We start from the raw sequence: 144,179 nt of genomic DNA on the forward strand, positions 1-144,179 counted from the left end.
AGGTGTCTGTCCAGCCTGCGCACTCAGGTTGTTGCACACCATGGACTCCTGCCACCCAGAGGTGTCTGCCCATGTCTGCGCACCCAGGCGGATGTACCCCATCCACTCCCATTGCCCAGAGGTGTCTGGCCGCTGCTGTGTACCCAGGCTGCTGCACCCCATCCACTCTCAGTGCCCAGACGTGACTGCCCGTTCCTGTGCATCCAAGCTGCTGCACCCCATCCACTCCCAGTGCCCAGAGGTGTCTGTCCGCTCTTGTGCACCCAGGCTGCTACACACTATCCACTCGCACCGCCCAGAGGTGACTGCCCGCTGCTGCGGAAACAAGCCTCTCTGCTCACCTTCTGCCACGGCGTGTGTGTAAGAGGGTGCACCATGTGCTGAAGCAACCTTCTCAGGCATTGCGTACACGTGGTAAACAGAGCTCACAATGTGTGTTGATTGTCAGGATGGCCACACATCATCACAGGCTGCACACGCGTTCCGCTCTAGTGACACTGAGTGGTAGGACTTTTGTGTTGGGGGGGACGTCAATCTGTGAATCACAGCCTGTTAGACAAAAAGCTAGACAAGATTGTGCGGCATGCGTCCATCAAAGGAGAGAGAGAGACAGAGAGACAGAAAGAGTGTGAGAGAGGAAGAGAGAGAGAGAAAGAAAGAGTGAGAGAAAGAGAGAGAGAAAAAGAAAGAAAGAGTGAGAGGATGACAGAAAGAGAGAAACAGTGAGAGTGAGAGGAAGAGAGAGAGAAAGACAGAGAAAGAGTGAGAGAGACGAAGAGAGAGAGAAACAGTGAGAGAGAGAAAGAGTGTGAGAAAGAGGAAGAGAGAAACAGAGGAAGAGTGTGAGAGAGAGAGAAAGAGTGAGAGAGAGGAAGAGAACGAGAAAGATAGAAACAGTGTGAGAGAGAGGAAGAGAGAGAGAAAGAGTGTGAGGGAGAGAAAGGAAGAGATGAGGAGGGACACTGAGTGCCCACAATGTGTACAAAACCCTCACAGCTCACCTTTACGCCACCGCTGTGTCTACAACCACGTGCCGGGACCTAGTGGAGCCCTCAAGCTCCCACATCTGAAACAAAGTACAGAATCAGGAATGGGAGAGTATATACGACTGCGCACGCCTAAATCCCTGTCCCACCTTTGTGTATCCAGGCTGCTGCACATCACCCACTTCCACTGCCCAGAGGTGTCTGCTAGCTGCTGCGCACCTAGGCTGCTGCACCCCATCCACTCCTGCCACCCAGAGGTGTCTGGCTGTCCCTTAGCACCCAGGCCTCACTGCTCACCTTTTCAATCTCACTTTTCTAACTAGGAAGTAGGCAGTGGGTATATAGTAACTGCTATTGATTTGTCTATGGTTTAGAAAATGGAAGTCGGTATTTTAGAGTGGGTGTATCAAAGGTTATATTAGGCTGTAATATATATTCACTTAAAAAACCATAGGTTTCACACATGTTATAGTTAGCTGTACATTTCACTCGTAAAAAACCAATGAAATTCCACGTTATAGTTAGATCAGGTAACTATAACTTGCGCGCCCACAATAAACTGCTGATGACGTCACATAGTACATCACTCATGACATGGTCAGTGACATCACTCATGACATCAATGATGACATCTGAAATTACACATTGTGGACTGCTCTCCATTTTCCCTTCCCTCCTGCCTTGTCTGGTCCGTTGTCGTGCCCCTAAACCCTCCCTCCTGCCCTTCATGGTCCGTTATGCTGCAACTGTCCCTCCTGTCCGTCCAGTATGATCAGCTTGCTGCCCTTGCCTCTTTCCCATCTTCTTTCTATTTTCCATGTGCATGGCTCTGTCCCCTTCCTATTGCTTTCCATGGTCCGTTGTGCTGCACTGCCATCCCGTTTGCCCTGTGTGGTGTTGTGTTGCTGCAACCCCTGACGCCTGCCCTGTAAGGTCACTTTGGTGCCCCTTCCCATTTCCCTTATGCCCTCCCTTATCTGAGTTCATGTCCCTACCCCATTTCTCCTGCACTCCGGGAGCCAATATACCTTACTTGCAAAACATTTTAACTTGGCAAGAGGGAGATTTTGAGAAACAAAAACGGGGGAATTGATTTTCCCCTTTGACTTACATTGAAAAAGAGGAGATTATAGGCAAGAGACAGATCAAAGTCTCCTGCCTGAATCGAGTTCTGTTGGAATGCATGGTTGTACTGACACTGCCTCGTCCTTCTATCCTCAATGGTCTTTTATATTGCCACAGCCTCTCTTGCCTGTACTGCATGGTTGGTCTGTTGCCCTTGCCCCTTCCTCCTGGCCCTTCCCTCTGCCCTCCATGGTCTGTTGTGCTGCCACTGCCTTTACTGCCTGCCCCGCATGGTCAACTTGTTGCCTCTGCACCCTCCTCCATGAGAGGGTCTTATTCCCATAGAAAATATGGTCAGCGCTCCAAACAACTAAAATGAAGACATATTTTCTGAGTTCCCAAATAGCGACAAAGCACTTTTATATAAAGTGCTCTCTTTATATTTTTTTTATCCAGTTGATCACTTGAGTTTATGTTACACTTAAGAGAGAGGATGTGGCATTACGGCCAGAGCTGCAGACTTTGCAACTGGGGAACCAGGTTTGAGTTTCGGCATCAGCTTGACAATCTGTGATTCTGGGTAAATCACTTTGGGGCATATCATCAACAACCGGTGATAATTATCGCTGAGCGCACTTAGCGCTAGGATAATTATCGCTGGTTTCTGTCACTGAGATAGCGCGCTATCAGCGGCGCTTATCTCAAAAGCGATAGAAATTCCAGCGATAGGTACATATTGTGCGATTATCGCTGGAAATCCAGCGATAATTGTACAACGATTGGCAAAACGTTGGTGATAGGGGAGGGCAGACTTAACCATTATATCCACCTTCCATTGGATATAATGGCTAAGTCAGCTTAAAAGCAGGCGTAAGAAAAGTAGCGTTAAGCGCGGTTAGCGCTACTTTTCTTATCGCCATGCCAGTTAGAGGGAGGTTTGATAATAGGAGAAATGTCAGTTAGCGACATTTCTCCCGTTATTTGGGGGAGGAACGCCCACTTTGCATCTCATTAGAGATGCACAGCCGGGCATTCAGGGAAAGGGTGAAAATGCATGGAAACACACGCTAACATGTCCATGCTGATACGGCGTTAAGATTATCACCGGTTTAGCGGCAAAAAGTGCCACTAAAGCGGCGATAATGCCCTTGATGATATGCCCCTTCATCTCCCCATACCTAAAACTCAAATATATGTGTCCTTGTGTGATGTAACTGATGCTCATGTAAAGCACTCCTATACCGTCAAGTGAAGTCTGTGCTATATAAAACTGCAAAAAACCAAGCAAATTAAGAGGCTTATTTACAAGCCCCTTGCGCCAACGGTGTGTCATTTTTAATATGGGAAAAAGTGATGTTGCGGCGGTGCAAGTGCCTTGTAAATAAGCCTCTAAGTGTTTTGAACGCTTCTGGTTTTGGGCTATATGTAGGCTACATTTGTGTGATATGTGTGCTACATTTTGGCTTTTTTATCTCTGGTGGCCATCTGGGAGACTTATTTGTTGTGAAGCTCTGTTATTTCCTCCTTTACTGCAGTATCCTCAGTAGAAAATGCTTTCAGTTTTCTACTTCGTTTCCATCAAGTTGGCGTTCAGCTGTGCCATACTTTTGGCATAAATTCAGAATGTTAGCACTCCAGTTGTTCTTTAGTAAAGCTGTTGATCACCAGGGTGTTAACTGGCAGTCTGCTGCTGGTGTTGAAAATACATGTTTCAGTTTGCATGTCGGAATTTTTTAATGAAATTGAAGAGGAAGATATTGGAGAACTCTTTTAAAATGTGTCCTAATTTTTCTTTCTACAGAACTAACCATAATTTCTATGACAAACTGAACCCCCTAATTTTGTTCCTTTCTAAATTAAACATTTTACGTTTTGCCAGTTTGATTCAATCAACATTGCTTCAAGTGTGCCATAAGCTTGTCATAAGTAACACTGTTAGCGCTCTAGTTGTTCTTCAGAACACTCTGGAATGCTGCAGTTGAACACAAAGGAATCAACTGACAGGCTGTCCCTGTTGGAAGAACATGATTTAATTAGAATTTCAGACTTCATTTTCATATGGCCGAGAAAGATAGTGTGAATTTATAGAAAATATGCTCTCATTTTTGCTTGTGGAGCACCATCCATAACCTCTATGGGAAAAGTCAGATTTTCCACAGTAGGGGTGGGTATAACAATCATGATTTCATTAAAGACATGGAGGTTAATAGTATGTATACCTCTTTATTGCCACTCAACACAGCAGCAGCTGAAAATATTTCCTTAGAAGTTTAGAATAGTAACTCTAACAACATTTCAATCTACTATATGTTCCTGAACCGAGCAGCCATCTTCCTTCGTTTTGCTGCTGACAAACTGTTTAGTTTTATTTTCCTTATTCTCAACGATAGAACGTGATACAAGGCTCCCCATTCTTCAGCCTTACTTCTTATAAACGCTGCCTCCTGAAACACAAATTAAAGGGTGGGTACCATTCAGTTGGGAGGGATAATATTAGCCTCTATGTCCTTAATAAATTCATAATTTTCTACCCACCCCTCCTGTGGAAAATCTGAATTTTTTGGCAAGACACATAGGACAAGATTATGTATGTTCAAAGCCTTGCCATAATATTCTACACAACACATTCTGTCGGTTTAAAATAAAACTTCTTAAACACCGAATCTGTTGATCAATCTGCTGCAGCCAAAATATTTACCAAACTTCCTCCTAAAAGTAAAGCTTTAGATTCCATAGCCCTCCTTGCTGAATGTGCTCCAAACCTGCCAACACTAATTCCTGTTTTTCTCATGACTTCCTTAACCCATCTAGCCAGAGTAGGACTAGAAACAGGTTAATGAGGATCCCTGAAACAAATCAGCAACTGAGAGCTTTCTTGACCTCTCAAACAGCTGTCCTTTTCTCATACTCATGCAAACACATAACTACACACAGATTCCTCTTCTCCTCCAAGATTGGATATAATATAGTCCTGTACATCGTTTTTGTTCTTCTCCTAATGCTAAAACACACCCCTTCTGACAAACAACTTTGTGACGATATTTCCAATGCCCTTACATTCGATAACCCTCTAAAAGATATTAAACATGGAAGCATGGTCATTTCAAATGATAGCAAATTTAGATTCAAAAACTCGTTCTAACTCCAATCAGCCAATTTCTTTAATACCAAATCAACACCCCAAAGGGAAGAATACTTAGGTTCCGGGGGAACCTTCAAACAAACCATTCGTATCACTCTCTTCACCATGTCTTGCTGCCCCACCTGCAGACCATCCACCAACTCATGCCCTGCTGAAATGGCTGATCTACTCAGAGTTACTGAACAATAAGACATTCCTCCTAAGAAAACCTCAGTCAAATATTAAACCACATTTACCACAGGTGCTTTAATGGGATCTAAATTCCGTGATGAACACCAACATGGCCATCTCTTCCATACCAACCTGTATGCCTTTGTTGTTCCTGGAGCTCAGGAGTCCTTGATAAGCTATGTTGCCTCTGACGATAAGCCTGACACTTGCCAAACTCTCCCAAAATCATCCATCCCATCAACTGCATCTGACCTTGCGATACCAGCCCGTGTGACTGTCCCAGAGTATTCACCAACCGACTTGCAACCCCTGGAAGTAGTACCGGCTCATCTACTAACAATTCCATGACATTCGGAAACCACACTTGGGATGGCCAAAAGGTAGCCCCTAACAACAACTCCGCCTTATCTCTCTTCACTTTCAACACCAGTTTATGGATTAAGGCAAACAGCGGGAAAGCATAATTGCGATCCACCCCTCAATGCTGCAAAAACGCATCCACTGCCTCTGCTTCTGGATCTAGCCTCCAGCTGTAGAACCTGCAAATCTGAGCATTCCACCTGCTTGCAAACACGTCTACATTCAACGGTCCCTACCTGTTCTCTAATGCCTTGAATACCTCTTTGTTCAACATCTAATCGCTGGTGTCCTGCAACTTCCTAGAATTTCAATCTGCCACATTGTTGCTCGAACCTGGAATATACTGAGCCTGCAACATGATATTGTGGCCTAGAAAAAAATGACGAAACTCTTTCTTAACTCTGCCAGAGTCCTTGACCATGGACCTGCTAACCTGTTTATGTACCTTACAGCAGACACATTGTCCATCTTCAACAACACACAATATTGTGCATTGTCCCTGACAAAACTCTTCACCGCAAACAAACCTGCCATACTTTGCCTTCTACCTCTGTATTGCTCGGTATTGTAAAGGGGCTGGGAAAAGTGTCTGAATTGATGCTGACAGCAAACACAACACCCTTGCTGTCTATATATAAATATACATACACAAACAAATTATGAAATCAAGTTTCTGGAGGTGGTATATAGTGGCATGTGTGCATACTATTGTTCTGTGGCATTTTTGCATTTTGTTGTGGAAGTGATGAGTCCTTTTTTTTCTTTTGCCGTGCTTTGTGCTGCATTATTACCATGTGGGGTAGTGCTTTACTGTGGTTGTTTTATTGTGTTTTGTTGTAACTGTTCTGTTGTTTGGTGTGCCGCTATGCTTTTATTTAATTTCAAGACCGGAGGTTACCATTATGCATTAACCTTTGAACTGCCACTCCTGCAGCACCTTTAAAGAACTTGCAAACAATTCAACACAATCTAGAACCAGAACACAATAATCCATAAATAGTCCCATTCATAGAACATCACTCCTCTTCAAATGCGGTGAACTTCCTTTTTTACTATAATTCTTCTTCATACTCTTCAGTTTTAGAGGTATTATTCTTCCACTTCCTCTCCTTTCCTTCCTATTGCAACTCTAGGATAACAGACAACATATTCAATATGTTCTGCACTCTTAACTTCTATCTTCCCGTTTATTCAAAACTCATAAATACTGCAATATTCTCGAAAGGCAATCTAAGAATCATCAATTAATTTATTATACTACAAGTACCAAATATTAGCACTATTCTTTTTTTCTTCATTAATTTTTTAACTTTTTTCAAGGGATGAGGAGAGTGTGATAATGTTAGCCACTGTGCAGCAGATTTACAAGCCCCTTGTGCCACTTTTGCGTCATTTTTAACATGGGAAAATTGACGCACAAATGGCGCAAGGGGCTTGTAAATCTATCCCTGTGTCTTTAATGAAATCTTGATTCTCCATGCATTTCATTTGGAGAATTTCCATTATGCATGTTGAAAGCCATTTGTTAGAAATGGGATTTCTGTTTGGTTAGGGCATGTGCCTTAGCCAGGCAGAAACCACTTCTAGTCAGGGCAAGGGATTTACAGGCTGATGATAACCCCTGCTCACCCCCTTGATAGCATGGCACGAGCAGTCAGGCTTATCCCAGAGGCAATGTGTAAAGCGTTTGTGCAACGCACACACACAGCAGCAACACACTAGGCACACTACAAAAGAAACTCCAATCAAGGTTATATAAAAATAACATGTGTATTATCCACAACACATTAGAACCATTATCACACATATACACTGTGCCAACTGGCACCAGATCATAATTTACAGGGGATTATATACAGGAAAGGGCCAATCGGGCCGCTGTCAGAACCATCACAACTGATAGTAAAACACAACCAGTAATTACTGGCAAAATACTGTACTCAGCATTATATCACCTTAGCATGAGGCATCATCCTAAAACATCATAGCATAAACACATTATGCATCTCAGTAGGCATAAACACATCATGCAGTAGGCATCACATTAGGCATAAACCGTGCACCACAGTAACACTGCAAAAGTGCATACAGCACCTTAGCCTACACACTGAAATGACCCCAGGACGACTGGCCTTTCACTGGGGCTCCAATGCTCTATGTCCAGAAAGTCAGGGCGTAGCTGCCAATGCAGCGAAATCACAGTGCGCAATGTGCTGTGGTGTGGGGTGTATCTCACCCCTTCCTAGCATAAACAATAATATGCCCCTGTCGGTGCAGCTGCCCGCGTTCTCACGGTGCAGCTGATGTAGAAAGAGCACTGGCACCACTGTGCCTCCTGAGTCCCACTGGTACATATTGCCCCAATGTTGCAGCTGCCCACAACGGCGGCACAGCTGAGCAAATTAGCGCCGGCACCACTGTGCCTTGGGAGCCCCCCTTCTGGGACTCCTCCTGGTGCCCCTCGCTCGGCACCACAAATACGCCAATTGAAGCCCCAATCACTGGAGCTCTCCTTGTCTCCTGCGGTCTGTTTGGGGCAGGGAGATAGGCACCGACAATATGCCTCGCTCTCTCCCTCAGGTCGCGGTCTTCCTGACATCGGGACTCCACCGTCAGGACTTTCTGCTTTGGGGGTTAGGCCACGCCCCCAACCAGGCACAGACGCCTGGCTTTGTCTGTGGCCGCGCTTCAATTGGCTGCCCTGCCGCTCTCAGGACTGACTTCCTGCGAGGCTCCAGCAGGACACGCCCCCAGTCAGACACAGCCGCCTGGCTTCCGGGTCGCGCTTCTGCCACCGCCGATCTCGGCTTCACTTTGGCGGTACACACAGTTGCGGGTGGGCTCCCACTCCTCTAAAGCACACCTCAATGCAGGGTGGGCTCCCGCTCAATGAGGCATGAAAGCTGGATGGGCTCCCACTCCTCTAAAGCACACCACAATCCGGGGTGGGCTCCAGCTTGATTGCTGTGCCGTGCAGGGGAATCCCCACGCCGTGATTCCCTTAGGTTGGTCTGGCAGCACAGCTCTGCAGAGCACGCATGCTCTGCTTCTCCTGGCAATAGATATAGCGCTCAAGAGGCACTAAAGTCCTATAAGGTTCAAGAGGCACAGCTGGGCCCAGGCAGGCTAGCACACAGTGCCCTCCAGCAGGGAGGCAGTCCCTCGTGGCGGTTCCTCCTGGGGCCCAGCAGCAGCACATCCAAGTAAGCACAGGAACAGCACTCCCTCATGGGGTCACAGCCCCAATATTTATACACCACTTTTGCTTTGTCTGCCCTGGCACAGGGTGTTAAAATTAGTTAAAAATAGCAGTAATGTGAAAGGCAATCTAAATGTACATATTGTATTAACATTAAAACTCCATAGGGCGTTCGCCTCACCGCGCTACTCACATTGTTCTTGAGGCAATGTAACATGCAAATTGTTCAAATATCAAATATCCATAGGTGTGCACGTCACCGCGCAGCTCATGAAACAAAAGAATTACCAGAAAATGGTGTGCGCACCACCGCGCATGCTCAGGTGATCAGCGTATGTATTCAAGAGACTAACCATAATAAGGAAGTGGTGTGCGCATCAACGCGCATGCTCCAAAAATGAGGAAGCGTTGTGCACATCACCACGCATGCTTCAAGGATCTCTGCGCATGCTCCAAAGATCTCTGTACGCACTGGGAAGTACTTCACCGGAGGACTTCCAATTCTCTGGCGCGCACCAAGGAAATACCTCACCAGAAGGCCTCCAAGTTTTCCGGAGCTGGTTACACAGTTTGCAATTCACCATGCGCTCCAAGTGCAATGGAGTGCAAACTGCTTACACACAAAGGGGACGAAGGTTCTGAGAACACCGTCACGTCACTGAAAGCTCATGTCGCAGCTAGAAGCAGTGGTCATGTGCATGCGGTTTTCAAACATCGCCAGGTAACGGTTTAACGCCAGCTGCACTATTTCCTTAATAAAGTAGTGTTAAAAATTATCTAAATATAAATGTTTGTTGACCTGAAGAGGGATCACTCACGATTCAGGCAGCAGTCCAAAAGTAGACATCCAAAGTCAATACAATTCTCTTTGTGCACAATCTTCTAGTATCTGTGGGTTCTTGGGGAAATTGGTGGTTACCAATACTTGTCCCCAGCAAGTAGTGGCCGCTCGTCGCCAATGTTAAAATGAGTTCATCACGCAGGAAGTAGATCAAAGTTGAATGTTTACTCAACATATAGATTAAAATCACCAGTCCATCAGCAGTTCAGCCTCCAACTGGCCCTCAGCTGTTAGCATTCTAAACAGAATCCCATTGTTGCTCAGCAACATAGCTAAGGACCCAGAATGGATGACATGAGTGCAAACCACAACACAGGGCTTGGGGAAATCCAGCCTCAACTGGCTCTGGGGGTTGTGGATCACTTTGTTTACAGGGCTCTCACCCTCCTATGTCAGGTTGGGGCTCTGTCATCAGACACCCCACAGGGCTCGGAGCCAGCTTTCACCTAGGCAGGCACAGACCTATTCAGGGTCAGGGGACTACTCCGCCCACTACTCCAAATGCAGATCTTCAGCCAAGCGCTGACTCACCCTGCCCTCCCTGGAGCCACACACACTTCACCTGCCCCTGTCCCTCCAAAGCCAGGCATGCAATCCACATCAGGCAGGCAGATACATAGCACACAGAAATGCCAACTTCTAGAAGTGGCATTTTTAAAATATTGAGAATAAATCTGTGCACACCATTGCGCAGCATTTATTATTTCTATTCCAACCATACCAAACTTGACCACGCTGCTCCTCTCATATCAGGAATTACCACTGACACACTTATCAGCGAGTCCCCAATGTATTCCTATGAGAGGGCAGCCTCACAGCAGTGAGAAACCAAAATGGCTGTTTGTCACTACCAGGACATGTCACACACTTAAGGTACATGTCCTACATTTAGCTACAATGCACCCTGCTCATAGGGCTAGCTAGGGCCTACCTTAGGGGTGACTGACATGCAGTAAAAGGGGGGGTCACAGACATAGCACACACTTTAGGTGCCACGTTACAGCGGCAGTAACACTGCGTGCACAGGCCCTGCAATGGCAGAGGCCTGAGACAGGTTTGAAAGGGTACTTTGATGGGTGGCGCAATCAGCGCTGCAAGCCCACCAGGTCATTGTACCGTCCTTGAAGCTGACTCACGCAGCTTGGGAATACAGATGCTGTGATTCTTCGCGCACAGAATATCATCCAGACCTACACAGTGCATTTTCACTGTTTCCAGAACTTACCAGGGATTAACCATACCGCTATGGCTATAGCGAGTTGATGTAAAGAGCCGGTTGGCCAAACCGTACCCCTGACTGCCCGCCTTTCCTCACACTGAGTACCCGGACGGGTCCTCTTGTGAGTAATACCCTTTCACTTCTCACTTGTGGCACATCACTAGCTCACAAGGCTGCGCATTAAGCAATCCAGATGTCCCTGCATCACTAGTCCTGAGGACAAGCTGAAAGAGCGAACCATTGCCCAGCGCGTATTATTATATACAGTTGCTAATCACAAAGAAATTATACAAGAATGGTCGCCTTTTAAGATTTATGGAAACCTTGTACATAAATATACACCCTGTCACTTACGATTAGGTTCCATTTTTCACTTTGGGACACAGTGCACAAATATCTGTTCTATTGTAAATTTAAACAATGTATATAATAAGTCTGTTGTGTTTATAAAACAAGTCATAATTGTACAAATGTGCTGGTGGTTCCTTGCCCTCTGACGTTATTCTACCCTCTTTTTATTGCGATTGTGCAAATTATATTGCTTGAATCATTTTTTATGAGTCCCCAGGAACCGTTGTTTCCCCTTATATAGCAAGCCCACAGTAGCATTTAATTCACTGGCCCTGGGTATCTGAGATACCACTTTACGAGGACTGACAGGTAAATTAAATATGTCAAACAGGTGTTACCATGTTTACAACAGAGAGAACACACACTTTCCACTGGACAGCAGTGCTAAAGTGCCCAGAGTCCTAAAACCACCAACACCATGTCATAAAAAAGGCTAGGAGAAAGGTGAAAAGTTCAAGGATGACCCTGCAAAAAGGGCCAAGTCCAACACAACCCCCTTCCAGCCAAAACGCAGGGTGGACCAATCACTACCTTGATGGGCTTCCCTGCTTTGGGCGATAGAACACGGACACGGGTCCGCAACTGCTGTGACACCTTCCAGTTCTACGCCACTCTGAACCCATGTGGTTCCCTCTGTCAAAGCTCCCAGGACCAAGTAGGCTACCCCACTGGCACTCCCTAGTTGTCCACGGCCAGGACCAGGACCCAGGCCATCCAGATGTCTCTGGTCCTTGCCAATCCACAGAGTGGGGGGCAGTAACCCCTGGCACATAGGATCCATTCTCCACTCTTCCTCTCATCAGTGCAGTTCTAAACTGCCACTGATCATCCAGTCTAGGGTCCACACCCTCAGGGTGACCAGAAGTCACGAGCGAGGCTCTCCTCCTCCTACCTCTCCTTCTAGGGTTCCACACTCTCCTCCTTGGAGAGGCACCCTCAGAACACAACCCTCCCAACAGTTCAGGGCCTTGACCCTGCAACTGATCTACCAACCTGGGATCTAAACCCTCAGGTTGAACCGGGATTAGAGGCGAGGACTCCCTCCCTCTGCACCCCCTTCCAGAGTTCTGCACCCTCACAACTGGAGTGGTACCCCTAGAAGCTACATCAGTCTGGACACTGCTTACAGTTGTCCTTCCCTCCAGGTCAGGCATAACCTCAACCTGGCCTCCCAACCCAGGGACTAACCCCTGCGGTTGAACACTTGCCCAGCGCACCAGGACTTCCTTGGGAGCACACATGCCCCCCGAGGGTAACACATAACTCATATGTCGTGTGACAGTCTGCCTGGCACAGATCTCCCGACCCCTGTCCATTTGACAGTGCAGGAAGATCCCCCAGGACAGAAGTGGTATCACCATGGTCATTCCTTGGAGACTCAGCCCTTCTGGCTGGCCCCTGACTCACTGGTTCTTCCACTGGGGACTCTTTTACCCTCGCACCCCTCAATCTGGACTTCTGCACCCTCCACTTAGGAGTGGTAGTGGCAGACACCAGAACTGACTGAGGCCTGCTTACAGGCACTCCAAGATTTCCTGACACTAGGAGATCCCCCTCAAATGGACTACTGGTACAGCTTATGCTCCCTACCTGGTGTTCCCTTAAGGAACCATCCTGGCCCTGAGACTGAGGTTGGGCACTATCGGGACATATCCCAGTCTCACTCCTTCTCCTCAAAAACAGGACGTGAGGCCCTACAACCCTCCCACTACAACTGGACCTAGCTGGGCTACTATGAACCTCTTCCACCACTCTGGGCTGGAAGATACCTGAGCCACTCCTCTTAGGGTCACTCCCCAATGCCTCTTCAGAACGTCTGGCAACCACCCAGAGGTGTGCCTCCTGTGCAAGTTCCGTAGGATCAGGGAACTCAGACTCCAACAGGTGTTGGCGCAACCCCGGAAAACAATTACTGAACATGTGCTCTCTGACAACCAGATTGAACAGCCCTTCAAAATCATTTGCCGTGCTACCCATCACCCAATCCTCCAGTGCATCACAACACTCATCCACACACTCCCCTCAAGACTGGTGAGACAGTTTTCTACTGTCCCTGAACCTCAACCTGTACTCCACTTCCTGGGAACCAGGCACCGTACTCTGGGATCTGGGCGTGGGACTTCCTGCACTGGACTTTATATTGCTGCCACCTTTGGACCCCACCCTCACTGGTGAATCTAGATAACTAAAACTGTACTCAGGGGATAATCTACCCTCCAGAGCTAGTTTCTCCCTGGCAAAGGCCCTCTCTTTCTCCGCCATCCTCTCCTGCGCTAGGACCCTCTGAGTCTCTAGCTTTTTCTCTTCAAGGCCCAACGCCTTGAGACTTAACTCCTGGGCCAACAAGGCCTTTTTCTCCTCTAAGGCTAACTCCCTATGCTCCAACTCCAATTTCCGAGCCTCCATATTCTCATGGCTCTCCTTATGGAGCTTCTGTAAAGCCAGCTCATGCTCTCTTTTTTCCCTCCTATCTACCCACTCCTCTGGGGACAGGGAAAGGGATGGGTACCCTGCCCCCGGCACTGGACCCAGCAAGGGGCTCCCTATCTATGGGGTCCTCACTCTCTACTGGCGTTAGAAATGGGAATTCTGGTTGGCTAGGGCATGCGCCTAAGCCAGGCAGAAAACTCCACTCTAGTCAGGGCAAGGGAGTTACACGCTGAATATAACCCCTGCTAACCCCCTTGGTAGCTTGGCACGAGCAGTCAGGCTTATCCCAGAGGCAATGTGTAAAGCGTTTGCGCAACACACACAGCAACAACACACTAGGCACACTACAAAAGAAAATCCACACAAGGTTATATACAAATAGCCTTTGTGTTATCCAAAACACATTAGAACTATAATCACACATATACACTGTGCCAACTGGCACCTGGTCATAATTTACAGGGGATTATATACAGGACAGGGCCAATCGGGCCACTGTCAGAACCATCACAACTGATAGTAAAACACAACCAGTAATTACTGGCAAAATACTGTACTCAGCATTATATCACCTTAGCATGAGGCATCATCCTAAAACATCATAGCATAAACACATTATGCAGTAGGCATCACATTAGGTATAAACGGTGCACCACAGTAACACTGCAAAAGTGCACACAGCACCTTAGCCCACACACTGAAATGACTCCAGGCCGACTGGCCTTTCACTGGGGCTCCAATGCCCTATGTCCAGAAAGTCAGGGCGTAGCTGCCAATGCAGCGAAATCACAGCGTGCAATGCACTGGGGGCGTGGTGTGTATCTCACCCCTTCCTGGCATGAAAAATAATATGCCCCCATCGGGTGCAGCTGCGGGCAGCTGATGTAGAAAGAGCACTGGCACCACTGTGCCTCCTGAGTCCCACTGGGAGTCTAAAAACAATATTGCCCCAATGTTGCAGCTGCCCGCAATGGCACTGCAGCTGAGCAAATTAGCGTTGGCACCACTGTGCCTTGGGAGCCCCCCTGTGGGACTCCTCCTGGTGCCCCTCACTCGGCACCTCAAATACGCGAATTGAAACCCCACTCACTGGAGCTCTCCTTGTCTCCTGCGGTCTGTTTGTGGAAGGGTGATAGGCACCGACAATTTGCCTCGGTCTCTCCCTCAGGTTGTGGTCAGGTCCCGCTCACGGGACCTCTTCTGATCTGCCCCGGTCTTCCTGCCATCAGGACTCCACTGTCAGAACTCTCTGCTTCGGGGATTAGGACACGGGGAAATTAGCACAAACGCATGAATATGTGAACAATCCTGAACTTAAATACAACGGTGGTTGTTTGTTGTCTCTTTCTTTTCCTTCCACAGATGGAGTGATTACACGAGACGCATTGTCCAAGACAATTAAGGAGCAGCTATCTGCCCTTATCCAAAGTAGCATAGGGAAGTTCTCTTCTACTTTCTGTTCCAGGGGGTAACCATTCCCTCCCTGAAGAAAGTCCAGCACCCTTCACGGGGCAACAGCGGACTGAAACATGTTGGCAATAGGGTCTTAGGACCATAATATCCCTACTGACCCTTTTCTCTGTTTTTATTGTCCCTGGCAGAACCAAGAATAAAGGGAAGCTGGGATCTGACAGTGGAGTTTTAAGCTTTATCCCCCTGGCCAAAATCATCTCATTAAGTGCTCCCTGAAAGACGGTTGAGCCCAACCTGACTTCTGGGTGTCAGGGTGTCCTGATGATGAAGCATGACACCACTAGGGTGTGTGAGGGAATATAAAACAAAAGGACGTGCCTCCTTTCCCACTCTATAGTGGTGTTATACTGACAGCTTCACATACGGTTTCCCTCCTAATGGTAGTTCAGGGTTTGTTCCAGGAAACTTAAGTTAGAAGATAGCCTGGGAGTTGAGGAAGCATAGAGGAAGGACAAGACTGAGGGCTTAAAATGAGATACACATCTTGATTTTGTATAGTGCTTTGTACCACTGTTTTACTGTTTTAGAGCATTGTAAATAACAGGAACCACTGCTATCCAATTTAATGGCTCTCAATTAGTCAGAATCGAAAGGCAGAAATACTGACTCAGCAATTCCGGCATTATGTTGTAGATGACACACACCAATGTCAGATGCCAAAATTAATGCGTCTATTTTGGAGAGAATGTTGAAGGTACTTTATTAATTGTGCATTTAATTGAGCCTGTTCTAGTTCATTTAATTGATGTACCTTTCTGTGTTTTCTTCTCCCAAAGATAGCTTCCTGTAATGTAATTCATCCAATGTGATTCACAACCTATTTTATTTCTGGACACGGTTGGGGACTAACTTCTTTGAGTTTTACACTGGAAAATGATTGATAAACCACGTGCTATCAAGTCTTTCCCAAAAGAAAATTTAAATGAGGGGCCTTTGACATTTTATAGGCATTTCGGAGCATTGCAGTGTCATCTAGTCATTTTTTAAATAGAAAAATATTACATAAGTACGAGACTATTAAAAAGAAAAACATTTCAGAGGTGTGCTTTCTGTAAGAAATTGAAATATTATTTGAGCTAGAGAACTGCCACCTCAAGACCCGTAAAATAATCAAAAATCTTGGCAAGGTAAAACTTTAAAGCTACTAAATTAACCTTATCTGAACAAACTGGTAGCAATGACACAGAGCAGACAGGCTTAACCTAAGGCAATGTGTAAAGTATTTATGCAATACCAAAACAGTAATACAGTCAAAATGTGAAACAATACAAATCTGTAGGAAAGTGGGTTATTAGTAGGTGGAGGTATTGGCACCCATATTTCACAGATTTGCACTAGTTTCAGGACTTAAAGTTAACTGGTAAAAATCATGTTTCCACTCCTTCACCGCTAATATTTCAGACCCCGTTTTTACCTTGTGGGGGCCTACCTCACATGGCAACCTGCTACATTCAGGTAGCTAGGCATTCATATTCACAGAGACCCTACCGATTTACTTGACGGTAACCTCACCCATACGGTATCTACGATACAATTGAAGTCAATGTTTTGGAAATCTGTTCCTCTTTCTGTCACTGGGAGGTTAGCCCTCATCAAGATCGTCACTAGCCAAGGATTTAGAAGCTCTGGATTGCCTCTTGTGAACTGGGACTCAATCTCCCACAATTGACCTGGTCAGTCCAGGAAATGCAAGTTGTAGCTGGTCAGCTGGAGTAGTTCTCTTTTTGGATGTTGCAGGTGGCTTTTTCCAGCACTTTTCTGCTTGTTGCTGCTCAGGTAGTCCATTCTCTTTCCTTGAATCAGGAACAGTCCTTCTTTTGTAAAGCTTTGAGAGTGCAGCAGGTGCAGTCCTCCTGAGTGCAAGCCTTCTGTGTTGCGGTCCAAAGGTCCGGCAGGGCAGTCCTTCTTTAGATATTCCAGGCAGTGTTCTGAGGAGCTCCTGCTGCTCTCCCATATTTATCCTCCATTCTGGGCTAGCAGGAGGGGGGCATCTCAACCAATAGGGGTAAAGTTGCCTCCCTCTGCTATGACCACTTCCTGCAAAGTGGGGCATTTTTCGACCAAGAAGGCACGGTTGTCAAAAAATCAAAATGAAGAAATTCTCTCTTTGGAGTGTTTGTCTGGTGAACCCAACCCACAGGTGTGATTAAGGCCCTGTCCTCTCCTTGGCTTCTCCAGGAAGCAAAACTCCTCCCACCACATAGCTGCATTGTTTCAACCACAGACCTCTTCACACCTACTCAGGGAGCAGCTAGGCACAAACTGTCAGAGGAGGCTGCTACAGGACTGTTTTAGGTAACTTCAGGATAGTAAGTTCTACAACTACTTCCTGTAATAGTTCTAATAAATCCGATCTTGGCAAGTTGTTGGATTTATTGTAAACAATATTTTGATACTTTGAATCATATTGCTAGCTACGTCTGATCAAAAGTTAGACTTTATTAAAGTTTAATAAAGCCTTCCTATGTTAGCCTATGGGGCTAGCAGCATTACAATGGGGAAAACGACTTTGGCTGTTTTTCCTTACCAAGGCATATAAAACATCTTTTATATTGTCCCAGCTTTGAATTTGGGCATAGTTCTATTTTAAAACCAGCCTGCAAGGCAGGCCTGGCTTTAAAATGACACCAGACACCACTCAGTGCGCACTTAAGTCTATTAAGCCAACGGGGGTCTCTAAAACTACATGACTTACCATATACTAGGAACATACAGGTAGGTTGTCTTGGTCAATTAGAATTATACCAATTACCATGTATTGTATTGTATTGCCTGGAGTCAATAACCACCAGCATCAGTCAAGAAATGAGGGAGATCACGGCAAAAAGGCTGACTTTCCTTCAAAATACCAAACCGAAGTTAAAAATAGAGTAAAAAGTAATAAACAAAATGGCTCCAAAAATAATAAACATCCAATAAGGGGAACCAGAGATATGAGTTTCTAAAGTTTAAGTAGAAACAGCACCAACAAAAAGTAAAGCACTGATGATAGTCAAGGAACGTGGTAGACTGGGATGAGGGTGCAATTTCAAACTGACTACGATGGAGACACACCAAGTGGATTGGCCCCGGTGAAAGTCTGGAAGTCAGAAAGTTCCACTTGTCTGGAGGAAAAGTTTTATAGGGTTTGTAAACGTTCTTCTGCTGCCCTACACACACAAGTACATTTCTTAATTCCCTGGGATGTCAAGGGAGGCACTTAGAGACACACAAGGTGTTAGGGAGAGGCCACTAGCAGAGTCCATTCTAGGTGCAGTTACTACTGGCCAGCTAGGTACTACCAGGAAAATACCTCTTGCAGCTTGTTGTCTCCCTGTGGCCACACAGGAGGTCAGCGAACCCTTTGGGGTCCACTTCTTTGCTCTGAGTACAAAAGGCAGCAGGTTCAGTACTAATTCTCTTCTCAGTTCACAGAAAGCTGATTCAGTTCTCTTCTGATCTTCAGCAGGTCCAGAAAGTGTTTGGAAATGGGTGCCTAGCACTAGTTAGTGGGTGGGGTGACTCCTGGCTACTCCCAACCCAATTGAATAAAAGTTTCTGGGGCCAACCCTACCCACTTGTTCAGAAGTTCCCCTTTGCCTTACTGCAAACAGGCCTAAAATAGAATGTGCCATGGCATTTCCAAGATGGCAAAAGTCTTAAGCGACATTAAAAGGGGCCTCTGCATGTTGGAAATGTTTGTGGGAGTGTCACAGGGAAGTCAGCAGTGCCCTCCTACATCTAATTCCAAAATCCAACGTGAAACAGTTACTGCACCCACAATAATCCCAGAGACAGAAGTCTGGTCCCTGAAGGACCTTGATTTTTTTCTACCAGACTGTGGACACACAAGAATTGTCTTGGCATCCTGTGCTCTCCATTTCAAGTGCGCCAAAGGGTAACATGTGGCTCAATATACCTGTCAAGTAGGATTTGACACTACAGCATTAAAAAGGATGCCCAACGCCCCCACCCTGCATATTCTGTTGAGTTGAGAGCAGTTATTGCTGCCCATTCAGGCCAGTCTATGTTTACTCATGGGTGGCATTTCACACCTATTTAAAGATGAGCACAGGCTGAGAGCTGACAGGGGCTAATACTTAGCCTTCTGACAGTTCAGTCAGGTAAAGAGTAACTTTCTAAAAGTTATTTTTCATTAATATTTGTTAAAAATCTAACTTCGCCAATGAACTGGAGTTTTATTTATAATTAAATCTTAAAAATAGCAGTTTAAATATTTTTCTAGCTGATCCCATTCCCGAGAAACAGTATTAGTATTAATCTGTACTCTGGATTTCTACATAAGACAGTTAGGCCTGTCATAGTGAAAATTGTTGTATTTAAAATCTTTTAATTAACTTTTTTGGTACATCTGAAGAAATGACCAGCCCTTTATGTGAGGCGGGTTACAGCACAGGTGGTATGCTATAGGCGGACACATTGAGGACAACAGAACAATCAAAAAGAAAGACCTCTAAGGATTTCTCTAGTACAAACTTCTAACCTGTCCCCCTCTCAGACCCTCTCCACCTAGCCATCTGCTAACCCCAACTGCAGAGGGAAACCCCTCCCTATAGAGTCACCCTGAAGCATTGAGCTACCACGTCTGATCCCAAGGTAGGTGCATCAACAGTGTGTCACAGTTCAGTTTGTACATTGGTTGGGCCATTGATAAGTCAATGAGTGACCCCGTCCAAGGTCTCAGTGCAAGAATACCAGTGCTCTCCAGTGCAGTGCCAGAGTTGTGTTTGCAAGTTCACTGCTTAGGTGGTCATAGAGGGTCTTCCACCCAAGACTTAACATTGTTTTGTGTCTCATTCATGTTACCAGTTAGTCGCTCCATGGCAAGTATAGTCCATAATGTATGATACCACTGAGTCAGTGCTGGGCATTCCGCTCTCTTCCAGTTCTGCACTATTGATAGTTTTGCCGCCCCCAAGTCCTGGAGGCTCATATGCCATTCATGGGTCGTCATTGCTCTGCAGTTTGGAGGTCAAAACCCTAGGAGCGTAGCCTCAGGCGTATGGGGCAACAGGCAAGACAGTACACTGTGGAGAAGCCGCAACAACCCCTCCCATAATGGTAATAAGACTAGGCAGTCCCACCATATCTGCAGCACCTCACCAAGGGCTTTGCAGCACCTCCAACATCTAGGGGTGGCATTATGATACATGCTGTGTATATTGTGAGGGGTATAATGCCAACCATACCAAATGTTATAGTTACGTTGCTCCCTAAGATGGATGCCGAGGAGGAGTGAATGTTTTTAGGGAGCCCATACCAGTGCTTATGTGTGTCCTGCTTCCTGAGGAGCCAATTTTTATTATTGTGCTATGTCTGCTGGGACTCAGCTACGAGCAGAAATTTGTGAAGAGCTGAGATTGTTCCCTTTGTGCCAATGAGTTTAGGGAAGACTGTTTTGAGTGTGGTTTTAGGTCTGGTTGCTCTTGCTCGGATTGTGGGGAGTGTCACCCAGTGGTGAAGTTGGGCATAATGAAGTCTATCAGTCTCTGGGAGTGCAAAGGAAGTTTTACAGTGTGTACAAGATTTAGGGGGTGAGTTTTCGAACATAACAGAGATAGATCATTTTGCATCCACCCTCCCCAATTGCTAAAGGCCTGGCCTTCCGTAGCTGGCATAAATGCTGGATTATAATGGATAGGGGTGTAGGGAGAGGGGAAGGAAACTAGGCCTGCATGGTCTACATATCTGTCCCACATGCGAAGGGTGGTGGAGACCGAGGTGCTGTTGAAAGTGTTGGGGGGGGTCTGCGTTGTTGGTCCAACCATTCTAAGGGACTGATTTAGATCTTGGCAGAGTTGGTACCGCAGTTGTTTCTACGTTAGATTGCCCGCACAACTACTGGGTGGTTAGCTCGCTGTATGTAGATCCTGGCAGGTCTATGAACGAAAGACCGTGGGAGTGCCTCCATCTGTGCCAGATTTTTTCACCCACATCGATGGCGCCATAGGCAAAAGTGGCTGTTGTAGAGCGTACTGCCACTTTGTCTGCTAGTCTAATCATGATGTGCCTTCCCGCTGACGTAACTGTAGTGAGGAAACTCCACACCTGAGTTGGCCTATTGGAACGAATATAAGGCCCAAACTTACCTTCTTTCTGTCTCACACTTCCTTTTCCATCATGGAATTGATCGTTCAAATCCTGTCTTTGCTGCTGCTACTTGACCCCGAAGCAAATCAACCACTTCATCAGGGAAATTGAAGGGAAGCTTACATTTTTACTTTTGACTTGTCTTTACATTGATCTGGACTCATGTATGTTTAAATCTCTCTTACAAGTAATAACATACCAATGTGTAATGAATATGGGGGGGACGGAACCTGAACCGCAGTCCACATTTGCCACGCCACGCAGCAGTCCCTACTTGGTTCCTGGCTCAGGGGCAGAGTCTCCCTTACCTCCAGAACTGCCGCTGGTAGTCTTCCTCGCCGCCTCTTGTCGCTCTGAGGCCGCTGTAGAGGTGGACTACAGCCCCCATCAGCCATCCTCAGACCCGCCCACATCCGGCGGAAAGCGCGCCCGGAGGCGCTACTTGAATCCAGGCTCCCCCGGTGGAGCGGGGGGACGGAACCTGAACCGCAGTCCACATTTGCCACGCCACGCAGCAGTCCCTACTTGGTTCCTGGCTCAGGGGCAGAGTCTCCCTTACCTCCAGAACTGCCGCTGGTAGTCTTCCTCGCCGCCTCTTGTCGCTCTGAGGCCGCTGTAGAGGTGGACTACAGCCCCCATCAGCCATCCTCAGACCCGCCCACATCCGGCGGAAAGCGCGCCCGGAGGCGCTACTTGAATCCAGGCTCCCCCGGTGGAGCGGGGGGACGGAACCTGAACCGCAGTCCACATTTGCCACGCCACGCAGCAGTCCCTACTTGGTTCCTGGCTCAGGGGCAGAGTCTCCCTTACCTCCAGAACTGCCGCTGGTAGTCTTCCTCGCCGCCTCTTGTCGCTCTGAGGCCGCTGTAGAGGTGGACTACAGCCCCCATCAGCCATCCTCAGACCCGCCCACATCCGGCGGAAAGCGCGCCCGGAGGCGCTACTTGAATCCAGGCTCCCCCGGTGGAGCGGGGGGACGGAACCTAAACCGCAGTCCACATTTGCCACGCCACGCAGCAGTCCCTACTTGGTTCCTGGCTCAGGGGCAGAGTCTCCCTTACCTCCAGAACTGCCGCTGGTAGTCTTCCTCGCCGCCTCTTGTCGCTCTGAGGCCGCTGTAGAGGTGGACTACAGCCCCCATCAGCCATCCTCAGACCCGCCCACATCCGGCGGAAAGCGCGCCCGGAGGCGCTACTTGAATCCAGGCTCCCCCCGCGTCGCGGGACGCGCGCGGGCGGCGCCGGGCTGAGCCCGGGCAGAGGGCGGGCCGTCTGCGGCCGTCCGGGGCCGATCGAGGCCGGGCCGGGCCATCCCTCTGACCAGGTCCTCCTGGGGTCCCGCACGTGAGTAATGCACTGAGTGACCTTAGTGTATATAAGATCAGACATTAAATCACTCTCCTGCAATTGTATCAGCGGACTTACTATCATTTCCGGGACCTTTTGCTCGTATTAGAAACGTGGAAGCTTTGTATGCCAGCATTCTGATTTAGTTTGTGTGATATAGTGTGATAGCGGGGGGTTCATAGTACAGACCAAGATAGTGGCATAAGTAGGAACTTGCAAAAAGGGGAAGCATGGCAGGTAAAACACTGACACGCTCGGTGAGAGCGAAGCGTAACACTGCCGAGGCCCCACTGACACATAAAGAGGATGTTAGCTCTGCATTTCCCGTTATCATGCAGCCCACTGCCATTGACCGCATGTTAAAAAGAGCGTTAGGGGTGGTGTCGAGTGAAATTGAGCGTACCGAGCGGCGCTTGTCTTTAACCCCTGACTTTGACCCCATTTTAACTACACAAGACCAAGAGCAGGAAGTCATGCTAATCTCACCCCCTAACTCCCCTGGAACTAGCGAGAAGGACATTTCATGTGCCCAAGCGATCCCCAATAGTAACAAGGTGGAACGAGGCCCCACTAAACGTGTCACTATAAATAAAAAGAAGACATGCGTTCAAAGAAAGCGCAAGAATACAAGTCGCATTACTATGCATAATAATTCACCTAGAAGGAACTTAACCGGGGTTGACCGGGCCACACAAACGCCTTCTCAGGGGGAGCCTCCAATTTGAATCAACAAGATTATGTCAGACCTACAGGCCCAGTTAGAAACATTGGTAATTAACCAGTTGAAGCAGGTGACAAGTAGGCTGGACAAAATCCTAAGCGAATTAAAGAACAGAGTGATTAAAGATAGCAGATTAGGTCCTCAAAGTAATCCCACTAGCACCTCAGAGCCCAATCTAGTAATTCAAATCCCGAATAATTGTCGGGATAGCAGGAACGTACATTTAACAACTGCACAAATTCATAATACACCTGTTCCCCATGAAAACGCACCTAGTACAGACACCCGTGGGGTGGGTGAACTGAGCTCTAATAATAGAGCAGGTAAACAGAAGCCGGATACACAATGTCAACCCTCCGTGGGTCCCACAAGTGACATAGGAGTCCATGAAGATAGGTCCACGTCAATAGACAAGAGGCTCCCCACTATAAATCTCCCCCCGGAAGCGTGCCCGTTGGTTGTTGTCTTTGCTGGGGTTCCTGAACTAAATGAGGCACAGAAAGAATCCCACCAGGAGCTTAAAAATAAACTCACCTTTTGGCTTAATCAAAACAGACCAATATCCAATAACCAGGATGGGGAAATCCTCCTGGTTAGACGAGTGAATTGGATAGGGAACAGGCCAAAAAACATTGAGGGAAATTGTATTATCGCCAATTTTAGGGATAGGAGGGTGGTCGAGCATATCTTGAGCTACGGTCCATCTGGACGCATGACAGCTATAAGGCCACTTCCTTTGAATTACTTTTATGCAAGTCAGCAGGCACTAAATAAGGAACAATACAAGGTAGGGAGAGGTGCGACGGGTTGGAATTCTGGTTTAAATGAAGGCTTAATTTCCCCGCGGCAAACGATAGGTTCCTGGGAAGGAAGGCACTCACGCTGGGCAAACAGGTTTGCCCCACTAAGGTCACTAGAGGAGATTGACTGACTACCTAACCACCATTTATGCCTAGAACAGGTTGATAGAGAACAGAACATACCTGACCAGGCACTCCTGATAGAAGGAAATTCTCCCCGACATGGCCGGATTAATCAAACGGGGCAGACATCACCAGGAGGAGGAGGGTGTAGGATCTTATTACACACTGAAAGGGCCTTAGACCCTCCGGTGGGGGGCTGTGCACACATACCTTCAGGGACATGTACCGCAGACATGGAATCAAGACACCAGGAAAATGATAGGCACAAACATCCCCATAGAAAGAGAGGGGGTGGGGCTAATCCCACTCAAGAAATGGAAGTGGCAGGGCCCGTTATTGCAGAGAAAGAGGGCCTGAAAATTATTTCATGGAACATAGCAGGAATTGCAGGGAAATTCCATAACAAGGAATGGCGACTGTATATGGCCCAGTTTCAGATCATCTGCCTACAAGAGACCTGGGCTCTGGATAACACCCATCTTCATATGGAGGGTTATAAATGTTTTTTTACGCCGGCTCAAAACACTGCTTCAGGTAGGGCCAAGGGTGGTCTGATCATATATATCGATCTAAATATAAAAGGCAAATGGTCCAAGGTGGACTGGTTCGCTTGGAACATTCAGGCCCTGAGATTTAGTAATAAAAGGTTGGGTCTTGTTTTGTTTAATGTGTATAACGCCACCCTTTCGGAAAACGATTTCACCACCATGAGGGAACTGGACGTTAGACTGAAACTTGAACTTGCCCCCATCCATGGGGTCGTGGCACCCCGGATACTTGTTATGGGGGACCTGAATTGTCATTTATGCCCAGGGCTGTTCCCGATCAATAGCAACTGGTCTAAATGCCCCGTAGAAAAAGGCCCCCACTTTAGTCATTCCTTAAGGGGTACTGAATGGGGCAAGTTGATTCATTCCTATGACCTTGAGCACACAGTGGATAGAATGCCACTGGGCCCGGATGGAAGACTCCCCCCCACTTTCAAAGGGAGAGGGTGCTCGTCTTACATAGACTACTTTTTAGTTTCAAGGGGTCTAAAAAATCAGATTATAAAAGTAGAAATTGAGTGGTGCCCGTTTAGTGACCATAACCCTCTGGTTATGGAGCTCCTGCATCCGGGTAAGCAAAAGACCAAGTCCAGGGTCGGCATTTCAGAAACTGTAACGGCCCAGGGAAGAAGACTAAAGTGGGCAAAAATAGATGGGGCCAGATTTTACAAATCCCTGATGGAGGAAGGCAAGTCTCTTATTGATGAGTCCCTAGATCCCTTGGTGACAGAGGTTCGCCTTATAAAAGTGTTTGGACAAATAACGAATCTGGTCAATGAGTTATTGTCGGTTAGGCCCCCACGAAAACTCACTCTAACGACCCAAAATGGTTTGATAGGGGTTGCACACTCGCACTAAAAACTTTAAAAATGGCCCTTAGTTGCACACCGAGGAATCAAGCTGAAGTTAAAACATGCAGATCCACATACAGGAAGGAGTTAAAAAGACGGAAAGCCACTCTACAGGGGGAAGCATGGGCGGCCCTGAGGGAGGCCTCTGAAAACAGGAACATCACAGAATTTTGGAGATTAATAAACTCCCCTTGTTTTTTAGATAATAATGCCCCGGAGGTCGCATCAAATATTCTCCCAGAACAGTGGATTGCTCACTTCGAGGGTCTGTATAACCACGGGGAGGTGGGTCCCCCAAAAGAGAGGGAGACACACCCAGTGTGCAATCAGGTTGTATTTTCCCTGCAAGAGATTAGAATGGGCATCGAGGGACTCACCAAAAATAAAGCCCCAGGACCAGATGGGATCCCCCCAGACCTGTTTCTGAGCCAAGTGGATCTCTGGGCGCCCATTATTACCCGAGTAATAAATGCAACTATAACGGCCGGTTTACCACGGTCTTGGTCTACGGCCATTATAGTACCAATTTTTAAAAAGGGCAATAAAGACGACCCCCAATGTTACCGGCCCATTTCCCTGATAGATGTTACTGCCAAAATCTTGGGAAGAGCGATTCTGAACCGATTGACTGAGTGGGCAGAGGATAAAAACATTATCTCAGACGCCCAGTATGGTTTTCGGACCGGCAGATCTACCAGCGACCAATGCCTGAACCTATACATGCTGATAGCAAAATATACTAAAGCCAGCAATGAAACTATGTACCTGGGGTTCATGGACTTGGCCGCTGCGTTTGACCACGTCAATAGGAACAAGTTATGGGTAATGATGACCCAACTCGGAATCGACCCTGGGATAATCCATATATTGAGGGAATTGCACAGAGAAACCTCTGCACGGGTTCGTTATAACAAAGATGGGGGGTTGACAGAATCTTTTAACTGCACAAGTGGGGTGAGGCAGGGATGTATTTTAGCTCCTTTTTTGTTTTCGTTGTACATTAACAGCCTGGAACAATCCCTTATTAACTTAAACGCAGATTGTCCAAGGATAGGCTCACGTTACATCCCAGTGTTATTATACGCAGATGATGCGGTGCTTCTGGCACGGACCCAGAAAAGCTTGCAGATCCTCATAGACGGGTTCGTCAAATTCATGGAGGCAATAGACTTGTCTGTCAATTTAAAAAAATCATATGTAATGACAGCAGGCAACAAGCCAAAGTCTAGCTTTACCTACAGAATTGGTTCCCATATTCTTGAAAGGGTGCCAACATTTTCTTACCTAGGGGTGCTTTTTGATGAGTCTTTAAAATTCACGCCCCTTGTACAAGAAAGATCTGGGAAATTGGTGGCATCCTTTGGTGCAATCTCTGGTTATGGGAGAAAAGTCGGCCGCTGGGCCCCAGAACAAACCATGAACTTGTATGATTCAATGTGCCGCCCAAAAACCACGTACGGCTCAGAAGTATGGGGATTCGCAAACATGGATGGACTGCAAATTGAAGAAAATAAGATATTTCGGTCAATACTGAAAGTCCCCAACAGCACATCAGCCTTCATTGCCCATAAAGAACTTGGAAGACCCTATCTAGAGGACTTGATTAACCTCCGACCAATTCTAGCCTGGATCAGAATTTGGTCAAACCCTGACGCGGCATTAAGTAGGATGATCATACAAGACTGTTTGGGTAGAGACAAACACCTGAAAATTCCCTGGATTCATTATGTAAAGACCACTCTAGAAAGTCTGGGTCACCATGAATTGTACTCAAATCCCTCACTGATCAATGCTCAGGACAAGTTTAAATTAAAGAGAATTTTCTTGGAATCAAAAGCATTAACCAGGAGTACTCTAGAAGGAAGTAAATCCACTGTGAGCACATATAGAAGGCTTGAAACCACCGCTGGGATGGAACCGTACCTTTGTGTTCTTTTTAATGCTCAAGAGAGGTTTTTAATGACTCGTTTTAGGCTCAATCTTTTACCATATTTATTAGCTGAGCCAGCAGGTTTTAGCAAATCAATTGAGCAGAAGGGTGCCTGCGGCTGCGACAATAAGTCTCCGCAGGACACCCTTCATTTTGTACTTTTATGTCCCCTTTATACCATCCCTAGACGTAGATTTATAAAAGACATCTTGAAAAAGGCAAGATATACCCGAGCCACGGAGGCACTGACCTTTTTACAAAGGGCGAGTGATCCTCTAACATTATGTGCAGTGATTAGTTTTTTGAAATTTGCATTTAGACTTAGGGTTTCTAGAGGACAGTATTAATCACGCAAACTTCAGACTTGCAAAAGTGTTACACCCAGGAAGTGACCCATGTGGACTGTTTAAGAAGTTTAAGAACAATGAAGTACTCGTTTGTATATAGAATCATTCAATGTTCTGCACACTGATTTAATATTGTCTTAATTGTATATATCTGTATTCTTTTATGATGATTTTTAACCATCGAATAAAGAACAATTGAATTGAATTGAATTGAATTGAATATGTGTGTAATGTTGTTGTTTAAGATATTTAAAGAAACACATTTTTTTAGTTGTCAAGCTGCCTTCATGATTATGAACACTTATGTGTCCACTTCCATATGTAAAAATGGACAGCAATCAAAAAATCAAAAACTGAGCATACAGATGTGTTAACTTAATGTTCCTAAACGATAAAATCATTAGCATATGCATTACACATTATTGGGATAACTGAAGTGTGATATGATTGTAGAAATTGTACTTGACAAGGTGAAACATAGGTTTTAAAATAACTGTACAATTAATTTGAGTTCTAAACTTTAAACAATTATTTAATATTTCCTTGTCTAGTGCATTTCCTGTATTTTATTAAATGTATTTGTGTTATTCTTCTTTTTATTTTTCAAGGTTATTTTTATTAGGCATTTTAGTCATATACAGGATGGCTGCATTTCACATTAACAAAGAAAGATCACCATATCCCCTGAATAGAGGTCAATCTAACGAAGTTACAGTTTCTAGAAATTAGGGGATCAGCTCAACCTCTTCTGTACCGCTCGTCCTGCCTTTACAAGGCCTCACAACTCCCTCACCCTTCCTCCCCCAAACAAAAGAACATAGAGAGGGCGAATAGTAGAACTTGAGAGTATTGTTCTCTAGGTCTAATATATGTGTCCATCGTCTTTCTGTGCATTACCGGTGATTGACTGGCCCTGCCGGGTGTTCCCATGACTCTCATCTAAAACTGAAACAGGGTCATATCACGTAGTGAAGGTGGGCAGACCGCTAAGGGGAGGTCCTTTGTCAGATAGGCGACAAGCGGGCCCCATTTATATCCTTTCCATAGTCAGAATCTTCAAGAGGCGTGAATGCCACTGTGAAAGCGCCGGCGCTGCCTTTTTTTTCCAGGCCGCTGCAATCGCTATCATGGCTGCTCCCAAGCAGGCCCCCATAATGGCCCTATCTGCTTTGGTTTTGTATTCTAGCTCTGGTCCTCTCAATCCTAACAGGGCACTCTCCATGGTTGTTGGAGTAGGGTATCCAAGTATATCCTTCATATGTGATAGAATGTCTTCCCAAAGGGACGTATCGTAGGGCAATCCCACCAAATATGACAGAAATCGCCTAAGAGACCACAGCCCCTCCAACACATATCTGACGTCTCTGGGAAGATCTTTTTGTGTTTGGGAGGATATAGGTACCAATCAAAGAGAATCTTATAGTGTGCTTCCCTCAGATCTAATGAATGGTTATCTTTGGCCCTCCACAGTTGCTTCCACTCTACCTCTGAGATCTCTCTCCCTGCCCAAAGGTCCCATGTCTGCATGTATCAGGGATCAGGGTCTCGGTGCTTGTGTGGTAGTGAGAAGAAGATTGTATAGAAAGGAAACCACTCCCCTCATTGAGCCCACCCTCTGTACGAATTTCTCTATTGGTGTCTTCTCTCGCGTTGCAGCCTAACGGACCTGTGGTTGTAGTGCCCAATGTTTAAGTTGAAGCTAATGAAAGTGTTCACTTAGCGGAATGTTAAAATCCCTCTGGCAACTGTCAAATGTTAGGATATCATGATTATTGTATTGTATTGTAATTGCATTTATATAGCGCTTACGACCCCTGGCAAGGCGTCGAAGTGCTTTTTCGGCAAGTAGCACGCTACTCCGGGACCCATAAAGGATTAGTGTGGAATTAGTATATTGAAATATGAAAGTTATTTGAGTGGTGGATATGTTAGTCAGTAATTTGAATTAAGAAGGGTAGCAGAGGGATGGAAGAGGGAAAATGGGGTGTTAAAGCACTTTTTTGGCAAGTAGCATGCTACTCCGGAACCCATAAAGGATTAGTGGTGAATTAGTATAGTGAAATATGAAAGTAATTTGAGTGGTGGATATTTGTCAGTTATTTGGATTGAGAAGGATAGTGGAGGGATAGAAGAGGGTTAAAGGTTTGCATTTATATAGCGCTTGTTACCCCTGATGGGGTGGTGAAGAGCTTTTTGGCGGCTTGAATGTAGTACATGACTGTGCTTCTCACATTCAAATTGTGCAGCACTCTTTCTGCAGCGTTTAGCAGCTGTTAGAAAAAATAAAACTGCAGCATAATTTGATTTACGTGAACAGGTGACATGGCTTTTCTGAGGTGTTGTGGGTGAGTTCTCATGACCACTTTTTCTTTGTATATAGAAATAAAGGGTTCTTGTACCTTAAGTCCTTGCTGCTTGCTCACCCTATGAGGATGTGATAACTACTAGAAATGAAATGTTTGAACATAGCTTTGTCTATGGGTTTAAAAGTTTTTCATTATCTTTGCTACAACTAAATTAAGGTTCCACTGAGGAGTAGGTGCTGTCCTTGCAAAGAACAGTCTTTTAGCCCCTTTCCATGAATCACTTCACTAAGTGTAGGAAAGTTCCCCTTCTTGACATGGTCACCCCCCACTTTCTGCCTGGTAAATGTGATTTAGACTGAAAGTGCATAGGGTTACCTCCAACCAGGTCCCCAGTGCCAGAGCTACTTCGCAAAAGTACAATTGTTCTCCCAATTGGCAAAACCTCTAGCACCCTCTGTCCCCAGTAAATGGCACTCTGGTACCCAAGGCCTGAGATATCAAAAAGGGCCGCTAAGGGCTGCAGCATGAACCGTGCCACCCTAAGGGACCCTCCACCAAGCAAATGCAAGACTGCCACTGCAGGCTGCGTGTCCCGGTGCAGACAAAAGTGAAAGCACAACATGTCACACATCCCCCACGCCATGTCCCCCAACATGAAATAGGTCGGAGGGCATCAGGCACCCTCCCTCCCTCCAGACATCAAATGGTCCCTTGTGCAGTGCCGGCGGGAATTCTGGGTTAAAATAGATTGGGGTGTAGGGCAAGGGAAATGAGGACCAATCACGTCCCCTGGATACTTCATCACAGACTTTGAGTGTGGTGCGCGTGGGGGTGCTAAGGTATGCATTTGGTGGTCTATCTTTCTTATGCTTCCATATCACATCCCAGATTGTTCTACCCACTATTGCCCTGTCCATGTGTAACCAATGCTTTTCGGATTCTCTCTTGGACCATTCTGTCAGAATTCTTAACCTTGCGGCTTTAAAATATAGCTCAAAGTCTGAAAGCACTGCTTCTTGAACATTGTAGTGTGTGAAAGGGAAGCCTCACTCTGTCGTTTGGCCATACAAAACGTATAATGAGAGTGCGTAATCTGGGCAGGTACCCCCTGTCCAAATCTATTGGTAAGGCCTGGAACAAATATAACAGTTTGGGTAGAACAGTCATTTTTATAGCGTGGATGCATCCCAACCATGATACAAAGAGATGCTTTCAAAATTTGAGGTACTGTTGGATTTGAAACAAAAGTGGGGGATAGTTAGCCCTAAATAAGCCTTCCAGTCTGGGAGTTAAATGGACGCCCAGGTAGTTTAGTGAATACTTGGCCCTTTGCAGCGAGGTGAGCCTGGAGGTTTCACCCTCCGGGAGTGTGAGGTTCGGGATGAATGACTTTGTCAAGTTTATTTTAAAGCCTGACACCGCCTCAAAGTCATGCAGTTCCCCTTGTAGTGCTTGTAGTGATTGTGCAGGGGATTGTGCAGGGGAAGTGAGGGATAACAACACATCTTCAGCGAAAAGCGGTATCTTATGCTTCTAGCACCCAAAGGGAATACCTCGGCTATCTGCCGCCGCCTGTACTCGAAGCGCCAAAGTTTCTATGCACAGCGCAAAAAGTAGCAGCAATAGGGGTCAGCCCTGTCTTGTCCCCCTCTCTAGGGAGAAGAGGGCCAAGCTAATCCAGTTGACCTGGACTCTGGAGCGCGGGTTCGCATAATTAGCCCTGACCATATCTATGAATGCCTTGCCTAACCCAAAGCATTTTAGCGTGAGAAAGAGAAACGCCCAATCCACTCTGTCAAATGCTTTCTCAGCATCCAGGCCCACCACAACTGCCGGTATCTTAAATTTGGATGCTTTCTCGATCAAATGAAGGGTCCTACGGATATTGTCATGAGTGTGTCTGCCCTTTATGAAGCCGGATTGATCAGGGTGGATTAAGCTTGGTAGCAGGTCTACTAGCCTCGCCCCCAAAATCGAGGAGTATAATTTAGTGACCAGGTTCAGGAGCGCTATGGGCCTATACGAGGCACAATTTTGCGGATATGATGACTTCCGCCATTGATTGCGAGGCAGCCGAGCCCTCCGCCATTGCATTAAATAATTTTGTAAGCTGTGAGGTGATGTCCGACGCAAATGTTTTGTAGAAGTTGGCTGTCAGGCCGTCTGGCCCCGTGGATTTATTAGGTTTAAGTGCCGCAATCGCCTTTCCCACCTCCTCCTTTGTGATTGGGGCATTAATACTTTCAATGACATCCTCCTTGGTGAGGGCCATGACCGCGATGTCGTTGGCCCGATCCTGCAGCAATTTCTTCTCACCATCCAGCTCAAGTCGTTGTAACGACTTGCGTTGTAATACCCGCGATGTAAAGGCATTGCGATGCAATGCCAGCGTGGTAATGGATGTCACCTGTCTCAAAATTCTGGTACCGCTCACCCTCTCCACTAGGTACCTGCTTCACCTCATGGTTCCCCTCACTCCCCCCTCCTGTTTGGGGTCGACAACACTAAATAAAAGCACTTCAAACATCTCTTGGGCGCCGGAGCCGAGGTGAATCACGTCCACCCGGCCTTCTTGCCTGGCCACTCCCCGTCATTCTTATTTTAAGGTGCAATGCATATCTGCTTATTTTCATCACTTATCAAGTACAAATAAATACATCTGTATTAACACTTCAAAATAAAGATATTGGTGTAAGTGTCCATCATGATGATGAATGCTTGCACCAAAATGCAAATGTCCATCACATACTTTTATTCTAGTGTACAGACTTTACAAATTAGTCATTAACAAAACCTTTTGCATTTTCTGTCATAATCGTAACTTAAAGACTGCTGTTGTGGTGGTTGGTGTGGTTGTCATGCTTGTGGGTGTGCTGGTGGATGTCGTGCGGTTGTGTGTGTGCTGCTGGTTGTGGTGCTGGTGGTTGTGGTGCTGGTGGTTATGGTGCTGGTGGTTGTGGTTGTGGGTGGGGTGGTGGTTGTGGGTGTACTGGTGGTTGTAGTGCGTGTAGGTGTGGTGGTGGAAGTGGGTGTGGTGGTGGTTGGGGTGCCTGTGGGTGTTGTGTCAATAGTGTCTATATTTTGTTTGGGTGTTTGCTAGCATTTCTTTTTGTGATTGTGTTTATGTGTGTGTGTGTGTGAGTGTGAGTGTGCTGCTTATGTGTGTAGCAGTGGGTGCCTGCCAAGACTTGAGTGTACTTTGAATAGGGGTGGGACTTTGGAATTGGGGTGAGGAAGGGACCTGAGTTGGGGCACAAGGTTGGGAGGGTTGGAAGGCTGTGGTCAGGGAGGAGGCTAGTCTTGCGAATGATCTCTGCAGGCCAGACATAGAACTATGAATAGCTTGCAGGTATGCTACCAATTATTGAATTTGGCAAATAACGTCCTGAAATTCATGCCATTTAGGACTGCAGTCTGGCCTACAGAGATGCTGCGTAAGAGGTCAATAGCCTTCTCACTCAGTACAGCTGGAGTGACAGAGGCAGGGGGTGAGGTGCCTGTGGCGAAGGAGATCCCAGCCCTTTAAGGGAGCTGGGTTTGTCCAACTGAGGGGTGAGCAAGAGGGAGGGTGGAGATGGGTCTCTGGGTGGTGGACAAGGCTGCAGGTGGTAAATGTCCTGTAGGGTCTGCCACCACTAGGGACTGGTCGCTTTTGGATGCCTCCGAAGATGAGCTGATGGCGCTGTTCCAGTCCCCTCACCCTTCATACCATTGTGCCGATTGGTGACCATGGTCTGACCACCTGAAGCACAGTGGCCAGCTGCTTGCCTGCCTTCATGGCCACTGTGCCCTTTGCCTCCTTCTGAAGATGCTGAAAAGATATATACAATATTTTGTATTGTTTCTATGTAATTAGAATTAATTATAAAAACTATTCTCAAAACATTTCTCAACTTTTCAGATTTCACCTGGTTTAAAGCTTTCAAACTTTGGTTAATTGTTATCATTATCTCATGCATGTAGGGAACATCTTCAGAAATCATTTCATCAAATGTTTGTAAATTCTCTTTATTGCTCCTATATCATTTATGATCTTGTATCTACCATTTTAAATTCACTCCAGGAACTATTTAACACCGCTGAATGGTTCTGATTTAGTGTTTATAATAGTGAATTTATATCACAAAAAATGATATAAAGGAAAAAGACCTTTGCACAGTGTGTGCACAAGGCAAATATAGCTGAAATATATGTATTTATAAAAATTCAAATATGAATGAATGTATGTTAAACATTGCTGCAATTTTGTACCACTATTTATAGAATCTGAAAGCCTGTTCCCTTTGTGAGGACATTTCTTAATGGTAACACTGACTTCAAGTAACTTAAGAATTTTTCAAATGTCAAACATATCAAATGGAGTCAGTACTGAAGTTGCTTATTAATGTATCACGCCCTATGTATTCACTTATGCTCTAGAAGGAAGAAAAAAATAGTTTTGGGGGGATCTGCAAATGAATTCTACAGCATTAGTAAATTCATAGGGCTTGATACATTTATAATCCACCTGAGTACAGTGCGAAAATATTTTTACATTTGACTCCAAAATATCTTAGGTTATTTCCAGTTTGTTTTCCCATTGTGAAAATATTCAAAATATATGCTGGGTTTCACTTTAGGCGACAGTTGATCCAACATCACAGTAAATATTTCATACACTGATTCATATACAATGTTTAATTCTAAAATTAAAATGCAAGTCACATAGTGCAACAGATCAAACCTCATCATGAGTCAATTTGAGTTTTCAAGATGGGATACTCCAACATATATGTGACAGAACATTTCATCTGCAAAAGTCTCTTTAAGTATCCTATTTTTGTTCATCATTGATTTATGATCTGGACATGGCAGAGGATATTTAAAAAATAATTGTTGGATATGTTTTACTCTGTCACCAATGTGTACACGTTCCTATCTGTTTTTTTCCAAAAAATGTATGTGTATCGAAAAAAAAATTAAAAATCAGACTGGCTTACATGCACATTTGTGAACGAGTAAGACTTCATGCAAATCAGTAACTTTTAACATAAATTGAATAGTTTTTGATTCAAAACATATTTGTGAGATGTTTTTAATAAAACATTTAGGCATTTAATCTAATGTTTCTAGTCATTTTGCCTCACATGCTCACTATTGTTTGTTTATAATACCAACTCACCAATGTGACGTTTGGAACATCTACTGTATCATAAGTGCATTTGATGTTATGTCACCTGTAATAGAGCTAACGTAACATCCTTCACAATTGTGACAAGCATCACACCTGACACAATTATAACTTGGGGCCTGTTTGGTACAACTGTCCCTTATAACACCTAAGAAACTCATGTATATTTGTTGTTTAGGCAGGTATGTGTCTGCTTAAAAAGTGTATTGGTACTGAACAGAAATATAGTGGAATCATTTTACACAAATTCATATACAAAACACATAATCATATACCTTGTTCAAAACGTACCCCTTCAAGAACTCTTCTTGTGCATTGGAAATGTGGCAACCTTTATGTTGATGCCCTAATTTGTTGTTGTAACATAAAAAAGTTGTTTAACCCCTTCCATGCTGCGCAGATTCCGCCGCTGTGCTGACGGAATCTTGCGCGGGCGTGGTCATGACGGAACAGTTCCGTCATGAGCACAGCTCAACCGTGGCTCATGACGGAACCGTTCCGTCATGAGCACCGAAGGGGTTAACATGAAAAACTCCACAAATAAATTACCCCTTTGATGCTGCTGTTGGGCTCTCAACTGCCAATCAAGCTGGGAATAGGCCACCAAAAGTATGCAGGCATTTAGAGAGTCAGGGTGCGGCACACATGCTTCTTATGTTGTGAGGACTAGCCGAGCTGGACTTCAGCTAATTTTTTCATCCAGTGTTGTAGGTTCTCTTCCTACAATGGATGCTGCACCACTTGTAAACCCCCAGGATCCTCACTTTCTTGGCAATGGCAATAGGTGGATTTCTTATGATAGGGGCTGACCTGTATGGACACAGAAAAAGAAAGAAAAACAATGTGTTCTTTTTTTTTGTGAACTAACACAATTTTGAGTGAGCAATCACAAGCATTAGTAAAAAGTTCCAACTGCATTTTTTATAATTTATTTTGTTAATACAATTAAACAAAGTTGTAGCAATGTGTTGATTACCCTTATCCTTTGTCATGTCCTATCTATACTAATTTAGGCCACTGTCATCATCTAGGTCAGGGGTCTACAACATTTTCTGTATCAAGAGCTACTTTTGATTAGTGAAACTCATTGTGAACTACCAAGGGATAAACAACATGTACATTCTTACCAGACACCCCCATGTCCAGCTTTATTAACTTTAAGGCTTATGTCCATAGAGCCACATACAATGGTTTGAAGAGCATACTATGAATAAGGGCACTATGAATGGGCTGCCATGTGTATCAGTAAGAGCGCCATCTTTTGGGGATGTATGAACATGTGTGTGTATGAAAGGAACATATTTATACGTGTCACTGAGAGCCTGTGTCATATGTACTTGCAGCACATGATATACCTTTCGCCATATGTAGCACAGTTATATGAATAAAACAAACATACCATTTTATTTTTTTACATGAGATAAATTTGAGTGCAGAAAAATGTTCTGTCAAAAAGTTCATAATATGGAACATTTTTCTACACTTTAAATTTCTCTCTTTTAAAAATAAATGGCTGTATTTTGCCATTATACTTATGGCACACTGTCTACTTTCCACTGGAAGTAAGAGGCATCCTGTTTGTAAATGCAACACTTTGAAATGGGAGAAAATTTAAATTGAGAGTTAACTTACACATTAAAGTAACCTTCCATTTTCATTTTCTCCTATTTAAAAGCATGCATTCAGAAACATCATTTTGTTCACAGCTCCAATACTGAGTTGACTAGGACTTTTATTTCAGAGTTACTACCATGGTGCTTCAGTTGTTCACCTCTGTGACCCACCCCCAGGCTGGGGCATGAATCTGACTGTGCACTGCTCATTATCAGGCCCTTCTATAGTAGCCTGATGATAATAATGTAAAATGAACACAGCCTTCCCTTAATGTTTAAAGGAAAATATGACCTTGTGCTATTTTAAAAATTACCTCAAGTCTGTGAGCTACTCTGAGGGTGTCTGGGAGCTACTGGCAGCTCACAATCGACTGTTTGGAGACACCAGATCTAGGCTGAGCGATTTGCGGGATAGCACAGATAGCAAATATAACATTTATTTGAATAAAAAAAAATATATGTATGTAAATTTGTATAGAAAATATAATGTGTTTTCTAAATTAACCTAATGTTAATTTTGTAGAATTCACATGAGATTATCAAATCTACACACACGCACACATGTGCGCACACACACACACACACACACACACACACACACACACATATATATACACACACATAGCAATGCACACCAAATAAAATATAGGCCATCAAACACACAACACATACTAATTTCATGGTTTACTGTAATTATAATTAGGCCTGGGCTAAAATTTCGTTCCGTTCGCGGAAATTGCGATAATTTGACATTTTCGCGTTCCGCGGAAAGCGCGAAAATGTCAAAATTTCCGCATTCCGCAGTTTGGCGATAATTTGTTTCTTGCTCGCGCTGTAAAATAATACATTCTCGCGCGCGCGCGATCGCCTTACCTGAATCCCTGCGTTCGCCGACAAGTTTTCTTGATCTGGTCGCGTTCTCCATGAGATGTTGTATTGTTTTTAGCCATTTGCGCTGTCTCGCGACAGTTCGCGCCCGCAGTGACGTCATGCGTCGCGCGATCACGTCTTTCTTCTCGCGATCATGCACCGCGAGACAACTGAAAACAAGATGGCCACACCCGCGAGCAACCACATGGGTAAGTTGGCGAGCCGCAACCATGCAGAAAATCTCGCGAAAATGCGGGAAAAAAACTTCCGCATCTTCGCGATATTTCCTCGTGTTTGCGATAATTTTTAACATTTTCGCGATAATTTGCGAAAGTGGATTTCGCAAATTCCGCCCACCCCTAATTATAATGTGTTTAAAAAATCTCATCATCATAGTTCTAGGTACTTTTAAAAGAACTGAAACATCACTTCAATCACTACACTTCAATCAGGAAATAAAGGGGACATTGTAACCTGTGTTTTAAAAAAAAAAGGTTGGTCAGGTTTACATATACATTATTAACTTGTACCTGTTCTTCCGGCAAGGCATACAGCTGTCTGTACAGGGACATGACCTACGCAGCCAGCAACTTCAGCTCCTCTGGCGAGATGACTGTGGTTCTCACACCTGCTTTCCCGGGCATCATGGCTCCTTAGGTCGGACACGGCGGCAAAAATTTGAGGAGGTGTTTGTGGCTGCAGTGTTAGGAGGCATGTGAGCTTTTTTTTAAATGCCTCATACATGCGATCCTCAATGGAGTCGGATACATCAATATGCTTTAGTATATTGCTATCACACACGTTAGCCTATGGTTGTGTCTGTCGTGGAGTATCACACCCACTAACCATTCAACCTCCACCGCAGCTGTCAGATAGCAAATGTCCCGACGGCGAGGTCAGGAGACTGCCATTTTAGATTGTGAAATTGTGTGTTTGTGACTGTTAAGACTGTCACCACCACTACCAATGGTAGCTACTTTGTTTACATATACAAAATGCTAATGTTATTGGTTTGGTTTCCCCAAAAAGTATTATGTTGTGCGTTGTGCAGTGGGTAAATGCAGTATTTGCGCTGTGTTGTTTATTCCGCAGTTGATGGAATTTTAGATGACATTTAAAAAAAAAAAAGAATGTGTAAATAATACATTTAAAATGTATTATTTACACATTTAAAACAAAAATTATCTACACATGTAAAACCGTCACTTTAAAAAAAAAATGATACCAAACATAATTGTCCTCTATAATATTATTTTCTAAAACTAGATGAAATGAACTGTTTTAATTTAAAAGTATGTTATCAAGCATTTTTTTACATTTCTATTATTTTAAATGTAGACATATGAACCCAGGGAGAGTGTGGAGATGAGAAGCTAAAGTGTTCAGACCATTTCCAGACCTTGCTACCATCGAAGAATGCGATATTATCAAACAATTCAGATGAAAAAGGCAAACAATTCTTGATTAATGTCATCAGCTGCAGTCATATCTTCTGCCTCACAATAGGAATACCACAGCAATAATACCAACAGTCACAATAATGCCAGTACTACATTTTGTGGTCACAGGATCATTCCAATACACTGTGGCACTATCTGGTGGAAAGACACAACCAACTTTCAGTGGTGTGCTACAAGATGTTCTCTCTTCAGTAATAAGATAAATCAACAGCTTCATCTAGTTTTCATGAAATGAGAATTTTGCCAATGTGAAGGGAGATTTTTATGCTTTGAGTCGCCAGCCACATGTGGTTGAAGCAATTGATAGCACACATATTGCCTTTGTGCCACCACATGTCAGAGAACAAGTCTACCGTAAGTGAAAGAACGTCTATTCAATCAATGTGCAAGATGTCTGCTTACCAGCTTAGTTCATCACAAGTGTGTGTGTGTCCATTTTGCAGGATCAACCCATGATTCCTTTGTACTACGGAACAGCAGCATACCCCTGCAATTGTCACAACTTGGGCCTAGCTTGTTAGCAAGTACAATCTGTCAATATATTGTTTCGATAATATTAATGATCTAAAATATTGTTACATTTTTTGAAATTTCTTTTTCTTATAGGAGAGTCAGCTAAACCTAACCAACCATGGTTGTTGGCACCACTGAGGAATCAAAAGTACAAGAACACACTCCCTCATGACCTATATTTCTTTCTTATTGGCTCTCACAAGCTCAAATACGGGGCAATAATAATATTCTTCTCCACACAAAATGCATTTGTTACTATTATTTCATATTTTATTTTGCTTTTACTTCTTTTCCATATATATCACACTTTGCATTTAATCATTTCATTTCTTGTTTTCAACACTCTGCATGTACATTGCTATACATTTCATTGTTTTTTAAAAAGCTAATATGATCTAAATATTACATATAATTTAAACACTTGTATAGCAACAACTGAAATTGTATAATGAAACAAATAAACAGTCCCCCACATACACACACACCTCTCTCATCTACAACCATATCACTAACACCACACACTGTCACTCCACATCCCAGAACCACACTGCATGCACACATGGAAAACACGGGGTGATAACATCAACCCTCGGTTGCTGTGCTGATAACTGGGGTGTCACACTCTCTGGCCGTTGTATGTTTCAATGGACTAAATAATTGTTCTCCATCTTCTTCAGGACCTATTATATTATAATTTACAACGGGTGAAAGAAGGAGGAATCTGTGACTGCTATATCGGTCACCCTGCTGAAGACACTCCACCCGGGGTGTTGGGTACAACAATAGCATCCGAGTGCTGTAAATATATAGTTGCAGAGCTGGGCTCCTCAAAATAAGAGCCTTCAAATATCTTTCATACGGATCCTATAGATTTCCACAGAAGTCCATAGGGGGGCACTGCCACTACCCTCCTAAAGATCCTGGGCTTCTGATACAAAATACTTCAGTATTCTTGCTGAAATGCTCTGCTTACTATTCCTCATGGGACATGGTTCTCCCTACTTCAACGAGCTCTCTGTATGGAGGCAATGGTCGCTTATTTGTATATTTATTTGTTATCACTTTTGACTGCGGTCCGTGTTCAGCTACGGTGCTCCATTTTGAACAACCATTCCTACTGCTACTCCGATTTGGCAAAAGTTTTGAGGAATCAAACAACGCCAGTAGAAGTCCGTTTTAATAAGGCACATGGAAGAACACAGAGGCCAGTCGAAGTGTACTTTTGGGCTCCTAAAGGCCAGATTTCGATGTCTGCATAAGACTGATGGAGCCCTCCTCTACTCACCCCATATGGTGTGCCACATCACCATGACCTGCTGCATGTTACACAGCATAGCCCTGTGAAGGAACATCCCATACATTGCAGAGGATGAAGACCATGAAGAGCCATCGGGTGAGAATATTGAAATGCCAAATGAAGGTGATAGTGGAGAGGAGGAAGTAATTGGCTTACGTCAAGCTGTTATTGACAGCTTCATCACATGAGTATATAATTACAGTTTATTACATTACATGCTAAACCAACTTTTAATCTGATGAGAGACTGTGCAGGAAATTCTTTAGAAGAGGCAAGTTAAGGAAAATAAGGTGAAAATATTTTGTTGATCAAAGTTTTGACACATTGAGTACTCTATTCATTTACATTGTTTATATTTGATTGTTCTTAGAAAATGCGTCCTCAAAAATTTTCATTTGTTATGTGCAAATTTTGTAATCTAATCCAATAATTGCTTTTGTTTTTTTAATCTGTTTTAGACCCCTTCACCATGTTATCTTCATTTGGACATTTCCAAGTTGTGACATTTTTAGTTATATTACACAGGATAAACTCAGAAAGTTAAAACAGTCAATCATGGTGAATGAAACTATTATTGCAGATCCAAAACTGTTTGAAGTCCAATGCCAAAAACACAACTGGCATCAGAAAGGTATAGTGTTCAGAATATAGTTCACAGATGGAATGATAATCACACACTTATTAGTCCGCCTGAACATCCCCTCCTGAGGGGTGGTGGTGGATCCATAGTTGCAATGACTGACGTGGGTGTAGCTGTTTCCTCTTGTGGCAGTGCTTCCGTTCCTGTGGCTGAGGCAGATGTAGTTGGGCCAGATGTAGTTTGACCACAGACAGGGGAAGGTGTTGCTGGAAAAGCCCTGCACATATGGGTGAAAATATCATGCAGCACCCCTGTCAGGGAGCCAAAATTGGAGTTCAGATTCTCCCTCTGTACATGGTGCTCCCTCTGTAACTGCTTCATCTCTCACATCTCTGTGAGGACCTGGCTAATCCTGTCTTGGGACTGATGGAGGGATCCCAAGAATCAGTCGATGGTGGCCTGGGAGAAAGTGAAACCAGTGGCCTCACTGTGCTGGCCCACAGATTCCCTCTCATGACCCCTATCCCCACTGCCCTGTGCCCTTGACAAAGTGTGCACTGGAGGTAGTGGTGTATCAACAGCAGGCAGGTCTGGGGGCACAAGATTGATGTGATGTTGGTTTGGACACAGGAAGTTGAGTTATATGTAGGCTGAGATATGGTAACAGCTGGGGTGTAGGTGTGAACCAAGTGAGACTCACTGTAGCTGTCTGCCCAAACAGACCAGATGGACCAGGCTGCTCCTGGTCAACCAGACCTGCAGGGGTGTAGTCCTCACTGAAGGCTGCATCCTTGTCTGGAGTGGAGGTATCCTCAGTGGTAGATGGCTGTTCACCTACTCTGGCTGTTAGACCAATTATGAATCGATAAAGATACAAAATGTAAAAATCTGGATGATACATCTAATTATTTTGAAGAAAAAATATGAAGCAGCCTAAAAGTAAAAAGTAAAAGATTATGATAATTTTACCTTTCAGTGGTATTATACTAGGTTTCAATGACACACAAAACTATGTAAAAAAAGCAGGTAAATAGATGTCTTTATAAAGTATGCATAAAATAGACGAAACATTTCATACAAACACAGTAGAGAGGTGGAATATGAATTCAACCATTCCAAGGCCTAGCGGCTAATATTCTGACCTTTACACAACTTAGGGGGTCAATTACGATGTCATTCGGAAAGGCTCCGAATCGGATTTGGGTTTGCCGAATCGGATTCAGAACCCGTCTTTCCGACCAATTTGGAAAGCTGTCCAAATGACCGATTACGATTTTTGGAAAGCGTTTGGACATTCCGAGTCGGTTCTGAATGGCATTTGGAGGGACTCAGTCATTCAGAGCCGACTCGCACAGGTCAACGGTCCGCGTTTCTGACCGAGCGATTACAATGTCAGATTCGGACAGCTTTTCCGAATCAGATGTTCCGACACGGATCGGCTGTCGGAATCTGTCTTTGGGGGCCCTTAGCAGGACCCCCTTCACCCAGAGCCTTCCGAATGGAGCCCGTGGGGGTACCCAAGGGACTCCTTTGTGCAACCATGCACAGTTTGGCAGGCACCATGGGGTGCCCGCCACAGGGTGCACGATTTTCCCCAGCCACCCTTTTCTTCAATGGGAGCCTGTGTATTTGGTCGGAACACAGGCTCCCATTAAAGTCAACATGAGTCCGACCTAATCGTATTCAGAACAATCGTAATCCGTTGTTTGGGCTCCCCGAATCCGATTTTGTCGGAAACCATTCCGAGACCGATTCGGTCAGAATGCTTTCCGAACGACATTGTTATTGATCCCTTGGAAGGATATATAGCATTAGTCATCATATGTACATTTTCACAAAAATACCCACTAGTATTTAGCATACAAAATTACATACGCTAAAAAATTTTAGTAAATAAACATTGATTTCTGAAACAATAATATCAATTTCATCAAATAACAGGGATAGGACAACATGGAAAATTAAACACAAAAGCATTTGAAAACATAGTATGATATAGAGTTTGACATATATGAAAATGTGATAGGAAAGAGAGATTTAACAAGATAACATTGCAATATTGTTTCAACAAAACAAAAATAAGGCATCATGCAGTTGTAGTCATTTCAATTAAACATTAACAAAACTTGCAAATTTGTAAGTTAAACATACTTTAGCTCATTGTCTTGTTTAAACCCTGCTGGCTTGACGAGGGACATGCTACCGCTGCCTGCTACTGACACAGTGACCTGGGGAGAAGGAAACTCCATTGCCTAGAACTCCTAGCGGCGCGCTCGCCGCTGACGGAATCACTCACGCCAGGAGGCGCTTAAGGCCCGGTGAGGGCTCCCGCAGCGTGGGAGCTCATTGTCTTGTTTAAACCCTGCTGGCTTGACGAGGGACATGCTACCGCTGCCTGCTACCGACACAGTGACCTGGGGAGAAGGAAACTCCATTGCCCAGAACTCCTAGTGGTGCGCTCGCCGCTGACAGAATCGCTCGTGCCAGGAGGCGCTTAAGGCCTGGTGAGGGCTCCCACAGCGCGGTAGCTCATTGTCTTGTTTAAACCCTGCTGGTTTGACAAGGGACACGCTACCGCTGCCTGCTACAGACACGGCGACCTGGGGAAAAGGGAACTCCATTGCCCAGAACTCCTAGCGGCACGCTCGCCGCTGACGTAATCGCTCGCGCCAGTAGGCGCTTAAGGCCCGTGAGAGCCCGGAGGAGGCTGGGCTGGGCCATCCCGCTAAAATTTGGTGGTCACAAGCTGCAGCATGCAGGTACTGTAGTGTATTTGTGAATTAAACAATTAGCATCTGTGTTTACTTGTGTGGTACAGTGCAAGAACTAGCGTTCTAAAGTCTTATCATGAGCAAACAGAAAGGAGTTGTGGGAACTCTGGACGCTTTTTTAGTCAGGGCAGAGTCAATACTGACCCACGAAATTGAAATAACTGAACGGCGTCTTTCCTTGGATCCAGTCACCTTGCAGAAACGTTCTTCATTGGGTATCCTTGACCAAAATCTGGGAGATGTCATACAAACATGTTCGCCTGTAACGCTTATAACGCCCCCAAATGTGCCACTTGTCACTCCTGTGTTAGTTTCGGACCCACCACCATGTGAGGACCCATTAGAACCTTGCATAGTTACTAGAGCACAGGTTACAAAACCCGTTGAAGTAAGAAAGGCGATGGAACCACCAAGAAAACGAAAGAGGGGTGCAGGTGCTCAAAAAGTCAAGAATATAAAAGGGTCCCTTTCCAGCCAACCGTAATAATAATGCAAATGCCCTTGGTTCACCTGAAACGAACTCTGTTGGCACGCAGACTGATGTGGTCTCTCTATTTGCCACATTAACAACATCAACAATTGACAATACTGTGGATGCTAATACTACCACCCATGCTATTACTGAGGATCTTATATTGAGAAATGTGCTAACTCGTGTACAAGAACTAATTGACAAGAAATTGACCCTTTTATAGGAAAAATTGGATCAGATGGACATTGCTATAAATAATTTAATTAGTACAAATGTCATTCAGAAACCTAACGTTGCAGAGGGAGTGGGTTAAAAAAGAGTAGCAAATGGCAATTTAAACGCTAAAACAAATTTAGGGGCATATTTACAAGGGCTTTATCTTCGATAAAAATATCGCCCTATTAACAAGAGGGAGCTAACATGCATTAGCCCATGTTAGCACCCTTTTACCTAGCGCCTATCCTTTGCATCTCTAATGAGATGCAAAGTGGGCGTCACTGGGCAGGACAACCTTGTAAATATCGCTGATGTGCACATCGCGATATTTACAAGGCTGCCAACGCATTTTAGCAGACATTAGTTTTAGGCGAAAGCCGCTGTTTTCACCAGAAACTAACGCCTGCTAAAATGCAGACTTAGACATACCTCTAATGTGGGTGGATTGTGCTGATACGACCCTGTGGGTCATATCAGCAAGGTTATCGCCGTTTTGCAGGGAACATCGATGGAAAAACAGCGATGGTCCCTGCAAAACGGCGATCTCCCTGCTATCGCTGGTAATTATATCGCCCTGGGGAAACGCGTTGTAAATAACGCGCTAACAGGGCGATATAATCAAGCGATAGACGGCGATAAATAGAAAAGCGCTAAGCGCACTTTGCGTCTATTTATCGCCGTCCTTGTAGATATGCCCCTTAGATGGTAATGCCAAGGATTACTCTATGAAGATGTATACTATTGTTAGGATAGATAAAATGTAGGAAGTATCCAAAAGCCTAAGTACGAATTCGGTAGATCTGCATAATGTTCCTCTTGGAAATGTAGAGTCAGGAAGTGCATCAAGTACTTTGACTAACAGCCACCTGAAGGCCAATACTGATGTTTTGAGCCTACCTCCAGCCACGTGTCCATACGTTTTAGTTTTGGCTGGTGTCCCAGCTCTCAAGGAGGGCCAGAGGGAGACGTGGGTTGATTTACACAATAAAATCTTGGATTGGCTAACAAAATATAAAAGACTCCATCCGTCTGCTATAAAGGAGATCTTTATGGTTCGCAGAGTCGGGTGGGTTGGCTCATCTCCCAAAGGTATTAATGGTGACTGCATTGTGTTAATTTTCGTAGGCCAAAGATGGTTCGCTGGTTATTAAATTCTTGTGAGTCAACTTATCCTAAAAATACAAGTATTTGTGCCCTTCCCTTGGGATAATTTCACAAACCTCCACCTGAGTTTGCTGTAAATAAATTTGTTCCAATCCCTCTGTGTAACATATTTAAGGCCCTAACAGATCTAGATGCTCAAGATTGACAACTACCTGTACTACAATATAATTTGTTTTCATTGGATGGTCCTCAGGCTTTTCCATTTACTTTCTTAATTGATGGTCAAGATGGTCAAGTGGACATTGATGTAAGTACTTTTAACAAAACTATAGGAGGAGCACAATCTAGTATTGGTGATAGAGCGTCACGTTATTCTGAAATTTGTAGGGGTGCATCATAATCACTGTTAGTCAGCACCCATATATTAATCGATGTAGGTTAAGTGTGCCATAGAAATGTATTATTAGAATCGTTTAACATAGAGGTGATTAGAAATGTAACCATGCTTTTCATGACAAGTAATGCTGCAGATTATTGCAAATGTATTTTAGTAAATGCATAATGATTAATTCGTTTTCATGTAATGCAATGTATTAGCTTAAACGTGTGTCATGTTAAAGTTGCACGTGCAAGTTTGCTTATTCACGTATAAAGAGTAATGAACTAATGCTTAGAGTGTGATTTAGTAATGTGTTTAACAGTGTAAAGGCCTGATCGCATATACGTTTAAAGAAAAAGGCCTGTTCATTTCCTTATGTTAGCTAAACGTTGTAGGCCGAAAATGATTTCCCTTGGTAAAGGCTTTGGGTTACAGGATGATGGAAAATGTTAGAGAAGAAAAAAGTTTTTCGTTCCCATGTTTCTGTTGCAGGTGCAAGGACATTTAGCTTGTTAGAGAGACCAGGTCTTTGTTTTAGGAGTTAGGATGGTACGAGAAGCCAACAGGGGAGTACATTGGAATATGCGGATGATACTTTCAGTGGAGAAGGTGCCTGGGACCCAAGGTCAAGCTAACCGTCATTGGATGAAGTACAGGTTTCACTGGAAAATTACTGGAAGAAGACCTGGCTGAAGAGGTGTGCCGAAGGGCGTGTTCTACGTTTTGGGGATTTTGTGTTAGGGACAGTGCCCCGTTGGTTGACCAGTTGAGGTTTAGATGGGAAGCTAGAAGGAGCATCCTAGAACGAGCTCTGACTAAGTGAATGTACTTCTTAGGAAGTCTTCACTTCTGACACCTTTTTATTCTCTTGCCTGGGAAGGGAAATGCTAAGTAGGGATGTCACTTTAGAGATAGAGTAGGGAAAGACTAACTATTTTCTTTTAGGCTAATGGTTTCAGATATATAGATTGGACTAACCATTGTTTTATTAATGCTCTTAGAATTGATTATCCTTTTTATTCTGAGTCGTATGAGACTCTTGCATAGGATTTCCTTTGTATTAGTGCCCATTTATTTTCTTCACATTGTATTGAGGTGTTTGTATGTGCATTTATTCCTGGTTGTAATAAAATCTTTAAAATGTAGATTCGGAGTCAGTGGTCCTTTGGAGCAGAAATTTGATTTTGTTAATTATGTATTGAGATTTGAATTTTCTCCCTCTACACTATTTAGCAGATAAAAAGATCCTGGCGACCTGAGAGGATTCTTGGAGATAATCAGGTAGACAAGAATCCGGTCCTATCAGTTGGTAGCAGAGTAGAATGGTTATCTCTGATAGTGAGGGGAGATCTAGATCAGGATAAGAGATTCTAGAGGCCCATAGAAGTCAAGTGATGGTGATTCATCGGATGGTGAGCAGCGGACGATGGCAGTTGATGGAGATAGCGGTGCGGCGGAAAGCAGCAGTTCGTGGAGGAGTGAGGATGAATAGGGTGAGATGTTGTAGATTGCGGCGTTGATTTGATTGTGTAATGTCTTGCGGAGTTGGAGTGAGTGTTGAATGATTGTGAGATCAGGCTGTGAGCACGTGCAGCCCGGGAATCTCTTAGGCTTGACGAGTAGCTTAAGTGATTGTGGTGTAGAAGACACCCTTGGTAGATTTTGTTGACCACCGAAAGGGGATCGTGAGATGTCATCGATTACCCGGACCGAGATAGGGGGTGCGAATGTGTGAGTGCATGAGTAACCGACGCTGGTCGTGGGTTGTTGTACGTGGAATTTGAGCGCTTGAAACCTATCAGTTGAGGTGATTGTCCGGTCGTTTCGTGGACAGACAGTTGCCAGTTGAGGTCGACAACTTCGAGAGACTGTGGACAGACAGTCAGAGAAATAACTTGTTTGGGACAAATGGTTATTTCAGCATGTGACTGGGACGAATGCAAGGGTGAGACGTGAATTGTGAAGGATGGGAACTGCTGCGAGTGGAGGAAAAGTGACGACAGAAGGTGTCGCGCTGCGATAGGTCGGTTGGTGTGAGTCGTGCTGCTATTGGTGGATTTGACGTCAGGAAGTGAACGAAAATATTGTGTGCGATCCGAAAATTGTTAATCATTTAATGTTTTAAGGTTTTCCGAGAATTATGTAGAGGTGACAAACATGTGGTTACTCGAGGGGGAGAAGAAGCCCCTCCCGAGGAGGATACTCCGGCGCATTATATGGCAAGAAATGTGGGGTTGCATACTATAATTTGGCTTGAAAATTGGAATAAAATGACTCATGGCGAGGGAGAACTAGCTTTCCCACGATATGGTACTTTCAGGTTGGAGGTGTTGTACCAATTGAAATCTGTATTGTCTTCGTTGCGACCTTTTCCAAGCCCAACTCAGTTAGAGTCATTGCATGCGTGGTTTAGAGCAGAGCATGACAGGAAAAGAGATTGAAGTCAAGAAAGGGTGAAGAAGTCAATTAAGGCATTCCAGGATGCGAGGTGGGATGCACAAGAGAAGAGGTAGAGAGTAGAAACGATAGAGGGAGACAGGTTGTACCCACTACTAGAAAAGACAGACAGTGCTAAATCAAAGAGTGCAGATGACGATGACAGTGATACAGATGACAGTCTAGTAGAGAGGTTATTGTCTGAGAGACCACCTCCATACAATCCAGATTCCTATGAAGGGAAGTCGGCTCAAACAGGAGGGACTAGTGGATTACAGACTCAGTCAGAGGTGAGAGTAGAAGGGAAAATCTCGACAGGAACTGAGGGCATGAAAAATCAGTCTGTAGCAAGCACAGAGGTTGGGAGAGGTGTGAGGTTACCGGATGCTCTAAAGGTACCGGTTACCATTGGATCCATTGTCTCAGTTTCCGACCCAGATCAAGAGAAGGTTGGTAGTCTAGCGCAGTTGACCGCAGGATCAAGGAGTGTGGCAGAAGGAAATGGATCAGTGAGGGGGATGGAGCAGACTCCAAAACCTATTGAATCAATCAATCAGCAGATTTGTAAAGCGCGCTACTCACCCAATAGGGTCTCAAGGCGCTGGGAGGAGGGGGAACCGCTATTGCTCGAACAACCAGGTCTTGAGTTGTTTCCTGAAGGAGAGATGGTCCTGGGTCAGCCGTAGGTGGGTGGAGAGGGAGTTCCATGTCTTGGCCGCCAGGTAGGAGAAGGATCTTCCTCCGGCGGTGGCTTTGCGGACGTGTGAGACGGTGGCGAGGGCGAGGCTGGCGGAACGGAGCTGGCGAGAGGGAGTGTAGAATGTGAGGCAGCTGTTGAGGTATTTGGGGCCCATGTCGTGGAGAGCTTTGTGTGTGTGGGTGAGGAGTCTGAACGTGATCCTCTTGCTGACGGGGAGCCAGTGAAGGTCTTTCAGATGGGCGGAGATGTGGCTGTGGTGGGGAATGTCCAGGATGAGTCGTGCGGAAGCGTTCTGTATGTGCTGGAGTCTTTTCCGGAGTTTGGCTTGTGGGCGGTGCCCAGGGCAGGGGGCCACCAGGAGTCGTCCCAGGCGGCGTGGGATGGTCCCAGGATGAGGACATCCGTCTTGTCTGAGTTCAGTTTCAGACGGCTGAGCTTCATCCATTCCGCAACGTCTTTCATTCCTTCTTGGAGGTTGGCTCTGGCGGTGGCGGGGTCGTTGGTGAGGGAGAGGATCAGCTGGGTGTCATCGGCGTAGGAGATGATGTTAAGGTTGTGTTGGCGTGCGATGGTTGCGAGGGGGCTCATGTAGATGTTGAAGAGGGTGGGGCTGAGCGAGGAACCTTGCGGGATGCCACAGATGACTTCGGTGGCCGCGGATCGGAATGGGTGAGGAACGAGATGATCCACTTCAGGGCCTTTCCTTGGATTCCGGTGTTGTTGAGGCGATGTATCAAGGTGCGGTGGCATACGGTGTCGAAGGCTGCTGAGAGGTCCAGGAGAATGAGGGCAGCAGTTTCCCCGTTGTCCAGCAGGGACCTGATGTCGAGGGAACCGTTTGTCTCAAGGAAGGCAGAGAGTTGTTTGTTGACGGTCTTCTCTATGACTTTGGCAGGAAAAGGGAGGAGTGAGATGGGGTGGAAGTTCTTGAGGTCGGCGGGGTCCACGTTGGGTTTCTTCAGGAGGGCGTTGAGCTCGGCATGTTTCCAGCTCTCCGGGAAGGTGGCGGATGCGAAGGAGCTGTTGATGATGTCCCGGAGTGGGAAACATCCTTTACCACGCAACCATTACAACGCGGTATGGTTACATCGTGGTTTTAACAACGCTAGTCGTTACACCGACTTGCACTGGAGGGCGCTGTAGGATAAGGAATATGTAAATGTAAATGTTGTAGACTTGTAAAGCGCACAGCTACCCCAGCAACGGGGCGTCCCGGCGCTGTAGACCGCTGGGGAACCCGTCCTGGCTATCCCTGTGAGATGCTCCCTTTCTGGGTATCTCCAAGGTGAAACCAGGCATCCCCGGCGTCTGTGGGGGGCCGTTGTAGAGATGAGGCAAGCTTAATGCCCAGAGTTGCCGAGTGTGTTCCTGGTTAGAGTAGGTACCGAGGCGAGAATTATCGAGTCCATTTTGACCCTGGTCCACGACCCTGCCGCGTCGGGAATTGAACCCTGGTCCCTGGCCGATTCTCTGCTTACGGGTCTGCCGCCTCTAACTAGTGAGCCACACCTCTCCACGAATAGGAATAGTGTGAATTACTTTCCAACACCTTCCCTACTGTACGTAGACTGGAGTTGGAATAGTAATTCACACTATTCCTATGTCCAGCGCCCTCCAACGCAAGTCGATGTAACGACTTGCGTTGTTAAAACCGCGATGTAATATACCGCGTTGTAATGGTACACGTTGTTACATCATACATCCCCCGGAGTTGGGGTGCGATGATGGAGTCGGCCTCGTTGAAGATGTGGTGTGGACAGGGGTCGGTAGGGGAGCCGGAGTGGATGGTGTTCATCGTGCGGGTGGTGTCTTCGGTGTTGACCGGGGTCCAGGTGCAGAGGGTGGTGGTGGGGGGTGCTGGTTCGGTGGTTGGGCGCGTAGTTTGTGCATCGAAGCTGTTGTGTATGTCGGTGATCTTGCGGTGAAAGAATGAGGCGAGTGAGTCACAAAGGTCTTGCGAGGGTGTGATGTCTTTGTTGCTGGCGTTGGGGTCAGCGAGCTCTTTGACGATTCTGAAGACTTCCTTGCTGTGGTGGGTGTTGTTGTCCAGTCGTTCTTTGAATGCTGTCCTCTTGGTGGTGCGTATCAGCTGGTGGTGTTTGCGGGTGGCGTTCTTGAGGACTGTCATGTTTTCTGATGTCTGGTCGTGGCGCCAGGCTTTCTCGAGGGAGCGGCAGGTTTTCTTGGAACTTTTGAGGTCATCGGTGAACCACGAGGTTTTCCTGCTGCTGGGCCTGTTGGAGGGGTTCTTCAGCGGTGCGAGGTCATCGGCACAGTTGGTGAGCCACTGTGTGAGGTTACGGGCTGCTTTGTTGGGGTCCGTCGTGTAGGTGGGAGGGTTCTGGCTGAGGGAGGTGGTGAGCTGGTTGGTGGTGATCTTGTTCCAGCTCCGGCGGGGTGCCTGTTGCGGGTGTTGGTGGGTCGTAGTTCTCCTGTAGTTGAAGTGGATGCAGCTGTGGTCTGTCCCGTGTAGTCTGGTTGAGTGGCTGAAGGAGATTTGCTTGCTGGAGGAGAAGATGGGGTCCAGCGTGTGACCGGCATAATGGGTGGGGGTGTTCACCAGTTGCTTGAGTCCGAGGTCGGCGAGGATGTCCAGCAGGGCAGCGGTGTTGTTGTCCTTGGTGTTCTCCAGGTGGAAGTTGAATGGAGTACGCCATTGCCAGCTACAGCAGACTCTTCTAGGGTACAGGTGGATGCAAGGTCAGTGAGACCGAGGTCTTGGGTCGAGTCAAGATCAGATTTGCGGATGTGGGCACTGCCGGTGAGGAATCAAAACCAGAGTGAGAGAACTGTAGAAAATGAGCAAGGCAATTTAGAAAATCGTTCTGTTTCTAGGAGCATGACAGAAGGGATTAGACCTCAAGAACAGGAATGCGAGTATGATGAATGGAATGGGGCAGCTTGTCGAGAAATACTGAAGGGAGCCTTGAAAGGGAGAATGCTAGATGTGGTAAGGTTGAAAGCAGAAGTAGATGAGATAATGAGTGGAAATTTGCCTCTTGAGAGAATGTACATGTACGAGCAAGATGAGTTACTTTTTGTAGTGAAAGATGTGACTCGCAAGGCAAGAACTGCACATGAGAAGTTGTCAGAATTGGCTAAAAGGTATGATGTGGATCTGTCCAAAACGAAATCATTGCAGGGGAGCCATAGATTGCAGTATAGCGACTAAGAATTTCAAGAGAAAACGGTCATGGGATTGAGGACTCATATCAAGGATTTGATTATATAGCGATGCGTGCCTGAATCATGCTTGATAAATGGGAAGAAAGGTGGTCTAAGAAGAAGAGTTCTAAAAGGACGATAGGAGAGACGCCACCTCCAGGTGGGGGGATGATGGATGTAGGACATTTCCCTTTACGAGAGGTACAGAATGGAGGATATGTGCATGTGCCTTGGGGGGTGATTTGGCTGCATTTACGAACGATTTTCCCCGCTTGCGGGAGAAGCCCGTCGAGTGATATAAGCAGGTTGATCGGTTTGTCAAGATCTCAAAGGTGTTGTGGATTGATTTGAACACGTTGTTTGACATCGTGGGTCAGAGCGATTTATGGTCAGCATGTAAAATCGCTGTTGAATGGCCAATTTCAGAGCCTGACAGGGATCCTGTTTCAAATGGTCCGTCACTCATAGTTATGAAGAAGTTCGAACAAGTAATTACGTGGCTCAAGTTGAAAAATTCTCCTCAGGATATTGATTGGGTCAAAATAGATCGGACAGTGCAAGAGCCAAAAGAGACAGTGCATGAGTTTTATGAAAGACTCTTGCAGCAAGAGCCAAAAGAGACAGTGCATGAGTTTTATGAAAGACTCTTGCAGGCCTTTAAGCAGTACAGTGGATTAAATGTATTGGATACAAAATACATGGGACAGTTTGTTTCGAAGTTTGTGTTGGGATTGAGGCCAGAGGTTAGTCTCATGATACAGCAACATTTGATTTGTTGGCAGAATAAGCCGGTGGATGAGATTTTGCGGTATGCCAGGTACTGTAGTGATGAGATAGAATTGAAGCACAGGAAGTTGAAGGACAAATTGATGCTTGTTCAAATGCAAACAGCTCAGGGTCAGCCTAGTGGAGGGACGTTAGGAAGGAAGCAGGGAAATAACCAAGGAGGAAATCAGAATGTTCAAGGTCAGGGAAGACCAAAGTCAGTTGATCCCAAGACACGGATGGATGTGGCGACATTGAAAAAGACCACTGCGTGTCATCTTTGTCACCAGGTTGGACATTGGAAATGCGAGTGTCCCTTGAATCCAATGAATCAGGTGCAGCAAGAAGTAGAGATAGTTCAGGTACCTGTACCTGAAGTAGTTCCCACTGTGACTAGACCTAGGTTGGTGAAAGGGGGGACTAGTAGTCCGCAGGTGCAAGTTCCTCAGCCACCTAGGGTTCAAAGTGTTCAACAAGGAGTTCGAACTTACCAACAGATGCCCTTGTTCGAAGAGTGTGAGGAGTTCGATCCAGACCTGTTGGCATGACGGTGCCTGAGAGGGGAGGAAGACTGCACGCTTGGAACAGTCTTGGAGGTAGACCAGAGGGGACCATTTGTAGAAGCAGATATTGATGGTCACCCTACCACCTTTCTGGTTGACACTGGTGCTACCCGGTCTACTGTAAGATCAGCAGTAGTCCCCAACCTACCCCTCTCAGGACAATCAATCCAAGTTGTTGGTGTAGCAAATAAGAAATTGACTAGCCCATTGACAGAGCCAATTCCTGTGAGAATAGGAACATTCCAAGATCGACACCAGTTCGTGGTGTGCGACTCGAGTCCAGTTTGCCTGTTAGGAAGAGATCTGTTGTGCAAGCTGAATTGCACCATCTATTGCACACCGAAGGGAGTTGAAGTGTGTGAGAAAGTGGCTCTGTATATACTGTTCCCTAATAGGTACAGGGTGTACAGAGTCCACAGTCCCCCAGAGGCTGATAGAGGTCAAAGTTAGGTATGACCTTACTCTCAAAAGTGGTAGCTTGGTCGAGCAGTAAGGCAGCACCAGAGGACAGTGTAAAGCATTTATTGTACACACTCAGTCAGCAAATGGTTTCACACACTCAATAACTGAACTCTAGGCCAATGATTTGTATATATAAAATATACGCTTGTTTTATTTTTAGAACCACAAAGGGGGTAAAAATATACTTTCTCAGAATGAGAGGTTGAATATAAATACTTTTGTTTCAAGCAATAAATTTGTGTAAACAGTCACAGTTGGTTGCAATAAACAATCCTATTTCCTAAACATAACAATGCATTGAGCTCAATGGTAAATTCAGGTTATTTGTAATAAATTACTGTTCAGATTACTTTTGGAATTCCAGGTCTGGATCCTAGAACCAGCCTGGGGTCAGTATTCAGAATCAAGTGATGAAAGTCGACTTAATAACTGTAATGATTTTTAAATAATATTTAGCTATTTCAAAAGTTAGCACTTAGAAAATATTTCACAGAAAACATTCAATGGATCTCTATGGCAAGAAATTCAAATTGCAGGTAGAGTACTTTATCGTTACTTTAGTAATCCAGGACTGGGTGCCTAGACCCAGGACTGGGGTCCTTATCAAAAACAGGTAAGTAATTTCGTTTGCAGAAATGGTACGATTTTAAAAGAATATTTCAAATTTGCAAAAATAGACACTTAGAAGAAATTTCACAGAAAAGCAGACAATGGTTTCCTATGGGAGAAAAATGAGTTAGAGGTAAGTATAGTTGTGAGTACTTTTCAGGGTCAGGGCTGGGCACCAAGATCCAGCCCTGGGAGCTCACCCAGGAACAGGTGAGTAAATTCGTTTTTGTCACTTGGCTGATTTTTGGTGAATTTTTACAGTTTTGAAAAGTTCACACTTAGAAGATTTTTGGAGAAAAAGCCAGTCAATGTTACCCTATGAGGAAAATGAAGTTAGCGGTTTAAGGGTAAGTACTCGACTGGCAGAGTTGAAATTCCGGGCATAGACTCAGGGGTCCCCCAGTGTCAGGTAGGTACAGTTGGTTCACCCTCAGCGGTTTCAGGACGGCCGGGTGCAGAGTGAGTTAGGCCCAATGTTATCCTATGAGGGATAGGGGGGCCTTAGTTGGTGGCTGCTGTCTGGCAAGCCACGCGTCTGTGGGAGCTGGGCTCCTGGTCACTTACTCAGGGCAAGTGGGGAAGTAAGTTAGTGTAGAGAGTGCACTGCCAGGGCCACTCGGGTGGCTGGGTGCAGGGTGCTTTTGAGCCTTCGGGCGCTCAATGGAAATCAATGGGAATGTTCCGGTTTGGAAAAAGGCTGCAGGCTCGGGGACGAGGATGTTTCCGGTGCCACCACCACTTTGAGGGGTAAGTTGGGTAGTTGTAGGTTAGGTGGGTACCCCGGGATTGGGCACAGGGGGCCGCAGGGCGCCGGGTGCAGGGGTGCCTTTTGACGTCGGGAATCTTACCCTCTGGTTGATCGCGGCTGGGGTGGCACTCGGTTCTGAGGCTGCAGGCTTCGTCCAGGATGTCGAGGGGGGTCCTTGGGTGCCGGACTCGGGGTCACAGTCGCCGTGGGGTCGTCCTCAGGGTCTTTGTCCACTCCGGCACTGGCCAGGCTTGGCTGGTGCAGAGTGTGTTGGGTCCGCGGTTCCGGGCTGCTGCCAGGAGTTAGGAATAGGTTTCTCGAGTAGAGCCTCTACTCATGGGAGTCCCAGGGAATCAGAGGTCAAAGGTAGCCAGGTCCTCCGGGGTTTTTGAGGTTGCTGGCCACAAGAGATGCCGCGCTGGAGCAGGAGCAGGTTCGAGGGTCGACAGGCCGGTAGGGCTGGGGCCAAAGCAGTTGGTGTCTTCCTCTTTTTAGCAGCTGCAGGGCAGGTCTTTTTTCTTCTTGCTCTTCTTGTAGGTTTCTATCTGGAATCTGGGGAAGGAAGGTTCAGGGGGCCCCTAAATACTAGATTTAGGGGCGTTACAGGTAGGTGAAGGCCAGGGACCAATGGGTCCTTGTCCTGGGGTGGGTACACCCCCTATCCTGCCTCTCTCCTGTGGGAGGAGGGCAGTAGCCTAATCCTGATAGGGTAGGGCCTCCCATCTTCAAGATGGCGAGAGCCCGGAGATGTGCTTCACCTCGCCTCCCCCACCTGAGGGGTGGGGTGGGCAGGCTGGCACATCCCCTGTCCTTGTATGGGGTTTCCGGCCAAGCTTCCTGCCAGAGTGGGGGGTTGCAGTGGCCTGGGGAAACTCCAACTGGCGGCATGCCTTTGAAGCTTCCCTTTGCTCATCCTGGGGGAGGAGATTTCTCACCTCACCCAGGATGTGCATTGTTGCAGGCCCGGGAGAGCAGGGGCTCTCCCACCCAGGGGTCCAGCAACGTGTCTGCTGTGTGGCAGCCTGGGCAGCCTCAGAGCAGACGTGGATTGTAGGTTAGCTGTAAGGGGGCATCTCTAAGATGCCCTCTGGGGTGCTTAGTACATTAAATCCCACACTGGCATCAGTGTGGGTTTAATGTGCTGAGAAGTTTGATACCAAACTTCCCAGTCTTCAGTGTTGCCATTATGGTGCTGTGGAGTTCGTGTTTGACGAGCTCTCAGCACCATGTACTTGTAAAAGGCAGCACTGTACTTACAGTGCCCAGGAATGGACCTGGGTACTGTAGGGGCACAGGGCTCCTGCTCCTGTGCCCACACCATAGGCATAAGGCACCCAGCCATAGGGGTGGCTGACATATGCCTTGGCAGTATAGGTAATGGGCATGGCACACAGAGATGTGTGCCATGTCGACTCTTTGTTTTGTCCTGCACCCAGACACTCAGCCTGCAAAGGCAGTGTGTGTGTGTAAGGGTACAGGGCCTCTAAGGGTGGCACAAGGAGTGCTGCAGCCCTTAGAGGCCTTCCCTGGTCACAAGGCCCTGGGTACCTAGGGTACCATTTACCAGGGGCTGACATGTGGCCAGGGTTTGCCAATTGGGAGTTTGTGTGTTTTAAGGAAGGAACATAGGCCCTGGGCACCTGATTGGCAGGAGCCCAGGGCACAACAAGGAAAAGTGCATCAGCTATTAGGCAAAAAAAGGGGGGGTTACTGCAACAGAAACCCACTTTCTCACACAAGCCCCCCCCAGCCCAAAGGCCAGGAGACTTCTGCCAAAGCTGGGAGAGTCTACCTAGTCTTTCAGGCGAGGAAGAGTTGGGGAAGTGGTTTGAAAGTTGCAGGGCCTACTCTGCCTTACATCCTTCTGCCTAGGTCAATCCCTTTGGGGAGCTGGCCTGTCTTATTAGTTTCAGGACCTAACTCCCAAGGCTCCTCTCCTTGTCTTTTACTGTCCTGGTCCCATCTTTCTATTTTGGGTTTAGAGGTGTATACCTCGGTAGTTTCTAACTTAGCCAGGGCTAGGCCCAGCTTACCCACAGAGGCTACCCACAGCTTGAGCAACCCCACCATGACCAATAAGGTCAGGGGGCCTGACTTGCTATTTGGCAGGGGGTTAGGCCACCATGCCAAGGATAGGGCTGCCATGAAGGCTAACACCCAGCAGAGGCTGCTGACAGCTGTCAGTGCCCAGTACCATACCTTTAGCTCCTGACTGGCAAGTGAGGGGGCTATTTTATAGTTCTCTTTGGGTCCTGGCTGTTGGTCTGTTTGAGGATAGGGGGTCCGTACCCTTGGTAGGGAACACCCCTCCTCTACCCCTTGTTCTGCCACCTGAGGAGCCACTAATTCAGGCTGGACAGTTGCCTGACTAGTCAGGTCTTGCTGTTGGCTAGGGGGGGCTTTACCAGTGCCATTGTGGGAGTTTTCCCTTACTGGGATAGCATCTCCCTGGCTCTCTGGAACTGTGGCTAACAGTTGCCCACCTTTCCTACCCTGTTTCTTCTCATTCTTTTGGGACTCAGCTGCACTGACTGCAGGTTGAGCCCCCACAGGTTCTTTGGGCGAGGCCTGGCATTGGGCCAGCACCTCTCTTTGGCTCAGTTCCACATCTAAGTGATCATTCCCCAAGAGACAATCAAGGGGGAGGTTTTTACTGACTATCACTTTCCTCCATCTAAGGGACCCAGCTGTGGCTAGGGGCACTATAGCCACAGGCCTAACAGTGACTCCCCCTGGGACAGTTCTTACCCTTCTTGTTTCCCCTGAGACATATTGGTGTGGGAATACCAACCTGTCATGTACCACAGTGTGACTGGCACAGGTATCTCTCAGGGCAGTGGCGGGGATTCCATTCACCAGTAGGTGGTGGAAGTGTCTACTTCCTTCTGGGATCTCCAGCTTGCTTCTTGGGCCCATTCCCCAGTTGAAAGCTAGGAGGACTTCCTCATCTGAGGACCCTCCCTCCCAAGCTACACTGGCAACCCCTGGGGCTACACTAGTCACCCCTGGAGCTGTACTAGGAACCTTATTTTTAGGACAGCTAGAGTCCTGGGTGTGGTGTCCAGCCTTCTGACAGTTGAAACACCATATTCTGTTGGGATCCCAATTCTTACCTTGGTACCCTGGTTTAGTTTGTGAGGTGTCTTTGGGCCCACCCTCCTGGTCAGGTTTTTGGGGGGCTACCTGGGACTCCTTTCTTTTATCCACAAGGGGTTCACTCTCTTTCTTCTGGGGAGGTTTTGGGACCCCTTGGTTCTGGTCCCTCCCAGTGAACGTCCTAGTCACCCTAGTCTTGACCCAGTGGTCTGCTCTTTTTCCCAATTCTTGGGGGGATTTTAGACCTAGGTCTACCAAATGCTGATGCAACTTTTCATTTGTGCAGTTACTCAAAATATGTTCCTTCATGAATAAATTGTACAATCCAGTAAAATCCTGCACACCATGTCCAGCTAACCAACCATCCAGTGTCTTCACTGAGAAATCTACAAAATCAATCCAGGACTGGGTCTGGGTTTTGTGAGCCCCCCTGAATCTAATTCTATACTCCTCAGTGGTGAATCCAAATCCCTCAATCAGAGCTTTCTTCATGAGGTCATAGGATCCTGCTTCTGGCCCAGAGAGAGTCAGAAGCCTGTCCCTGCAGTTACCAGAGAACAGTTCCCACAGGAGTGCCCCCCAGAGAGGTTTCTTTACTTTCCTGATATCACAAGCCCTCTCAAAGGCTGTGAACCATTTGGTGATATCATCACCTTCCTCAAATTTAGGGACAATCCCTTTGGGGATTTTAAGGTCAGAAGTTTCCTCCCTATCCTTGTTTTTATTATTGCTGCCACCATTGATGGGTGCTAAACCCATCTCTCTCCTTTCCTTTTCTAGAGCCAGGAGCCTGGACTCTAGATCTATTCTTTTGGCCAGCCTCATAAGGCTGTCCTCTTCACTGGGGGGACCCCCAGTGTTGTCTCTGGGACCAGAACCACCTGTGTGGTCTCTAGGTGCCCAGATGCTATGTCTTGAGTTGGAGGGTATGGGTGCCATCTCCTCCCTAGGGAATAGTATGGGGAGGTTGCTGTCCTCCTCCCCTGTTTCCCTTTCCTCATCTGACTGGCCATCACCATGTTCAGATGGGTGGTCTTTAGCATACTCAGCCAGGAGCTCCTGGAGCCCTTGTTTGGTTGGATGCTGACCCATTTGTAAATTTTTGAGTTTACATAAGGACCTCAATTCCTTGAAAGACAAGTGTAAGTAAGGTGTGAGGTCGAGCTCCTCCACCAGGTCCATGTTATTATTATCACTAATAGCTGGGTTTGTTTGAGACATTCTAACCTGACAGTTCTAACCCTCTACCCTGACTATAGTGACTTTTATTTTTCTAAAATTCTAATGGGACTTAAGCAAGGCCCTAGCAAGACTTTTAGTAATTTTGGAAAAACCAATCAGAATTCTAAAGGCAATTTTTAAGAGTTCTGTCGTGTGATCAGATGGTAACCAAGTAGTCCAACAAATGCAAGTTTGTATCCCACCGCTGATCCACCAATGTGAGAAAGTGGCTCTGTATATACTGTTCCCTAATAGGTACAGGGTGTACAGAGTCCACAGTCCCCCAGAGGCTGATAGAGGTCAAAGTTAGGTATGACCTTACTCTCAAAAGTGGTAGCTTGGTCGAGCAGTAAGGCAGCACCAGAGGACAGTGTAAAGCATTTATTGTACACACTCAGTCAGCAAATGGTTTCACACACTCAATAACTGAACTCTAGGCCAATGATTTGTATATATAAAATATACGCTTGTTTTATTTTTAGAACCACAAAGGGGGTAAAAATATACTTTCTCAGAATGAGAGGTTGAATATAAATACTTTTGTTTCAAGCAATAAATTTGTGTAAACAGTCACAGTTGGTTGCAATAAACAATCCTATTTCCTAAACATAACAATGCATTGAGCTCAATGGTAAATTCAGGTTATTTGTAATAAATTACTGTTCAGATTACTTTTGGAATTCCAGGTCTGGATCCTAGAACCAGCCTGGGGTCAGTATTCAGAATCAAGTGATGAAAGTCGACTTAATAACTGTAATGATTTTTAAATAATATTTAGCTATTTCAAAAGTTAGCACTTAGAAAATATTTCACAGAAAACATTCAATGGATCTCTATGGCAAGAAATTCAAATTGCAGGTAGAGTACTTTATCGTTACTTTAGTAATCCAGGACTGGGTGCCTAGACCCAGGACTGGGGTCCTTATCAAAAACAGGTAAGTAATTTCGTTTGCAGAAATGGTACGATTTTAAAAGAATATTTCAAATTTGCAAAAATAGACACTTAGAAGAAATTTCACAGAAAAGCAGACAATGGTTTCCTATGGGAGAAAAATGAGTTAGAGGTAAGTATAGTTGTGAGTACTTTTCAGGGTCAGGGCTGGGCACCAAGATCCAGCCCTGGGAGCTCACCCAGGAACAGGTGAGTAAATTCGTTTTTGTCACTTGGCTGATTTTTGGTGAATTTTTACAGTTTTGAAAAGTTCACACTTAGAAGATTTTTGGAGAAAAAGCCAGTCAATGTTACCCTATGAGGAAAATGAAGTTAGCGGTTTAAGGGTAAGTACTCGACTGGCAGAGTTGAAATTCCGGGCATAGACTCAGGGGTCCCCCAGTGTCAGGTAGGTACAGTTGGTTCACCCTCAGCGGTTTCAGGACGGCCGGGTGCAGAGTGAGTTAGGCCCAATGTTATCCTATGAGGGATAGGGGGGCCTTAGTTGGTGGCTGCTGTCTGGCAAGCCACGCGTCTGTGGGAGCTGGGCTCCTGGTCACTTACTCAGGGCAAGTGGGGAAGTAAGTTAGTGTAGAGAGTGCACTGCCAGGGCCACTCGGGTGGCTGGGTGCAGGGTGCTTTTGAGCCTTCGGGCGCTCAATGGAAATCAATGGGAATGTTCCGGTTTGGAAAAAGGCTGCAGGCTCGGGGACGAGGATGTTTCCGGTGCCACCACCACTTTGAGGGGTAAGTTGGGTAGTTGTAGGTTAGGTGGGTACCCCGGGATTGGGCACAGGGGGCCGCAGGGCGCCGGGTGCAGGGGTGCCTTTTGACGTCGGGAATCTTACCCTCTGGTTGATCGCGGCTGGGGTGGCACTCGGTTCTGAGGCTGCAGGCTTCGTCCAGGATGTCGAGGGGGGTCCTTGGGTGCCGGACTCGGGGTCACAGTCGCCGTGGGGTCGTCCTCAGGGTCTTTGTCCACTCCGGCACTGGCCAGGCTTGGCTGGTGCAGAGTGTGTTGGGTCCGCGGTTCCGGGCTGCTGCCAGGAGTTAGGAATAGGTTTCTCGAGTAGAGCCTCTACTCATGGGAGTCCCAGGGAATCAGAGGTCAAAGGTAGCCAGGTCCTCCGGGGTTTTTGAGGTTGCTGGCCACAAGAGATGCCGCGCTGGAGCAGGAGCAGGTTCGAGGGTCGACAGGCCGGTAGGGCTGGGGCCAAAGCAGTTGGTGTCTTCCTCTTTTTAGCAGCTGCAGGGCAGGTCTTTTTTCTTCTTGCTCTTCTTGTAGGTTTCTATCTGGAATCTGGGGAAGGAAGGTTCAGGGGGCCCCTAAATACTAGATTTAGGGGCGTTACAGGTAGGTGAAGGCCAGGGACCAATGGGTCCTTGTCCTGGGGTGGGTACACCCCCTATCCTGCCTCTCTCCTGTGGGAGGAGGGCAGTAGCCTAATCCTGATAGGGTAGGGCCTCCCATCTTCAAGATGGCGAGAGCCCGGAGATGTGCTTCACCTCGCCTCCCCCACCTGAGGGGTGGGGTGGGCAGGCTGGCACATCCCCTGTCCTTGTATGGGGTTTCCGGCCAAGCTTCCTGCCAGAGTGGGGGGTTGCAGTGGCCTGGGGAAACTCCAACTGGCGGCATGCCTTTGAAGCTTCCCTTTGCTCATCCTGGGGGAGGAGATTTCTCACCTCACCCAGGATGTGCATTGTTGCAGGCCCGGGAGAGCAGGGGCTCTCCCACCCAGGGGTCCAGCAACGTGTCTGCTGTGTGGCAGCCTGGGCAGCCTCAGAGCAGACGTGGATTGTAGGTTAGCTGTAAGGGGGCATCTCTAAGATGCCCTCTGGGGTGCTTAGTACATTAAATCCCACACTGGCATCAGTGTGGGTTTAATGTGCTGAGAAGTTTGATACCAAACTTCCCAGTCTTCAGTGTTGCCATTATGGTGCTGTGGAGTTCGTGTTTGACGAGCTCTCAGCACCATGTACTTGTAAAAGGCAGCACTGTACTTACAGTGCCCAGGAATGGACCTGGGTACTGTAGGGGCACAGGGCTCCTGCTCCTGTGCCCACACCATAGGCATAAGGCACCCAGCCATAGGGGTGGCTGACATATGCCTTGGCAGTATAGGTAATGGGCATGGCACACAGAGATGTGTGCCATGTCGACTCTTTGTTTTGTCCTGCACCCAGACACTCAGCCTGCAAAGGCAGTGTGTGTGTGTAAGGGTACAGGGCCTCTAAGGGTGGCACAAGGAGTGCTGCAGCCCTTAGAGGCCTTCCCTGGTCACAAGGCCCTGGGTACCTAGGGTACCATTTACCAGGGGCTGACATGTGGCCAGGGTTTGCCAATTGGGAGTTTGTGTGTTTTAAGGAAGGAACATAGGCCCTGGGCACCTGATTGGCAGGAGCCCAGGGCACAACAAGGAAAAGTGCATCAGCTATTAGGCAAAAAAAGGGGGGGTTACTGCAACAGAAACCCACTTTCTCACACAAGCCCCCCCCAGCCCAAAGGCCAGGAGACTTCTGCCAAAGCTGGGAGAGTCTACCTAGTCTTTCAGGCGAGGAAGAGTTGGGGAAGTGGTTTGAAAGTTGCAGGGCCTACTCTGCCTTACATCCTTCTGCCTAGGTCAATCCCTTTGGGGAGCTGGCCTGTCTTATTAGTTTCAGGACCTAACTCCCAAGGCTCCTCTCCTTGTCTTTTACTGTCCTGGTCCCATCTTTCTATTTTGGGTTTAGAGGTGTATACCTCGGTAGTTTCTAACTTAGCCAGGGCTAGGCCCAGCTTACCCACAGAGGCTACCCACAGCTTGAGCAACCCCACCATGACCAATAAGGTCAGGGGGCCTGACTTGCTATTTGGCAGGGGGTTAGGCCACCATGCCAAGGATAGGGCTGCCATGAAGGCTAACACCCAGCAGAGGCTGCTGACAGCTGTCAGTGCCCAGTACCATACCTTTAGCTCCTGACTGGCAAGTGAGGGGGCTATTTTATAGTTCTCTTTGGGTCCTGGCTGTTGGTCTGTTTGAGGATAGGGGGTCCGTACCCTTGGTAGGGAACACCCCTCCTCTACCCCTTGTTCTGCCACCTGAGGAGCCACTAATTCAGGCTGGACAGTTGCCTGACTAGTCAGGTCTTGCTGTTGGCTAGGGGGGGCTTTACCAGTGCCATTGTGGGAGTTTTCCCTTACTGGGATAGCATCTCCCTGGCTCTCTGGAACTGTGGCTAACAGTTGCCCACCTTTCCTACCCTGTTTCTTCTCATTCTTTTGGGACTCAGCTGCACTGACTGCAGGTTGAGCCCCCACAGGTTCTTTGGGCGAGGCCTGGCATTGGGCCAGCACCTCTCTTTGGCTCAGTTCCACATCTAAGTGATCATTCCCCAAGAGACAATCAAGGGGGAGGTTTTTACTGACTATCACTTTCCTCCATCTAAGGGACCCAGCTGTGGCTAGGGGCACTATAGCCACAGGCCTAACAGTGACTCCCCCTGGGACAGTTCTTACCCTTCTTGTTTCCCCTGAGACATATTGGTGTGGGAATACCAACCTGTCATGTACCACAGTGTGACTGGCACAGGTATCTCTCAGGGCAGTGGCGGGGATTCCATTCACCAGTAGGTGGTGGAAGTGTCTACTTCCTTCTGGGATCTCCAGCTTGCTTCTTGGGCCCATTCCCCAGTTGAAAGCTAGGAGGACTTCCTCATCTGAGGACCCTCCCTCCCAAGCTACACTGGCAACCCCTGGGGCTACACTAGTCACCCCTGGAGCTGTACTAGGAACCTTATTTTTAGGACAGCTAGAGTCCTGGGTGTGGTGTCCAGCCTTCTGACAGTTGAAACACCATATTCTGTTGGGATCCCAATTCTTACCTTGGTACCCTGGTTTAGTTTGTGAGGTGTCTTTGGGCCCACCCTCCTGGTCAGGTTTTTGGGGGGCTACCTGGGACTCCTTTCTTTTATCCACAAGGGGTTCACTCTCTTTCTTCTGGGGAGGTTTTGGGACCCCTTGGTTCTGGTCCCTCCCAGTGAACGTCCTAGTCACCCTAGTCTTGACCCAGTGGTCTGCTCTTTTTCCCAATTCTTGGGGGGATTTTAGACCTAGGTCTACCAAATGCTGATGCAACTTTTCATTTGTGCAGTTACTCAAAATATGTTCCTTCATGAATAAATTGTACAATCCAGTAAAATCCTGCACACCATGTCCAGCTAACCAACCATCCAGTGTCTTCACTGAGAAATCTACAAAATCAATCCAGGACTGGGTCTGGGTTTTGTGAGCCCCCCTGAATCTAATTCTATACTCCTCAGTGGTGAATCCAAATCCCTCAATCAGAGCTTTCTTCATGAGGTCATAGGATCCTGCTTCTGGCCCAGAGAGAGTCAGAAGCCTGTCCCTGCAGTTACCAGAGAACAGTTCCCACAGGAGTGCCCCCCAGAGAGGTTTCTTTACTTTCCTGATATCACAAGCCCTCTCAAAGGCTGTGAACCATTTGGTGATATCATCACCTTCCTCAAATTTAGGGACAATCCCTTTGGGGATTTTAAGGTCAGAAGTTTCCTCCCTATCCTTGTTTTTATTATTGCTGCCACCATTGATGGGTGCTAAACCCATCTCTCTCCTTTCCTTTTCTAGAGCCAGGAGCCTGGACTCTAGATCTATTCTTTTGGCCAGCCTCATAAGGCTGTCCTCTTCACTGGGGGGACCCCCAGTGTTGTCTCTGGGACCAGAACCACCTGTGTGGTCTCTAGGTGCCCAGATGCTATGTCTTGAGTTGGAGGGTATGGGTGCCATCTCCTCCCTAGGGAATAGTATGGGGAGGTTGCTGTCCTCCTCCCCTGTTTCCCTTTCCTCATCTGACTGGCCATCACCATGTTCAGATGGGTGGTCTTTAGCATACTCAGCCAGGAGCTCCTGGAGCCCTTGTTTGGTTGGATGCTGACCCATTTGTAAATTTTTGAGTTTACATAAGGACCTCAATTCCTTGAAAGACAAGTGTAAGTAAGGTGTGAGGTCGAGCTCCTCCACCAGGTCCATGTTATTATTATCACTAATAGCTGGGTTTGTTTGAGACATTCTAACCTGACAGTTCTAACCCTCTACCCTGACTATAGTGACTTTTATTTTTCTAAAATTCTAATGGGACTTAAGCAAGGCCCTAGCAAGACTTTTAGTAATTTTGGAAAAACCAATCAGAATTCTAAAGGCAATTTTTAAGAGTTCTGTCGTGTGATCAGATGGTAACCAAGTAGTCCAACAAATGCAAGTTTGTATCCCACCGCTGATCCACCAATGTGAGAAAGTGGCTCTGTATATACTGTTCCCTAATAGGTACAGGGTGTACAGAGTCCACAGTCCCCCAGAGGCTGATAGAGGTCAAAGTTAGGTATGACCTTACTCTCAAAAGTGGTAGCTTGGTCGAGCAGTAAGGCAGCACCAGAGGACAGTGTAAAGCATTTATTGTACACACTCAGTCAGCAAATGGTTTCACACACTCAATAACTGAACTCTAGGCCAATGATTTGTATATATAAAATATACGCTTGTTTTATTTTTAGAACCACAAAGGGGGTAAAAATATACTTTCTCAGAATGAGAGGTTGAATATAAATACTTTTGTTTCAAGCAATAAATTTGTGTAAACAGTCACAGTTGGTTGCAATAAACAATCCTATTTCCTAAACATAACAATGCATTGAGCTCAATGGTAAATTCAGGTTATTTGTAATAAATTACTGTTCAGATTACTTTTGGAATTCCAGGTCTGGATCCTAGAACCAGCCTGGGGTCAGTATTCAGAATCAAGTGATGAAAGTCGACTTAATAACTGTAATGATTTTTAAATAATATTTAGCTATTTCAAAAGTTAGCACTTAGAAAATATTTCACAGAAAACATTCAATGGATCTCTATGGCAAGAAATTCAAATTGCAGGTAGAGTACTTTATCGTTACTTTAGTAATCCAGGACTGGGTGCCTAGACCCAGGACTGGGGTCCTTATCAAAAACAGGTAAGTAATTTCGTTTGCAGAAATGGTACGATTTTAAAAGAATATTTCAAATTTGCAAAAATAGACACTTAGAAGAAATTTCACAGAAAAGCAGACAATGGTTTCCTATGGGAGAAAAATGAGTTAGAGGTAAGTATAGTTGTGAGTACTTTTCAGGGTCAGGGCTGGGCACCAAGATCCAGCCCTGGGAGCTCACCCAGGAACAGGTGAGTAAATTCGTTTTTGTCACTTGGCTGATTTTTGGTGAATTTTTACAGTTTTGAAAAGTTCACACTTAGAAGATTTTTGGAGAAAAAGCCAGTCAATGTTACCCTATGAGGAAAATGAAGTTAGCGGTTTAAGGGTAAGTACTCGACTGGCAGAGTTGAAATTCCGGGCATAGACTCAGGGGTCCCCCAGTGTCAGGTAGGTACAGTTGGTTCACCCTCAGCGGTTTCAGGACGGCCGGGTGCAGAGTGAGTTAGGCCCAATGTTATCCTATGAGGGATAGGGGGGCCTTAGTTGGTGGCTGCTGTCTGGCAAGCCACGCGTCTGTGGGAGCTGGGCTCCTGGTCACTTACTCAGGGCAAGTGGGGAAGTAAGTTAGTGTAGAGAGTGCACTGCCAGGGCCACTCGGGTGGCTGGGTGCAGGGTGCTTTTGAGCCTTCGGGCGCTCAATGGAAATCAATGGGAATGTTCCGGTTTGGAAAAAGGCTGCAGGCTCGGGGACGAGGATGTTTCCGGTGCCACCACCACTTTGAGGGGTAAGTTGGGTAGTTGTAGGTTAGGTGGGTACCCCGGGATTGGGCACAGGGGGCCGCAGGGCGCCGGGTGCAGGGGTGCCTTTTGACGTCGGGAATCTTACCCTCTGGTTGATCGCGGCTGGGGTGGCACTCGGTTCTGAGGCTGCAGGCTTCGTCCAGGATGTCGAGGGGGGTCCTTGGGTGCCGGACTCGGGGTCACAGTCGCCGTGGGGTCGTCCTCAGGGTCTTTGTCCACTCCGGCACTGGCCAGGCTTGGCTGGTGCAGAGTGTGTTGGGTCCGCGGTTCCGGGCTGCTGCCAGGAGTTAGGAATAGGTTTCTCGAGTAGAGCCTCTACTCATGGGAGTTCCAGGGAATCAGAGGTCAAAGGTAGCCAGGTCCTCCGGGGTTTTTGAGGTTGCTGGCCACAAGAGATGCCGCGCTGGAGCAGGAGCAGGTTCGAGGGTCGACAGGCCGGTAGGGCTGGGGCCAAAGCAGTTGGTGTCTTCCTCTTTTTAGCAGCTGCAGGGCAGGTCTTTTTTCTTCTTGCTCTTCTTGTAGGTTTCTATCTGGAATCTGGGGAAGGAAGGTTCAGGGGGCCCCTAAATACTAGATTTAGGGGCGTTACAGGTAGGTGAAGGCCAGGGACCAATGGGTCCTTGTCCTGGGGTGGGTACACCCCCTATCCTGCCTCTCTCCTGTGGGAGGAGGGCAGTAGCCTAATCCTGATAGGGTAGGGCCTCCCATCTTCAAGATGGCGAGAGCCCGGAGATGTGCTTCACCTCGCCTCCCCCACCTGAGGGGTGGGGTGGGCAGGCTGGCACATCCCCTGTCCTTGTATGGGGTTTCCGGCCAAGCTTCCTGCCAGAGTGGGGGGTTGCAGTGGCCTGGGGAAACTCCAACTGGCGGCATGCCTTTGAAGCTTCCCTTTGCTCATCCTGGGGGAGGAGATTTCTCACCTCACCCAGGATGTGCATTGTTGCAGGCCCGGGAGAGCAGGGGCTCTCCCACCCAGGGGTCCAGCAACGTGTCTGCTGTGTGGCAGCCTGGGCAGCCTCAGAGCAGACGTGGATTGTAGGTTAGCTGTAAGGGGGCATCTCTAAGATGCCCTCTGGGGTGCTTAGTACATTAAATCCCACACTGGCATCAGTGTGGGTTTAATGTGCTGAGAAGTTTGATACCAAACTTCCCAGTCTTCAGTGTTGCCATTATGGTGCTGTGGAGTTCGTGTTTGACGAGCTCTCAGCACCATGTACTTGTAAAAGGCAGCACTGTACTTACAGTGCCCAGGAATGGACCTGGGTACTGTAGGGGCACAGGGCTCCTGCTCCTGTGCCCACACCATAGGCATAAGGCACCCAGCCATAGGGGTGGCTGACATATGCCTTGGCAGTATAGGTAATGGGCATGGCACACAGAGATGTGTGCCATGTCGACTCTTTGTTTTGTCCTGCACCCAGACACTCAGCCTGCAAAGGCAGTGTGTGTGTGTAAGGGTACAGGGCCTCTAAGGGTGGCACAAGGAGTGCTGCAGCCCTTAGAGGCCTTCCCTGGTCACAAGGCCCTGGGTACCTAGGGTACCATTTACCAGGGGCTGACATGTGGCCAGGGTTTGCCAATTGGGAGTTTGTGTGTTTTAAGGAAGGAACATAGGCCCTGGGCACCTGATTGGCAGGAGCCCAGGGCACAACAAGGAAAAGTGCATCAGCTATTAGGCAAAAAAAGGGGGGGTTACTGCAACAGAAACCCACTTTCTCACAAAGTGCAAACAAAGGATGATGATGCGACCCTCAAGGTTGCGAATCAGCGCATGTGTATAGAAATGTATCCGGCACTGACAGTGGAGGAGTTTCCACTTGACTTGAGGGATTCTGTGTCAATTGATGTGTGGGACCTCAGTGGAGAAGAGATCGGATTGGTCAAAGGTGTAGAGCCAGTGACGATTCAGGTCAAGCCGAATGTAGAATTTCCTAGGATGCCCCAGTACAATTTGTCACCTGAGACAATTGCAGGGATCAAATCTGTAATTGAGTCTATGATCAAGCAGGGAATTCTGAAAGAGATCATGGGTAGTCCATGCAATTCACCTATAATGGGACTACAGAAACCGAGTGGGAAATTCAGGATTGTGCAGAACCTGCGAAAGGTCAATGAGATAGTTGTTCCATGTTGCCCGGTGGTACCGAATCCATCTGTGATCCTGTTTCAAATTCCATGTGAAGCTGAGTGGTTTTCAGTGATTGATCTGTGTCAAGCATTCTTCTCGATACCACTCCATGAGGAAAGCCAATTTCTTTTTGATTTCCGGCAGGAGAACCGTATGTTAACGTGGTGTCCTATCCCACAGGGGTACACAAAGAGTCCATCGATCTTTAATCAGATCCTGAAGAAGAATCTTGAAAGTCTTGTGTTGCCGCAGAACTCCGTTCTGGTGCAATACATTGACGACTTGCTCGTTGCTTCAGAAACAGAAGACGCTTGCAGAATTTATACCATTGCTTTACTGAATCATTTGGCAGAGAAGGGACACAAGGTGTCCTCGAATAAATTGCAGTACTGTCTGAGTGAAGTGCAGTATTTGGGTCACAGAATTGAGAAGGGCAAGAGAAAGGTGTCACCAGATCGCATTGAGGCTATTATGAATATGCCTGTGCCCACCACTCGGAGAGAAGTCAGAATGTTCCTGGGGATGGTTGGCTACTGTCGTCAATGGATTCCCAACTTCTCTTTTGAAGCGAAGCCTTGGCAACGGCTGACGCACAAGGATGTGAGTGATCCGATACCATGGGACAATGACTGTTTGATGTAATTTTTGAGACTGAGAGAACCCCTGTCTCGCACTCCAGCTTTGGGGATGCCTGATTACAACAAGGCATTCACATTGTTCTGTTGCATGAGAGAAGGTTGTGCATTGTCAGTTCTGGAGGTGTCCGTAGACCAGTTGCCTACTTTTCAGCTACTTTAGATCCAGTAGCTTCTGCGTTGCCCGGATGTCTTAAATCCGTTGCTGCAACAGGTGTCAGTATTGAAAGATGCGCGAGTATTGTAATGGGACATCCACTTACAGTTTATGTGCCACACTCTGTTGAACTGTTGATGACAAGGACTAAAACACAGCACCTCATGAACAACAGGTTGACACGTTACGAGCAAGTTATACTTGCTGCAGAAAATGTGACTTTGAAGTGGTGTTCTGTTTTAAATCCGGCAACATTGATGCCTATTCCAAATGCAGATGGTGAAGATTGTGAGGATCACGATTGTCTCGATGTGACTGAACTATGCACTGTCAGACCTGGCACCTTGGCGTGAGTTTCCCTCCCACTTTTTGATGGTGTGCCTCGACTGTTTTGCTGGTGTTGTCCGCTCAGGGCACTGCGCCACGGCTAATCCGTGCCGCAGTGCAAGTGCTCCCTAAGTAAAGTGTACCTGTAATTGATGTCCATGATTGGTTTATTGGATTCACTGTCAGTCCCCAGTAAAGTGCACCAGGGGTGCCAGGGCTTGTGAATGCCAATGCTGCTGGTGGGTTTGCAGCGCTGGTTGCGCCACCCACGGAAGCGGCCGTGTAAAGTGTGTCTAGGGTCTGCCACCGCCGACCCTGTGCGCGGTCCGGGACCGTCGCGCTGACTGCGCAAGTGCCCCCACTTGCCAGTCCCTAAACCTTCCCTTACCTACATATTAGCCACCCCTCTGGTAGGCCCAAGGGCAGGGTGCATTGTAGGCATAAGGTAGGACATGCCCTGATGTGTGTGGCATGTCTTAGTAGTGAATTACAGCCCTTTTCGTTCTTCACTATTGAAGGCTACCTGCTCTCCATAGGCCAGAATGGGCTGCCGGGATCACGCCAACGCTGTGACCCCAGTGGACTCAGAGAGCATGGTAGAATGTCAAGTTTAGTATGCCTGAACTCAGAATAATAAAATACTTCTTGTAGTCAAGTTTATTTTAATATCCTGGGTTTGTAAATACTACTTTTAGAAAGTTAGTATTTACTGACCTGACCATCTCAGTCCGCCTCTGCTGTGTGTATGTGTTCTGCCTGGCAACAGTAAGGAGCAGGGTTGGGGAATCCCCAGAGACAGGTTGGCTGCCAGGTGGTGGGTAGAGAGATTACACCTGGATGGGTGGGAGGAGTACACCTTGACTCTTGAATAGACCTGTGCTCTGCCACCACAAAGCCGGCGCCACCCCCTGTGGGGCGGCTGATGTCTCTGCCCTGCTGCTGAAAGGAAAGAGCAGAGTCACCATAACAAAGTGCTCCAGAACTGGACTGAGCCAGGCCTAGGCCCCCTGGCGCTAAAGAACAAAAGAATCATGGTATAAAAGTAGGAGCCTGGCTCCTAAGAAATCAGAATCCTGTTTACCACAAAGAACCTCTGCCCGACTAGAAGGAGAAGGAGACGCTGGAGGAGCTGGCCTGCTGCCTGCCTTGCTGAGAAAGGAGAGGAAGAGACTTACTGAAAAGACTTTGCTACTTTGTGCTTGAACATTCTCCAAGGGCTTGATCTGAGCTTGCCCCCTGAACTGAACCCCAGGAACAGTGGGTTCTCTGTGCTTCTTGCTCGTCCTCCAATTCGAGCCGTGTGTGCATCCCGCTGGAAAAGAGACTGCGCCCCTCATCGCCCCTCCTAGGGCCGTGACACTCAGAAGCTCGCCTGCCTCCAACCCGTGAGAGCCCCGCTCCGTCCCGAGCCGCTCTCTGTTCCCGGGCCAGGCCGCCTGCATCCCTGTCACCGCCTGCCATTGGAGTGCGCTGAACGCGCTATCACCCCTCCTGCCGGAAGCCGTCCGACGACTGTGATCTACGCCAGGTCATCCAGCTGCACTGACTGTGCCCTGTGACCCCGCTTCGCTATCCCCGGACATCTCAGGCCGCGCCGCCCCCGCTGTGGAGACCCTCCTGCACCGCCGTGCTACAGGGTCGCTGGCCGCGCCTGCCTACATGCCCACACCTGCTGATTGAGGACCCAAGAACACTTCCCAAGCTGAGAGTCGCACCGACCTGTGCCGAACTCTCCACATCAGGAAAGAAGTTCCAGCATCGGGCTCGGGGCCCGCAACGCCTTATTTCCCCGTTCGCAGGAGTCGATCTCTGTGAGTACGGGAACTACAAGTAAAGAGACTACAAAGTATCCATTTGAAACTACGAACCCAGAACATTTGCCTGCTGTATAACCTGGCGGCCTAGCGAAAACGTTATTGGTCTTGTGATAAGTCTGTTGAGATATATATACCTTATTTTTACATAAAGCAACGTATTTTCATATATATCCAAGTCTGGTGTCCGTTTCTGGGGGGATTGATGTATTTACTGTGTGTACGATTGTAAGTGCTTAACCAACAACGCCTGAGGAATCGCCTTGGCTGCTCACGCCACGCACCTAGAGGGTGAGCAAGGGTCATTCGCGAGGGGTTATCCTGCGCCCTGACGTGGAGGAGAGGGTTCCTGCTTGACACAAGGGCAACCTTGCGCCAACCAGAGATCCCCGACTCTAACATTGTTGGCAGCGGTTGGGATTTCGGATTTGCACTTGTAATTTGCATACAGTGAATTATTAATCACCAGATAGTGAGAGCAGACCAAATAACGCAGCCACAGGTTTGTAATTGTTGAACTTTGTTGAGACATCTGCCATTACTGCAACCATGCCTGGCTCGCACTCCGCTGGAAGAGCACTCTCTGTGATTTCGGGAATAGATGAGGTGGATTGGGAGAGACTGGAAGGCTACACGATGGAGCAATTGAAAGGCTACAGTGTACAATTCAGAGTCCCCCATGCTGGATGCAAGAGGAAGCCCCAGTACACCAAGGCGTTGAGAGCCTGGAAGGAGTCACGAGACCTACGGAATGCGGGGGACATCGTTCCACCCGACAACCTTGAGGAGCCCAGCAGAGTCCGGTCGCCAGAGGAGCTGGCAGACAGGGCAGCCGACAGGGCGCATGCAATGGAGATGGCAAAGTTGGCAGGACAAATGGAAATGGAAAAGCAGAAGTTGGCCCTGGAGGCACAACAACGCCAAATGGATCATGATATCAGATTGAAGGAGTTGGAGCTGAAGGCGAAAAGTTTGGACACCGCTCCTTCTGGTGGCAGCACTCCACCAGCGCAGGTAGAGTCCAAGGTGTACATCCCCAAAGATGTAGTAAAGGAGTATTTCAGAAAGGATGACATAGGGCAGTGGTTTAGGGCCTACGAGGTGGCCATGTCCTCACACCGGGTCCCTGAGAAAGACTGGGGAGCGGGGTTGTGGGGAAGGTTCCTTGCTGAAGGGCGTGACACACTGTTAGATTTACCCTTAGATCTCCAAACCTCATACCCCCATATGAAGGAAGCTTTAATGACCAGGTATGGGTTAACTCCTGAGCTATATAGACAGAGGTTCAGGGAGACCAAGAAGATCCCTGAGAGTACGTATGTGGAATATGTGACCTTTTTCTGCAGAGCGCTGGATGGTTGGGTGAAGGGTAGCAAAGCGAATGATTATCAAGGGCTGCTTGATTTAATTGCATGGGAGCACTTGTCCAGTCAATGTTTTCCTGAGCTACGCCAGCACCTGATCGATAGCAAGCTGTCCAACCCGAGGAAGCTTGCTGAGGAGGCGGACCGCTGGCTCAGCACCAGGGTCCACAAGGGTCAAGTGGGAGACTCCGCCAAAGGTGGGCAGGGTCCCCAGCAGAAGAGTGGGGGGGACAAGGGTAAACGGAAGGGGTTCCAAAAAGGCCCCCAAAGTAATTCCCAAGGGAACCAGCAGAAGGGTTCTCAGCCTCCCCCACCCCCGCAGCAGAACGGGGCCCCGACAGGTAGACCTGTTCCAAAGGGGCCCTTCAATTGTTATAAGTGTGGTGACCCGGGTCACATTGCCTCTGATCCTAAGTGTCGCCTGTTCGGTAAGACCGCACCCACTGGTGCTCCACCCCGGCAAGTAGCTAGTGTTAACTTTGGGGAGGAGGTAGCAGTCCAGGAGGGTGGGGGTCCCGGGCAGATGACCCTAGTCTCGCTAGGAGACAGTGAGATGGTCCCTGTAACCTACCTGCCCTCTAACACTAAGAAATATGGGCAAGTAGTGACCATCAATGGAAAGAAGGTTGAGGCTCTTAGAGATACAGGAGCCAGCGTGACCTCGGTGAGGCAACACCTGGTGTCTCAAGAGCAAATTGTACCCAATGCCTACTGTAGGGTTGTCAATGCTGACAACGTAGAGAGTCGTTGTCCAATGGCTCAAGTTCCCTTTGAGTGGGGGGAGGTCTCTGGTACTCTACAAGTCGCTGTGAGAACTGACATGCCTGTAGACTGTCTGCTAGGGAACGACCTGGAGAGTTCCCCTTGGGAAAAGGTGGAGAAGACCACGCATCTGAGGATGGTGGGTCTACCCGACTGGGCGTGCGTGACCACCCGGTCCATGGCAGCCAGTAGGGGTGTTGAGAGGGTCCTGGAGCCTCAGGGAGAGGTCCAGGAACCGGCCTTAGGGAGAAGGCGCAGGAGGCGCGGGAAACCGGCCCCCGAAGTTCCCACGGCCCAGGAGGAAGTAGACCCTGAGGGGGATACTCTGGAGCCTACCGGGGAACAGATTGCCGAACTGGGAGATCTGCCTGAGCTGACCCATTGGCAGCAAGAAGGAGGTCCCTCCAGGGAGGAATTCTGCAGGGAGCAGAAAGAATGCCCTTCTCTCGTAGGTATGCGGCAACAGGCTGCAGACCAGGCCAACGGTGTTCAGGCCAAAACACACTACGTGTACTGGGAGAGTGACCTCCTGTATTCCGAGCCTAAGGCTGCTGAACCTGGGTCAGCCCGTGTGCTGGTGGTACCCCAGAAGTTCAGAACCTTCCTACTGGGGCTGGCTCACGATGTGCCTTTAGCAGGACATTTGGGGATGGACAAGACCTATGACAGGCTTGTCACCCACTTTTACTGGCCCCAAATGCATAAGAATTCAGATTCCTACTGCCGAACCTGTCAGACTTGCCAGGCAAGTGGTAAGAGCGGAGGGAAGCACAAGGCTCCTCTGCAACCTTTCCCTGTGGTCGGTACGCCATTCCAACGAGTGGGTATTGATATTGTGGGGCCTCTGGACCCCAAGACAGCCCTGGGCAACAGGTTCATCCTGGTCTTGGTGGACCATGCCACCCGGTACCCTGAAGCCATCCCTCTGAGGACAGTGACGGCCCCCGTGGTGGTACGGGCACTGATGGGAATTTTCTCCCGAGTGGGATTCCCTCTAGAGGTGGTGAGCGACAGGGGGACCAATTTCATATCCACATATATGAAATCCCTGTGGAAGGAGTGTGGGGTAACTTACAAGTTCACCACTCCTTACCACCCCCAAGGAAATGGGTTGGTTGAGAGATTCAACCGAACCCTCAAAGGCATGATCATGGGCCTGGACGGTCCAATGAGGCGTAAGTGGGACGTCCTCTTGCCATGCCTGCTCTTCGCTTACCGAGAGGTGCCGCAGAAGTCTCTAGGGTTCAGCCCCTTTGAGCTTCTGTATGGTCACCCGGTAAGAGGACCTCTGAGTTTGGTAAAGGAAGGCTGGGAGCAATCTCCCAGGAAACCTCCCCAGAATGTATATAGTTACATGCTGGCCTTCCGAAACCAGACTCGGCGTTTCAGGCAACTTGCTGAGGCAAATCTGGAAGCCAGCCCGGAGGAGATGAAGCGGTGGTACGACCGGAATGCCACTCTGGTAGAGCTTCAACCTGGACAAAAGGTGTGGGTCTTGGCCCCAGTGGAGCCGTGTGCACTTCAGGATAAGTGGACCGGTCCATTTGAGGTTGTGGAGCGCAAAAGTCCTATCACCTACTTGGTGGACATGCAGACTCCCAGGAACCCTTTGAGGGTCCTACATGTTAACCGCCTTAAGCCCCACTTAGAGAGGACCGAAGTGGGCATGCTGCTGGCCACTGATGATGGAATGGAAGAGGAGACCGAGCCTCTTCCTGACCTCTTAGTGGCCTCTGAGAAAGATGGGTCAGTGGATGGAGTTAACCTCTCACCCACCCTGACGCCCGAACAACAGGAAGACTGCCGCCACTTGCTGGGACAATTTTCCGACCGATTCTCCCTGGTTCCTGGTGTCACAGATTGGTGCGTCCATAATGTGGACACAGGAGACAGCTTACCTGTGAAGCACAAGGCTTACAGGGTAACTGACAGGGTCAGAGCTTGCATTAAGGAGGAGGTCTCCAAGATGCTTGCGCTAGGGGTGGTTGAATCCTCCAGCAGTCCTTGGTCCAGCCCCGTGGTCTTGGTCCCAAAGGCTGCTGCGCCGGGAGCCACACCTGAACTCCGGTTCTGTGTGGACTACAGAGGACTCAATTCAGTCACGAAGACTGACGCGCACCCCATCCCCAGAGCTGATGAGCTCATTGATCGGCTGGGGGCTGCCCGGTTCCTCAGTACGTTTGATTTAACGTCTGGGTACTGGCAGATCGCCTTGACCGATGGGGCCAAAGAGAGGTCCGCATTCTCTACCCCAGATGGGCACTTCCAGTTCCGAGTCATGCCATTTGGGATGAAGAATGCCCCTGCCACCTTTCAGAGGTTGGTCAACCAGGTACTGGTTGGGCTGGATGCGTTCAGTGCCGCCTACCTGGATGACATCGCAGTGTTCAGTGCCACCTGGCCCGAACACCTGCGCCACCTCTGGGAAGTGTTGATGGCTCTGCGCCGAGCAGGCCTCACGATCAAGGCAAGCAAGTGCCAGATTGGGCAGGGTTCCGTGGTGTACTTGGGACACCAGGTGGGGAGTGGCAAGGTGGCACCCTTGTAACCCAAAATCGAGACCATCCTGGCTTGGGAACCCCCCAAGACGCAGACCGCAGTGAGGGCCTTCCTGGGGCTCACTGGGTACTACAGGAGGTTTGTCAAGGGCTATGGAACGATCGTTGCCCCCTTGACAGAGCTGACTTCCAAGAAGCAGCCCAGGAACGTGATTTGGACTGACACCTGTCAGAAAGCTATCGACACCCTGAAGACTGCCATGTGCACGGCGCCCGTGCTCTTGGCCCCTGACTTCTCCAAGGAATTCCTAGTACAGACAGACGCTTCAGAGCATGGTGTAGGGGCTGTTCTTTCACAGATGACTGAGGAGGGCTGGGACCAACCCGTAGCCTTCATCAGTAGGAGGTTACTTCCACGGGAAAGTAGGTGGAGTGCAATTGAGCGAGAAGCATTTGCTGTGGTCTGGGCGCTGAAGAAGCTAAGACCCTACTTGTTTGGGTCTCACTTCCGGGTTCAGACGGACCACAGGCCCCTCAGATGGTTAATGCAAATGAGGGGTGAAAACCCGAAGCTGTTGAGGTGGTCCATCTCCCTACAGGGTATGGACTTTACGGTGGAACACCGTCCTGGTACAGATCACGCCAACGCTGACGGTCTGTCCAGGTATTTCCGCCTTAGTGACGAGGAACCCCCTGGGCAAGGGTAGTTCTCCCCACATTTCAGCTGGAGGGGACACGTGTTAGACCTGGCACCTTGGCGTGAGTTTCCCTCCCACTTTTTGATGGTGTGCCTCGACTGTTTTGCTGGTGTTGTCCGCTCAGGGCACTGCGCCACGGCTAATCCGTGCCGCAGTGCAAGTGCTCCCTAAGTAAAGTGTACCTGTAATTGATGTCCATGATTGGTTTATTGGATTCACTGTCAGTCCCCAGTAAAGTGCACCAGGGGTGCCAGGGCTTGTGAATGCCAATGCTGCTGGTGGGTTTGCAGCGCTGGTTGCGCCACCCACGGAAGCGGCCGTGTAAAGTGTGTCTAGGGTCTGCCACCGCCGACCCTGTGCGCGGTCCGGGACCGTCGCGCTGACTGCGCAAGTGCCCCCACTTGCCAGTCCCTAAACCTTCCCTTACCTACATATTAGCCACCCCTCTGGTAGGCCCAAGGGCAGGGTGCATTGTAGGCATAAGGTAGGACATGCCCTGATGTGTGTGGCATGTCTTAGTAGTGAATTACAGCCCTTTTCGTTCTTCACTATTGAAGGCTACCTGCTCTCCATAGGCCAGAATGGGCTGCCGGGATCACGCCAACGCTGTGACCCCAGTGGACTCAGAGAGCATGGTAGAATGTCAAGTTTAGTATGCCTGAACTCAGAATAATAAAATACTTCTTGTAGTCAAGTTTATTTTAATATCCTGGGTTTGTAAATACTACTTTTAGAAAGTTAGTATTTACTGACCTGACCATCTCAGTCCGCCTCTGCTGTGTGTATGTGTTCTGCCTGGCAACAGTAAGGAGCAGGGTTGGGGAATCCCCAGAGACAGGTTGGCTGCCAGGTGGTGGGTAGAGAGATTACACCTGGATGGGTGGGAGGAGTACACCTTGACTCTTGAATAGACCTGTGCTCTGCCACCACAAAGCCGGCGCCACCCCCTGTGGGGCGGCTGATGTCTCTGCCCTGCTGCTGAAAGGAAAGAGCAGAGTCACCATAACAAAGTGCTCCAGAACTGGACTGAGCCAGGCCTAGGCCCCCTGGCGCTAAAGAACAAAAGAATCATGGTATAAAAGTAGGAGCCTGGCTCCTAAGAAATCAGAATCCTGTTTACCACAAAGAACCTCTGCCCGACTAGAAGGAGAAGGAGACGCTGGAGGAGCTGGCCTGCTGCCTGCCTTGCTGAGAAAGGAGAGGAAGAGACTTACTGAAAAGACTTTGCTACTTTGTGCTTGAACATTCTCCAAGGGCTTGATCTGAGCGTGCCCCCTGAACTGAACCCCAGGAACAGTGGGTTCTCTGTGCTTCTTGCTCGTCCTCCAATTCGAGCCGTGTGTGCATCCCGCTGGAAAAGAGACTGCGCCCCTCATCGCCCCTCCTAGGGCCGTGACACTCAGAAGCTCGCCTGCCTCCAACCCGTGAGAGCCCCGCTCCGTCCCGAGCCGCTCTCTGTTCCCGGGCCAGGCCGCCTGCATCCCTGTCACCGCCTGCCATTGGAGTGCGCTGAACGCGCTATCACCCCTCCTGCCGGAAGCCGTCCGACGACTGTGATCTACGCCAGGTCATCCAGCTGCACTGACTGTGCCCTGTGACCCCGCTTCGCTATCCCCGGACATCTCAGGCCGCGCCGCCCCCGCTGTGGAGACCCTCCTGCACCGCCGTGCTACAGGGTCGCTGGCCGCGCCTGCCTACGTGCCCACACCTGCTGATTGAGGACCCAAGAACACTTCCCAAGCTGAGAGTCGCACCGACCTGTGCCGAACTCTCCACATCAGGAAAGAAGTTCCAGCATCGGGCTCGGGGCCCGCAACGCCTTATTTCCCCGTTCGCAGGAGTCGATCTCTGTGAGTACGGGAACTACAAGTAAAGAGACTACAAAGTATCCATTTGAAACTACGAACCCAGAACATTTGCCTGCTGTATAACCTGGCGGCCTAGCGAAAACGTTATTGGTCTTGTGATAAGTCTGTTGAGATATATATACCTTATTTTTACATAAAGCAACGTATTTTCATATATATCCAAGTCTGGTGTCCGTTTCTGGGGGGATTGATGTATTTACTGTGTGTACGATTGTAAGTGCTTAACCAACAACGCCTGAGGAATCGCCTTGGCTGCTCACGCCACGCACCTAGAGGGTGAGCAAGGGTCATTCGCGAGGGGTTATCCTGCGCCCTGACGTGGAGGAGAGGGTTCCTGCTTGACACAAGGGCAACCTTGCGCCAACCAGAGATCCCCGACTCTAACATGCACCAAACCCAGACCAGACATTGTTGATGAACCGCTTCCTAACCCTGATGAAATTTTCTTTGTGGGCGGTTCATGTTTAAGAGATGATGTTGGTCGATTAAGAGCACCATTTGCTGTATGTACCATCACAGGAGTGGTAGAAGCTGCTTGTTTAGAGGGAGTACTCTCCGCACAGGTAGCTGAAATTATTGCCTTGACCCGTGCCTGTTTGGCTGCGGATCAGATTTGGATAACGTTTTACACTGACAGTGAGTACGGGTTTGGTGTTGTTCATGACTTCGGACAGTTATGGTCACAGAGAGGGTTCATGACATCTTCAGGTTTGCCCATCAGAAATGGGGAATATGTGAGACAGTTGCTGCAAGCATTGCAATGTCCGAAAGGAATTGCAGTTGTCAAATGCTCTGCCCATTCCAAAGGGAGTGATTTTGTATCTTTAGAAAATAATTATGCTGATGAGGTTGCAAGGATGCATATTTACTGGAGGGTATACTGGAGAAAGCCAAGAAAGAACCGATCTCAGTATGATGTTAGCCATGGCCGATACATGGAAGGAACTAAAACGATTGCAGGATGAGGTTCCTGATCAAGAACGAGATAGCTGGATACGAGCAGGATGTGAGAAGGGAGATGTGGATGTATGGGGTTCGAGTGATGGACGAGCTGTGTTACCAGAATGTCTGTTGAATCCAATGACAAGTTTGATACATGGTGCAGTACATCTTGGCAGAGATGCAATGGTGTGGGTGTTCAGACAGACATGGTACAATCCGAAGTTTCGTGCAGTTGCTGAAGCTGTATGTCAGAGGTGTGTTACGTGTCAGCAGATGAATGCAGGGAAAAGAACTGCTGTAACTTTGAGCCACATTGGGAGGTCAGGAGGGCCTTTCAATAGGATGCAGTTGGACTTTATTGAGATGCCGAAGTGTAATGGGTTGAGGTACATCTTAGTTGTGGTATGTGTCTTTTCAAGATGGGTGGAGGCTTACCCAACACGTAGGTGTGACACACTCACTGTAGCTAAGCTGTTGTTGAGGGAACTTATCCCTAGGTTTGGTTTTCCCACCTCTTTGAAGTCGGACCGAGGGACACACTTCCACAGTGAGATCATGGTGCCTTGAATGTGGATCAGAGATTGCATTGCAGTTATCGACCAGAGGCTTCTGGGATTGTGGAACAAGTTAATGGGACTTTGAAAGCGCAGATGGCTAAAGTGTGTTCTTCGACATCCCTGAAATGGCCTGACGCACTGCCCTTGGTCCTTATGAGCCTTCGTAGTGTTCCTGATAGGAGAACGGGGTTGTCACTACACGAGATCCTGATGGGGAGGGCAATGCGATTACCAGCGATACCCGCTACTGCTTTGATTAACATCACAGATGACTTGATTCTTGACTACTGTAAGGGACTGGCTGACGTAGTCCGTTCTGTGTCCCAGCAGGTGCAAGCAGCAACTGTTCCAGCCGCATGTGACCTGTGCCACGACTTGTGCCCGGGGGACTGGGTGCTTGTTCATAAACACGTGAGGAAGAGTTGCCTGGATTTTCGTTGGTGTGGCCCGTACGAGGTGATACTGGTCACGAACATGGCAGTGAAGTGTGGGGGACTGCCGAACTGGGTGCATGCCTCCCATACCCACAGAGTTCCAGCACCCTTGGAAGATACAGTCCCTCTCATAAATGAAAAGCCAAGCTGTGAGGGTTGCTGATGCAGTTGGTTGTGCACTAGACCGAGCTGAAAGGGGTTGTGCAAATCGAAGCCCCGAATTTGACTCAGACAGAGAAAGTGTTGCTGTGGTTGGAGTGGAGTCAAATTCTGCTGAAGAAGGAAGTAGTGCACAGAGTACCCCAAGGGAGGGCAGAAGTGCCACAGAAGCAGAAAGAGTTTGGCCCGTAAGTCAGAGATGGCTGAACTTGAGATTGGCACCTGAAAGAGATCTTGCCCCAGTTTCTGAAACGTCTGAATCTGAACAAAGTGACGAAGAGCAAGCTCAAGCTAGTCTGAGAAGATCCAGGAGAACAAGAGTGTAGTGTCAAAGGTACGCCTCACTAGAGTGGACATACGCTCTGACTGATGCCAGGAGTGTTGAGCACGGGGAGGCTGAGGTCCTTGACACTGGTCAGCGATTCTCCGAATCTGAAAAAAAAAGTGTTGTTGTTGGTTCCAGGGGTGGAGATCGAAGGAATACTGACTCTCAATATTCCGAATCCACCACTTCTGAGCAAGATTCGTGAATTGATTCTGGAGACGCTGGTTTTTCCAACTTTTGGTTATGTACCACCGCATCAAGAATTAGTGGTGCTTCGTCTTGAACTTTTGCAATGTGTTTTAGAGATCTTGGGAGCTGATCTTATTCTGGACTGAAGGTAAACTTTGTTGTATATAAAAGTATAAAAGAAGATAACCTAGGCCCGAGTGGAAGAAGAATAAATGTAGGGACTTTCCGTCAAGACGACGAAAGAGGGCTAGGGAAGTCTTTTGGTGGACTGTGTAAATAAGGAACTGAAAGTTGCAAGGGGATTTCCAGCTTTTGAAGTTTTGTTTGAACTGGTTGACAAGGGATGTCTAGAGGAGAAAGAGACTCTTAATTGTTGCTGTCAAGTCAAGAACTTTGAGAAATTTGCAAAGATGGCAGATCCTGGAAATATGTTATCAAAAGGGGGGACTGGCGGGCTTTTATTTACAGGAGGTCCAGCATACGTGCCCAGTTAATCATATCAAAAAAAGAGTATGCAGTTCCTCAGAGAAGAGAGGAGTGGAAGTGTGGAGAGGAGACCGTGTGGAAGGGGAATTCCTCTATTCGGAACTAGGGTCCTCACACACCCAGCAAGCTAGGTGTCATGCTTCATCATATGGACCTGCTCCTCGTCGGGCCGGCGCTGCAATGCCCGACGGGCACCCTTAAAGGGGCTCTTTCACGGAGATCTTTTGTTCCTGGCCGTATGGTGTAGTGTGTGTAAGAGGGACCTAGTGGTGTAGATGTGAATGCGTGTGTGTGGTTAAAACAAGTTGGAAAGTCCAAAAATCGGATTTTATTAGGAGTGGCTCTCCACTTGATTAAAACAAAACAAAGACAGAGTGGCAGCTGGCTGATATTATGGTTCAGCTTGGCTATGCTCTTCTGTGGTGGTCAACATGTTTCATGCCTGGTGGTCCTAGTGATCCGTGGCAATTCTTCAGGACCTACTGAGCTGTCAACTATCTACACAATGTGGTAAGTACAATTGTTACCTGCCACACGTTATATGGGAAACGCTCTCGCCATATGTCTAAGGGGACCTAGGAAAGAAAGAGATTTTTAGGAAGGTAACCCAAACATAGGCAGTGATTAAAAGTAAATACTGTATAGATAGATCTCACACAATTGTGCTCACTCCCTAGACAAAATGACACAAGGATGCGTCCATTATCACCACGTGTGAAAGGACTATACTATACAGTTAGTCGATATTCTCCTCAAAAAGTGAATTAAAAACAAGCATCATTAAAACAGAAGACTGGAAGTGCGGTGTTCCCTATGAGGAAGTAATTTGTAAAACAACAACAAGTTTCTACATTGAGGAGTTACAAGGCACTCACCTATTGTGGTATGTATCCCTGCTCCTGTCCGTGGCGCCACCGGGACACCAAGATTTTGGTGTCCTAATAAGAGACAAAATGTTAAATGGAAAACAGAGCAGAGCATGGAGGGCAACTGGCCCGACATGTAGTGTCAACACACGTAAAACAATATCGCCCGTGTGCGATCCCGTCATATGAGCTGAAGTAATGCGAGCCATGATACAGAATGGATTGTAGAGTAACAAAGAAGCACCACGAAGGAAACTTATATGGAGTCACACAAGAGGCGCATGGATGGTAAATGCCAGCCCAGATAAGGTGTCAACCAGCCAGAGATGCGTAGCCATGGAGTCAAGGCACCGCAACGCAGTAGCCAGCACCCCGGGTGAAATCCGGGGCAGGCACGGTCTATCGGCAACGTGGAGCGAAAACCAACGTGAGCCATGGGGTGCCCCGTAACCCCACGGAGAACCAAGCATAGTGCGCCAAAGAACCGTTTGGTAAATAGCTGTTGCAATGCACTGACAACGTATAGTGTTAAAACCTAAAAAGGAGCACTGAGACCACCGCGTCTTAGTCATTACTCTTAAGTCCAAAAGCGGTATTCCATCCACTCGTAGCCATCACCCCGTGAATCACGGATAAGCATTCAACTCACTCTCATGACCCATCACTGACAACCGGGAATACTGCAATATCGCATTAACACTTACTTGAAGGTTGCTACCGGAATGGGCCGTCAACCTACCCTCGCGCCACTCGACCCGGGAGGAATAATTCCCGGCAGGATACCTAATAGATATACAAGCTGGTGTGTTGGGTTGGGGGCGGGCAGATTACCCGGAAGTGCGTAATGTCGGAGCATGAAGCTGGATCTATGAAAGGGAATGTCAAAAGCGGCGGCCATCTTGGGATGTGGTTATTGTAAGTAAAATAACCAATTCTCATTGATTAGTGGAGTAAAACCTGCTGAGTGAAAGGGTGGAATTCATTATCCTGGAAGGTCAGGTGTGATATCTCAGTTGTCATGTATACACACCAGCCGCTATCAGGGTGGTGGGCCGACTAACCGGAAGTGTGTGTCAGTACATGGTACGTGAAGCTGCATCCATAGAATGAATATGTTATGGCGGCGGCCATCTTGGAGTAAGTGAACCTATCAAGTGTCACAGGGCAACAAAAACAGAAATAAAGCTCATCTACAAACGGGGAAGGGACCCAGGGTAGTGTATAAACATGGTAAGTCTACTCCTTAAAGGACACTGGAACAGTTATCGGAGTAGCAACGTAAGAGAAAGAGAAAACCTGTATTATCTGTCCATGAGTACTGCCCATGGGATTTGATCATTCAAGCCTTCTAGGTCTGTCCTCAGACGGTGCACCCATCGCTGTTCGATCTTGAATAAAGCCTTCTGTGTAATCCTAGGGTGTGTCTCAAGTATCAGCCATCTAAGGGAGTCTGGTTTGTGGTTAGTTTCTTTGCAGTGAGTGTAGAGCTTGGTGGTTATTTTCTGGCATCTCACATTACTCTTGTGTTCTGTTATGCGTATCTTTACTGGTCTCATGGTCATGCCTACATATCTCTTTTCACATGGGCAGGTGATTAAGTAGATACAATGAGTGGTGTTACAATTGGCATGCCGCTGTATCTTCCAAGTGAAGGAGTCTGAAAAAACCACATCTTTAATCACCGCAGTTTGATGGCATACAGCACACGACCCACAAGGGTAGTGTCCTTTCACTGGGGGGAGACCCCAGAGGATGCTCTGGTCCTGGTGGTTAGTTTGTCTAGGTCTTGTGCTAATCAGGATATCCTTCAAATTTTGAGTGCGTTTAAAGGCAAAACGTGGGGGCGGGATAGTGAGATAACCCGCAGTAAGAATCCCCCAATGTTTCTTGATAATGCCTTTTATGCATGTAGAGTCAGGAGTGAAAGATGTGACACAGGTCAATGTCTCTGACTTTTCCTTACTATTGGGTTATAGTAGGGTTTCTCGTGGGTTATTGCGTGCCCTCTTAAGTGAGTTTTTTACCTGACTTTCAGGATAACCTCTTTGTCTAAGGTTAGAACTCAATTGGTGGGCTTCAGTTAGGTAATCATTAGTGGAAGAACAGTTCCTCCTGATGCGTAGGAACTGCCCGAAGGGCAAATTGTCCTTGAGGGCCCTAGGATGATGGCTGCTGTATAGAAGTAAACTATTCCTGTCTGTAGGTTTCTTGTAAAGTGTAGTGCTAAGGCCTGTGTCATCTAGTGTGACCTTGAGATCCAAGAAGGGCACATAGGAGTCAGAGATGGTATGTGTGAATTTCAGAAATAGATTCTGTGCGTTTATCCATTTGCAGAAGGCTAGACACGTCTGCTGGTCCCCCTTCCAGAAGATTAAAATATCATCTATGAAGCGCCTCCACAAGGTTAAGTTGTTGATATAAGGGTTGCTGGGGTGCCTGATAACTTCTTCCTCGAAGGTGGCCATGTAGATGCAGGCCACACTGGGGGCAAAGGTGCTCCCCATCGAAGTGCCCTGCGATTGGTGGAACAGTTGTTTATTATATTCAAAATAATTCTCAGTTAGAGCCAGTGTGGCGCATTCCATAACGAAGGAAATGGGGGTAGGTGAGGTCCATTCCTCTCTCATAAGGGCACTCTCAATTGCCGTCAAAGTGGCACGCTGGGGGATATTAGTATATAATGCCTCCACGTCCAGTGTTACCAATAGGTCAATGTTGCTTGTGTCGTGTATCTCCTCTATAACCTGCAGGATATCCGTAGTATCACGGATATAGGAGGGAGTTTTTTTGACCAGGGGTTGATAGAAATGGTCAACAAACCTGGACAGAGGTTCAGTGAACCTATACCAGATACAATAGGGCGCCCTGGGACCGGTGTTGTGCCCTTATGTATTTTGGGCAGCGTGTAAAAGTATGGGGTCTTAGGCTCCTTTGTATTGAGAAATTCAGATTCCTTTCTACTGATCCACCCATTGCTTTCTGCCTCAAAGGTGATAGTGGCGATCTTGGTGGTATGTCTAGGTGTGGGATTAATGGAGATAGGAGTGTAATACCTAGTGTTGTCAAGTTGTCGTCTACACTCACGGTCATAATCAGTAGTATTTTGTATCACAGTGGCACCCCCCTTGTCAGCCTGTTTGATAATGATATTATTATCATTGGCTAAGGTTCTCGCTGCTGACAATTCCGCATTGGACATGTTGTGAAAAGTATATTTAGCAGGAATCGTGCCCAGCTCAAAAGAACAGCTTTTTCAAATGTAAGTACTTCCGGGGGGACCATACTGTTAGTGGGAGTAAATCTAGATGGATTTCGTAAACCAGTGTCTGTGGATTTAACGACTGTTTGGTCTTGAAAAAATGCCTTTAAGCGTATTTTTCTGAGGAATTCATGAATTTCACAATTATCTCTAAACCTGTCTGTTCTTGGTGTAGGCACATATCCAAGTCCCTTATCGAGGACCGCCTGTTCCAAGGGACTCAAGGGTCTATCAGACAGATTCACCACTAGTTCTTTTTCCCTCTGTTCCTGCCCCTGGGAGCCGACGGGAATTGTTCCTGATCCTGCCATTGAACTACCTTTGGGGCCCCTCTTTTTCGCCCTCTTCCTCTGCCCCAACCTCTGTCTAAAAAAGGAGGGTTGCCGGGGGGATAGAACTGGGGCTGTCCGTGCGGATACATAGGGAACTGCCAAAAGGGGGGTTGTGGTTCCTGTATAGACCAGAGCGTTATTGTAATGGGGGTAAGGAGATTGAAAATTCCTTTTTTGCTGATTACCTCCCCAACTGTTTGAGCTCGAGTCACTGCTCGTTGAGCCCCTTCTTGAGTTGTCGGGACTATCATCAGATGAATAACTATTCTTAGTTGTCTGGAAGTCTGCTTTCAGATAGGGATAGATCTTCTCTTTATCAAACTTCTGAATATCCTTCTGTAATTTAGTTATCTTTAATTTGAGTAGATATTCTTTATTATCAGAGATCTCACTGTTTATTTCCGCCAGTTTCGCTTTGAAAGCGGTATTCTGGGTTGTGGATTTGAGTGCACTCTCTGCTGCCTGAATTCTCGCTAATAGGGCATCTGCTAATCGTTGGGCCGTATTAATAATGAGCACCAAGAGGTCTCTGGTGCACTTCCAAGATACTAAGCACCATTCTTTCTTGAAAGTTGGGTCTTCCAGAAATAACCTTGGAAAAACATTGATGATAAGTCCACTAGGAGCTATATTGGCTCGTAGATATTCCGTCATCAATGCCCCATGAAGCGTGATTTTGACCCATTCCCTTTTTAAGGCTGTGAGTGAGGTCCAGTCTTCTGATTGTGACCCTGAGGCCACGGAACCCCCGACCCCAAGAAGGGAGGGAGTTTTTCTTAAAATATCGGCTACAGCCTCATCATTGAAGCTGAGTCCTAAGTTGTCCTCCATGGTGGGTAGGTCAACACAAAGCGGCCGTCAAGTATACGGCACTTTTGAAACAAAGATGGTCCACTCAGTGCAATTAGCCCCGTGTGGTATCCTGAACAACGTCCCACGGGGGAAAGCCCGTGCATTAACTATGTTATCAAAAGGGGGGACTGGCGGGCTTTTATTTACAGGAGGTCCAGCATACGTGCCCAGTTAATCATATCAAAAAAAGAGTATGCAGTTCCTCAGAGAAGAGAGGAGTGGTAGTGTGGAGAGGAGACCGTGTGGAAGGGGAATTCCTCTATTCGGAACTAGGGTCCTCACACACCCAGCAAGCTAGGTGTCATGCTTCATCATATGGACCTGCTCCTCATCGGGCCGGCGCTGCAATGTCCGACGGGCACCCTTAAAGGGGCTCTTTAACGGAGATCTTTTGTTCCTGGCCGTATGGTGTAGTGTGTGTGAGAGGGACCTAGTGGTGTAGATGTGAATGCGTGTGTGTGGTTAAAACAAGTTGGAAAGTCCAAAAATCGGATTTTATTAGGAGTGGCTCTCCACTTGATTAAAACAAAACAAAGACAGAGTGGCAGCTGGCTGATATTATGGTTCAGCTTGGCTATGCTCTTCTGTGGTGGTCAACATGTTTCATGCCTGGTGGTCCTAGTGATCCATGGCAATTCTTCAGGACCTACTGAACTGTCAACTATCTACACAATGTGGTAAGAACAATTGTTACCTGCCACACGTTATATGGGAAACGCTCTCGCCATATGTCTAAGGGGACCTAGGAAAGAAAGAGATTTTTAGGAAGGTAACCCAAACATAGGCAGTGATTAAAAGTAAATACTGTATAGATAGATCTCACACAATTGTGCTCACTCCCTAGACAAAATGACACAAGGATGCGTCCATTATCACCACGTGTGAAAGGACTATACTATACAATTAGTCGATATTCTCCTCAAAAAGTGAATTAAAAACAAGCATCATTAAAACAGAAGACTGGAAGTGCGGTGTTCCCTATGAGGAAGTAATTTGTAAAACAACAACAAGTTTCTACATTGAGGAGTTACAAGGCACTCACCTATTGTGGTGTGTATCCCTGCTCCTGTCCGTGGCCGTGGCGCCACCGGGACACCAAGATTCTGGTGTCCTAATAAGAGACAAAATGTTAAATGGAAAACAGAGCAGAGCATGGAGGGCAACTGGCCCGACATGTAGTGTCAGCACACGTAAAACAATATCGCCCGTGTGCGATCCCGTCATATGAGCTGAAGTAATGCGAGCCATGATACAGAAGGGATTGTAGAGTAACAAAGAAGCACCACGAAGGAAACTTATATGGAGTCACACAAGAGGCGCATGGATGGTAAATGCCAGCCCAGATAAGGTGTCAACCAGCCAGAGATGCGTAGCCATGGAGTCAAGGCACTGCAACGCAGTAGCCAGCACCCCGGGTGAAATCCGGGGCAGGCACGGTCTATCGGCAACGTGGATCGAAAACCGACGTGAGCCATGGGGTGCCCCGTAACCCCACGGAGAACCAAGCATAGTGCGCCAAAGAACCGTTTGGTAAATAGCTGTTGCAATGCACTGACAACGAATAGTGTTAAAACCTAAAAAGCTTCTCCTTTTTAGGTTTTAACACTATTCGTTGTCAGTGCATTGCAACAGCTATTTACCAAACGGTTCTTTGGCGCACTATGCTTGGTTCTCCGTGGGGTTACGGGGCACCCCATGGCTCACGTCGGTTTTCGCTCCACGTTGCCGATAGACCAACAACTAATTTTATAGTATAGTCCTTTCACACGTGGTGATAATGGACGCATCCTTGTGTCATTTTGTCTAGGGAGTGAGCACAATTGTGTGAGATCTATCTATACAGTATTTACTTTTAATCACTGCCTATGTTTGGGTTACCTTCCTAAAAATCTCTTTCTTTCCTAGGTCCCCTTAGACATATGGCGAGAGCGTTTCCCATATAACGTGTGGCAGGTAACAATTGTACTTACCACATTGTGTAGATAGTTGACAGTTCAGTAGGTCCTGAAGAATTGCCACGGATCACTAGGACCACCAGGCATGAAACATGTTGACCACCACAGAAGAGCATAGCCAAGCTGAACCATAATATCAGCCAGCTGCCACTCTGTCTTTGTTTTGTTTTAATCAAGTGGAGAGCCACTCCTAATAAAATCCGATTTTTGGACTTTCCAACTTGTTTTAACCACACACACGCATTCACATCTACACCACTAGGTCCCTCTCACACACACTACACCATACGGCCAGGAACAAAAGATCTCCGTTAAAGAGCCCCTTTAAGGGTGCCCGTCGGGCATTGCAGCGCCGGCCCGACGAGGAGCAGGTCCATATGATGAAGCATGACACCTAGCTTGCTGGGTGTGTGAGGACCCTAGTTCCGAATAGAGGAATTCCCCTTCCACACGGTCTCCTCTCCACACTTCCACTCCTCTCTTCTCTGAGGAACTGCATACTCTTTTTTTGATAAGATCCTGGAAATACTCATCGTAGGTCTAAATTAGTAATAGGCACACTTATAGGGTTGGTGATAGTTTCTATAGTCGTAATAGTTGTAGCCTCATATATCGTTTCACATGAGCAGGAGGGGGAGGTACAGGGAACACCTATGCCTACCACTTCTAGCCAAAAGGAGGTCACTATAGGAGCTACAAGAGCTTTACCAATCAAAGAGAGTCGTATATTTCACATAGACATATCTAGAAGTGATTTTAAGCTTAATGCGTATGCAAAGCTGCTGTATGAATATGTGGATGCAATGGATGCGAAAGATTGCTATGTGTGCATGCAGTTACCTTCTTCTGTGGATGAGGGTATTAGATCCCATCATCTTCCACTGACATATGGAATTTCTTGTAGTTTGTTGCTTAGTATTTGCTATGAAAGAGGTCAGTTTGAGTATTTCTTTTCCAATTACGATGCAGTATTTCCTGAAGTTCCAGCTTACAAGCATTTTAATAAATACGATTATTACAAGTCAGAGGACGGATTTCGAAAGTATTTCATAGCGTCTTTGGAACTGGATACGGCTTATGCTCACCGACATAATTTGACATGTTCATTGTCAGACACAGAGAAGAAGTTTGTAGGTCAAGTAGAAGATAGATATAGAAAACTAACACAGACACGAAATACAGGAGATAGTCCAGTAGATTGGACTGATGAGGAGAGATTACACAGATCTAAGGGAAGTTATGGACCCATAGCATTGGACCAGGTGCAAAAGGGGAAGTTGTGTGTGAGACGTCCTCAGACCTACTATGAAAAGGTTTCGGTAGGACAAAGTATGTGTGATCATATCTTTGCGATGGAAGACTCAGCTAAGAACCTTTTTGCAAGGCTCAGTGCAAGTGATTCCAACTGTGTGTTATGTGTGTGGAAGGAATGCCTATGTAAGGTTGCCTGCGAATTGGTATGGTACATGTTATTTGGCTATCATTTTTCCGAAAATCTATCATGCAGAAGATCTGGAGCTTTTAGAGACTGGACATCATTCTAAAGCACGGAGAGCTGTGAGTGCGGGAGCAGTGATTGGTGATGTCTTTGGAGCAATGATACCGAGTTTGGTTGTGGTTCTGAATGATGTGAAGATAGGAAAACTGGCGACTGTGGTTGATGAGTTGTCAATGAATACAGCAAGGTCTTTGATATTGGTGGATGGAGAGATGTTATAGATAAGGACGATGGTTTTGCAGAATCGCCTTGCTTTAGATGTATTATTGGCAAAAGAGGGCGGAGTCTGTAAATTTTTGAAAGTTCATGAATGTTGTACGTATCTTCCAGATAATAGCAAGTATCTGGAGAGATATATAGATAACATTACCACGATTCATCAAGAGATTGAGGATTTGACTGAAGAAGGTGTGTGGGAAAAGATTGGTAAAGGATTTGGTCATGTGGGAAGTTGGTTTGCGAATTTCGGAAAGGGGTTCCTTGAGTTTGTGCTAAAACCCCTCATTATTGTTGTGGTTTGTGTGATCTGCTTGTGGGGTTTCATCAGAGCTTACAAGTGGTACAGAGGAAACAGAATTGAAAGAGCTCTCAGAGCGAGTGAAATGCGAATGGCTAGACTGCAGGACAGTCAATATCAGAATATCAAGAATATGGAGAGGTTCCGACGGGGGAGGATGGCAACAACTACTGTTTAGGTCAGTTCTTTCTCCAAGGGAGTTAATTGTGTAATGGTGTGATGACATTTGTCATCAAAGGGGGGAACTGATAGAGCCTCACGTTATTCTGAAATTTGTAGGGGTGCATCATAATCACTGTTAGTCAGCACCCATATATTAATTGATGAAGGTTAAGTGTGCCATAGAAATGTATTATTAGAATCATTTAACATAGAGGTGATTAGAAATGTAACCATGCTTTTCATGACAAGTAATGCTGCAGATTATTGCAAATGTATTTTAGTAAATGCATAATGATTAATTAGTTTTCATGTAATGCAATGTATTAGGTTAAACGTGTGTCATGTTAAAGTTGCACGTGCAAGTTTGCTTATTCAAGTATGAAGAGTAATGAACTAATGCTTAGAGTGTGATTTAGTAATGTGTTTAACAGTGCAAAGGCCTGATCGCATATACGTTTAAAGAGAAAGGCCTGTTCATTTCCTTATGTTAGCTAAACGTTGTAGGCCGAAAATGATTTCCCTTGGTAAAGGCTTTGGGTTACAGAATGATGGAAAATGTTAGAGAAGAGAAAAGTTTTTTGTTCCCATGATTCTGTTGCAGGTGCAAGGACATTTAGCTCGTTAGAGAGAGTAGGTCTTTGTTTTAGGAGTTGGATGGTATGAGAAGCCAACAGGGGAGTACATTGGAATGTGCGGATGATACTTTCAGCGGAGAAGGTGCCTGGGACCCAAGGTCAAGCTAACCATCGTTGAATGAAGTACAAGTTTCACTGGAAAAGTACTGGAAGAAGACTTGGCTGAAGAGGTGTGCCGAAGGGCGTGTTCTACGTTTTTGGGATTTTGTATTAGGGACAGTGCCCCGTGGGTTGAGCAGTTGAGGTTTAGATCGGAAGCTAGAAGGAGCATCTTAGAACGAGCTCTGACTAAGTGAATGTGCTTCTTAGGAAGTCTTCACTTCTGACACCTTTTCATTCTCTTGCCTGGGAAGGGAAATGCTAAGTAGGAATGTCACTTTAGAGATAGAGTAGGGAAAGACTAACTATTTTCTTTTAGGCTAATGGTTTCAGATATAGAGATTGGACTAACCATTGTTTTATTAATGCTCTTAGAATTGATTATCCTCTTGCGTAGGATTTCCTTTGTATTAGTGCCCATTTATTTTCTTCACCTTGTATTGAGGTGTTTGTATGTGCATTTATTCCTGGTTGTATTAAATCTTAAAAATTTAGATTCGGAGTCAGTGGTCCTTTGGAGCAGAAATTAGATTTTGTTAATTATGTATTGAGATTTGAATTTTCTCCCCTCTACACTATTTAGCAGATAAAAAGATCCTGGCCACCTGAGAGGATTCTTAGAGATAATCAGGTAGACAAGAATCCGGTCCTATCATTGGTATTCAGAAAGGGATACGTTTGGTAACTGAAAAAGAAATAGACACTTCCCTCGATGCATTAAATATACCACCTGTGCCTTTACCTGGTGATAATGCGGCTATAGTTTAGGTGAGCCAGACACCTTAATTTAATGGAAAAGATCATTTGAATTATAACCCAACTGCGATAATGATCGTCAACATACTATAGGGCAAATAAATGAGATGGACATAGCTAAATTTCAGGAAATCTTAGGGCAAAGGGATACAATGGATATAGCACCTAATCAGCAACATTGGGAGAAAAATCAACCCGCAATACGACTGACTTCATGGAATATAGCAGGGTTAAAAAGAAATTTAAGGGATGGGGAGTGGCAGGAGTACATCGGGGAAAGTGATATAGTTCTCTTGTAGGAAACTTGGGCTCTGGAAACATCCTATAAGGTAGGATTTAAAACATATAGTGTTAATGCGACCCCTTCGGTTAGAGGAAGGCCCTCGGGAGGTCTTGTTATTTGGGTAAAAATCAACCTTTGCATTGACATAATTCAGTTGGATTTTCTATCCTACGATATAGTTGGAGTTAAGTTTCGATTACAAGACATAACTGAACTATTTATAGTAAATATTTATAGCAGACCAAGGGTAGCTAGCAAAGAATCCTTGGTGATAGAACATTTAGATCAATTTTTATGTTCAATCGATTCAGGGGCAATAGTGATTGTGGGGGGTGATTTCAATTGCAAATTTGAGCCGGTTGTAGGGCTTGAAAATATCTTGGAGGAAGAAGATATTGCAAATAATATTCCCCCATTGGAAAGTAGTCCAGTAGTACCCTACACAGTCGCTGTTGCTCAATTAATAGGATTAGTCTCAGGACAGGGACTCCGAGCTTGCAATGGCCGATTGCCCTCTGATAGTCCAAATGCTGCCACATTTAGTAGGAGTAACTGCAAGAGTAGTATTGATTATATATTGGTGTCTCTTGGACTTTTGCTTGATATGGTAGTAGAGGATAGAACTGATAGTGACCATTTTCCCTTATGTTTGACACTATCCGCTCATTTTTTTTTATCCAATATCCTTGAATAACGAAGACACAAATTTTAGTGTCATTGAACCATTATTAAGCAATAATCGTAGGGCCTTAAAATGGACTTCAACAGGTGGAAATGATGAGGCCATGAAGCAGATTTATGATACCTTTGCAGATACTATTCTTCCGTATATAGATTTGCCAGTATCAGAGTTCACAATCATGAACATACATCACGCATTGGTAGATGCACTGACTCCTATTTTGAGTAGGATTCCGAAAGAATGTAAAAATGCGAAAACGGAAATAAAAATTCTAGAGGCTCCCTGGTATAATAAAGAGTGCTGTAAGGCAAAAAAAAGAACTCATTTTGGCTACAAAAACTAGAAATGTAGAGACCCTAAGGGAGAAAGGAAATAAATATAGGAGATTTCTAGTACAAACAAAGAAAAATTGGGATGATAACTTATGGACTGAATTGATTAGTGCAGCCAAAGCCAAGGATCACTCTCGATTTTGGCGACTGATCTCAAAGGATAATAAGGCGGGAAGATGTTGTAAGGACCTTTTCTTGGATGATAAAACTTGGGTCAGCCACTTTTCCCGCCTTTACCTAATATCCACGAGTGACATAGAATTTAATATACAAGACTATGTATCAATCCCAATTACAGCTCCTTTACATTTTAGTTTAGAAGACACTCTGGCAGCAATGGATGCAGTTAAACCGGGAAAAGCACCAGGCCCAGATAAGATACTAGGGGGATCTATTGAGGCATGATAAAAAGGTTTGGGGCCCTTATATTAACTTTTTGTGTAATTCAGTCGCAGCTGGAGCACCAATTCCAGGATCATGGTAAGGGGCTGAAATTACAACAATTTTTAAGAAAGGAAATCGCCAAGTCCCTTCGCATTATAGACTGATTAGCTTAATAGATGTTTTACAAAAAATATATGCTCGACAAATTTTTATGAAATTAAATGATTGGATTGAGGAGAATAGTATTTTATCAAAATACCAGGCTGGCTTCAGATAACTATAACTCGCGCGCCTGCAATCCAGTGCTCATGACGTCACATATTACATCACTCATGACATGATCAGTGGCATCACTCATGACATCACTGATGACATCTTCCTTGTGATAGAGCGGCGGTCGCGCGAGTTATAGTTATCTGAACTAACTATAACGGTGGAATTTCATTGGTTTTTTACGAGTGAAATGTCCACCTAACTATAACATGTGTGAAACCTATGGTTTTTTAAGTGAATTTGCAAGGTTTTTTAAATGCTAATTCCTAACTATAACGTGTGTGAAACCTATGGTTTTTTATGTGAATTTGTACGGTTTTATAAATGCTAAGTTATGTTTGGTTTTTTTGTTGTTTTTTTTAATGTTTTTCACCGTGCGCGCACCGTGCACACACCCCGCGATTTTTTGAAAAAAAAAAACATGTTTTTTCACCCTTCGGGGTCATTTAGGGACCCCCTGACAAAGGCTAGGGGGTCAGGAACTCTCTACCCTACCCCCTTTTCACGTTCGCCACCTCTCTTTTTCACTCTCGCACCCAAAACAAACAAAATGGCAGACGACACTTCCTGATTTCGACCGATTCGAACGTTGACTGACATGTAACCACCAATCAGAATTACGCTCGCGCACATTAAGGCTATAGATATTTATGTGCTTTAACTGCAATTTTCTCAGGAACTACTGAACAGATTGACACCATATATGCAAAAGGCACTTCCCTGACCTGAGGACTACCTCTCTGCCAAATTTCAAGTAATTCTGTTCAGCCGTTCGGGCTGTACCTTCGACTAAAGGTCCTATGGGAAAATGCATGGGGAAAACGCGTTTTGGGACCCCCCTTTTTTCTCGGCCCCCGCTTGACGAATCACCCCGAGACTTTCAGGGTAGGAGCTGAACGGAGCGCCCCATTCGTTTTGAAAATTTCTCGAGGATTCGTCAACCAGCGCCAAAGTTATTCAAAATAGAATTTTCAGATTTCCTATGGAAACACGGTCCTAACTATAACTATCTACTGGCGACCGCCAGTAGATAATATACATATATATATATATATATATATATATATATATATATATATATATATATATATATATATATATATTACCTACTGGCGGTCGCCAGTAGGTAGTTATAGTTAGGACCACGTTTCCATAGGAAAACCTCAACATTCTATTTTGAATAACTTTGGCGCCGGTCGACGAATCCTCGCGAATTTCTCAAAATAGGTGGGGCGCTACGCTCCGCTCCTACCCTGAAAGTCTCGGGGGGATCCGTCAAGCGGGGGCTGAGATAAAAGGGGGGTCCCAAAACGCGTTTTTCCCATGCATTTTTCCATAGGACCTTTAGAACGAGCTACAGCCCGAACGGCTGAACAGAATTACTCAAAATTTGGCAGAGAGGTAGTCCCTAGGTCAAGGAAGTGCCTTTTGTAGGTTTGGTGTAAATCTGTTCAGTAGATTCTGAGAAAATAGCCTTTAAATCAATATATATATCTGAGCCCGCTTACGGTACGCTTACCGTACGCTTACGGTAAGCGTACGGTGGCGTGCGCGAGCGCGATTCTGATTGGCTCTTAGATCTTAGTAAACATTCGAATCGGCCGAAACCAGGAAGCGGCGGCCGCCATTTTCTGTGTTTCACTCTGAAAAAAAAAGAGTGAAAACAAGAAAAGGGGGCAATGAGGAGAGTTACAGACCCCCTTACATTTGTGAGGGGGTCAAAGAAGGACTGTACAGTACAAAACAAACATTTATTGATTTTTAAAAAAAATCACGGGGTACGCGTACGGTAAGCTTACGGTAAGCGTACGGAAGAAACATGGCGTGCGCGAAGGAGATTCTGATTGGCCCATAGATCATAGTAAACATTCGAATCGGCCGAAACCAGGAAGCGGCGGCCGCCATTTTGTGTGTTTCACTCAGAAAAAAAACAGAGAAAACAAGGAAAGGGGGCAATGAGGAGAGTTACAGACCCCCTAACATTTGTAAGGGGGTCAAAGAAGGACAGAAAAGTACAAAAAAAACATTTATTGATTTTAAAAAAAATCACGGGGTACGCGTACCGTAAGCTTACGGTAAGCGTACGGTAAAAAAATAAAAAAAATAAATGAAAAGCAGATTTAAGAGTTTAGAAATTAGGGAGCTCTAAAAAGAGCTGTTGTGTTTATGAAGTCATTTTTTTAGTGGTACCTACAAGTAAGTACCGATGCAGAGTCTAAGGTTCAAGAGGAAGACTCTGTTCCCTTCATCATTGAAGTGCACACCATCTCCTCTATAAATGTCTTGCATGTCATAACGCAAGTTGTTGTGGTAAATGGCACCCATACCATAGTCACGGAGGAAAGCAGAAACAGATTTGTTGACGTGCTTTCTTGCTTTGTCAATCTGCGGACAGAAATGATTGGACCAGTTCCATTTTTGCCTTTGGCATATGTTGGAAAACACAAAGGCAGTTTTAGGGAAAAGTGTAAACAGTTGTGCAAAGGTGTCCTTCATAAGCATTTCCAGACCTACCCCAGTCAAAGTGCCTAGGTCATTGCCACCACAGTGCACTATTATGAGGTCAGGGTGTTGGATTTGAATGAAGGATTTCACCAATGGCATCAATTGGTGCCACTTTAACCCTCTCTGACCAATCCATTTAATGTCTACATTTGGCAAAGCAAGGTCTCTCACCATACCTGTTTTCTCTGCAAACTTTTCACTCCAGAAGACATAGCTGTGCCCTACAATCCACACTGTGAACATCTTCAAAGGAGAACTGGATGCACTCAGGAGGTGTCTTTCAGTAGAATGGCAATATGAAAAGAAAGACAGTTTGGAAATGGAGGCATACATATTTTTTTCAAAACAAAAAGAACTGATTGGCTGTTTCATACCATTCTAGAATAAAAACTAGGCTGTATGTGTAAATTAATAGAAGCATGTTTTGTATTGGTACAGAAAAATGTGTAACCAAAGAACAGTACTATGGATTTGCTGTAAGGTTTGAAAAGTCAAGCACTCTTGCTCTGTGGAATTGAAACATTGTGTGTCGAACTTCTGACCTAACTCTACACAACAGTGTTCCATGAGCTGTTGCTATGGTAGCAGGCAGAAGTCAAGTTGGGGGAAGGGTACTAGGCAGAAGTCAAGTTGGGGGAAGGGTACTTTTGGAAAAGGGTTGGTTCTCAACCAATAGAAATGTGTGATTACATTTGAAAAAAAGGGGGAAGCACTGAGATTTGAAACTTACATGTATATGTGTGGAAAAATAGAGGGAAAGTTTGCCATTATCTGGTTCTGCTGAGAGGAGAGAGGTGAACACAACAGAGATCCTGGCTCTGATAATCTGCTGTTTGAGTGTCACATTTCTTTCACAACTAACTAATTTTAAAGGTGAGTTTACAGTTTGAGAGGGGATGTATGTGGTAACTTAAGAAATGAATAATAGAAATGGGAATTGTTTTTGTTGTAGTTACACATGGTGGTTTCATAATGTGTCAGTCTGTAAAAGTGATTTACACTTGCCCCGAAAAAAAAAAGAGCAGTAAGTGTGCTTTCAAATTGGCAAAGAAATTTTGTTTTGGGACTAATGTGAAAACATGACTCTGTGTGCATAGAAGAATTATAGGCAGAGATTTATTGCGTCTTGCTCTGGTGATTTCACAGTTGCATTAGATGGAAAGGGGGAGCGAATTTTTGGGGGAAGAAGCAGAGTCTTAGCACACACCCATGTGCTTGCCATGTATAGTCATGCACAGTATTTAGAAGCGAGTGGGGTTTTCAGGTTTAAGTCTGTAATGCAAATACATTCAGCATCACTAAGGCTGGTTGCCCTTGCTGGAGTGTAGGCAGTCACAGAGAATACACATGGTGGTGGTCTGAAAAAACAGCTTGGACATGTGCATTTAAATAAATCAAAAAAAGTGGTTTTATAATGTGTCAGTCTGTAAAAGTGATTTTCACTTGCCCCAAAAAAAAAGAGCAGTAAGTGTGCTTTCAAATTGGCAAAGTGAAATGCAATATATTCTGAAAACAGCAAAAATAACGCAAAAATATTTTATGGAAAAAAATGTAAATATGTGTACTGTATTATAAAATGTTTTAAAAATATTAATACTTTGTTTTTTTTTTCCAGATAGATATAGAAAATTTTCGAAAACTACAAACATTTTTAAAACTATTTTTTAAAAAAACAAATGAATAAATATTTTTTCAGTGAGTATGGTAAGTCAATAATAATAATTGTAGTCTCTCAAGGACCTTGTAATGTGTTTATTGATTTTTAGTGTTTTTAAAAAAAAAAAAAAAAAAAGTACGCGCACCGTACGCGTACGGTAAAAAAAAATAAAAAAAAGTTTTTAAAAACATATGTAAAAAAAAGATGAAAGATAAGGTTGGCTCTTAAAAGAACCGTTGTGTTCATGCAGGGACAGAGGAAAGGAAGCATGGGAAAATTATTCAAAGCGACAAATGTGCTGATCTATTTTGTTGTTCACTAGGGAAACACTGGTCTCCCTATGGCAAATTAGATCTTTACAAAATGTGCAATGAATATCAACCTTCCGAAATCGAGGGTTCATTTCCAGAGGGCCAGCAAAAGGAGATTCTCCCCCCACAGATGAAGGGCTCACCTGACCTGCAGAAGAAGGAGTAAGCCCTGCAGGTGATGGTCCAGGCTGAGCTGCTGTGGATGTACTGGCTCGTCTTTCTGAAGAGTTACCTCCAAAAAGATGACCATGTGTCCTTCTGTGTACATTCTGGAGGTGTCTCTTCATGGTGTGATTCCCAAAGGAATACTTCCTGTTAGGATTACCTCTAGAAAGTACACGCTGACACAGCTTGCAAGTAACTAAGGGTGCATTCACCTTTTGCTGGCCTTCTGGAAAAGTAAAATAATCCCAAACATAAGAAGGCTTTTGTTTCCTCGATCTCTGCCTCAAGACAGTGCTGCTAGTGCTAGCCTCACTCTCAGAAGAGCTCTGCTGTTCTGCCATCGTATCCCAAAGACAAACCAGCTCCTTCTCCCAAGGGATCACAAGCAGAAATGAGGGGAATGGGTGTGGTGTAGGAGAGTTCTAGAACTGAAAGTAGTTTCAACCAATCAAAAGTTGTGTTTCAAGATCACATGACCTACCGTACGCTTACGGTACGCTTACGGTACGCTTACGGCAAAAAGTACGCGTGCGCGTAAAAAAGACACGCGCTTGCGCGCATGCGCATAACAGTCACTCCCCGGCACTTCCGCGTAACGTGCGCGTGTGGCGTAAGCGCGCACGCGTCCCACGCGCAGTACGCGCGGCTACGCAAAGTGCGTAACTATACGCAAGCAGCGTAGATAGATTACGGACGTTGCGTAAACCGTACGCTTACCGTGAGCTTACGGTACGCGTACCAAAAAAAAATAAAAAAATTAAAAAAGAACTGGAAATAAATTTTACATGTTTATTTTAAAAAATATATTAAAAAAAATATTTAAGGATTTTAAAAATTAAAGCATAGTCTTTATAAAAGGTAAGAAAATTAAATAAAAAGTATGTTTGAAAAAATTGAAGAATAAAAAAAAAATTAGCATTTAAAAAACCTTGCAAATTCACTGAAAAAACCATGGGTTTCACACACGTTATAGTTAGGAATTAGCATTTAAAAAACCTTTGAAATTCAGTGAAAAAACCATAGGTTTCACACACGTTATAGTTAGGAATTAGCATTTAAAAAACCTTAGAAATTCAGTGAAAAAACCATAGGTTTCACACATGTTATAGTTAGCTGGACATTTTACTCGTAAAAAACCAATGAAATTGCCCCGTTATAGTTAGTTCAGCTAACTATAACTCGCGCGCCCGCAATGCACTGCTGATGACGTCACATATTACATCACTCATGACATGGTCAGTGACATCACTCATGACATCACTGATGACATCTCAAATGACATCACTGATGACATCACTGATGACATCATCCTTGTGATAGAGTGGCAGACCTCCTCTTCCCCTAATATAACCTTTGACACACACATTCAAAAATAGAAACTACAATGTTCAAAACAATGGACATACCAATACCAGTTAAAACAACCTTTTCAGTAATTCTAAGATCCACATACACATCCACTCATTCACCAACAGTCCAATTCAGTCACTCATACATGTACTCACTCATCATATGTACTCATACACCTATACATCCTGTTACACAATGCCACTCATCCATAGAGTTACTCACACACATAGTCACTCATGCTAACAAAGAATCAAACATACATTTACTTGCATATACAGTTATACACACACCACCACACTTACTTCTACGGAAACTTACACATACTTAGTCTTTTAAACAATCACTTATAGAAACACATACTTATTCATACAAGAACTCTTTCAATCTCTCACTCTCACATATACTCACATATATACACCAATAGTCACATATACTAGTTTAAAACATATGTAGTTACTCATAAAGACACTATTGAGACAGTCATTCACTCAATAACACATCCATGCACACACTCATCCACCCATACAGTCCTGCACACATGCTGTGTTCAACACATACAAACAGTGAGTCACTCATTCATACACCTATGCACTACGTAATACCCCCCACCGAACCATGCAGACACTCAGACTGATACTCAAAAAACCAACTAATAACCTATATAGACACCCATGTATCTACTCACCAACCCATGCAGCCACTTATACACAAAGTGAGAGACTGATACAGATATATACATATTTAAACATTACTCACTAAAACATGTATTCACTATGATACACTTAATCAGTCAGTTAAACAATCAATTTTTCAAAAACAAATCATCCATTTAGACACTTATATACCCATTTATTCTTCCATTGACCTTGAGATATACATATATAAAACATATTTAATTTTCAGAAAAACCCACATTCACTGGATGATGTCATCAGTGAGGTCATCAGTGATGTCATTTGAGATGTCATCAGTGATGTCATGAGTGATGTCACTGACCATGTCATGAGTGATGTAATATGTGACGTCATCAGCAGTGCATTGCGGGCGCGCGAGTTATAGTTAGCTGAACTAACTATAACGGGGCAATTTCATTGGTTTTTTACGAGTAAAATGTCCAGCTAACTATAACATGTGTGAAACCTATGGTTTTTTCACTGAATTTCTAAGGTTTTTTAAATGCTAATTCCTAACTATAACGTGTGTGAAACCTATGGTTTTTTCACTGAATATATATATATATATATATATATATATATACATATATATATGTATATATATATATATATATACTATCTACTGGCGGTCGCCAGTAGATAGTTATAGTTAGGACCGTGTTTCCATAGGAAATCCGCAACATTCTATTTGGAATAACTTTGGCGCCGGTTGACGAATCCTCGCGAATTTTCAAAATAGGTGGGGCGCTCCGCTCCGCTCCTACCCTGAAAGTCTCGGGGGGATTCGCCAAGCGGGGGCTGAGAAAAAAGGGGGGTCCCAAAATGTGTTTTCCCCATGTAATTTTCCATAGGGACCTTTAGTCCAAGGTACAGCCCGAACGGCTGAACAGAATTACTTGAAATTTGGCAAAGAGGTAGTCCTCAGCTCAGGGATGTGCCTTTTGCATATATGGAGTCAATCTGTTCAGTAGTTCCTGAGAAAATCAAAAGTAAAATCATATATATATCTGGGCGGAGCCTAACCACACATCTCATCCTGAGATCTGATTGGCTGTCAGCACTTCATCCAAGAAGTGTTGGCAGCCATCTTGGGACCAATATACATGATAGCACCTCATTAAAAAGCATTGCAGTTAATAGAAGGTTTTAAGACTTTAGTTACATTATGAATCATTTGTTGATGGTACCATACTCATTTAAGGAATTGTGGTGTGTTCTAAGGTGATTTTACCATGTGAAAAATCCTTCTGCTGTGATATCATGAACCATGTTTTAGAGAAAACTATTTTCTCATGCTTTTCCCACAGAGGTTTGGAAGGTGATCTATAAGCTAAACTGAGAGCATATTTTCTGTAAATTCACATTATCTTTCTCAGACATGTGAGAATGAAGTCTGACATTCTCAGTAAAACATGTACATCCAACAAGGGCAGAGACTGTCAGTTGATTCCTTTGTGTTCTATTGCAGCTTCCCAGAGTGTTCTAAAGAACAACTAGAGCGCTAACAGTCTTACTTATGACAAAAGTATGGCACACCTGAAGCCATCTTGATTGGAATAAAGTCGTAACACTTAAAACATTTAATTTACAAAGTAACAAAATGAGGGGGTTCATTTTGCCATATAAATTATGATTAGTGCTGCAGAAAGAAAAACACATTTTGACTTCTGAAATCCTCTTTTATTTCATAAAAAAATTCTGACATGCAGACTGAAACATGCACTTTCAATACCAGCAGCAGATTTGCCTGGTGAGCAGTAGCTTTACTACAGTGATCTAATGAGCAACTAGAGTGCTAACATTCAGAATTTATGGAAAATGTGTGACACATCTGAATGCCTTCTTGATGGAATCAAAGTAAAAAACTGAAAGTATTTCCTACTGAGGAGACTGCAGTAAATGAGGAAATTAGGAAACTTCATAACAAATAAATCTCCTAAGATGGCCACCAGAGACAAAAGAGCCCAAATGTAGCCCAAATGTAGCCCAAATATCACCCAGATGTAGCCCAATGACAGAACGTCCCAGAGTGTTCTTAAGATCAACTAGAGCGCTTACTGTCTTACTTATGACAAAAGTATGGCATACCTGAAGCCATCTTGATTGGAATAAACTGGTAACACTTAAAACATTTAATTTAAAAAGGAACACAATGAGGGGGTTTATTTTGCCATATAAATTATGATCAGTGCTGAAGAAAGAAAAATTAGGGCATATTTTGAGTGACTTCTCAAATCCTCTTCTATTTCATTAAAAAATTCTGATATGCAGACTGAAACATGCACTTCTAATACTAGCAGCAGACTTCCGTGGTGAGCAGTAGCTTTACTACAGTGATCTAATGAGCAACTAGAGTGCTAACATTCAGAATTTATGGCAAATGTGTGACATATCTGAATACCTTCTTGATGGAATCAAAGTAAAAAACTGAAAGCATTTCCTACTGAGGAGACTGCAGTAAATGAGGAAATTAGGAAACTTCATAGCAAATAAATCTCCTAAAATGGACACCAGAGACAAAAGAGCCCAAATGTAGCCCAAATATCACCCAAATGTAGCCCAAATGTAGCCCAATGACAGAAGTGTGCAAAACACTTATTTTTTGTGTATTTGCAGTTTTATATAGTGAAGACTTGTCAGGTATTGGAGTGCTTTACATGAGCATTGGTTATATCACACAAGATCAAATTCATTTTGGTTGTAGACATGGGGAGATTAAGTGATTTGACCAGAATCACAGAATGTTGTGCTGAAGCAGAAACTCCAACCTGGTTCCCCAGTTGCAAAGTCTGCAGCTCTGGAAGTAACACCACACCCTCTCCCCTTGGATGCAACATTTAATCAAGTGGTCAACTAGATAAAAAAACTAAGATTACAAATAATTTAAAAGTTCTTTGTCGCTATTTGAAAACTCAGAAAATATGTCCTCATTTTAGTTTTTTAGAGCACTAACAATAATTTTGATGCAAATAAGACCATCTCATATATGTAATTTCTAAATGAAATGCTCTAGGCATTACAGTTTTGATTACATCAAGATGACGTCAGGCGTTCCACACTTTTGTAATAAATATAGAATGTTAGCAATCTAGTTGTTCATTGGGATACTGTTGAGAGGCAGAGGCCAGGGGCACGGACTCTGAAAATTGAAGGCAGGTAGGAGAGTGCTGAGGCAACAATTTGACCACACTAGGCAGGCAGGAAGGGCAGTGGCAGCACAACAGACTATGGAGGGCAGTGGAAAGGGGGGCAGGGGCTACAAACCAACAATACAGGACTGGCAAGAGAGGCTGTGGTGATGTAATAGACCATTGTGGGCAGAAGGAAGAGGCAGTGGTCATACAACCATACATGCCAACAGACCCGTTTCAGCCAGGAAACGTCCAATGTTTTTAAGCTCAAATGGGCTTTACTTGATCTGGTTCCTGTCTACAATCTTCTCTTTTTCAATGTAACTCAAAGGGGAAAATCAATACCCCAGATTTATTTCAAAATCTCCCTCTTACCAAGTTCAAAATGTTCGCAAGTATGGTACATTGGATCATGGTAGGCAGGAGGAATTGGGGTAGGGACATGGACTCGGATAACAGAAGACAGGAGGGACATTGAGAGGTGCACCAAACTGACCCTACAGGGCAGGCATCAGGGTTTGCAGCAGCACAATACACCATACAGGGCATGCGGGACGGGAGTGCAGCGCAACAATCCATAGAAAGCAATAGGGAGGGGACAGGACCATGCACATGGACAACAGACAACAGAGGGCAAAGAGGCAATGGTAGCTTGCTGACCATAATGGACAGACAGGAGAGAAAGATGCAGCATAACAGACCATAAAGGGCAGGAGGGACGGATCAGGGGTATTACAATGGAACCGACAAGCCAGGAAGGAGGGAATAGAGGTCTGCACATGGAAACAGAGGGCTGGGGGCAGGGCAGGAGCAGCAAGATGACCATGGAGGTCAGGCAGGATGGGCACTAGAAACAAGACACATCATGGAGAGCAACAGTGAGACTGATGGCATACACACAGACCATGGAGGGAAGGTGGGAGGGGGTCAGAAGCAGCTAGCTGACCACACAGGGAAGGTGGGAGGGGTCATGGCAGCACAGAATACCATGCATGGCAAGCGGGAGGGTTAGTGGCAGCACAATGGCTATGATGGGCAAGAAGGAGGGTGCAGGGGCATGCACAAAGGACCATGGAGGATAGAAGGGAGGGTCAGGACCTGGCCACAGACAAGAGAGTTCAGGGGAAGGGGCCTCACGACAGACCGCGCGGGGCAGGCAGGAGGAGCAGTTGCAGCACAACAGACCAGGGAGGGCAGAAGGGTGTGGCAGTAAAATGGACCATGAAGGACAGGAGGAAGGGGATAGGGGCATGGCATGTGGACAGGCAGGGTGGACGTGGCAGGGACAGGTTACAGTCATCTGACAATGCTAGGCAGGTGGGAGGGGAGTGGCAGCTCAACAGAACACTCAGAGTAGATAGGAGTGGCAGGTCCATGGAACATGGTGGTCAAAAAGGATGGAACAGGGGCATGCACAAAGACATCGGAGGGCAGGGGGAAGGAGAATAGGGGCAGCAAGCTAAGCACAGAGGCTAAGCAGGAGGTCAATGATTGCCCATAGAATTGGGCAATGGAGGGCAGGAGGAGTGGACTGGTACATCATGCTAAATGGAGGGCAGTGGCAGCACATCAGACCATGCATGGCAGGAGGGAGGAGGCTAGTCCATGGATTCAGACAACAGAGGATTGTAAGGAGGTGGATGGGGCAGCAAGCTAACTGTTCATAGAAGGTGGGTATTAGGAACTTTATTGTTTTTAAAATGTGTGTCTGTGCGAACTACTTAAAATATGAACAAGTATGCAGCATAATCTCACTTTTATTCTGGAAGAAGAGGACGTTTGGGACTGTGACTCCGGGCTCACTTGGCAGAAACATCCCCTGACCTTCCACCCCCCATCGCAAAATGTAATGCCCGTGAAAAGGGTAGGTGGACGCAGTGTTATATAGAACATAGTCCTGAGAGCACGATTGAAAATGAAAACTAGATATAGTATATGGTATAAACTATGCACCAAAAAGTGTGATATAAGATGAACTGGGGCGTGAAATATAATATGCAATACATTGTGCGCAATGACAGATTCATTGGAGAGCGCGAGATAGCACAGGCACTAGCGCTTGCTATGTGATATGCGCCTTGGAGTGTAATATGCACAGGGCAGTGTTGTGTAACCTAACTAGTCTCTAAAGTTGTAATATAAAATATGTGCTGGGTAGTGTAACATTGCATATGCACTGTGACAAAGATATGGATCCCAGATTGTAATAAGTATGGCATAGCGCTGTGCTTTATAACATAGGCATCGAGGAAGGCACGTTAGATGGGGCAATATAACCCGTGCGAAGGCAAGTGTGGCATGACATATTCACGGGGTGGTGTTACAGTGCACATGGGCTAGAGAGTGTCATAGCATAGGCACTAGATGGTGGAATACAACACAGAGGTGTGTGGCACTCGGCAGGCAATGGTGGGTGTAACACAGCATTGGGCTCAGCCAGGAGCACGCTGTGACTCTCAAGTGAGGTTTGTCTCCTTTCCAGAGAGTAAAATAAAAAGTATTACACATCCAGCGGTGGATGTGTGTTTTATTAACCGTGAGGGGGTTTCTTGCATAGTTTGGTCGAATTTGTGTCGAATCCCCTTTGAATGGCTTGGTGTGCATGTGTATTAAATGTGCCCGTCAATAGCTACCCATGTTTGTATATATAAACGACAAGGGTGTCTACTTGGAGAGTACCCACCAGCGGGGGCGCCGGGATTAGGCACGGTAGGGTGTCAGACATGTCAGAGCTTCACTAGCGGTGTGAATACATTCTACGTGGATTCATTGTATGCATAGTCGCCTTTTAATGAATATCACGCAAATCGTCATGGTGATAGGTACATATGGTTTGTCCAGCAACACATCCCCCCTCCTAAAGAATAAAAAAAAAACAAAAAAAAAAAAACGCCATGACCCGGGGGTTGGGGTCCCCGGGGCTGATTAAGGCCTTTGGAGGGCCAAAATAATTTTTTTCAACAAAAGAAATTAGGGTGCAGGCCCTGGGGGATGGGGTCCCCAGGGCTAATAAATTAGAAAAAGAAAGGGGGCCACACAGCCCTCCTTCTTAAAAATAAATAAATAAAAGACCGACATCGCACCGGAGGCCATGCCCCCTTCTTGCAGCACTCTGCAAACGCGCCCCCTGGCCAGTTGTAAGTTGAGGAATTAATTCACATTCAATACTGAGGGTCCCTGAGGGCCAACTAGCCCAACAGGTATCTCCAGTATACACCTCCATGCAACGCAGCTCTGTGGCGCTTACTGGAGGTACCTAGTGGGCTAGTTTGACCCTAGGGACCCTTAGGATTCAAGGGGACCTAATCTCTCAACTCAGAACAGCCACAGGGCGCGTTTACACAGTGGTGAAGGGAGGGGACGGGGCCTGAGGTGACGTGTGCAAACACGCCCTGTGGCAAGTTTTTAAGTTGGGGAAATAATTCCCTTTCAATCCTGAGGGACCCTGGGGTCCAACTAGCCCACCAGGTGCTTCCAGTAAGCACCACTGCTCTGCGTTGCAGAGAGGTGGTGCAGGCCATGCCACTTTTTACACCTCTCTCCAACGCAGCTCTGTGGCGCTTACTGGAGGTACCTAGTGGTCTAGTTGGACCCTAGGGATCCTCAGGATTCAAGGGGACTTAATCTCCCAACTTAAAATGGCTACAGTGTGTGTTTACACAGTGGGGAAGGGAGGGGACGGGGCATGAGGTGACATGTTCAAACATGCCCTGTGGTGCGTTTTAAGAGGTAGTTTTAATCCCCTGCCCTATTATATACTAGGGGCTTACAGAGGAGGTCATGCTAATAACAGGGGGACCCCAACGCATAGTGTGCCCTAGTGTATGTAAGTGTTTTCACTGTATTCTGAGTGCCTTTTAACATAGCACTGGCTCTAGGACTGCTTAGGCAGATTCAGTTACCACCTGTATCTGTCTGAAAAAGTTGAGGGTACAGGATGATTTTGCAACAAGGCTTCTTTCTGCTCTTCTGTTTGTTCTTTCTGCACGTTATATTTCTTCCTGCACTTTTCTTCGTCTTTGAGGACTTCTGTTGCTTCTTTCTGTATTTCTTTTTTTTCTTTCTGTGCGTTTTTCCTTCTTTCTTCACATGTCCTATCTCTGTAGGCATAGTTAGAAATTAGCATTTAAAAAACCTTTGAAATTCACTGAAAAAACCATAGGTTTCAGCCACGTTATAGCTAGGAATTAGCATTTAAAAAGCTTAGAAATTCACTGAAAAAAACATTGGTTTCAGGGGCGATATAGTTAGCTGGACTTTTCACTCGTACAAAACCATAGAAATTCCCCCGTTATAGTTAGTTCAGCTAACTATATCTCGCGCGCCCGCAATGCACTGCTGATGACGTCACATATTACATCACTCATGACATGGTCAGTGATATCACTCATGACATCACTGATGACATCATCCTTGTGATAGAGTGGCAAACCTCCTCTGCCCCTAATATAACCTTTCATGCACACATTCAAAAATAGAAATTACAATTTTCAAAACAATGGACATACCAATACCAGTTACAACAACCTATTCAGTAATTGTAAGATCCACATACACATCCACTCATTCACCAACAGTCCTATACAGTCACTCATACATGCACTCACTCATCATATGTATTCATACACCTATACATTCTGTTACACAACGCCACTCATCCATAAAGTTACTCACACACGTAGTCACTCATGCTAATAAAGAATCAAACATCCGTTTACCTGCATATTCAGTTATACACACACCACCACACTTACTTCTACAGAAACTTACACATACTTAGTCTTTTAAACAATCACTTATAGAAACACATACTTATTCATACAGGAACTCTTTCAATCTCTCACTCTCACATATACTCACTTATATACACCAATAGTCACATATACTAGTTTAAAACATATGTAGTTACTCATAGAGACAGTCATTCACTCACTAACACACCCATGCACACACTCATCCACCCATACAGTCCTGCACACATGATGTCTTCAACACATACAAACAGTGAGTTACTCATTCATGCACCTATGCACTACGTAATACCCCCCACCGAACCATACAGACATCAGACACTCATACTGATACTCAAAAAATCAACTAATAACCTATATAGACACTCATGTAGCTACTCACCAACCCATGCAGCCACTTATACACAAAGTGAGACTGATACAGATATTTACATATTTAAACATTACTCACTAAGATACACTTAATCAGTCAGTAATACAATCAATTTTTCAAAAAACAAATCATCCATTTAGACATTTATATACCCATTTATTCTTCCATTGACCTTGAGATATACATATATAAAACATATATAATTTTCAGAAAAACACACATTCACTGGATGATGTCATTAGTGATGTCAGCATGTGTGCAGGACTGTATGGGTGGATGAGTGTGTGTATGGGTGTGTTAGTGAGTGAATGACTGTCTCAATAGTGTCTTTATGAGTAACTACTTATGTTTTAAACTAGTATATGTGACTATTGGTGTATATAAGTGAGTATATGTGAGAGTGAGAGACTGAAAGAGTTCCTGTATGAATGAGTATGTGTTTCTATAAGTGATTGTTTAAAAGACTAAGTATGTGTAAGTTTCCGTAGAAGTAAGTGTGGTGGTGTGTGTATAACTGTATATGCAAGTAAATGTATGTTTGATTCTTTATTAGCATGAGTGTGAGTAACCTATGGATGAGTGGCATTGTGTAACAGGATGTATAGGTGTATGAGTACATATGATGAGTGAGTACATGTATGAGTGACTGTATAGGACTGTTGGTGAATGAGTGGATGTGTATGTGGATCTTAGAATTACTGAAGAGGTTGTTGTAACTGGTATTGGTATGTCCATTGTTTTGAAAATGTTAGTCTCTATTTTTGAATGTGTCTATCAAAGGTTATATTAGGGTGAGAGGAGGTCTGCCACTCTATCACAAGGATGATGTCATCTGTGATGTCATCAGTGATGTCATTTGAGATGTCATCAGTGATGTCATGAGTGATGTCACTGACCATGTCATGAGTGATGTAATATGTGACGTCATCAGCAGTGCATTGCGGGCGCGCGAGTTATAGTTAGCTGAACTAACTATAACGGGGTAATTTCAATGGTTTTGTACAAGTGAAAAGTCCAACTAACTATAACACCCCTGAAACCTATGGTTTTTTCAGTGAATTTCTGAGGTTTTTTAAATGCTAATTCCTAACTATAACGTGCCTGAAACCTATGGTTTTTTCTGTGAATATATATATATATATATATATATATATATATATATATATATATATATATATATATATAATGTTTGTATGTTTCCAAAAGGACAAAACACATTAGAAACAGCTAACTGGAAATCAAAAATCAGATTTAGGTTCAGTGACACATTCAAAAGTGTAAATTACCAGTCTCAACTCCACCAGGGATTCCTGTCAGGCCTTCAGGATATAGGACCTGCAAAACCTAGTTGTAAGGGGGGCTGGGAGAACCACCACTAGTCCTCAGGGCCTCCAGGTGATGGTTGGAGGCCAGGGAATGAACTCTCCCCCACAGGTCGTTCCACCTCTTCCTAATTTCCTCCTGTGCTTGCAGGTTATTTGCTACAGCATTCACTCTGTCAACTATTTTGCCCACTTTTGCTTTTTCAGAGATATGGTTGAATTTTGTAAATGTGCTCCAAACAATTGTGGGTCTACTCTAATAATTTCATCCAACCATTACTGACAATTCTCCCTCTTTAAAATGGGGATTTCTCCTCTCGCCATTATCAAACAAACAAAATTAAATAAATGTTATAAACCACAAGAAAATAAATGAGAGAAGAAACAGGGGACAAGAAACAGAGAAAGCCCAAAAAAAACCTTTGACTCAACTTGCAAAAGTTCAGCTTGAAAATGTTGTGGTGCAGTGGAATGGCAAAGGATAATGGTGTGAAATGGAGTGTGTTTTATAGTGTGGTATGCAGGTGAACACAATTAGCCAAAACACATCAGGTGTGTGATGCTAACATCCATCCTACAGCCACAGGAAGAGCCTAATGTAGAATTCGTCCTGCGACTGAGTCACTCCATTGACAATCCAGCAGTAGAACACCGCCAGCACAACTGTGAAACCTAAATAGGCTGACGGTGACGAAGTAGTGTTAGCCAGCAAAGAAGTCTGCCACATCGACATTGGTTAACCGTTTACGCAATGCGAGACACTCTGCCGTCACTAAAGGAGATTTAGCCACACACATCTAAATACGTCATGCGGGACTCCATCAGCTTGGCGGAGTACTTGTAAACTCTGCTGCGGAGGGACAATTGGAGTCCCGCCAAGATCTAAATCAGTCTCAAGTCTTATAGGTACCGGCATGTAATTGCGTGCTCCATCCCATGCCAGTTCTTTTATTATGCTGTTGGAAAACGACCTTCTCTGAAGGGTCACTCTAAACTTTTTGCCTTTGTCCTTCTCTATTTGCTGAACTATTTTTGTTGGCCAGAGGACTCTGAGCACTTTACCACTGCTGACCAGTTCTAAAGTGCATGCACTTCTCCCCTAAACATGGTGATCTTGTGTACACTTGATTGGCATATTGAGTTTTCTTATAAGTCCCCTTTGTAAAGTGGTATACCAATTTACTCAGGACCTGTAATCTAAATGCTACTAGTGGGCTTGTGGCACGGGCTGTTTCACCCACACAAGTAGCCTATCAAACCTGTCTTGGGCCTGCTATTGCAGGGTCTGTGTGTGCAGTTTACTGCCACGTCATTTAGGCATTTAAAACCACTTGCCCAGCCATTAAATCACCTTTTATTACTAATAAGTCACCCCTAAAGTAGGCCCAAGGTAGCTCTAAGGGCAGGGTGCTGTGTAAGTAAAAGGTAAGACATGTACTTTTAAGTTTTTCATGTCCTGGTGGTGACAAACAGCTAAATTCATTTTTCACTACTGTGAGGTCTACTCCTCTCATAGGCTTGCGTTGGGAATTTCATATAACACTTCTATGCTGTAATTCCTTTTAAGAAAGGAGTCGCTAAACCATGTTTCATCTCTTTGGAATGGTGATGAAGCACCTGGAAGCAATTCAATTCAAATTATGCACTAGACTACAGTAATATGCTGCCTGGAAAAAAGTAACAACATACTGGAAAAAAGCAAACACTCATAGGGAATACAACTTAAAGCTTTTACACTCATTATTCAGAAATCGATGAGTGTTTTTGCTTGAAAAGCTAACAACATGAAAAGAAAAGTAGCGCTTCACTGGCAAACTCTGTAACGTGACGCTAATGTGTTTGAGTGTAAATAAACCAATCTGGCCACTTTGCGACTACTCTGTCTTGATATATTTAGTTATGTATTTATTGTTTGTATTTTAAAACCTTTTTTCTCTCCTCCTGATGCTGCATTTTGGAGTAGAAAATGTCTGACAAAGACATTTGCAGCAAAAGTGTTTCTTCTTTTTTTGGATCCATTTCACAGAGGAACAAATGACGGAAAGAAATGCAAAGAACAGTCACGGTTTCTACAAGTGAGGAGGAGTGCAACAGAAAGAGAGAGAAGAAGAGGAAGAAAGAGTGGGGGCAGCAGAAGTGGAAACTGTCCTTGACCTTGTCCGGGTAAAAAAGGAAGAGACCGCCGCTGTGTAATTGAGCACTTTGAAGTGGCTTTGAATCATATCTGTGAGTGACCCGCTAATGTTAGACACAAAACGCTAGAGTATGTACCTTAACTGTTTGAATTATCTCTCTGAGATGCGTTATTGCTGGTGTTAGCTATGGACGATCCTGTAATAGACGAGTGAGGCTACTGTTCGTACCCACAGTGGGGAGGGCACAGACCGAGGGACAGGCAGGTGTTATTTTAATAGTTTTACTCAGACACACTCACCGACGGCCCATGGCCTGTGTCGAGCTGCTTCCCTCCTCCTCAGTTATGCAACCTCCAATGGCACAGTAGGGACCGTCCCCTGCTTGTCTCTGGCACCAGCGACCTTTCCACCCTAACCTGTTGGGCTACTGCTACCTGCACAACAAAGGCGCTCTTTCAGATAACAGAGGCTGCAAGTGCCCCCCACAGTGCCAGACCGTGTTTAATTTAACAGACTTTGCCGCCCCACGGGGTGCTGGCATTCGATTCCTGCTTTTGACGCCCCCAAAACTGCATATGCCACTGACTCCAGCCCCCCACCCCCTTCCCCAAGGGCACCTACTTTTTTTTTTAAATGGCTGCATATGCTACAATTCGGCAGGTCAGGGGTCAGACCGTCAGCCTCTTGGCCACTCTGGGCGGCTTCTTTCTATTACTGGAGGAGTGAAAGAACAACAAAGTCTCATTAACAAGTAAAAGGTCTTTCAAAGACCTGTGAAGTACTCGGGTGCGGCTGTGTGTGTGCCCGGGGAAGGCTGACACCTCTTAACCCTCTAAGGAGGGGGTGTGATTCTATTGATGCCAATGAAGACCTCACTCGAGGGGTGGAGCGGAGCCCCCAGAAATGGCTGGGGCATCAATAAAAGCATGTTATGTTACTGTAGGCAGCGCGGCAAAATGTACTAGTATTTTCCCGTTTTTATATATAAATACAGATAAAGGAAAACTTGTTTTCCGTCTGTATTTATATGTAAAAATCCATTTAAACGTAAAACCGGGAGCCCTACCCACGTTACTGGTAAAGTTGAATTTGATATTACTATTTTAGAAATGCCACTTTTAGAAAGTCAATACTTCTCTGCTCTTAAGTTTGATCTGTGTGCCTGCAGCCTGTTTCCAATACATGTCTGGGTTGGATGACAGCTACACTTTGTGCATTCCCTCTAGACAGTCACAAATGTGTGGGTGTGACAGAGGACTCAACTGCACGTATCTGCATTCTGATAGCCTTCCAGGGCAGGAAGGGGGCAAGGAAGCTCACACTTATATCTGAATAGGCTGTGTCCTGTCCCTACACAAAGTACTGACTACTCCCCAAGGATAGCCTAGCAGAGAGGACTGGGATGGAAGTGTACTGTGTTCTTTAAGGAGCTGCTTTGAAGTCACCCACCACTTCAAAGGCACATTTGGGTATAAGTACTGGTGCTTTGACCCTAACACATCAGTATACTACTGGATCTAGGAAGAACTCTGCTGGAGTAAAGACTGCTGTGCTATAAGAATTGCAACTTTGCCTTGAGTGAATGTAGTGAGGAACAGCTTCTCTGCTTTGCTGAGCTCCCCTGCTCCCCTGCTGATCTCTGCCTTGCTTAGGACAAGGACTGGACCCATCGTATTTGAACCAACAGTGACTCCAAGGGCTTTCTGGCTTACCTCTTGTTTTCTGAAGTCTCAGGGACACAAAAGACTTCCTACAATCCTGCTGTTGTTGCTGGACTCTGCCACCTGTGAATCTTCCCCTTGCCTGAAGTGCCCTTCAGACCTAGGCCTCAGACGTTGGTTCTGTAGCTGATTTTCTACAAAACAGTTCTACAGTCTGCGAGATCCGGCAACAACACTCTGCGGCTTGACGGCGATGCATTGCCTTCATCTCAATGGAGCTAGATGACGACGCAGTGACCTGACTGTGTGGAAAAGATCAAAGCTTCATGCCCTCAGCGTTGTCGCTTTGCTCCATCCAAGGTACTTTTTCAGCAGGACCTGCATGAGTCTTGTAGCCGGGCTGCCCCCCATCGTGCTCAGCTTGAACTTTGGATTTACCCCAGTACCTTGTGACCACAAATAATCTTTTAGCTCTATTGAATTCTAAGCACTGTTTTTACATTTATTCTTGAAAAATTCATATTCTGACTTCAACTGATTGAATTTTTGTTGTTTTGGTCAGATAAATGTTCTCAATTTGTGTGGTTTATTCATTGTGTTACTGCATATGTGTGCTGCACAAATACCTTTCACATTGCCTCTTAAATTAAGCCTGCCTGCTCTGTGCCAAAGCACCAGAGGGTGAGCAGAGGTTAATTTAAAGTGTGCATCAAGCTTACCCTGACTAGGATTGTGGTCCCTACTTGGACAGTGTGCAAACCTCTGGCAACTAGAAACCCAATTTCTAATAAATGCCAATGTGGCCCAGTCTACAACCACCCGCAGTTGTGCCACCATGTAATAGTGAGGGATGCTGGGCATCACCAGGCCTGTCATCTCCTGCGGTAAAGTCAGAAGCATCTTTGAGAGTGTAAGCTTCTTACCCCTCCACACAGAGGACAATAGTTGCTGAATATTCTTAAAATAAGCTGGATCCAGCCATATCGGGAAGGCCTGGAACAGGTAAACAAGACGGGATAGGACATTCATTTTAATTTTGTTAAAACGGTCCAGCTGTGAGAGCATCAGTGTGTTCCAAGCATGGAGATTTTTCATAATATTGGCCAGCTTTGGGGGGTAATTAGCCAAAAGAATTCACTTATCTCATTGTGAGCTTAGTCCCCAATTAAGAGATAGAGGATTTAGCTCATTTAAATGGGAGTCGGGTGTCCAATATAGCCTGATCTTCCACACTGAGCGTAAAGTTGAGGATCTCCAATTTGTCAAACTTAATCTTGTAGCCAGAGGATACCTCAAAGGCCTGTAACAAGCTCACCCACCATATGAGGTAAGCATGTGCTCAGCGAACCTAGAGAGAAAAGGACAATGTCAGAATAAAGTGAGATCTTATGTTCTCGTGGCTCAAGCTGTATCCCTGTCACTGCCCTTTACTGTTGGATCAGGCATGGTTCTGTGGATAGTACAAATAAGAGAGGAGAAAGTGGATAGCCCTGTCTAGTACCCCCCGAGGGGGAGAAGGGTGGTGAAAGGTAGCCGATGGGTAATCCTAGCCATGGGATGAGAATAATTGGTAAACACCATCAACTGGGGTCGCAGACCCATCTTGCAGAGAGTGAGGTGCAGAAAAGTCCAATCTACCCTATCAAAGGTCTTTTCTGCAGCCAAAGAGAGGAAGACCACAGGGATAGCTTTGAAAGATGTTTTCTTCATCAAGAGATGGCAACTCGGAGGGTATCATGTACCTGGCGATCCTGAATAATGCCACTCTGGTCAGGATGTACCAGAGTAGGCAGTAGGCAAGTAGCCAAGATTTTCATAAACGGTTGGGTATCCAGATTGAGCTGAGCTATTGGTTGATATGACTCGCACCTGCAAGGGTCCTTGTAAGGTTTGGGGATAACCATGACTGTTGCTTCCCCCATTGTCTGTGTTATCTCTCCGGAGGTCTAGCAGTGATTCAGTTTTGGGATGAGGTGGGCCACAAATGTCCTGTAATCAAGGGCCATGAGGCCATCGGGACCTGGAGTTTTATTAAGCTTCAGGGATTTGATGGCGAGGCGGATTTCCTTGGGCATAATGAAGCCTTCCAAAGATGCTCATTGGGTGCTCTAGAGTGTGGTGAATACGGTCCAGGAACACCTTATAGTGCATGGATGGGGAGGGCTCCCCTTCGTATAGGGCTTCATAAAATAGACTGAATTCTTCCATCTTTTCAGAATCTTCCCTTACAGACTGTCCTGTATCATCTATGATCTCTTTAACGCAGTCTTTTTCCCATTTACCTAAAGTGTCTGAATGTGCTAGCTGCTTACTTCGTCTCCAAACACATAAGCCATTTTCCACAAGTGAAGGAGTGAGAGTTCGGCCATATTTGTATAGTACGTTCACAGCTGGCCTTGCACAGACAAAAGGGCACTTGTGGTGCAACTCGAAAGGGTGTGTGGCCCGTTGTCCTTCCAATCTTTGTACTTCACTTTCCAGTTGCTGGATCTCCAGCTTACCAACCCTAGCTTACTGAGCTGTGGCCGCGATAAAGTGGTGTCTAAGAACCGCTTTAAAGGCTTCCCTGACACCAGAATCAGTAGCTCTTCCCCATCGTTTAGCTCAAAATATTCGTCAATCCATTGTACAATGTCCTGGCAGACAATTGGATCTCTTAGCATGGAGGGATGTAGCCGCCAATAGCCCCACTGCCTTTGCAGGCCTAGGTCAAACTTAGCCCTGACTGTAGCATGGTCAGAGACAGTAAAAGGCCCAATCTCTGCTTCTTTTAACAGACCAACCAGGAGATTGCGCTCATGGACATAATCGATAAGGGAGTGTATGCTGTGTACATGGGCGTAACTTTTGTCCATCTCATGAAGTTCACGCCTAGCATCTCATAACCCCCAAGTCTCCCAACATTTTCTTTACTGACTTAGAAAAGGACCCATGTGTGTTCCTCTACTTCCTTCTCTGTCTGAGATCAGGTCCAAGACCTCATTAAAGTCCCTGAAGAGGATGGCATCTCCTTTCACCACCCCCGCAAAGTTGTCTACGAAGCTTAGGAGAAAGCAGTCTTGGGCTATATTAGGCGCATATACCGCAGCAATGGTTTTAGGTCATCCATTTATTGTCCCCACCAGTATGATATACCTTCCGTCTATCGGTCTTTGTGTAGGATAAGAAGAATGGTAGGGTATGTCAATTAACAATGGTGACTCCCTGTTGTTTGGTAATAGTTGAGGAGTAATATGCTGAGAGAGAGCCAGGATATTTGAGTTTCCCCTGGTCTTTGTGCAGCAGATGAGTCTCCTGAAGACATATCATTTCATGATTGGTTTCAAAGAGGTTTTTCCAGATTGCACTCCATTTATTCGGACAGTTGAGGCTCTTTGCATTAAGTGTGATTATCTGAAGCAGCACCGTGTTTGTACAGATAGCATGGGTATGTGGGATGCAGTGTGAGGAGTATAAGCATTACAGGTTGGTGGACCTTGAAGGGTTCCCTCCCCCTCACTCTCCCAAAACATAAAATTAGCCCATAAAAAAACTAAGAACACAAAAACCTGAACAATAATGGAGATAGCTCTGTACCACCCCAGACGTGATATCTGGGGATTACAGCTGTTTCTGTGGCAATGCAGGTAGGGGCAAGGACACTGTCCTCCCCGAAGACTATCTGCTCACTGGAGTGAATCAAGGTCTCCCTCCTGCTCCCCACATGCCTCGCCGATGTCTCAGACAGACCTAGTTCAGACCCATCGGGAAGACTCCCAGATCCAAGAGCTGTTCTTGAACCTCTGGGAGGATCCATACTCCACTTGGGTCAGCCATCTTGGACACCCCTGGATGTCTCAAGCCGTAAGTCTCTTGCAGGGTCTGATTTATGGATCTGCCAGATAATTCTACAGCTGACATTCTCCTCCATGACAACGGACCATTGTTGGTGCCGCAGTGTTAAAGTGCGTTGTGAGGCTCGCTTCCAAGAACTCCCTCCTTGAGTATTATCCAACTGAATGCCCTGTAGGGCTGCAGCTCTGTGGAACTCCAAGACAGTAAGGCTCTTGCCATCAATCTCAAAAGAGAGGCCACAGGGATATGTCCACCTATAGCAGAATCCATTGTCACGGAGTTTGCAAGCAATAGGGTGAAATTCTGCTCTGTGCTGCAGCGTTAGCTAGGAGATGTCTTGGTAAATTGTGCATGCATAGTCCTTAATTGTCACCTCTGTCCATTTTCCTGGCCTGTAGGTCTGAAAAGTTGACATTTCACAAGAACATTTAGAGATCCCTTCTGGGACTTCAGCCAGAGATCTGCACGGTGGACCCTGTTGAGATGCACCTCTGGTTGACCATCTCCCATTAAGGTCGAAAGCATGCCAATCACAGACACTGTGGGGTTTGCGCCTGGTATCTCCTCGCTGAGTCTGCGGAGGTGTAGGTTTTTCATCTCGGATGGTTCTCCAGGTCCTCCAGTTTATCAGTGACCTCCCCTAGCCATCCCTCAAGCACAGGGCACCTCTGCGCCATCTCGGCATGGGTGGTAGCGAAGGCCTCGACCCGCTCCTCTGCATTCAATACGGGTTGGTCCACAAAGTCCACATCGTGCTGAGGTTTTCATGGCAAGATCATTCCAGAGGTCCACCAGGCCCTGAGCCAGGTCCTTCCTCAGCTTCTCCTTCAGCTCATTCCTAAAGGTGCGGAAGCATGTCTATTTTGGTGAGCACCATGTCGGGTCTATCGCCCGTCAGATCGTCAGCCCGCGCATTTGGAGCATAGCCTGTCCAAATTGGTGTAGACATTGCAGCAGCACAGGTTCCTTTTTCTTGGGGGGCACAATGGTGTATACTCTGGCCGAGACCTGCCTGCTGCCTTGATCACCTTCCTGCCGTGAGGGGAACGGCTAGTTCAGCGGGGGCACTTCTTTGTTCTTGTCTTCGCCCTGCTTGCGGACGCCTCCGCCACCGCCGTGAGGGGAACGGCACACCGGAACTCCATTTCCCGGCAATCCTGGTGAGCGGCGCTTGCGGTGACGACACCTGGCAGCGCCGGACCACTACTTAGGCCGCCAGGTGTCACCGCAGCGCGGGACGCGCGCGGGCGGCGCCCGGGCGAAGCCCGGGCCAAGGGCGGGCCCGTTCTTGCCCGTCAAAGGCCGAAGGAGGCCAGGCTGGGCAAAAACTCTTGGTCGCGGTCTCCGGGTTAGTTTGGACTTCTATCCTTCGCTGGTTATTTGATTTTAGTTATTATATGTAGTATTCAGCCATAAGCTGTGCATAGAGTGTTCTATTGTTTAAAAAATATTGTTTAGATTTTTGCTATTTCCTAGTATAGGGGTTCTTTCCTGCACTTTACCAGCTTGTTAGGCTGCACCTGAACTATGGGGAAACACTCTAAACCTTCAACGAGTCGCCCTATGACTAGACAATTAGCGAATTCAAATCCGCCGCTCCCAAGTCTCACAGCTATAGATAAAATGCTGCAGAAAACAATTGGGGTGGTTGCTACAGCCATTGAAAATACGGAAAGACGGCTGTCCATTACCCCTGCATTTACTATGGCACCCCCTTTGGATGGTCTGGCTGATTCGTCTTTAAATCAGGTGGACATGGAAGCCATGTCATCTATGTTGCCCTCCTTCACCCACCTACCTTGTGCACAGGCGATTCTAGACGAGTCTGAGCAAGCGGAAGTCGGTCCATTATCATCCTCCTTGGTTTCCATAGTGGCCCCCAAGAAGCAGGAAAAGCCAAGGAAAAAAAAACAGAAAACCAAAAAAAGGAGCATATACCCTGCCCCCTCTGCAGCTAGGCCTGCCCTTCCAGTTCTGGCCCAACTCCCTCCCATTTCTAATCCACCGGTCTGGGCTTCTGATCTATTAATAGACCTACAGTCGCATATAGACCACTCCCTAAACCTTCTCTTAAAAACCCTGTCATCTAAGATCGACAGGTTGGTATCCTTAATTAATACCAAAGGTATTGGGAAGAAGCAGCCAAATCACGATCCTCTGCATAACTCTGGTAGCATGGAGGGTGTTGGTATCCAAGCCACGAATAACAATCCCACTTCACAGGGTCATTTTATTTCCCCCACGCACCCTACTCTTCCTGTTTTAGTTCAGCCACCTTCGGCGCTCCCAGCTCCCCCTCCTCTTTCTGCTGGTCCCCCTATGCCCTCGATTATCTCTATTGCTCCACCAGCATGTGATCAGTCCTATAGTAACAAGGTTCTTATTCCACGGACCCCTGGTGGGGGTAGGCTTCTCTCTAATGTGGGTGGGAATTCAGTCCCACGGAGCCTGGCTGATTCCTCTCCCCTTGTACAGCTCCCCCCCGAGGTAGCTCCCTATGTGATCGTGCTTACAGGAGTTCCTCCACTAACAAATGTGAAGGGGGAAACATACTATGAACTAAAAAATAAAGTCACCCACTGGTTGTCTAAAAATAGACCATTGAATGGAGTAGGTAGAGGGGAGATCCTTTTTGTTCGCAGGGTTAGCTGGCTAGGGACTCGACCAAAGGACATTGGTGGGGATTGTGTCCTAATTAATTTTAGGGACCCTAGAGTAGTTGGCCATATATTGGATCTGGGTGGGAAGTTCAAACTAGGTTCCATTGACACTTGCCATTTGGGGTATTTCTACCCCCATTCCATTGTTTTGAACCCTGTGGAACTACCCTACTTCCACCAAGCCTCTCATAATTCCTACTACAATATCCCGGTTGTCAACCGTTTTGATGTGCTTAGTTCCGTGGATTGACCACCATCCCTGAGGCATAACAAGGGAAGTCACATGCATACGAGGGGGAGTTTGGGCAGGGATGGCCATGGTGTGGAGATGGATTTCTCCTTGGCTGTACTTGGCACCGGGATAGGACTCACCTCCACCTCTTTTTTGCTTCTGAATAATAGCTCCACGGAAGGGCGCTCTGAGTTGGGCCCCCCTGAGCAAATTGCCTCTCACTGTTCCCCCATCTCTGCCCCCTTGGTGGCCAGTCCCCCCCGTACACCTACACGTAGACCCTTAGTAGGGTCCTGGAATGTGGCTGGTTTGGAGTCCAAACTCTCTGACCCTGAGTGGGGAGAGTTAATGGACAATTATGATATTTGTCTATTCCAAGAAACATGGCTATGGCACACTCCAGTGAGGGTGGGATACGCATCTTTTTCTATTCCTGCGGTCCAAGGTGCCAGGGGCAGACCCTCGGGGGGGTTAGTTGTTTGGGGATACAACCCACTTAGGTTGCTCTGTAAAGCCCGTAGACTCAAAGTCCTCTGATATCTTGTGTCTGTTACTTACCTTCCCTGCCGGCTATTCGCTGGTAGTACTAAATGTCTACCTGCGTCCCTATCCGGTACAGCTGGGTTTGTCGATTCTGGGAGCTCTAGATGATGTATTACATTCCCTTCCCCCTGTGTCCCATAAATTAATAGGTGCGGATTTTAACTGTCACTTTGAACCCCTCCTTGGGATTCCCTCCCCTACCTGTGACGAGGACGAAAATTATAAAATTCCAGTTCCTACCATCTATCCTGCCAAACGTCTTCTCCCACTAGCCCTTGAGATCAACAAGCTTGCCATCGCACATTCCTTGAGGGCTTGCAATGGTAGACTTTGTCCTGATGTACCGGGTTCTTTCACCTTTAATAGACCCGGGAATTGTTCGACCATCGACTACATCCTGGTGAATGTGGAATTTTGGGGCTATTTAGCAGCTTTTTCTGTTATTCCTAGGGTCGATAGTGACCACAATTTATTGTCATTGGAACTGGTAAATAATATTGGTGGCAGTGTAGTCCCACAGGGCCTAACACCATCAAATAGTGAGAACTTGGTGCTAGCTGCAGGAGGTAGACGGATTAGGTGAGCAAGGGTCGTGACCGATGAGACAAAGCTTGCAGCATTATATAGCAGTGTCACTCGCTCCCTGGAGGTGGTTTCCGATTTTTTGAGCCCCAATGGGGATATCCGGCAGAACCATTTCCTAGACTTCCAGAACATTCATAAGGAACTCCTCGGTGGCCTGGTTGGCTTTTTCTACAGTTCTAGTGTCCCAAGGCCAAGGGTTTCAAGGCCTGAGCATTGGTACAATAGTTCTTGTAGGCTGACCAAGACGGCCCTGATTAAAGAGGTAAAAAAGGGTACACAGACCAGTATCCAGGCTGCAAGGGCCTTTTACAAAAATCTGACCAAGGAGGCAAAATCTGAGTGGGAGGATCTAAGGTGGCAAAATATGAAGCAAGCATTAGCAGATCGTGACTCGAGGGCTTTTTGGAACATTGTTCGAACTGGCACGGCAGCAAGCAGCCCCGCTATCATTCCCAATCTCAGTGAGGAGGTATGGCTTGCGCATTTTAAACCCCTCTATTCTCTCAGTAACCCTAGTGGAGGATTTGACCCGGTAATCCAGCCTAATGCCACTGTAATGAATCAATTGGACCAGGAAGATTCAGTGAGTCGATCCTTTTCCCTTCCAGAAATAGAGTTGGCCCTTAGCACCCTATCCGTAGGGAAAGCTCCGGGGCTCGATAGTATCCCTGGTGATCTGTATAGAAGCGAATCAAAAATATGGGCCCCCTATGTTCGGGTATACTTTAATGCCATTCTGCAGGGCCTTGAGATCCCGGATACCTGGTTGGGAGCTGAAATCATACCCATTCACAAAAAATCTTCCCCTTTGGATCCAGCTAACTATCGCCCCATAAGTTTGATCGATGTCTTACAGAAGCTGTTTGCCCGAGTCCTTTTAACAAGACTGCAGACCTGGATGGAGGATCATCAAATCCTAACCTCCCTCCAGGCGGGGTTTCGAGCAAAGGTTTCTACCATTGATCAATTGTTTAGGCTACAGTTGATTTATTGGAAGACAGTTAGTATGGGTGCAGGCAATCTTTACTTGATTTTTGTGGACCTTCGGTCCGCATTTGATATGGTCCAAAGGGAAAAACTATGGGTTTTATTATTAGAGATGGGTGCTCCCCCCTACCTTTGCCATTTATTCAAACGTCTGCATGAAGGCACCTATGCAAGGGTGAGATTTGGGAGATGCGGGGAAATTTCAGGGCCATTTCCGGTTGAAAAGGGTGTGAGGCAGGGTTGTGTCCTGGCCCCCACTCTCTTCTCCCTTTTTATTAATGGGCTGATTGAGCATCTCTTGTGCGCCGCCAATCTGGATTCCCCAATCCTAGCGGGGCGTAAGATACCGGCCCTAATGTTCGCGGATGATACGCTCCTGCTGTCTAAATCTTACATGGGCATCCAGCGTACATTAGAGGCTTTCTGCTCCTTTTGTAAAAAAAGGGATCTGGAACTGAACCTTTCTAAAACAAAATTTATGGTTTATGGTTTTCAACCAACTGTCCCCACCCTAAGATGGGAGATGTCGAGCTGGATAGGGTTTCTACTTTTGATTATTTGGGGGTGACCCTTAATGACAAAATGAAATGGGGGTCTCACATGGCGAAGGCAAATTTGAAGCTAACGTAATCAGTGGGGGGTATCCTGAAGGTTTTTAATAACACTTCTTCTAAACCTCTGAGCCCCCCCATGGAAATCTACAAATCCCAAGCAAGAGGGGGTGCGCTTTATGGCGCTGAACTTTGGGGCTATTGTACTCCTGCTTCCTTATCGTCAATTGAGAATTCTTTTATTAGGCGACTGCTGAAACTACCTGTGAGTACTCCCTTAATTCCCTTGAGATGGGATTTAGGTTTAGTTCCTATCGAAGAGATTGCCCTGAATCGCCCTCTCCTGTTCTGGAGACGACTCTGGTCAACGCCCGAGCTTGCAAGCTATAGGTATGATCTCGGCGATATATTGTCAAGGGGAAAATTGGGAAAAATTCCCTGGTTAACATATGTAAAGAACCTTTGTTATCTCATAGGGATGGGGGACCTATGGTCCGCACCGGAAGAGACAAGCCGCTCACTAACCAAGAAATCCTTGCGGGAGGCTTTACAATTGTACCGGAAGGAAATTTTACTTCATTCCTCTTTGGGAAGGCTTACTGACACCTTTCTGGACATTAAGATTAGTCCCCAGTTTGAAGTTTTCCTGGATGTTATCCAACCCCCTTTGGCAAAGAAACTTTACATTCAGTTTAGACACGGTTCGTTACCACTGAGAGCCTTTACTTATAGATGGTCCAATGCATTCGATCCCTTAAGCTCGTGTCCTGAATGTATTGATATTTGTGAAACAGAGCTGCATGTTGTTCTTTTCTGCCCCTTATATACCAAGGCAAGGAAGAAGTGGATCATCCAGCTATGCAAGTCTAGGGGTCACAGGGACTATCAGGAGGTGTTTAGAATCCTGAAGTACGATACTACCCCATTGATAGTGTTTGCGATGGCTAAATATCTTCTTTCTATGTGGTTCACCAGGTCCAAAAAAATGCTATCTGCCACATAACTCTCTTGCTCCTAGCATGGTTATTACTGTTATTATAGAAGCTTGTGGCGTAGTGAGAACACTTTGGGTCCTGGATATAGTTCTAACAATATGTTTTTATGTGGAAAAATTCTGCTTTCAATTGCCAATGTAATTTTTTTATTATTACAAAAAAATTTAATGTTTTGATGGATTATACTCTATGCAATGTCTATTTAATCATGTTTTATTGTACATAATTATTTATGTCTTTTTATGGTATTTTACCGAAATAAAAGCTTTGACTGACTGACTGTTTACTCCTCAGTACTGATCCCTCTGGAGCTCTTCGCCACTCCAAACAGTCACCAAGGCAACAGTGCTCTAAAACCGCCATATTCTGTGCACCTTTCCTCAAAGCAGCTTGGCGCAGGGCTGACCACACCCAGAAAGAGACAGAGGGTGGGGAGCACACCCAAAAGCACCCCACCAGTCAACTCTAGGATGGTGGGAGGCCCACACTACAGAAGACCAACCACTCCTTCAGGTGTAGCCACTGGGCCACCCCCGACAGCTCCTCAGGCCCTCTGGCCATTGCAGTCCATCCTGTCCCAGGCTGCACCCAGGCAGCATGAACACTCATCCGGCCCCCATTGTCAACTGGTGCTTATCCACTCCAGGTCATGGCCTTGCGGGTCCAGCAACGTGCTGAGCAGGATCGGGAGCCTTCCCGTACCTCCTCCAGGCATCAGGCTGCTTCAGAGCTGGGGCGACCCAGTGGAACCAGCTCTCCCCACCATGGCCGCCACCATTAGTCCTGGCCATATGTCATGCTGGCAGATCCTCATCTCCTCAGACCACGGCAGGGCAGCCCACACCTGGCCGCCTTTCATCCAGACTGTTGCCTTTCCCCACCACCTCCAACTGCAAGGGGGTCACACAGGCCAAACAGCAGTCAGGACCAGGGTGCCTCAGACTCATTAGTGCCTCCCGCTGCAGCCTCCACAATTGGGCTCCTCACGTAGGCCTCTCCAGCCACACAGGTATGTTGTCTTCCTGCCTCAGTTAGTTCCTTTAATCATCGCCACTCATGGGGGTCTCTGCCTGAAAGCCAGGGCTCCATAGAAGACTCTCCATGTCGGTAGGTTCCAGTGGGCTCAAGAAGCACACGATGTCAGAGCGGCCTGCTGGAGCAAGGGAGGTGATGGGGTCACCGCTCCGCTATCTTGGCCACGCCTCAGTGAAAATTGTTTTAGGCCCTTGTCATGTTCAAATTAATTTTCTACATGTCCCACTTTTAAATGCCATGCACCCTGCATTGTGGGCTACCAAGTTTACCTAGGAGTGACTTACTGCTATTTAAAAAGGATGTTTTTATCTGTGGAAAAGGGTATTTTAACAGTTTGAAATGCAGGGTTTACACTGCATAGAGTAGGCCTGCAGCCTTATTTGCACTGCCACTGTAGTGAATCGCACAATAGGTCCTGCAGTTCACAAGTGCGATTTAATTTCCAGACCCTGGGTGCATTTTATACACCAAATACTAATGACGTACAGGCAAGTTAAATGTGTCAATTAGGAATAAGCTAATTTAACCATGTTTAAAGAGGGAATACAAGCACTTTAAATGTAAATGTAAATGTAAGGGCTTTTCTTAAGTGTATCTGTTACTCCAAGGAGTATCCTGCCACTCAGAAAATACAGTGGACCGATCGAGGGGAGCATGGCTCAATATCAGCTAATGGGGAAGAGCCGTGTTTTTCACTTTTTTTCGGAACAAAGGGGTTGCTTGAATGTATCTTAATTCTTGGGGGAGTTTGTTCCACAAAGACGGACCCAGGAAGGAATAGTATTTGTCCCCTGTCCTGGCTTTGCGGATCCAGGGGATTTTGGCCAAACAGAGATTTGCTGAGTGCAGACTTCTGAAGGGAGTGTAAAACCCGATTCTCACTCTTAATTACCCTGGGCCTGTCCCATGCAATACTTTGTGAATAAGCAGTAGAATCTTAAAGGTGATCCTCTTCTCAACAGAAAGACATTGCAGGTCTCTGGTTAGCAGGTGTACAGTACACAAAGTTCTAAAACCATCAAAATGTAGGACCCAGCAAAAGGGGTAAAATTCAAGGTGACCATGATGAAAAGGGGTATTTCCTATACTTGCCTAAGCTACAAATGCTTACTAAAATAGGGTGTGCTGCTTTGACAATTTTTTTTTATTGATAACTATAATACAAATGTATTTTTTTAGAAATGTACACGTCGGTATTATAAACTTAAATCTTTGTAAGTGAACTTGTCTGGCAGACTTGTATAAGCCTTTTGATGGGTTACAGCAGGACTTTTTTAATTTACATGCTAGTGGGTTCATCCAAATGAGGATTTTTGAAAGCTATAGAAGGCGGCATTGTGCACCCAAAAAGTGCTAAATTGAACTGTATTTGAACTCTCTTGAAAACAGGACAGCTTTAATAATACACTTTCTGACAAAAGCCCTTAGTGTGAAAGTCTTTCTAGCTTCAAAGCTGTATAAATACCAAATGATACAATTACCAACTCAATGGCAATCATTTTATCAATGTAAGAAGCTTGAAAGCATGAGATACCACGGTTGATGTTTCGACTCGTGGACTTGAAGGCTACCAAAAGGTCTCAGGTTCATTAAGCCATTGATCTACGTTATAGGATTATACGCATTTTTGTGTTTCTAAATGCAAACTATCTTTGTAGCATTACAGGAACAAAGAAACTGTGATAACACCATGATATTTCTTCAGTTTTGGCAGGGAATATTCATGCGGTTTCTGCATGCGTGCACCCAGTGTTGGAAGGATGGCTCCAGTTTCATAATTAGCACCATATTTTCAAAGATATGCCACAGGTCTGCTCCCTCCTAGGGCTTGAGCACCTGTGGCTGTCTAACGTGAACACAAGCACAGTTGTGTCATCGTGGAAGGATGTTTGTGTTGAGGTCAGGATACTTTTGTGTAGGAAGTAGTCCTTGCCGCACAAAAAATGTCCTTTGAGGCTTAACATGGATTTACGACAAAATGATGTGCCTACCCAAGGCTAATGTAACAAGGAGAAATGTCTTTATGGCGCAAATCCATGTTTACAAGGCTTTATAAATATGAGTTTGCATCAAAAAACAGAGGTGAATGCACCACCCATTTAAAACACCCATGCACCTTATGTGATGCATGGTAAAAAAGTGTGTTACTTTTTTTTTGGTAAGGCCCCGCAAAGCCACGCTAATCGCTGTTAGAAATTGGGGTCTCTAGTTGGCAGAGGTATGCACCTTTGTGCAATTAGGGACCCTCGCTTCTAGTCAGCGTAAGGGGGATACACACTTTAGAAAACCCCTACTCACTAACTAGGTAACTTGGCACGAGCAGACAGGCTTATCTCAAAGGCAATGGGAAAAGTATTTGTACCCAAACACACAGTAACACAGTGAAAACACCACAAATGGACACCACACCAGTTTAGAAAAATAAAGTATCTTTATCTAAACTAAACAAGACCAAAATGACAAAAATCCAGCATACATGTATCAAAATATCCCTTTTAGAACAGTTACTTCAAAATAGCACCTGTAGAAACAAATAGCTCCACCTGGGGCTAATATGACATTGTGACAGGCATACATCTAAAGTACTAGAATCCTAACAGAGGTTCAAGGCGACAAAGAACAAATGAACATTAAACTACCAAGAAATTTATGACTTTAACATGTCAGTGAAAAGAAAAGCAGTGTGAGAGAAAAGAAAAAGAAGATAATCGAGAAACCTATGTACCACAAAAGCAATTATAAATTATACAAAATGTATTCACAAATTTCTTACAAAACTCAAACACATAAAACAATGGCGCTCAACACGGTACATAAACAGTAAAAATATTCAACAATACAATGTGTAATCAAAAAAGTGGCTGTGGGAAGGGTTTTTACATAGATAGGGAGTTCAGAACAAAACTGAAACAACACAAAAACATAACAATGCGTCCTTCATTAGTTGCGGCCACATATATCGTCAACGACGTTTTGACTGTCGTAAACATTCACGGTCATCATCAGGACAGAGAATTAGCTATCTGAGCGTCCAGAACAATTAGATAAAACATCTATTTCATATGAAAGATCCAGCGCAATTTGCTGAAATAAATTGGAAGCACTCGAGAAATTGGCTGAAGAAAAGTTATTGGAGAGAAAAATAACGAAGGTGTCATTCCATCGTTAGGAATAGGACACAGAATGAGTAAGTCCACACAGAAGAATTGAAGAAACCAACCATAAATTCAAGGGATTAAAAAGAGGCAATACAATTGGCAATGAGCAAATCCGTAAGTCAATACCATCTTGAAATTTTGTGACCATTAGATTATAACTGTGTAGTGCATTCAGTTCATTAGGCACAGTCACGAAAGGTCATTTTGAACATGTGCAAATAATTAAAACATGTCTGCCAGTAATTTTGGAGCCTGGCGGACAGAAGTGATCTAATTCTCTGGGGTTTAAGGTACAATACCAGTTCTGTCCTCTCTGGCCCAGCTTCCCTACAGGAGGTGGAGACAGCATTGTGGAGAAGAGACACTGCCTATTCAGGTGCAAGTGAAAACTCCTCCCACCACTATAAATGCAGCTAAGGTCTATTTAGTCCAGCTATAAGTCACCCAGGAAAGGCTGGACACACCTCAACCCCCCTTGTGGCTCTCTACGGTGAATGCACATCCCCAGCTCCTGCCACTCCAATACCAGACAGTCAATTCACAAACAGCAGAGGCACATAGAATGGTAAAACAAGAAAGTGGAATTTTCAACCACATAAGTTAAAAACGATCTCCCTAAAAAGATGTGTTATTAAATTTTGAGTTGAGAAAGCCTAAATCATATTTCTCTATATTGTCCCGATGGAAAGTCATACTTGTAACAAAGTAACTTCCAAGTTAGTCTTTGAGACAGATAGCCTTTCAATAGTGAAAAAATAAATTGGCAGTATTTCACTATCAGGACATGTAAAACACACCAGTACATGTTCCACCTGTTACATATACTGCCCCCTACCCATGGGGATACCTTGGGCCTACCTGAGGGGTGCCTTACATGTAAGAAAAGGGAAGGTTATGGCCTGGCAAGTGCGTGCACTTGCTAGGTCGACATGGCAGTTTAAGGCTGCCCACCGACACTGCAGTGGCAGGTTTGAGATACATTTACAGGGCTAATCATGTGGGTGGCACAATCATTGCTGCAGGCCCACTAGTAGCATTAGATTTACAGGTTCCCAGGACACACATTGCACTGTACTAGGAACTTCCCAGTATATCAAATGTGCCAATCAGGTATAACCAATCACAGTAACATTTTACTCATGGAGCACTTGCACTTTGACCCTGATGAACAGTGGCAAGGTGCCCAAAGCATCTAAGCCAACAAAAACTAAATCCAGCATACCATCAAAAATGCAGGGGGTAGAGGCAAAAAGTCAGGGAAAACCACGCCAAGCATGCCAAGTCTAACACTTGGCTTTGTAAATCCCAAAATAGATTTTGCATAAGGACTGCACCAAATAAGTGATGCAATTCCGATGCAAAATCTTAGTGAATCTGTGCATTAATGCTTATGTCTCACGGCTTAATGTAACAATAGCATGTATTTTAGGTAACACTTGGGTAGAAGAGGGTCATTCCGTGTAGGGAACAAGGAAAATGATAGGAGGAGAGAGAAGTGTAAGAGGAAAGAAAGAACTGGAAGACTGAGGCGTTAAGAATGAAACAATGATAGTAAGTAGCAGGTCACAGAAGATGTGAGGCATGGGAGAGTAGTTCAAAGAGAAATTGTTGGAGAAAGAAAGAGCAGAGTGGTTTTTGGGGATAGCTCTGGACTGTGTGGATAAGGTATTGGACCACAGCCTCAGTTTCAGCAGGGATCAAGACTATCAAAGGTCTTTCTCATGAACAAGAAGTCATAAGATCAATGACTTGTATTTCGCCCAGCCTCTGTCGTCCTTCTTGGTGAGGTTTGTACCTGGTGGCAGAAAGTGATTTCCTGTTAATCTAACAAACATTTTAGTCCGTACCTGCTGCTGCTACATTTGCTCATAGCGTTGTCCGGCATGTGCAAGTACTCCAACCTCTGGTGCTGCTCTTGAACTATACATCTGCATTCTGATACCCATCATACCTATTCTGGACTGAATACTCAAGCCCTTAATGTTGGTTCATGTATTGGTGATATCTTCTCCAGTGGGTGTGTCTTTGGTCCTCTAATGAATGTAAAAAAATGCATCTTTAATCTTTGTTTCATTGTCTGGCCTGTTCTGTTACCAAAGAAGATATCGGTGATGTAGCAAAAAATTTATTTTTTATTCTTAGGGTTGCATCATAATCATGATTAGTCTGCACCCACATATATTTCTTTGTTGTATTAACGTGGGACTTTAGAACGTGAACTGTAATAACGTGAATTGTAGGGTGTTATGGATATTGTCATGTAAACGTGCAAAGATAGACCTTGAATATACATGTGTTTAGCTGAAGACATTAACATGTAGAATTCGTACATGCTGCTGACAATTATTTGCGTATTTGACATGCTTCTGTAACGTGTTCAGTAAAAGTGCTCATTTATATGAAGTTTCGTAAGGCCTGTGTGCTATTCTCTTATGTTGGCCGATTTCTGAAGGCCTGAAATGCATTTTCCCTAAAAGCTCTTGCATTAGATTTAATAATTGAATTTCATGTGCATGTTGGATTTGTTCTTTCTTACGTTTCTGTTGTAGGCGGAAAAATCATCCTGTTTAGTTAGAAAAATTTCTTTGTTTTAGGAGTTAGGCTTAGGGAGAAGAGAATACATTGAGCGTTGATACTGATAATGGAGAACTGTTGTACTTTCTCATCGAAGCAACCCTTGGAATCAAGGTCATCTCCCCAAAGCTTGGGAGCATCGCTGCCTAAAGGAAAGTTACTTATGAGGAGTTGGCCTGACTGGATGGCGTGATCTGCAAAGCACACTGTGATACTACCTGTGGTATCGATGTATCATTACTAGGGAAACTGTCCGGGAACTTCTGCCTTGCCTTGAGGGAGAGAGCATCTTAGAACGAGCTCTGAAGCTTTATGCTACTTGACGCAACTGATGTGAAGGGACTTCTTAGGAAGACTTCACGTGTTGACACCTTAAAAGATCTTGCATTGGGAAAACCTATGTAGGAATGTCATGTTGGTGATAGTGTAGGGACAGATTAATGCTTTATACCCAAAAACTTCCAATGAAGGGTAATCTGGATGTCTGTTCGATAATCTTTTGTATCCTGATTCTCAAACTAATTATCCTGTGCATGTTGCACCGTCTCAACTTCATCAGTAGATTTGGCTTTTTATTAGTTCCAATGTATTTCTATACCCTCACCTTGAGGTGCCTGTATGCCTGTATGTCCAGTTGTTATTGGCTTTGCAGTACACCAACTACATTTTAATTGGGAGTCTGTAATTATTAAGATTCATAGTAAAATTGAAACTGAAATGATTGACCTGCTAACAAATTCTCTCCCCTCCACTGTACCATGCTGATAAAAAGAACCATCGACCTGGGGTTCCAGGGCAGATCTAGAACATGGAGCCCGGCTCCTTCAGTTGGTAGCAGAGTACAATGGTTATCATGTGAAGCAGTGGGAGAAGCCAGTAATTATGGAAACGACCTAGACCCCTAGAGCCTCAAAATAGAGCCCAATGATCAAGAGCAGAGAGCGACGGACTTTGGCAGGGAACGGCGGAGTTTGAGGGTACAGCGAGAACAGCGGCGAACGGAGGAATGAGTATCAATAGGGATGTGTTGTGTGTTAGATTGCTGAAGTGAGGTGATTGTATGATGTCTGGCAGAGTTGTGTGACAGTCGAGTGAATGTGGTTTCGGACCAGATGTGGTCCAAGGATTGAGATTTGAGTTTCAGGTCCCGAATTGGCCTAAGACCCCGAGATATATTAAAGGGTGTAGAAGACACAGAGTTATTGTGATTGTATGACCTCAGATTTGAGAAATTGTTGTGAGACATCATCTTGTGGAAGAGGTGTGGCGCCACGGCCAGGGCGACTGACTCTGGAATCTGGGGATCAGGGTTCGATCCCCAGTGCCGGCAGCAGATTAGCCCAGCACCATGTGACTCGCGCTTTACAAATTAGGATTATTATTATTATTATCTGCAGTTCCACCTGAGACAGGGAACTTTGTGTGAACCGGGCGTGTGGGACTCATGTGGTAAACCTTGTGTACAGGGGTGAACTATACTGATGCAGGTGACAAGAGGAGGTCGAGGGTCTCTGTGTGTAGATGTTCTTGGGTAATTGACTCCTTTTGATCTTGTAGAAGGCAGACAACTACGGAGTTGTGATTGTGTGAGTGAATGAGGACGGAGTGATTGTGGAGGAGGGTGAGCCACTGTGAGGAGGAAAAAGATGACGTCAGAGTGTGCCGTGCTGCAATAAGTCGGTTGGTATAATGCCGCGCTGTGATTGCTTGGTAGTCATTAGGAATTTGTAATTGAGGAAAATCCTGTCTATTGAGAGGAAATTTTGATCTAATACTGCGATATTTTAGGGTGTTACGAGATCTGTTCAGGGGAGATAGGGGAGTCGTTACTTCAGTGGGTGAGGAAGCACCGCCCGTGGATACCCCGGAACACTATATGGCAACAAACGTGGGACTCCACACTATAGTTTGGCTTCAAAATTGGCAAACAATCACCGAAAAAGAGGGGGATTTGGCATTTCTACGTAATGGCTCCTTCCGATTGGAGGTGTTGTATCAGTTGAGGGGAGTGATGTCCTCGCTACGGCCTCTGCCCAGACCAACACAGTTTGAGACATTAGATGTGTTGTAAGAAGCACATGCAAAAAACAGAGAGATGTCATGGAAAGATGAAAAAGGCAATGCAGGCATATCAGGATGTACAGTGGGATTCACAACTTAAGATGTGGAGAGTAGACACCATTGAGGGAAATAGGTTGTACCCAATGCTGGTTAGAGAGGGAGATGCTCAGGATAGGAATGGAGGAGAAAATGGGAATGATGGGAGTGACATGGATGACAGCTTGTTAGACAGGTTATTGTCTTAGCGTCCTCCACCTACAATCCACACTCAGAGGAAGGAAGACGAGAACTGATGAATGTAGGGAATATGAAAAGAATGTTAACATCACAGAGCAGCGCAGGGGTAGTGGGAAGGATTTCAATGTGAAAAAAGGAACAGGAATACCTGATTTAGGAGGTGCAGAGTCAAGTGGAGTTAAAACTGGTTTACGGTTACCAGAAGCCCTTATGGTACCGGTCGCCATTACCTGTAATCTCTGTGTATGACCGAGCTTAGTGGGAAACTCTAGTCAGCAACAGTCAGGGTTGGGAGAGAGGATTGGTTCAGGAAGGAATGAGACCATGAATGAAAACAGTTTGTCTCTGGTACCTGTAGAATCTAGTACCCCTTAGCCGGTGACTGTAGATCCTTCGAGAGTAAATATTGGGTCTAGTAACATACAATCTGTATCCTTACCAAACTTAAATTCAGATTTGAGAGTGTGGGAAGCTCCAGTTAGGGGACCCATGGGAATAACACCAGAAGCAAGTGCAGATCAGGGAACCTCTGGAAATCAGCATGTCCTAGAGACCACACATTTAGAGAACTGGCTAAGAATTTGGAACAGTGATAGAGAAGGACAGAATAACAGGTTGAGTCAGGGCACGATCAAGGCTGCAGTAAAGACGAAAATGGTTGAATGTTGTGAGGTTGAAGGCTGAGGTGGATGAAATAATCAGTGGGAACTTGCCTTTGGAGAGGATAGAGACTTATGAGCAAGACAAGCTATTGTTTTTAGCGAAGGATGTCACCCATAAGGTGAGACAAGCGCATGAGAAATTGGCAGAATTGGCTCAAAAATATTATGTAGATCTGCCTAAGACAAAAATGTTACTGGGAAACCATAGGTTGAACTACAATGATGAGGAACTGGAAGAGAAGCGAGTAACAGGCTTGAAAATACACATTCAAGTGATGATCATGGGGATACTCGCTTGGAGTATACTTGACAAGTGGGAGGAAAGGTGGTCAAAGAAAAAGAGCATTAGGAAGAGATGGGAGAAACGACAACAGCAGGAGTTTCGGCTTATCAACTGCAAGAAGTGCCTAGCGGAGGGTATATGCATGTTCCTTGGAGAAGGGGTGATTTAGCTACGTTCACGACTGATTTTCCTCAGTTGAGGAAGAAGCCTGCTGAATGGTACAAGCAAGTCGATCCCTTTGTAAAGGTCTCGATGGTGTTGTGGATTGATCTGAACACTTTGTTTGACATTGTGGTTCCCAGTGATTTATGGTCTGCTTGTAAAATTGCTATTGATTGGCCTTCTGCTGAACCAGACAGAGATCCTATAACTCACGGTCCTTCACCTTTGGTTATGAAACATTTTGAACAGGTAATTACATGGTTACAGTCCAAAATAGCCCCACATGATATTGATTGGGTTAAATTAGATCGAACAACACAGGAACCTAAAGGATCAGAACATGCTTACTATGAACGGCTTTTCCAAGCCTTCAAGCAATACAGTGGGTTAGATACACTTGATCCTAAAGACATGGGACAGTTTGTTTCCAAATTTGTGATGGGGTTGAGACCAGAAATTAGCGTTTTGATCCAGCAACATTTAATCTGCTGGCAAAACAAGTCAATAGATGAAATTCTACGGTATGCCAGGTATTGCAGTGATGAGGTGAACTCCAAACACAGGAGAATCAAGGAGAAGTTGATGCTGGTCCAAAGGAGGAATGAGCAAAGAATATATCAGGTGCAGACAAATGGGGGAACGATGGGTCGGAATCAGGGAAATATCTAAGGAGGGGTTGAGAATGTTCAGAATAACTCTGGATAGGGAAAAGACAGAGGTGTCCCTATAGACCCGAAAACAGGTATAGACATTGCCACATTAAAGAAAATGACTGTTTGCCATTTTCGCTACAAAATCGGGCATTGGAAGCACGAATGTCAATTAAATCCAGCAAATCAGATGCAAGAGTGAGAGTTAGTGCAAGTGCTGGATGTGATAAACACTGTGACACGGCACAGATCCTACAATGGCGGAAGTCAGAACCAGTTAGTGCAAGTACTACAACCTCTGAGAGTTCCGCAGAGTAATCTAGCGTACCTCCAAATGCCCTTTATGGAATCACTGGACCGATTCTATCAGGACCTGTCACAATGACGGAGCCTGAGGGGGAGGAAGACTGTACCCTTGGAGCAGTCTTGGAGGTAGACTAGAGTGGACCGTATGTGAAAGCATATATAAGCGGTCATCCCATTGCATTCTTGACTGATACTGGTGCTACCTGTTCTACTGTGAGATTCGCAGTAGTCCCAAACCTACCCCTCTCGGGACAATCGATCCAAGTTGTAGGAGTTGCCAATAAGAGAATGACAACCTGATAGACAGAAGAAATACCAGTGAAAATAGGAAACTTTCAAGATCTGCACAAATTTGTGGTGTGCGATTCAAGTCCAGTCTGTTTGTTAGGGCATGATCTCGTATGTAAACTGAACTGTACTATTTATTGTATCGCAAAGAGAGTTGAACTGCAGACAAATGATGATGGCATTGCATTCAAATTGGCAAATCAGAACCATTGCATAGACATGTTTCCCATACTAACTGCATGACATGCCACTGGATTTGAGAGACACCGTCTCTCCAGGGGTGTGGGACTTCACCATAGAAGAGATAGGGCTGATTCGAAGGGTTGAGCCAGTCGGTATACAAATTAAGCTAGATGCAGAATTTCCAAGAACGCCCTAATACAACCTGACCCCGGAGAAGGTGGCAGGAATTACACCTGTGATTGATTCCATGATTTCACAGGGCATATTGAAGGAGATAATAGGAAGCCCATGCAATTCACCGGTCAATGGGTTACCGAAACCGAGCTGCAAATATCGCATCGTTCATGACCTTAGGAAAGTTAAGATGATTGTGATTCCACGTTGCCCTGTGTTACCGAATCCATCTGTGATCCTGTTTTAGATCTTATGCGAAGCTAGCTGTTTGGTTTACTGTGATTGATCCCTACCAAGCATTTCTCTCCATCCCATTGTATGAGGAAAGCTAATCTTTTTTTGCTTTCCAGCTGGAGAACCATGTTTTAACATGGTGTTGTATCCCACAAGGGTATACTGAAAGTCCATCTATCTTTAATCAAATTCTGAAAAAGAATCTTGAGAGCTTGGTGTTGCCACAGAATTCAGTGATCGTGTAGTACATAGACGGTCTACTAATTGCATCTGAGACAGAAGCGGCTTGTAGAGACAATACTATTACCTTATTGAACCATTTAGCAGAAAATGGACAAAGTTGTCGCCGAACAAGCTTCAGTACTGCTTGACAGAAGTTCAGTACTTGGGTCAATGCATTGAGAAAGGCAAGCGAAAGGTATCACCAGACCGCATTGAGGCGATCATGAAAATGAATGCATCTACCACTCAAAAGGAAGTCAGGATGTTTTTGGGACTGGTTGGCTACTGCCGACAATGGATCCTGAATTTCTCTTTGAACATCAAGCCCTTGCCGAGGCTGATGCACAAGGATGTGAGCAATCTGGTATCCAGGTATAACGATTGCTTGGTTGCCTTCTTAGAGCTGATAGAGGGCCTTTGTTGCGCTCCAGCTCTGGGAATGCCTGATTACAACAAAGTATTTTCACTATTTTGCTGCGAGAGGGAGGGTTGTGCTCTACCTGTACTCACCCAGACCCATTGGGGTGTCCGTAGACTAGTGGCCTACTTCTCAGGTACATTAGATCCTGTAGATTCAGCATTGCCCGGATGTCTCAGATCCGTTGCTGCAACAGGTGTTAGCATTGATCGATGTGAAAGTAGCATAATGGGTTATCCACTTACTGTATATGTTCCACACTCAGTTGAGCTTCTGACGAGACCTAAAACACAGCATTTGACGAATAATAGGCTGAAAAGGTATGAGCAGATTTTGCTGGCAGCTGATGATGTCACTTTGAAGCGATGTTCTGTATTAAATCCTGCTATCTTCTTGTGAGGACCATGACTGTCTGGATGTTACTGTGCTTTGCATCAAACTGGGACTCGACATTGTCGATGAACCACTGCCTGACTCTGACCTAATCCTTTTTGTTGATGGTTCATGCTTATGGGACAATGAGGGTCATCTAAAGCAGTTTTTGCTGTCTGTACCATTTCTGAAGTTGTGGAAGCTGCATGTCTACAGGCTGTATACTCCGCACAAGTGTCCGAAATCATTGCCTTGACCCATGCATGTCTTGCTTCTGATCAGATCAGAGTCACCATCTATACTGATAGCCAGTATGGTTTCAGTGTAGTTCCTGACTTCAGACAGCTATGGTCACAGAGGAGCTTCTTAACGTCATCAGGATCTTCCATAAGACATGGGGAGTATGCGAGACAAATGTTGAAGGCCTTGCAATGACCAAAGGAAGTGGCTGTGGTAAAGTGTGCTGCACATGGGAAAGGGGAAGACTTTGTGACTGTGGGTAATTGGTACGTGGACGAAGTCACCCGCTTTTGTGCAATCATGCATGTATTGTTAATGGGGAATATTCTGGTGAGAGCACAGAGAGAACCGAGTTCTGCATGATGCTATCCATTGCAGATACCTGGGATGAGGTCAGGCGTTTGCAGGGAGAAGCGTCAGATCAAGAACAGGCTGGTTGGATCAGAGCACGATGTGAAAAGAGGGAAGATGATATTTGTGTTTCAATGGATAGTAGAGCAGTGTTGCCGGATTGTTTGCTGAGTCCTATGGTGAGGCAGATTCAAGGAGTAGTTCATATTGGGAGAGATGCAATTGTACGAATGTTCAGGCAAACGTGGATCATCCCAAAATTCCATGTGATTCCTGGTGTAGTGTGCCATCGAAGTGTCACGTGGCAACAGATGAATGCTGGAAAGAAAAGAAAGCTGTGGTTACTTTGAGTCACATTTTTTGTTTATTTTCGCAGAGTTTTATATAGCACGAACTTGACCCGAGTCGGGTATCAGAGCGCTTTACACAGCACCAGTTGCATTACACATTCATTTTTGTTAGGCATGGGGAGATTAAGTGATTTGCCCAGAATCACAGGATGTTCAGCGGCATTGCCGAGACTCGAACCTAGTTCCCCAGATTTCAGGTCGACCACCCTAGCCATTAGGCCAACTCCTCTCCTCTCACATTGGAAGGTCGGGAGGTCCCTTCAGCCGAACACAGTTGGACTTTGTTGAGATGCCTAGATATAATGGATTGAGGTACATTCTGGTTGTTGTGTTCATCTTTTCACGGTGGGTGGAAGTTTATCCAACTAGAAGGTGTGATAGCCTCACAGTAGCCAAGCTATTGCTAAGGGAGCTTTTCTCATGTTTCCAACTAAATTGGAGTCGGATAGAGAAATTCACTTTCGCAGTTAGATCATGAAGCTGTTGTGCACTGCCTTGAACGTTGATCAGAGACTGCACTGTATTTACAGGCCAGAGCCGTGCCGGAATCGTGGAACAAATTAATGGGACTTTAAAGATGAGAATAGCAAAGGTGTGTGCCTTGACATCTCTGAACTGCCCTGATGCGTTGCCTTTGGTTTTGATGAGTTTGTGCAGCATTCCAGACAGGAGAATTGCGCTATCCCCTCATGAAATCCTCATGGGGAGGGTGATGAGCTTACCCGGAGTGCCATCAACAGCATTAATTAACATAACCAATGATTTGGTTCTTGACTACAGCAAAGAATTGGCTCATGTGGTTCGTTCTGTGTCTGACCAGGTTGAAGCTGCGACCGGACCGTCCTCAAAAGGAACTCTGCCATGACCTGGGCTGGGGAGCTTAGGTCCTGGTCCAAAAACATGTGTGAAAGAACTGTTACGATGCACCTTGGTGAGGGCCATATCAGGTGTTCTTGGTGATGAACACTGCTGTCAAGTGTGGAGGGTTGTCAAACTGGATACATGCTTCACACACCTGCAGAGTCATACGACCCTTGGAAGAGACAGCTCCTCTCCCTGAAGTGACTCTAGCCATGGTTGCCAGACCACTGGAGAGAACACAAGGCCCAGGTATAGACTCTGCAGGAGACGGTAATGTTGCGAGTGGTATAGAGTCTGACTCAGCTGAAGAGACTGGTATGGAAAGCGGTCGGGTGCCGTGAAACGAAAACAGGGGTTACAAGAGAATCATGGCCGGTGAGACAGAAGAGGCAAAACTTGAGACTTGCATCTGAAAAATACCTTGCCCCCATAACTAGATCTTCTGAATCCGATCAAAGTGAGTCAAAACAAGCTCAGGGAGCTTGAGGAGATCGAGGCGAGCAAGAGTATCATGCCAAAGATATGCCTCTCCAGAGTGGACTTACCTTGCTACAAATGCCTGGAAGTTGTGAGATCCTTGAGGTCGATACTGATAATTGAGATCAAGTTGAAAGTCCCTGGAGGAATGTATGACGTTACAATGCATGCATTTGCAACACCGTTTTTACATTGCAACATCCTTTACAACGCATTATTTTACATTGCATGCCATTACATGGCATTTTCAGAAACTACCTTTACAATGCATTCTATTACATCGCATTATACCTTTACAACGCATACCATTACAATGCAAACCATTACAGCGCATTTATGGTACGTGTTGGATAGTATAGGGGTAATACTTACTATTCTAACTCCAGTGAGTGCAACAGTAGGGTAAGTGCTGGATAGAGTAGGGGTAAAAATTACTATTCTAACTCCAGTGAGTGCAACAGTAGGCTAAGTGTTGGATAGTGTAGGGGTAAAAATTACTATTCTAACTCCAGTGAGTGCAACAGTAGGATAGTGTAAGGGTACTATGCGTTGTAATGGTATGCATTGTAATGACTTGTGATGTAATGCCTGCGTTGTAGTGACATGCATTGTAATGACATGCGTTGTAGTGACATGCGATGTAATGGCCGCGTTGTAATGACATGCGATGTAAAGGATGTTGTGATGTAATGACTGCTATGTAAAGGTAGTGCGATGTAATGATTGCGTTGTAAAGGTTGTTTCCCTCCCTGGAGTAGAGGCTAATCGATTCTGACATTGACTGTGCCGTATCCGCCGAGACTGAGTGGCTCACAAAGTTTGATTTTGGAAGATCTCACATTTCCAACTTTTGGAAATCAGCCATCGCCTCAGGAGATTGCAGCACTTTGCATCGAACTTTTGCAACCTGTCATTGATGAAGTTGGCTCTGATCTCGTAAGGGATGTAAATTGAACTTTGAACTGTAAATGAAACTCATTTTGCTCAAATAAGATAAGCTAGGTAATGGCATGCGATGTAAAAGAACATAAATAGGGACTTTATTCCGTAGAAGAAGAACGAGGGCTAGGGAAGTCTTCCAAGTTATGTAAATATTGTGCCAGACCGATAACTGCTTCCACGATTTCAAGAACGTGTTTATGAACTTTATTGTGCAACAGTGAGAGGCAGAGAAAGAGACTTTGCATTAATTCTCTTACACCTACAATCTGACTCAGTTGAAAATGGAGCCTGGAAATCCAAACCATAGGCACCAATGTATATTAGGTACAATTATTGTAGGAGTGATCTTCCTTAATGGCTGCAGTCCTTATTGTGTCCGTTATAAGTTCACACGAAGCTGAGGTGAAGGGATTGGGGGTACATGGGACATCCACACCTACTACTTTTAGCACAAAAGAGGGTACATTAGGAGCTGATAGTATTTTAATAAAGGAAACTATTTGCTTATTGCATGTAGATTTGTCTAAAGGGGATTATACGTTGAATGCTAATGCAAAATTGCTGTATGTTTATGTGAATACCATGGGTGTGAGAGATTGTTATGTGTGAATGCATTTACCTGCCTCAGTTAAGGAGGGCATTAGATACCTGTCTAATAAACAAAAACTCCTCTCAGACCTATATTCCTTTTACCCAAGATTCAATCTACGCATGGGTTGACCATTACTTATAATGCATAAATACTTTACACTTTAATCCATTATTACAAAGGCTTTTTGTTTTTTTATAAAAATATTCTTTTTATTTTGTTTGTTCATTTCCAAATATCATATTTATGTAACCGTTATACATCAGTCTACATTGTTTTCTAGGACAAGGCAAATCATTTCCTATTTGAATAATCATAAACATTTTTTTTTAAACAAAAGAGAAAGTTTATATATAATATATGAAGAATCAAAACCCTACTCAACCAAAGCCCAATCAACACTCAAAAACACACTCGTAACTCAAATACACACTCACTCATACATAACACTTATACTTTGTGGGTATAGGGAGTATCAGAATATCAGGACATCTCCAACAA

This window comes from Triturus cristatus, chromosome 2_1 (genome assembly GCF_964204655.1).
Source record: "Triturus cristatus chromosome 2_1, aTriCri1.1, whole genome shotgun sequence".
Classification (NCBI taxonomy): domain Eukaryota; kingdom Metazoa; phylum Chordata; class Amphibia; order Caudata; family Salamandridae; genus Triturus; species Triturus cristatus.